The sequence below is a fragment of the Anastrepha obliqua genome, chromosome 2 (assembly GCF_027943255.1).
Source record: "Anastrepha obliqua isolate idAnaObli1 chromosome 2, idAnaObli1_1.0, whole genome shotgun sequence".
NCBI lineage: Eukaryota > Metazoa > Arthropoda > Insecta > Diptera > Tephritidae > Anastrepha > Anastrepha obliqua.
In genome coordinates, this window is record NC_072893.1 from 72,746,660 (window position 1) to 72,890,838 (window position 144,179).

Below are 144,179 nucleotides of genomic sequence, written 5' to 3' on the forward strand. Positions count from 1 at the left end.
CCATGACAATAAAGTATAACAAGTATGGAATCTTGAAAATTCGTGTTTTTCGCATAACTAGTTCTATGCTGTATGCTTTCGAGTTGGAATTCCAAAAAAATTATAAATTTTTCGTAAGACGATTCATACAGCTATTAAAATGTGTAGAATATCCCATGGCTTCTAGTACTCATAGAAATTACTGGAAACGAAATGGGAAATATTTAGTCAGAAAAGGGGCTCATTGAAAATGCGGCCTGCCCATTTATAGACCTAGAGCCATTTGGAGGCCTACTTCTTATTCGAAAAGTAGAGGAAAGGCGAAGAAGATCATACTGGGACAATCTACCGCTCTTATCGCAAATAAAATCATTGATAGGTAGCTTTAACCTAAACCTATTTAAAGATTGTATGGAATGAAATAAGAATGATTTGGAGTCATTACAGCAATTATAACAGGGTATTGTAGATTGAATTATCATTTAATTGACCCGGGAGTATACTCCAATTGAATTTCTGGGTTCTGGGGGGAGGAAGATGAAATCACTATATATTATGTGCTGGCGTCATGCCCAGTACTGATGTATAAACGGCACGGCACAAACACTTGAATAAACATATTTTTAAATAATAAAATAAAATTCAATAAAATAGGGAGACTACTAAAATTTATTGAGGAAGTTCGGCCCAAAAAAATACTCGGAATCCATTGAGTGAGCACAATATATCTTTTAAGTCACATTGTTAAATACTTTCCTAAATATAATATTAGGTATGGGAATAAGTTTCCGCCCTCGTAAAAGAGGTGCCGCTGCTGATACTATTTTTGTGTTCGCTCTATTAATATACTGGTGATTGGAAGGTGGATATATGAGGTCTCAATTGCAGTGGTTGACATTCGTTTGAAGTGTAAAGATCCGTTTTTATCTGATGTCAAAAATGTCTATGTTCGTCCCGAAAAAACAGCATTTGTGTGCAGTCATGCTTCATTATTACATTTTAAAGAAAAATGCAGCTGAAACGTATATTGATCAATATTTACGGTGATCACGTACCGTCAAATACAACTTGCAAAGAGTGGTTTACTCAACTAAAACAATTATTGGATGAACCCTTGATGATATGTCTAACGATTTGGATGTTGACAAATCAACCGGCGATAAATGTTTGCACGCGATGCGATTAATCCAGTAAGCAGGTGACTGGGTACCACATCAATTGAAGGAGGGGGATATCGAGAGACGTTTGGTGATGTGTGAGATGTTTCTTGAAGGGCAGAAAAGAAGGTTTTCTGCATTGCACCGCGGCGATGAAAAATGGATCTATTAAGATAACCGTAAGTGTCGAAAATGTTGGAGCTTGCCAGGTGAACCAGATACATCGACAGCGAAAAAATATGCATGTTTCAAAGGTGTTATGTTGTGCATATGGTGGGATCAGAATGGTGTCAGCTATTATGAAATCCTTAGATGATCTGAAGCCATCACTGGCGATTGTTCCCGACTGCGCTTAATGCTTTGCAATCAAGCTCTCAAAGAAAAGCGGCCAAAATGGGATGGTAGACATGGCAAACTGATTTTGCTGCATAACAACGCCGGGCCACACGTTGCTAAATGGGTCCGGAAATATTTAGGTGACTAAATTGAGAAATCTTGCCCCACACTCTGTTCCGATCAATGCAGTCAGCCCTTATTGGAGAGCTGTTCATTTCTTACGAGAGCATCGCAAACAGGCTCAATCAAATCCTCGAAGTTTTCATCAGAGGAATCCGTATGCTGCCTGAAAGATGGAGTAAAGTTAAAGCTTCCAATGGCACATACTTCACATAATATCGTGTTTTATTTAATTGTTTAAATACAATAATTCGAAGCTTTGGCTAAGAAAGGACGGAAACTTATTCCCATACCCAATAATAATAATATAAATGTGAATACTTTATTTCGCAGGAGGAACGCTCAACTTTTTTTTTCAAGAAGAACGAAGTTGAAAAGTGATCACAATGTTTTTATACGCTCCCTTTCGTTCAATACCAATTAAAAACACAGGATGGCAATAAGTACATAGTACTTAAAAAACTTAAATTGATGAAAAAATAGAAAACTGAGTATTACAGCACTACAGTTTCATGACATTTTCTTTTCTTGATAACTTTTGCTTTTGCACTGTGTAATCTATAAAATACAGGAAACAAAATATTTTGTTTTTTTTGTAACTTGCCATCACAACATGGAAACATTGAAATTTCTCAGTTCAATATCCTATGAAGCGATTAGTTGTTTTTAATAAATAAGAAGACATAACGTAATGCCAAGGAATCAGCGAAGCGTTGCCGCACTGGCGTACTCGTATTAATGCGGACAATGAAACACAATGAGCGCTACCAATTGGTGACTAAATTCATGTCATCAGTTTGGTAATATGTTTTGTGGCGCCTAAATTATAGCTTCCGCCTGTCTTTTACGTATACGAATGTACTTGTATAGTACATAAGACCATACCTATATAGTCGCACATGTTGCATGATTAAAGAAACGTCCAACTATTAGCCAAAATGATGCGCTTCATTGCACCGCACCCACTAAGCGTAGGAGATGCAGTGGTCATATAAATTGACTTGCTGAAAGCCGCACTAATTTAGTGCCGGTGCATTGAAGAATAGTCGTGGTCATTTCAAATATTTTATGGTAATATCAGAAGGGATAATTACGCCTCAGCTTAATCCTTCAGATTTCCTACGTGTATTCGAAAAAATTGCAAAAATCGCGCGTCCTACCGCCACGCAATCGCTAATAGGCGCACTATTGCGTTACTGGCGCAAAATGCGAAAACCCTTTCTTGTCGTAGTTGTAGTGCTACTGATAGTCCTGACGCAGGTTATCATTAGTGCGCCGGTTCGCAAGTCCATGCGCATCCAGCTGAATGCTGATTACTTACGCGCCATGGGTGCCTACAAGCGTCTCGAGTCACGGTTTCCTCGCGAAGAGCTACAAGTCATCACCACCATTGCAATTTTGAATGGAGCACAACACGCGGAACAGCAAATGGAACGTAATCTAGTAGCGATCGTTCGGGAACTCCTGTTTGGGGCTGCTGAGTTAAGTGATGATGAGCTCGTCGCTAAAGTTGAAAATATCGAAAAGCAATTGGTGCGCGATCATCGAGCGCTCCTGATACTTACAAGTGCAATGGATTTGGTGACGGGTGCAAAGGATGTGTACGATTTCAAGTCTGATATGCAGCAAACTCTACAACAAATACGTAGACACTCCGAGGGTGAAAAAGAGGAGAGCGATTCATCGCAGGCCACCGAAGTGCCTAACAAGATTAGTGAAGCAAGCACTGCGGCAGAGCGATTAGCGGCGTTGCGACGCCTAATAACGCAAAAAGTACGCGCAATGAAGACGTTAGTGGAAGAGAAGGTGACACACACACTGGACTACCTAATAGCAGAGGCAAATGAAGGTAGCCTCTTAGAGCAGGCCAGCAAGAAAGTGGTGCGGAAGCGAAATGTGGAAGAAGTACGCGAGGTGCCGGCTGAGGTGCGCATGATTAAGTCAATTTTGACGGAGGTGAATAATATACAATATGTGGTTCGGATTATTTAAAAAAAATATAATAAGAAACTAAATTAAGTGAAAAGAATAATAAGTAATAAAAAAAATGTTCTTTAAAATAAAAAAAATAAAAGGATATAAAGCAAAATAAAATTCAAAATAATAAAATGAGTAATAAATAAAATAAATAATAATAATAATAAACAAATAAAATAATGAATAAAAAAACTTGAGAAACCAAAATAATAAATTAAAATAAAGCAAAATTAATAGAGGTATAAAAAAATTTAACTACTCAAATCATTGTTGTCAAATCACGATACTCGCTAAAGCATAAATCTGACAAATACAAAAAAAACTTCATTGAGAGTTCAACCAGCGATAGGAAATGTACTCAAAGTCAGAACAGAAATAGAACTGCTAACAGAACAGAACAGAAATTTCAACCTGTAATTAGTAAACACTTCCTTGCTACCCTTGAAGAAAAACTCGCATCTACTAGCATTTTCGACGATATAATTGTCATTTATCCCCTTTATTAGGTGTTTGATCGATCTCTTCTTCTTTATATTTGTGATGTTATCTTGATATTTTTCCACAAATGTGACCTATAGGTTTAAGGTTTAAGCTCACTCCGAAGGGTAGATGGTCTTTTATGACAGATCTACTTGAAGCTCTCGACTTCATTACAAACCTGAGTAAAATGAATACAGCCAACATAAGAAACGACCCAATCAAAAAATCCCTCAAAATAATGTAAAAAATGAAAGCAATTGAACAGAATGATACCAAACTCACGACTGATACTTACAAATTAACCACACAAAAACACCGGCAAAATATTTCTTATTACTGAACAACAACTAAAACACCAGACTAGATGTCGTGAGAATTGAGCGACTCCAGCTAGCACAAAAAATTTGACCCATAAACCTCATATGACAAAATCGAACCCTATATCCTGCCAGTGCATCTCAAACACAAGTCCCTACATCCTCCAAACCTGTCCAAATTACTCCTTTCCTAAAAACAAAATCTTCGATAATTGAAATCCATAACTTTTTTTATCAAATTTCTCCGCAAATCTCATTTAGTAACCAAATTCCTAAAGTACACAGACTTATACCACCAGATATAGTCAAAACAATTGTATTTAAAAAGGTATTCCTTACTTAAAATTTATTTTTTCCTAATATCCAAATATTCTTTTTTCCAAATATGTACATAGCTTTAAGTTTCTCATAGTTACTTGAAAATTTTCATTTATAAGATAACCAATAAAAGTAAATCAAGTAAAAATAAAACAAATTAAATAATAAAATTTATTTAAATGAAATAAAATTCAAGTAAATAACGGAAAGTCAAAAAAGTGACTAAAACTAATATAAAATAAAAAGAAATACAGAAAATAAATAAACGAAATAAAATGAAACGCAATAAACTAAAATACAATAAAAAATAATATAATAATAAAGTAAAGTGAAATAAACTAAACTAAAAAAATAAAAAATTAAAATAAAAAATAAAAGTAATTAAAGTCAAATAAGGAAATAAAATCAACAACAACAAAAAAAAAGATCAAACTAACTAAAATAAGTCAAATGAAAATAAAATAAGTAACACAATATAGAATCAAAGTTAAACAAAAATGATAGTTATTAATTTAGACTAATTTAGGTTCAATTGAAATAAATAACAAAAATTGACAAAAAATTAAATAAAATAAAAAAATTAAAATGACCAAACAAAAAATCAAGTTTAAAAATTATAATAAACTAATGAAATAGAACGAGGAACCCATTCTTAGAGCAATCAAACGCAGAAAGTGGTGATTGATAGGTCACACACTGAGGAAACCACCAGATAGCATCACGAGGATGGCACTGGACTGTAACCCGCAAGGGAGCAGAGGTCGAGGTCGATCCAAAAACACTTGGAGAAGGCCGATGCTGCGCGAACTAGCAGATGTCGCCATCTCATGGGACAGTGCAAAAACAACAGCAGAGAATCATGTACGATGGAAGAGTCTTGTCGAGGCCCTATGCTCCCGAGAGGAGTGAACAAGGAGAAAAAAAAATATAGGTTGGCAAAAAAGTCTTGCGGTATTTTTATTGAATTTTCAATTGTTCATAAAATTGGTTATAATAATGCGATTTAAGTCAAATATGCGCCGTTTTGTTCGATGACGAGTTCCCAACGAGATGCCAACTTCATAATGCCCCTCTTATAGAAGCTCGCTTCTCTATTGTCAAAAAACTCGGAGAGCCAATTTTCACAGGACTCTCTTGTGGACAACTTCCGACTACCAAGCTCGTTCGCCATGGACAGAAATAGGTGGTAATCACTTGGTGCGAGATCCGGACTATACCGTGGATGCAAAAGAACCTCCCATCCGAGCTCCCGGAGCTTCTGGCGTGTCACCAAAGATGTGTGTGGCCTGGCGTTGTCCTGATGGAAGACAATTCGGCCTCTGTTGATCAAAGATGGCCTCTTCTGCATGAGTGCTTTCAAGCGGTCCAGTGTTGGCAGTACAGGTCCGAATTGAGCGTTTGGCCATAGGGGAGCAGCTCATAGTGGATGATTCCCTGCCAATCCCACCAAACACACAGAAGAACCTTCCTGGCCCTCAATCCAGGCTTGGCCACCGTCTGGGCAGCTTCACCGCTTTTCGACCACGACCGTTTGCGCTTCACGTTGTCGTAAGTGACCCACTTTTCATCGCCAATCACTATTCGCTTCAAAAACTGGTCGATTTTGTTGGAATTCAGAAGCGATTCGCATGCATCCATACGGGCAAAAATGTTTTTTTGCGTCAAGTCGTGTGGCACCCATACATCGAGCTTCGTTTTGAACCCAAGCTTCTTCAAAAGGTTTATAACGGCCCAGCTCTTGGCCGATGCTACGGCTGCTACTATGCCGGTCTCTTTCGATCAATTCAGCGATTTTATCGCAATTTTCGACGACAGTCCTTCCGGACCGTGGCGCATCTTCGATCACCTCTGCACCAGAATGAAAACGTTGAAACCATCGATGTGCGGTGGAAATGGAAACTGTATCGGGTCCATAAACTGCACAAATTTTATTGACAGCATGAGATGCATTTTTGCCTTTATCGTAGTAGTACTGTAAAATATGCAGTATTTTCTCTTTATTTTGCTCCATGTTTGCGACGCTATAACTCACGAACGACTAAAAGCAAATAACAATTAATCAAGCACGTGTTAGCACGTGAAAAGAGCTTTCCAAAAAGCTCTAGCGTGAACAGATGCGACGAATACAACTAGAACTACTCACTTGCAAAGACAAGCTTGCGGAAATACCGCAAGACTTTTTTCCCAACCTTTATTATAAACTAAAATAATATAGACAAAATAACACAATATAAAATAAAATAAATTAAAAAGAAATAAAACGAAAATAAAATAAAGAACATGAAATAAAACAAAAACAAATAAAATAAAATGAAATAAAATAAAATAAAATTGGTGGGAGAGGAATCATTAATATAGCGCGTCTACACTTCTCGCAAACTTTAAAGCTACGTACATATTTTCTAAGCAGCGAGTCCCATCTATTTAAAGCTATAGCTATGGCAGATAACGGCTTTACCCCGCTAAGTCTGATGGACCAGGATTTCCCAGTACCTGAGGGGGTTAAATCCCCAGCAGAAATGATCGCAGCATGGAAGGCAAAAACAATACACGGTGCCCATCCGCATGATCTCGAAATGGAATGGATAGACGCACAATCATCCAATTTATGGTTGAAAAAAGGAAAGCTATTTTCTGAAACAGAAGGTTTCGCAATCGCTATCCGAGACCGAGTTATTCCAACAAGGAATTTCCGAAGGTCGATACATGGCGAGGCAATAGAAGATAGATGCCGAAGGTGCGGCATTTACGGCGAAACAATCGACCATGTAATTGCTGGATGTAGTGTACTTGCCCCCCGTGAATATGTCATGAGACATAACAATATAGCAAAGATCCTCCACCAACAACTTGCGATAAAACACAGTCTCTTACAAGAAGAAGTCTTGTATTTTGAATATGAACCAAAGGCAATATTGGAAAATGCGAGTTTTAAACTGTACTGGGACAGATTTATATCCACAGATCAAACAGCAGCTGCCAACAAACCTGACATTATCTTGTTCGACAAGACAAATAAAACGATCGAAGTAATCGATATAGCGGTGCCCCTTAATCGCAACACACAAAGCACATACTCCACCAAAGTATCGAAGTATGCAGCTTTGGCCATAGAGCTTAAACGGATGTACAAAGCGAGGGAAGTGAATATAATACCAATAATTATATCTTCCACTGGATTAGTGCCTAAGCATTTAAAAAAAAACTTGAAGAAGTATGACTGCCAACACCTCTTAGAAGACATGCAGAAGTCGACCATACTGGACACATGTGCAATAGTTCGTAGGTTTTTAAATATTTAAGCAATAGCAATCGCATGGGCGTAGAACTTGGACTACGCTCCACCAGAGCACAATCCCTTGAAAATTTTATCCGGGATGTGTAATCTCCGGCAATAGCCGAGATGGATTAAGCTCAAATAAAAAAAAATAAAATAAAATAAAATAAAATAAAAAGAAATAAAGCGAAACAAAATAAATAAAAAAACGGACAAATAATAAAAAAATTTAAAATAAAAGTATGTGTTATTTATATGAAGCTAAATAAGATAAAAAAAGACATGTAATTAAATAAAATAAATCAAAATAAAATAAATAAAAAAAAACTAAATAAAATAAAATAAAAATAAAATAAAATAAAATAAAACAAGATAAATGTAAATATAAAAAAAATTAAAACCAAATGAATGAGACCAAATGCAATTAAATGTGAAAATAATTGAATTCGTTTAAAATAAATTCAGTTCAGGTAAATAACGTAAACTAAGGAAATGGACAAAAAGTAAAGAAAGTAAAACTAAAACATTAAAATAAAATAACATGAAATAAAGTAATATAAATAAAATAAAGGAAGGACAGTAATAAATATAAAATAAAAGAATAAAGTAAAATAGAATTGAACAAATTCAATTTAAATAAAATAAAATAATTCCGTTAAAATCAAATGACAAATTTAAATATTAGAATAATCTAATTAATTGTAATTAATTAACTTAAAATGGAAAAAATTATAAAACTAACAAATGAAGTAAAATAAAAGTTAATTAAAATAAAATTGTATCAAAAATAAAATAAAATAAGAAAAGTGAATTTGACTTAACTAAATAACATGAAGGAAAAAATTGGTCAGAAATTAAAAAAAATGATAAGAAATTAAATACAATTATATAAAATTAGAGAAAATGGAACGAAATAAATTAAAATAAAATGAGTCGAAATTAAATTAAATTAAATAATGTAAAGTAAAATATGGAGAAAAAATAATTAAAAATAAGAAAAAAATGTACTTATATAAAGTAAACCAAATAAATTAAATAAATAAATTAAATAAATAAATAAGATAAAATAAAAAATAATAAGAATTAAAAAAGGAATATTAAAAATAAAAATTAAATAAACTATAGTAAGACAAATAAAATACAATAAATGAACAATAATGAAGTAAAAGAAGAATATAAAATGCTATTTTGTAAAACAAAATTAAATAAAATATATAAAGAAATAAAATAAAATTAATTCGAAATAAATTACATAAAATAACGTGAAGTAAAAAATGTAAAATATGGTAAGAATTCAAAAATATTATATAAAATAAGATACAGCTTGATAAAACGAAAAAAATAAAATACGAATGAAAAAAATTTTAAATAAAGTAGAATAAGTAAAGCGGAATAAAAGAATACCATAAAAATATTAATAAAGTAATAATAAAATAAAATAGAATAAAACTTTTCAAAAATATTTGTGACTTTCAAAGGCTCGCCTTTTTCAATCCCAGGAGGACTTCCGTAACAATCTGGTAGACACACGACTTGAAATGAGAAATAATGAGCTCTTCGACGATTCGCTGGAAGATAATTTTGAAGCGCAATCGAAGGATAATAAAGTGAGTGCCGAAAAGGTCTATATACAAATACCTACATACATGTGAATGAACCGTCCAGCCCGTTATTGTTTGTTTAGTAGTTTTTGTGGCTTGTTTCGCTTATACTAACCAATTTCAAAGCATATGACTGCAAAAGAAAATACCATATATACACAACCACTAAAGATGCATATAAATCATACATACATAACCTTTTATGAAAACAACAAATTTAATCATTTAATTTTCAATTTCAATTCAACATTAAAGTCTAAGATTGTAATTGCAAATCGCAGCGATAGCAGTAGATCTCAAAAACAAAGCACTGATCCAACAGTAATAACAACAACTGCGACAACAACAACAACAACAACATTACGTGCGGCAAGAGCGACAAAAACGCTCAATACCCGAACAGCAGTCACCCAATCTACTCCAATTGTGAGCCCCAATACAACAACTATCTTCATTAATTCCACAATCGAGGTAGATGGACTGAAGTTGGATAAACAGCAGGAAAGCACCTCCTCACTTGCAGCTCTCGAAGAAGATGAAGATTTTCCAGATGCTCCACCACCACCAGATGGTGCTGGTGGTGGCGGTCTGGTGGGAATTATTAGCAGTTTGAGTGGAGTAAGTAAGCCAAGGTGGGAAATTTATACATTCCTTATATTAAAAAAAAAAAGAAAATGTGAGATGCAAAAATTCTACGTAACTGTATGTAACTGTTTATATGCTCCTTAACTTTGTAGGGCGAAGGTGGCTCGGATATTGGCGCTTTAATTGGAGCTTTAACTGGCGTCATTTCAACTTTGTTTGGGGTGAGTATATGGGATGAAAGCAAAGTAAAAAATGAGTACATGGAATTCTCTATTTATAAAGTGTGCGAAAAACGATTTGTCCAAAAATAATTTTTTTTAAAACTTAAACTAAAAATTAAAATAGAAATAAGTGGTTTAAAAAGACTTATCTTCAGGCTCGTAACTTCATATTTATTACCTACATTAACCGTAAGCCCATGAAAAATATTGAGGTCTTTCCCAAAATTTCTGTTCTCTTAAAAGAAATGACTTCCATTAATGAATGTGACATGTCACATGTTTTAGTGAAGTTGGACTAATAAATTCTATAGTTGTTAGTTTGCATAGATTGTTGACATCTTCATTACCAAATTGAATCTATAAGCTATTTTGATTATCACACACATTATATAACAATTGGTGCTTACAATGTTTATTTGATGCTTGACCGAGTTTTATGCTACCTACGAACGAGAGATTTTTTTTTTTTTATTTATGAGGAGCTTTTTGATGTCAGAAATACTCTCGGTTGTTTGTCATTTAGTATTTCGAGCCCAAGGTTTCGAAGCCGGGCAATGGTCACTTATTGTAGTATCCAACTAATCTAATTATTACGCAAGTTTTATTAGTAAGAGAAAGGAATCCCACATATCTTAAATTTATATTTCTTAATATATTTTATTTGTATAACCTTCGTTTAACATTTTCTTTTATTCCAGCCAGGCGGCTTAGATATCGAGTCCCTAATCAGCACAGCTACATCACTAATTTCCGGACTGTTAGCGGTAAGTAAAAATAGCTATCACGCATTGAAATTAAAAATAGTATATTTTTTATTTTTATTAATATAGTACAAATAAATGTGAGTATATATTGGGTTGGGGAAAAAGAAATGCCGTATTTGTGACCGAAATTTGACGCTTTATTTAACGTACTTAGAATTATCCGATTCAAGCCAAATATGCCCCGTTTTGTTCGCAACCTTGTTGCCATTTAGAAGGCAACTTCATTATCCTCCCTTTATAAACCCCCCTCCTTATTTGCAAAAAACTCTGACAACCAGTTTTCGCAAGCCTCTTTTGAGGCCAACTTGGTATCACCAAGGGCGTCTTGCATGGACCGGAAGAGATGATAGTCACTTGGTGCCAGGTCCGGACTAAATGGTGGGTGCGATAGGACATCCCATCCGAGCTGCCGTAGCTTCTGCTGGGTCATCAAAGATGTGTGAGGACGAGCGTTGTCCTGGTGGAACACAACACCATTCCCATTGACCAATTCTGGCCACTTCTGGTCAATCGCCTGCTTCAAGTTGCTCACAGTAGAGTACCGAATTAAGAGTCTGGCCATAGTTGAGCAGCTCATAGTGGATAATTCCCTTCCATTCCCACCAAACACACAGCAAAACCTTCCTGGCGGTCAATCTGGGCTTGGCGATGGTTTGGGCTGGGTTGCCGTTTCTCGACCACGGTATTTTTCGCTTGGCGTTGTCGTACGTGATCCACTTTTCATCGCAGTCACCATCCGCTTCAAAAATGGGTCAAGTTCGTTCCGTTTTAGCAAAGAATGGCAAGCGTTGATTCGGTCCAAGAGATTTTTTTGCGTCAACACGTGTGGCACCTAAACATCCAGCTTTTTAGGGAGTCCAATCTTCTGCAAATGGTTCCAAACGGTTTTGTGGTCTACACCTAGTTTCTGACTAATCGAGCGAATGCTCACATGCCGGTCTCTTTGGATAATTTCAACAATTTTATCAGTGTCTAAGACTATTGGCCTACCAGTACGGGGTGCATCTTCGACATCTACTACAGCAGAACGAAATCGATCGAACGACCGCTGTGCTGTGCGAATCGTTACAATATCAGGCCCATAAACTTCACAGATTTTTGCCGCCGCCTTCGTTGTATTTTTACCTCTACGGTAGTAAAAACGTAAAATATGACGAATTTCTTGCTGGTGACTCCATCTTTGACGCGCTATAACTTAAGACTGAAACGTACGACAAATCGCTGTTTAGTGTGACCCGATGCAATAAGTACAACGCAAGATATGTTTAAATGTCCCGCTCAATTGACAAAATACGACATTACTTTTTCCCCAACCCAATATATATGTAAATGTAAGTGAAAGACAGAAATACTCGACTATCCTTATAGAAAATTATATAAGTAGTAAATTATTTTATAAAACTGTAGAATTTTTTTTAATTAGACACAACAAAATTTTCTTGAAACTTATTTTTTATTCATTTATAATCTATAACATTTATGTTTCGAATCCAATATACATTAAATGTCCACTTCGACTCCTGTGGCAACGAAGGATGCGCACATGAAAATTTTTCTTGGTTTTTGGCATAATATGTCATACATAAAGCATATGATTTAGTAGCTCGACCAAACACCTAATCAAAGTGTACCCGCCAATTATTTATTTATTTTCTTTGTTCCATTAAGATTTACCTAAGCTGGACCGATTAATTATTTGCGCGGAAGTATTGTAATTTTCAGCACTGATAACTGCTGTTCTAATATTTGTTATACTTCGGTTTTTGTAATAATTTCACGTTCACCGATTAATAAGAATATAATTTCAGGTATTTTTCATTCAATGTTAATTACTCGCAACACTCGCTTCTAATGTTTCTTTGGCTTCTACACAGTTTTAACAGAAAATACCTCAAAAACTAGTGTTTTGTGTGAATAAAAAATAAATAGATTTTTTTTGAATATTCGCATAAAAAAATTGAAAAATTTTATTAACATAATAAAAATAATGTTACTTGCGAAAAAAATTTTTGAACGTAAATGAGTTAATTTTCCATGAAATGAAAAGGATGAACAAATATATTTGCATTGATGCCTTAAAAATCTAAATCGGTCGGAAAGCTTCATAAAAATCTAAGTCCGGCAAAAGTTGGCTGAGTTATTCCAGTTTATTATAAACCAATCTGCTCCGTCGCTCCTTAATCATCTCGCCTTTTTGGCAGAGGAAGAAGTCCAATAGTGTCAAATCGCAGGATCTCAGATGTCATTTGATTTTATTGTTTTGTGATCTAATGCATCCTGGGAACTTTGGTTACAATAAGGCCATTGCTTCATGTGCTGTGTGGCAAGTGACATCGTCCTATTGAAATTACACATTGGGCAAATGTATGTTATCCAATTTAGGCTATAAAAAGTTAGTTAGCGTGTCACGATGTTTGCCGTTCATTGTAACTGCACTTTTCGAAGAAGTATGGTCCGATGACTCCGCCGGCACAAAAGACGCCGAAAATATTGACTTATTGCGGGTGCACAGTTTTTTCTTGAATAATATGCCGATTTCGCAAACGTTGTTGCACTTCTTCCATAAGGACTATTTTCGTAAGTTGATTGGATCACTTTTACTCGTTGTTCAACTGAGTATCACTCCATGTCCAAACTTGCCAAAACCTGCAGTACCAGTTGTTTGAAAAAAAAAGTCAAATATCTGCATCAACTTTGAACTAACCTATATATCAAATGTGTGTAAACCACAGGATTGAAATAAATATATTATAAGGGCAGGCGAGTATTTCTGCCAATTACGAGTAAATGCTTATATTCACAGTGTTTGTGGCTTCGATAGCGTCACTGAGGTTTTTGACAAATACTTTCGTAGAATATTTCAGTCCTCAAATGTAATATGTAAAAGGTCTTATTGGAATTTTCTAAAAAAAGGGTCAATCGACACGTAAAACAAAACTAGCGGTTAACAAAGATCACTTTGAAATGCTATTATAAAATAATACAATACCAAAAATATTTCTGTCACAAATCGACTTAACACACTTTGTACAAGCAATGAAAAAATTTGTATGACTAAAATTCGCATTTCGCTACTGATTAACTTCTGAGTAATTTGAAAAAAAAAAAAAACTTTGTGAACGATAATAATCATTTTTATTTAAAATACTTATGTATACATTTGCCATGACGTGCATGCTCATTGCGGCTTCGCACGGTGACACTTACGTTAGGGGACTTAGTGTTAATGACTCTGATGCACAGATGCAATTGAATTTTAGGAATGGCCTGAGTTATATTAACCTTGAAGCTATCGGTCGATTGCAACTTATTAGCACAGATTTGTGGCTTTAGAAAACACGACATGAAGAAGTCTGAGGGGGTTAAATGGCACGATCTTGGTTACCATTTCAAATCACGAGAGATATATCACACGAGATATATTCATATTCTCAATTTATATTCATATTCTCAATCTATTGTGGCAACGCCATGTGCCGCATTACCGAAACCACATCTTTTTCTCATTCATGTCAGTCAATTTGGGGCAAACAAAATTAATTATCACCAATCTGTAGCGCACGCCAGTAACTGTGATGATCTCACCAAGGTTGTTCTTGTTAAATCTGCACCAAATAGAAACTTTTTTGTGGATGCTTAGCCACCTGGTTAACTTCGTGTGGACTTAAATCGTCGCATATATGGCAATCTTGCTAGCCATGCATCCAAGAATACGTTTTGTTTTGTTTGTGATGTTTTCAAGTGCGCAATATTTTCTCCAACGACCATACATTTTGATAATAAATTTCATCACTTACAATTACTGCTCAATTGTGGAACTTGCCCTGCTGGTCTGCTATTAGTGACTAAAAACCTGATTTGACAAGGGGTACCAAAAGAACCTGGCTGATACAGATAGTTAATATCGGCAAGTCCCTCTGTATGGTGTATGCATCGAAATTTCTTAGCTGAGCTCTCTTATTTATCGAGGGTGCAAGAAAGCAAACTATGTCGCTGCTTCTAAACTGCATTATATGTTCGTAAACATAAAAAAAATAAAGGTGCCTATGCCATATTTTCCCCCTTTTAATAGTAAACAAGCAAAAACTCGGCATATGCTGCTCTACCGTTAAATCAAACTTTTGTAATCCTTTACTGAATGTGGGCCCATATATGGTATTACAGTTTTCACTCAGTTTTATTTCCTAATTAACCGTTATAAAATAATTCAAACTCTTTTAATCCATTAAATATATATTTAGGGACAATAAAACGCAAAAAACGTGTCCATGATTTTATGACATTTCGATATCACCCGACTTTTGTGCGAGTGGAGCATAGTAGCCTGGCTGTTACGCATGTATCTTCATCTCTCCATGACCTATTGGTCTCTTGGGTAATGTTGTTTTTTATTATTATTTTACTCGTGGCCAAAGGTATTCCAATGGTACTTTTATCACGGAACAGTTGAAGAGCAGTACCTTTTCTGGCTAGCTCATCATAGATTTTTAGCCACTGCTTTTATGGCTAGAACCTCTGCCTGATAGACGCTGCAGTAGTCTGGTAGTCGAACGGATAGTTCTAGTCCTAATTCCTTCGAGAAAACTCCGTAGCCAACCTTATCGTCTAGCTTGGAACCATCTGTATAAAAATTTAATTAATGCGAGTAAATACTTTTAACAAAAAAAAAAAAACATTTTCATGGAGTGGATATACTCATCTGTCTCGATGGATAATAATTTTTTCACTTTTCAACTGTTTTCCATAATTAACAACTAGTTTTTATATATGGCTCCGTAAAAAAAATAAAACTTTTTCTTTTTTTTTTTTCATTAATTAAATGAAGCTTTTTCAATCGTAAAAATTTGTTTTTTTCAACACTTTATTGATTCATGTAGTAAAGGGTTAATCTAAAGCCACGTTCATGGCCGCAGAACTCTTGTCAGTAATTTTCTCACCCTGTCTCACTCAGATTTCTACAAAAGTGTGTAGAACACTTTTTGTTCGGATCAATTTGACTTTTGCTCTCTGTTCGAACCAAAAATAATAAATTACAAGATTGAGACATCGGATAGAGTGTGTCTGGCTGTGATAAAGCAGTATAATAAACAAGAAAGTGAATGTGACTGTAGGGGAAACTTGCTCGTGAATAATAATAGAATTCAATTATTATGTCAGCAAATCAACTGATTATGTCAAATTCACTAAAAGAGCAGAATATCAGTTCGCGGATGTTGCCACTTTCATTATTCTTTCCAGCAAGCGCACTAACGATTTGGCTATTAGGAATCGCCACTATTTCTTTTTTTATGTGTTTGGTAGCAATTTGATTGTATCAAAATCAAAATTTCGTATGCTGGTCACAGCCTGTTGATTTCAACAAGTGCGGAGAACCGCACTTCAGTATTCCCTCTGAAAAAAAAAACTGTATGAGAGTAATTAAAAAGCGGTCCATACACGAACAATGACCGAACTTTTCCCAGCAGATATAGAAACCAGAAAAATTTTGCATATTTACCTTTCTGGCTTATTCACGCTTACCCCGCTTAGTGGGTTTACATACAGAGAGCAATATTTTGGAAAAAGTGTTGTTTTTTATTTTTAAAGGATTTAATAGTAAAGGGAAATAATTTTTAAATATTATTAATGCAAAGTGGTAATAAACGTTTCAAAATTTCCTAGCAGAAAGGAACAGAACTCCAAGCGGTAGACTTAGTTTTGACTTGTTGGTGTTTACAAATTAATTTCATTTATTTTTAGTAAGAGATAAGCTTTATAATATAGGGGTTTTCAGTAAGAGCGCTTCAACTTTTGAACTTTTTTGAATAAAACACAAACGGTTTGACTTTTTTAACTAATTTTTTTTTTTACTATCGAGTTTGAACATATACATTTAAGTATGAAATTCGATTTCTTTCGCATGACCTCCGCGTGCACGTTTTACGAAGTCCAATCGTTGAACCCAATTTTCGACCACTCTTTTGCATAAATCGGCCGAAATTCCAGCAATTTCGCGTTCAATATTGGCTCTGAGCTCACAAACCGTCGCCGGCTTGTTACTGTAGACCAATGACTTCACATAACCCCAAAACGGGACGGCTTGTTAAATGGACCGTAAAATGGCCGTAATGCTCTTAAAGTAGCAGGAACAGAACGATTATTTTCATAAAAAATTTGCACGATTTGCAATCGTTGCTCAAGTGTGTAGCGTTCCATGATGAAATGTGTACTAATGAAGTTTACAAATGACAAGCGAAAAATAAAAAATATTGCGTCGTTCGCCCTCCCTATCGGAAAAAAGTTGAAGCGCACCTATTAAAAAACCCTATACAAAACTCTCAGTGCAAATCTGTGTGTAGTTATTTCCAAATAAATATATTCAGGATCTTTTTTTAATGAAAAGTTGGAGATATAATCAAAAAAAAAATTAAAAAAATATATATTTATGGTTCATTTTGATTCAAATTCAGAGCGTACGCGTAAATAGCAAATTTTTTTTAATCTTCCTATTCCTTTCAAAGTTTTAATAATTTAAGAAAATAATTTATAAATTTGATTATGGCAGAATGATAGTAAATACCCTATAGTTGTATAGCAAAACAACGGTGCCTCTATTCGTTCAGTCATTTGTTTTTTGTTGCAGTTTGAATATTAATTTTACGCTTTTTAACACATTTTGACTAACATACACGCCTTTGCTTGCAGTAAATTTATAGATCGAATGTTAGATAAAATGATAGAAAAGAAGCTTCCAAAAAGGATTATCTTTAAAATAAATAGAATCCCGTGCAAATCGGAGCGTCCTGTGAATAGATATTAGCGTACATACCTGTTTTAACACTTTATGTAATAAGATGTATGCTTTAGCAAAATCAGACAGTTATCTATAGTATTATTTTAAAACATGGCGATTATTCTGACTAAACTACAATATGTACAGATATGAAATATATGTATATCAAAAGAAAGGTTTTGATGAGCATATTTCCGGAAAATTATAAAAATTAAAATTGGTTAATTTGTTCATGAAATATTTGCGTGTAAAGTTATCAAGATTTTCATATTGATAATAGCGACGTCTATGCAAAGCGGGTTGACACACAAATATACGCATATATATGAGTACGTTTGCTTTGTTTAGCTCTCTTTCTAGTGAGCACAGCATTGTATGGGCAAAGAACTCTTTAATTGTTTTGTTTTGTCCTCTTTACTAATAAATATGTATTCATGAACATAGTCCCAAAGGGTGCTGCGAATTTTTTTTTTTAATTTTGTTGTGTTGGCAATAATTGGTATGAATTGACAATTGACTTGAAATTTGTCAATTCACTTAAAACAACGGTAACAGTGCAAATTAGAAAGAGTTTTGGACAGACGCAAAATATAATTTATTTTAAGAAAAAAGTACATCCATATTTAGTTTTAAAATATGCCTAGAGGACGACCAAGAAGAGTTCGTAGAAGAGTTCCTACTTTAAGTGGAGGAATAGAGCAGGTAAGTAAGTGATAAATGTTTGAAACATCACGTATTGGATATGATTGGTAGAAGCATCCACTTTTGTTTTCGTTCATATACTATATGGTACAATTGAACTACAATATATAAACGTATGTATGTATTTACAAATTTTGTGTGCGTTTGATCCTTTTTGCAAAACTCAAAATTTCAAATAGTTTTAAAAAATGAGAAGAGAGAGACAAAAAATGTTATATGCATAAGTTCTTGCATATTACATATGAATCAAAACATACACTTTTCTAATCATCATAACTTTTAATATATAAAAGTGTCACATATGCTGTTTACTTTCCGTGGGGAAAAAGCCCACCTGATTTTCGGGGGTTACATACTAGTGTTCTATATTTTAAAGCATAATTAAATGCAAATAAATTTGTATTTTTTTCTGTTACTTACTTACTTTTATTTTACATTTCGAACTACTGTTAGGGCAAGCGAATGCTACGACTGCTAATGCATTCGATGTAGCTCTTACCACAAGAGCAAGACTCATGACAAGAGTCGTTCGAACCACAAGACTTAATAATTTAATTAATTCCAAAAAAATGTAAACTAAGTTATGTTAACAAATATTTGATATCATTTTTTTCTGTAAAATAGTAAAAAACTAATTTTCTTTTAAAAAATTCCTACAGGGCAACAAAAACTTCGGCACAGTGCTCGGCATTTATATAGGCACTGCATTCGATGGTCTGTCTGGCGGTGGTGGTGCGGTACATATCAGAAATTTACTATCTCTAAATTATTTGAAAAATTTATAAAAACTATTAAAATTTTTTTAGGTGAACAATGGACAATTTCTCGGAAATCTGCTCGGCACAGTTTATGCCCAACTCAGCGCAGTACTTATTATTCAGTTTTTAAATTTATTCTCTAATAATTTATTTTGGTTGCATGCCATTCAAACTCTAGTGCTTGACACTAATCCATAATTGTAAATAATCGCACGTCCATATGAATAACACTTGCGCCTAATTCTATAGAAACCAGCTATTTTGAAAAAGTTTACACTTTCGCATTAAATATTTTTCAATCCTACACTTTCCTTCTTCACTAGGACCCCGAAGACGACGACTTGCGTCCCAACCCATTACTCTTTGCACGCAATCTCATTAGCAGCTTTATGGAAGCGAAAAACCGCAAGGAGTCCGACGAGGAGGGTGACGATGAGCGTCGCTCTGATTCACCACAAAAACATGGCGATAAACATAAGGGAGATGCGGGCGGTGGCTCTGATTCGGGTGGCTTCATCAAACACATAGCTTCGCATATAGTTGGCAGTCTTGTGAGTCTGCTGTTGAATGCTTCGTTGGGTGCTTCCGGAGGCGCATCACATGCCTCCGCTTCGTTGTTCGGCAGCTCGAGCCATAAAAGTGGTGGCGGCGGAGGAGGAGGTGGGGGCGGTGGACATAAGTATTAAGCGCTGTGCTGAGTGTGCTACTTTTTTAACTTTTTTTCAATGGGTGGGACTGCTGTAAAATTTGTTATTGTTGTTGTTGTTTTTGTTGTTGTGTGTGCAGCAACACGATTTGGCATTAGTGGGATTATGAAACGTAATTGTTAATTTAAGTTCCGTGTATATTTTATTATTTTTTGTGCGGTTCATTTACTACGCCTTTTTTGTATTTTCATACCTACTTATATACATAATTTTATCTGTTTTTTGTGCAATCATCTGTATGGATAACCGGCAAGTGCACTTGTATATGCCGAGAGTTGAAAGTAGTCATGTAACTTCTTTGACCTGTAAGGCGATTCAGCATTTTCTTAAAATTAATATTATCGCACTACCTACGAAAATGCATGCTTTTTGAAATTATTAATTTTGGCTATGTATTTTGGTTTGTAGATATATATTTAATTGACTTAGATTTTAAGTTTTTATACCATTTAGATGTAAGTATAAAAGTTTTATAAAATAAACAATTAAATACATTTTTTTTAAAACGTAAACTCTTTGAATTGCTTTTGAATATCACTGCTCAACCAAAGCGACAAAATATAATTCCACACTTCGGTGTTAAAACAAATTTCAAAAAATTTTCAGTGATCCGCTAGTATACCGAAAAATGTGCTTAAAATCAAGGAAAAGGGGAAACAAATTATTTATATAAAAACACGCAGTAATGTCCGAGATTTAAAAACAAAAAATAATTTTCAAATTTCACTTCCTAACTACCATACATTCGATGGAAGCATTGAATCGATGCCCTGTCAAGGGATCTAAGTATTAAATTTTTCGGGAAATTGCTTTATTTGTAGGCTCGAGTATATGAAGATGTAAACAGAAAATAGTTTGAAACCAATTTAATTTCGAAATTTTCTTAATGTGGATAATCTTGGGTTCTTTTTAATATTTCTTAGAATTAAAAAAAAAATTAAATTTTAAATTTTTTCATGTAAAATATTCCTTAAAAAAATTTGTTCTGGAAAAACTCTATGTTTTCATTAAAAAATTTTGGGAACAAATTTTGTTTTATCATTTTAGAAAAACAACCATCTCAGATTTTTTTTTTCTTAAATTGGAAAATATACCACCAATATAAATATATTGATCTACCACTATGAATTTTTATATCCGAAATAACACCTTGGTGAAAAAGTTCCCGGAACAACCGTCGGGTGACACTCTAAGTCAATTGATTTAAGTTCTGCTCTTGTATTTTTGTTAGGTTGCCATATCTGTGATTAACAGCCCTACCAAAATTTGATCGCCATTGTTTATCATTTTTAAAAGTTACGCCGCCTTGAGTAAATCTACCTGTTGTTTTACGATCTACATACGATTTTTTACAGTTCTAAAAATGTAATATTATTTGAATTTTCAACAACGGGGAAACTGTTTTGGTAATAATGGGTTAGGTTAGATTGTAGCGGTTGCCCTGTGGGACACACTCAGGCTCATAGCCCATTGTGATGCCGTATGGGGAGCTTCCCCAATCTCTCCTAAAACCAGTGTGCGGGTTTTAAAAATAATGATGTTCGAAAGAAAAAAGGCCGTTTATAACTGGCATGAATGCTTCAGAAAAGTTTGTGAGTTCATCAAAAATGATGATAGTAGTGATAGACGTCGACATAGAAATCTGATGAAAACATTAATAAAGTGAAATAAAAGTTGATAAATAACTACAAAGTAACTAACAGAGGACTTGAACATTGCTCATGGATCAGTTCAGGGCATTGCAGTTAGTTATTTTGGTTTGCGCCGTGCTGCTGCAAAGATGGTCCTAAAGCACCTGAATTTCATGCAAAAAAGAGACTGATCTTGTCACTGCTGGCACACTCACGTGTTTCGCCGCCCGAAAAGAAGTATTGGAAGCACTGCAAATAGAGTTTCAGAAGTGCTTCGAGAGCTGCATCAAACTCACAAGTGCATTGCAGTTGATGGGGAGTACGTTGAAGGCCATAATTCACTTTTGGGGAATAAACTTGTATATGGAATTTTCTGAATATATTCCGGAAACTTTTGTTCGAGGTGGTATTATAGACACATTTTAGTGTGTTTGAAGATGTTGATATTTTATATAGGGTTTTCCAGTAACAAGTGTTATAGGTGAATGGATTGCGCTATCGGGAGATGAATAACGATTTTTTATGGCCGCAATTGGATGGTATTGATCTGGATAACGTTTATTTTCAACAAGACGGCACTACGTGCCACGCAAGCAGCGAAACTATTGATCTTTTACGGAAAAAATTTCCGGACCGTGCTATGTCCCGTAGAGGTGTTCACAATTGGCCACCGTGTTTTCTTTGGGGCCACATGAAAGAAAAGGTCTACACCGGGGCGATTCCAGACCTCAAAGATGGCATGCGTGAGGCTATCGAGGACAAAGGGCAGCCACTTTGCAATTCGGTTATGGAAAATTTCATGAAAAGGATATTGCCCTGTAAGCGTGGTCGTGGTGGTCATTTGCTTGATGTTATTTGCCACTATTAACGGCATGCTTTCCTCTTTATAATGAAATAAATATCTGATCGTTTATATTAAAAAATGGTATTTTTCTTTGAATATCAAAACAACACCTCTGTTTGGAAAACCCTGTATTTTGACCAAAAACCATAAAATAATCATATCTTAGCCAGCATATGCAGCCGACTTGGCCTCTGAAACTATTTCCCGAAAAGACCTGCGGTAGAGTGTATACTTAACCCGACCTTCCACCATCAGAGTGGTTTTATTTGTATTTGTATACTTTTATAACATTCTTTCAGAGATCGAAAACGTGTTTAGTATGAGGTTTGTTGAAAAAACGGACTTAGTATACTTAATGAAATGAGCTGCTTTCTCATTTATAGGCTCGGAGTCATGTTATGGTATAGGAAAGGTAACTTCTTCCTATTATGCAGGAATCATCCTATAATGAATCCGAAGCGTTAGAAATAGGCAAAAGGGCGATCTTCTATGCTATTCTGCTATTCCAGAGGCAGGCCGCAGACATATGAACTAACACGGGTACATTTAAATCCTGAACTGACAAGTTGTTAAGAACGCCACGAGAAGAAATATGCAGAATAACGTCAACAATAATCGGCCACTTGCTTTTTGGAGACCATGCAAACAAAACGGGGTGGCGATACAACGATAGATGTAGAAGCTGCAATCAAGGAGAATCTACGGAAATAGTCTTTCACTTTGTGTGTGAGTGACCAAGTCTGGGTGCTGTACGTCGTAGAATGCTCGAGAAATTATTGATGACTACGGCAGCCACCGTAGCCGAATGGGTTGATGCGAGATTACCATTCGGAATTCACAAAGAAACGTAGGTTCGAATCTCGGTGAAACATCAAAATTAAGAAAAACATTTTTCTAATAGCGGTCGCCCCGCTTCCGAGTGTATTTCTGCCACAAAAAAGCTCCTCATAAAAATATCTGCCGTTCGGAGTCGGCTTGAAACTGTAGGTTCCTCCATTTGTGGAACAACATCCAGACGCACACCATAAATAGGAAGAGGAGCTCGGAGCTCAAATATGAACGAGAACAGACTCGAGCTTGCCTTGTTTACAGTAGCACAGAAAACAAACTATGTGACATATCACGCTGAAATTTGCCATGTAAGCTTATAACAGTCCTACTAAAAAACAAAAAATTTATTTTTGCCATATGTCATCCGCGGACCGTTTTATTGATACCGTCTCTTTCATATTTGAGCAGAAGTATACTTGAAAGGAATTGCAGAAAGGAGAATAGAAGATACAGGCACATTCATAGTCAAATCAATACAATTCGACTAATTAAAGGCTTTGGTTCTGGAAGTGGTGTATCAAAATAGTATCCGTTGTGCCAATTGATTCTCGGCCGTGCCATTCACATAACACCTCCACCACCACCTCTGTTATTCAGAAATTAGCAGAAATACAAAAAAATCATACCAGGATAATCTACCGGATTTATCGCAATCAAAATCAATGATAGGTAGCTTTAACATAAACCGACTTAAAGATTGTATGGAATTGAATAAGAATAATTTTAGAGTCATAACAAAAATTTGTTCAGTGCAGGTATCTGATAGGAAACTTAAGTTACTTTTTTAGTCCAAGTATGCATAAAGCATATATTTTTTTTTCATTTCCAAAATCCAATTCTTTATTCAATATTGACTTGTAACTGATTGAAATTAAAACGCAGAAGAAAATTCAATTGATTAAGTCCAATTAACGAGTGAATGACTGTTACGTGAGTGACACAAAACAATAAATTGAAGAAAGTATGAACTAAATGTGGCGATGAAAGAAACAAGCATGAAAAAGAGAAATAATAAAATAAAAACGAATCGGTGAGTACAACTTATACCACATCGGATGAAAGAAATCATTCAAATGCAACGATGAAAATAAAGCGAAAGTAATATTGTGAGTGAGCCAAAAACAGCAGTGTACAGATGAGAGACACAAATAATATTTTTTCTCTTTTATTTAATGCAAGAAAAAAATAGGAAATAAAAGAACCAAGTCCATTGAATGAAGTGTATGAAAATGCGAAATTAAAGATGATAATGGGGAAGCATAAGAGACAGAGAGGAAGCGATGAAGAGAGGGAGAGAAAGAGAGAGAAAGAGGCGTGAGCAAAAGAAAGCTAAGATCAAAATAAACAAACGTTAACGCCACATTAAATTATAGCTGGGACAATGAAAACAAAGCTTTGAGTTCAGAGCTCAATTTGCTGCATTCAAGCGTTCATACGCGGAAGTTGGTTTGGATGAATACGTGAATTGGTACGATATGGCTGAGCTTACAATCAATTGTTGTTAGAGATGAAAGGTTGCAAACCCATAAATAAAAGAGGCAAAGAAAATAGTTGAGACTTGTTGCTTAAATGAAGCGTGGATAATTAATGTTTTGGAAAATGAGGTGGTACACTAGGAAAATGTAGTAATCCGTTAACGCTGTACGAGTATATGGAGTACTTGTAAATTTTATAGCAATCACATTTTGTACAAATCGCGACAAAATGAAAGCACAGCAACGTTTTGACCAATTTTGAAAATTTTCCTTTTTTCTTTTTGAATTTACATTAGTTTTGTCTAAAAGTATAGCTCATTGTCTAAAAACCATGCAAATTCAATTTTTGATGGGTATGCATTTTCTTCATATAAAAAAAAAAATTTCGTGCAGTTGATATATGAAGAAAAATATTAGAAGCAAATTTAAAAAAATTAAACGAATTTTGTAGTAACTTCGAACTTATACTTTATTATACTAAAATCTAATAAGCTATAAAAGTGCATACCAAAAATTTTGCTAGAAGTTCTAATTAAAAGCCGTGGAATTGGAATCGATAATTTGTGAAGTTTTCCTAATTTTTACACACATTTTGAAAATTCGTTATATATGGATTTTGTTAGACATTGAGCTTTATTTTTATTCAAAATTATTTTTATACAAAAACGTGTATTTATAACTATTTTTATAAAGTCAAAACGTATTCTTATAAATTAGTGGCAATCATGAAATGCTGCTCATTTATAATTATTCATTTCCCTAATTGTTTCAGTATATTAAAATTTTAAAGAAAATTGTAAAAATATTACCATTCAACTATGCTATGAAAATGATTTCAATAGTTACGAAACAATTTATTTGAAAATAAGTTTTGTATAAGAAATGAACACTTTATTACAAAATATAAGTTTATGCGACAAATGAGAAGAGTGGCATTGTTACGCTTTTACCCAAATAAAATGCCTCACACTAACTCATTCGAGCTCGATCACTGGATTGTGAAATAAAAAGTCACAAACTAATGGCTACACAATTCGCTTTACTTACTCAATCACTTTGTCACTTTACTTCACGTTTGACTCCGACTGAATGCTCTTTAAGAGTACGCCTCAGTTTATATACCTATATGAGCTTAATAACTATCGTAATTTCCAGATTTGGCAACTCGTATGTTCTGGCGACTTTTGCCTCGATTTGCTCCAGGGAATTCCATACAAATTTAAATTTTTTTTTATTTTTATTGATTTTTTATTTAATTTTCTTTTATTTTTTAATTTCTGTTTTATTAAAATATAGTTTACACTACCACAAAAGCCATATAACTTAAAGTTCCAATATTTGTGCAAAAAAAATAAATTAATTAATTTAAAAAAATTCAAGCAATTTAAAATATGATAGCTCAGAGGTTAAGTTCATCGCATGGAATAGTTCATAGGCACCTGATTCAGTTGGGAAAGGTTTCAAAGCTGGGAAAATGGGTTCCGCATAAACGTTCCGTCGCCAACCGTCAGCAGAAAGTGAATGTGTGTTCTCAGCTGCTGCAACGACTTGAAAATTAAAGTCTTTTGAACCGTATCGTTACTATTGATGAAAAATGGGTCCTTTACAATAATCCTGTTCGCAAACGCCAATGGTTAGATAAAGATGAAATACCAGAACCGACCCCTAGAGATGGCCTTCACCCCAAGAAGATTCTCCTGTCTAGTTGGTGGGATATGGTCGGTTTTGTTTATTATGAACTTCTGGAACCAAACCAAATGATAAATGCTGATTATTATTCCCATCAGCTATCAAATCTGAATGAGGCACTTAAAAAATATAGACCGTCTTTAGTGAATAGATGCAAAGTTTTGTTTCACCACGACAACGGAAGACCTCATACCGCAAGGCAAGGATTAGGCAAGCTGGACGAGCTCAGATGGGAGCTAATGCCGCATCCACCATACTCTCCAGATATTGAACCTTGTTACTATCACCTTTTCCGTGGACTTCAATCCCATTTGAGTAACAAGAACTACTCCTCAAAACAAGCTATAAAAAGGGATATCGAAGCGTAGTTTGGCTCCAAAGACTAACAATTTTTTGAGCAGGGAATTAAAAATTTGCCTAAACGTTGGAAGACATTGTAAATAATAAGGGAAAATATATAATTGATTAATAATACTTTAACCATCTTTTTTATTAATTTTAAAACGACTTTTCAAAAACGCACGAACTTATGGACTTACCTGATAATTTTACACTATAATGGGTGAATGACAAAATATTAATTATTAATTTTAATACGTTTTTTCTTATTTTTTTCAAAGCAGAGGCTTCTCTACATGAATGCTCATAGAGAACTAAATTTACATTCTATAAAAAACTTATTTTTTTATTTTATTTTATGCACTCAGAAACAATATAAAGCAACATATTTTGATTATTTGAATATTTAAATCTTATTTTTGTTAGTCTTTAGTTCATCTATGTATAATCCGTTACAGAATTATAAGACCGAACGATTTCACAGATGTTATTTTTTATGCAACTTGAGTATTACGACTCTAGTAATGCTCAACAATTTTAATAACATAATGTGATAACTTTGAAAAGTGGAAGAGAAATAGTGACCAACTAAATAAAAAATATTTAATTTTGTTGTTTAAAAATTTTGAATCAATTGATATGGAATCACTCAGCTGTAATATCGCAAATATTTAAATTTTGAAAGAACCACCTGATTGGGTGATGTAAGCGGAGTCATGACAACGGTACGATAAAACTGAGATTGTGTTAGTGATATATGAAATAATAAACTTAACGAATGCTTATGTCACTTCCCTGCCGTCTGAAAAACGCACGGTGGAGAGAATAATGAGGTGGTGCCTATCGTGGTGCCGTTACTTTGCTCTCAGCGAATTTGACAATATCAGCTGATTTTCGTGGCTTCACTCTAGTTAGATTAGTGATCAGTGTGACCAGATTACTTTTTTCGTAATTTGATTTGGCATTTTTTGTTCTGTACTCTGAGGTTAGTTCTTTCTTCCTGAAAAGTTTCTAGCCCTTTTGAATTGAAATGTGATGCTTAAAATTATGTAAAATATAACTGTTTTTAAAAATTAGTTTAATAGTTCAATCAGTTCTATTTAGCTTTACTTTTTGGTTTGTCATCTTGTTACAAGGTTGTTCTTCTTCTTTTCCTTCGAGCAGTCAAATATTTCTCACTGTAACGTGGCATAGTTTTGAATATAAAAAAGTAACAAAATTCCCATTTAAAGAAAAACAAAAATATCAGTTTCTGTTTAAATTACTTAAAGAACTTTGTATGCGTGACAAATTGAATTTACTGTGTGGTTTTTTTTAATAAATGTTTTATGGTTATTTTCAATAGGCTTTATGAAAAAAACATTGCCTAAAAGATCCATCCTTGTGATTAGATCCTGTGTTAAGAGAGTTTCTTCAAAAAAAAGGGCATATAAAACCTTTTTCTATGTTTGAGGTCATGTAAGAAGATAAAGTACTCCTTTTTCAAAAAGGTCTTCATGGTTTCTGCAACATTATCTTGTATTTGTTTTTGTTTTTTTTTACAATTCTTGCACTAGCTGTATTTTGAAAGGCTTCACACTTAAATCCTTTCGCAAAATTTTCCACGTTGTTGAGTAACAGAGGCCCAATTGCTGCGAACAGCGACGAATCGATAATTGATGGTCACCATTAACACTGACCGATATAGCTGCGATATTTTCTTCAGTTCGCACTCTACGTAAGAGTGTTGGTGGTTTGATGTCCAGTAATGTAAATTTGGTTCTAAATTTAGTCACAATAGCTCGAATAGCCGCTTCAGTGGGTTGATTAAACTGACCATAAAATGGAAGAAGCGCGCGATAAACTTTCTTAACAGAACACACGACGATTCATGGTTAAATTATAGACCAAACGGAAGATGTTTGACATTGAAAGAAAACACGAAACGTGCGTCAGCTGTTTAAACCAACTGTTTAAAAAGATAATAGCTAAAAAATCACTCGTTATAAAGTAATTTTTGCTTTGCACATTTCTTATAATGAGTTAGCGTATAAAGTCCCGTATTGAACCCATATATGGCTCTAATTTTATTGCACTCACCTCTTTTTCAGTTATTAGTAACGTTAAAAATACAGCTATAAAAATTGCATGATATTCTATTCATTATTACGTGAGTTATTGCGATAAGAGTGGCGTTACTTTTGTTATTTAAAAAAAAATGGATGCAAAAGAATTTCGTGTTTTAATTTTACACTGCTTCTTGACGGGAAAAAATATCGGTCAAACGAAGAAATGGCTTGAAAAGTATTATGGGGACTCCGCTCCATTAGAAACAACAATAAAGCGATGGTTTGTTGACTTCAAATGTGGTCGTAGAGAAACCGATGATCCACAACGGAGTGGACCTCCAAATGAGGCGGAAACACCAGAAAACATCAAAAAAATATGCAAGGTCGTTTTGAATTACCGAAAAGTGAAGCTGCGTGAATTAGCTGATATTGTACAAATATCAGAAGAATGTTTTGGTTGTATATTGCATGACATTTGACTATGCTTATTCTCTAAAGCTCTTTTCAAAGTTCGTGCCGCGTTTGTTCACTGCACCGTGATTGCACCGCGTCATAAACCAACCAAAATAAAGATAAAATTATATGAAATGAACTTCGAATTGCTCCCACATCCACCGTACTCAAATCTAATGACTCCCAGCAACTACGAACTATTCGCTGGTAAAAAATTTCGCTCGAATGAAGAAGTTATCGCTGAAACTGAGGTCTATTTTAAGGCAAAAGGTAAATCGTTCTACTGAAGTGGTATTGAAATTTTAGAGCCCCGCTGTAATGATTGCGTTGAACGTGATGGAAATTACATTGATGAATAATGCTAATTTGGAATAAAAAACAACGTATTTTCTTTGTTAGGCTCGGGACTTTTTAGCCCACGTGTTACATAGCGTAGCCATGTAATAATCCGGTCGTAAGAGCAGACATTAAGAAATGCAGGTCTGTTAATCATAACTCAGTTACATGACAAACATCTTCGATGGCTAAAGAAAGCAGAAAAGCAAGTGAGACAACTATTCAATGTAAACCCTTAATCCGATATAAGTAGACTACGCATTCCGAGAAACATGGAACGATGAACTGCAAAAGGCAAAAGTTAAACAAAACAAAAGAATAACATACAAATTTGTGCCCATTCTACTTTTATCTTACTTTTAAGAAACTTCAAAAGTTCATATAATTTTACCGAAATCTGTGCCATTACAGAAAGCAATTGGCAATCGAATGTACATTCCAGTGGCATCAGCTATATCGAATTCCACCGCGCGTGTAAAACTCATTATCGCTCTCGCTCTTAAATATTTTGTTTTGATTTTTAAAATTATTCTGATTATATTTTCTACCTCATCATATCACGTCTTACTTTCTCTAGTTCGTTTTGATTTCACCATAAGCTTTTACACTTGGCTGAGTCTTTCTTTGGCATTATTTTCTTTATTTGTATTTCTCCGCTCCTCATACGTATTTATGTATGTATTTACACAAGTATGCATTGTTGTGAAGTAATTACCTACATTCACATATAACACGTTTGCCACTATACCAGCATATTAACTTTTCACCCAACAGTCCTCACTTTCATTGAATTGTCGCATGCGCATGCGCAATTTGTTGCGCGCTGAAGTGGCCTCAGTTATACGTCGGTCTTTCACAAGTGACTACGTCACCCTTCAAACATTGACACGCCGCCAGTAACTGCAATCGTTAATGAATTTGCCTTAAAATTATTTATTTATTTACATTTTTATAAATTCGTGCAACAAAGTGGCGAAAAACTAAACGCGCCCCGTTTTAGTTTGTTAGTTAATTTTGCAATGCGCTTGACGCTCTCATTTCATTGTCATTAATCCGTTTCCCAGGCGTTTGGACAAATTGACCAATAAACAGCATTCAGCAATACCGCCAAGATATCGGTCACATCTTCAGCGTCATGCAGTGTTACATATATTTGTACATACATACATATTTATATGAATATATGCTCTAATAGCTGTTAAAGTGTGTTCGGACTTGTTTTTTTGTTTTTTGTGCCCAATTTTTGCTTTGCCGTCAAAAATTGTTTTATTTTTATTTTTTTAAGATGCAGTTAGTTACGCGGATTTAGTGTAAAAAGTTGCGCCGATCACTCGATTCAGGTGCGGAAATTTTTGTGATTCACGCTTGCACAATTTCGTATACAGTCGCGCGTAAATTCGGTGTGTTTATGTGAAGCTCCTTTTTAGTGTTTATGTTTTGAAATGCAATAATACGCATCCATATTAGTGTTGTGCAAAATTTTTATAGTAATCTGAATATTTTGCGGTGATAGCAGAACTGCGTTAAAATACTACTGTGGTGAGTAAAGTCATATCGTATGGATATCAGTGTTTAGTTAATATACTCATAATATCTGTGTATGGCGGTTTTTATATATTTCTTATTCTTAAACTAAATACGGATACAAGCCCAATTCGATAATAATAAACAAAAAAATTGCAAATTCTTTAGGATGTTGTCATTTTTGTGTGGCAGTCACGCTTAATGATGGATATTCGAAAGACTTATGGAAAGAACTCGATTTAATTTTTCAGCTGATATTAGTTGCAAAGATACCAGTAATGGGCAAAATTTTATTTAGAAAACACTAAGGACTAAGCAAAAATAAAATTATTTAGTTATTTGATAAAGAATAAGGTAGCGAAATAATATATATCCCGCTAAATTATAGAACGAGTTTTTTCTTATTGTTATTATTATTCTTATTACACGGAGAAAATGCGCAACATTAAAAAAAATATCAAAAATCAACGCAAGCTTTGAGCCACTTCAAACCTTCACTTTATTGTACAAGAATTAAATAAGATGTAAAATTGCCTCAAACTTCGTTTTTCATTTTGCTGAAAATTTGTCGATTTTTTCTCATATACACATCCACTTTTAGTTTTTAAAGGGGTTAGGGTAGTCAGAGGCACGAAAAAATGATGATTTTCAATCATTTTTTGTTTTTCTAGTCAATTAATTGCATTATTTTCAAAAATAAAAACATATCATTAATGCATCTTGTTTCGCCTTGACTTTAGCAAAAGTTCTACAAAATAAAAAGGAGATTGTCTGCAAAGTCGGTTTACTGACGATAGTTTAACGTGACACCTTCATAAGAAAATGCTGATGGAACGGTTGCATTTTTCAAAAGAAAATTTTAATTTTATTTGTTTGATAGATATTTTGTATGGATATAGAGAAGGACGTAAATGGAATCGCAATGGAATTGATCAAGTTACATTTACAAAAACGTGAAAAATTACGAAACATTTAAATTCATGAAATATATGTTCAATTTCGATTGTGCATCAGACGTTAATAAGTCAACAACTCTAAGAGGCACCATCATCGATTTGACTTTTTCAAGACACTTTACACTCGAAACACTCCCTTTCATTTCCTGCTTTTCCTATCACCTTCCTATTCTCAACAGAGAAATGGTTCATTACCATGCACACAGGAAGAAGGCATATGCTCTCGCTTGCAGTTCAAACAAGGTAACGCCTCAGAGCAAGGTAACGCTGCATTTTTTCGTGCGTGCAGGCGGCTACATAGAATTATAAGACGTTATCATGTCAAAAAGATAGATTCTAAAAATTTCTAGTATTCAGAAGGAGAGATATACCAAATTAAGGCTAATGAAATTTGCTATCTTTCGTTCATGCTTACATTTTTCAGCAAAATTAGAATGTTTTCAAGATAGAAAGCAAACAAAATATTTTCTTCTTGTAGAAAGATATAAAAATTTTCGATTTATATTGTAAGAAATATATAAGAAACCGACTATATCTAGTTATTTTGAAGAAATCTGAAAATAAATGAATTTTGAAAGGCTATCAAAAAAAACAAAAAAAAAGTACTTTACGGTAATAGTACGTACATACTTATCTATATGATTAATTCAAAAAACCCAAAATCTAAAGCCGAAAAATTTGAATTTTTGTTAAGTTCTTTCAATGTATGATGTCATCATCCACTTGGCAGTACAGTCCTGGGTGAACCATTGCCTCCTCTGAGGCAATATTGTTGGATTCGTTGCAATATGATTTATGACTGATAAGGGATCGCCAGCCTCTAACCAGATTTTTCTCACCTCATTTCATTTGTTCCCTTCCTTTGCACTGAAGGTTCTCTCCACCACCGCGCGCAGCCTAAATGAGGAGATTGGAAGTGATTGGGGAGAGGAAATATGTCATAGGATCAGCCATTAAATTGCACATCCCTTCCCTTTTTCGTGTATAAGAGGCGTAATCATTTTAACACGCTTATCAAAAACATTAATTAATTACTCTGTAAATGTTTTTGTGGAATATCAAAATAAATGCTTTTTAAAATAAGATTATAGCCGATTAAAGTACTGATGAAGTAAAGGATAAAACAAAATGTTATAATACTCCTTCTGATTTGTAAAGGCTTCAAGGTTATTGAAGCACATCTTGCATCATATGAAGCAAAATTAAGCGATTTTAGGGCGAAGAAAGGCACATTCTTTTGAATTTGTTTAAGTCGATTGATGTATCAAGGGTGATGTGGCTTCCATATAAAGACAGAATCCTAAAAAAAAGTTGTGAGAGTAACATCGGGTGAAGAATTATACCCGCTCATTTCATAAATATTCTAACGCTCTTCCAATAAGTCGTTCTTCAGATGGCAACGCAGTAAAATGGGTATATCGTACAGGGTGGGTCAAATAATGTTAAACACAAATTACTTTTGCAATAATCATTTATTTTGGTTAATTGTTTTTATACATTGAATATGTTTTATGGAAATTATGTATGAAATATTACATCACACAAATGTCCAACATTTTTCCTCGATACAAATATTGGCTCTTTTGAACGCGTTTTCCATTACACCACATAATGTTTCTGGTTGAAGGCTCAGTATTGCGTCTCGAATATTTTGCTTCAGCTGTCTCTGGTTTATTGAGACACACTTTGTCTTTTAAATATCCCCATAAAAAGAAGTCGGGCGCAGTCAATCTGGCGAACGAGGTGGCCAAGGGAAATCTGAATTTTTGGAAATCAGACGTTCGCCAAAAATTTCATGCCGCAGGTACATAGTTTGCCTAGCAGTATGCGCAGTTGCTCCATCTTGTTGAAACCACAAATTAGGATACTGCTCCGCCATTAGCCGCAAAAAGTTTTCAATCAATTTTCTGTAAGAAGCTCCTGAAATCGGTTCCGGCGTTTCATCCTCATTTTCGAAGAAATATGGACCGCTAACTGTAGTGGCCATAACACCGCACCAAACAGTACATTTAGATGGGTGCGACTGATGTTGGTGTGCTGTCCTTGGATTTTCAGAGCCCCACAATCTACAGTTTTGTTTGTTGACATAACCATTTAAATAGAAATGCGCTGAATCGGACATAAAAATATTTTTTAAAAAATCAATTCGTGTGGCTAATTGTGTAAAACGAATAGCGTATTGGTGGTCTTGCGGTAGAGTTCCATAATAAATTTCCAACAATTCAATTATAACCTACAAAAAGAGGAAAATAAATATGTCAAAAAGTAAAAAAGTTATTTGAGCTTAACATTAGTAGGTCTTATTTGGCCCACCCTGTATATCACCAACACAATCTCAGTTTTGTAAACAAACCGCTGCCTAATCTCATGTTGAGTGAGGAAAACAGAGAAAAACAGTTGTTTCCTTCAAAATTGCTGAGAGTTGGTCATATTCTCTGAGTTCTCTATACTCTTATTCTCTATACTCTCTCTTCTCTATACTTATATTGTTTCCTTTTCTCGAAAAAAATTTCTTGTCATTGTGGACATTTCGAAAATATTACCAGACGTCTTTTGAAAATGTTGCGTTTTCATATGGCAATAAAATAAGACAAATGCAACACTTACATAAATTAATTATTTAATATAAGAGAATATACCTATAATAAATATAGTTATATCTAGCAAAATAGCAAAAGCATTGGCGACTGTGGTCTTCGGGTTTACATATGCTATCTCCCTATGTATTTGTATGGTATTGGTGGATGTGATGGCAAATATGTGCATATACATATATAGTAATTTTGAAGCGAATAAATGATGAAATGAAATAAGAAAATAAATAAAAAATACAGACATACGAGAGAAATATTTATTAACTTTCATCTGTATTGCAAAACACAGCCGACGCTTTGTGGTTCTGATTTGACTTAATCCAGGGCATGAATTTAAAAGACGTGAAGTTGTAAAGTCAGTTTATCTTGACCACTTAAGGGATCAGACTGGATAGTAACGTATGGTCAATTCTAAGGCAAACAAAAGTCTTAATTTTTTGTAGCCCGCTGAATGCGGCGAATATGACAGTTTGTAGGCCCAAAGGTTGTAAGTTCTTGTAATGAGGTTGATAATTTAACTAATTATTAAGGTAAGCTTCTATGCACAAAGATCGTTGATACCTTCTACTCAAATATGAACGAGACGGTATCAGTAAGACGGTCCGCGGATGACATATGGCAAAAATAATTTTTTTTTGGATGGTAGGACTGTTATAAGCTTACATGGCAAATTTCAGCGTGATATGTCACATACATAGTTTGTTTTCTGTGCTACTGTAAACAAGTCAAGCTCGAGTGTGTTCTTCGAATTTAACGATGGAAATTCAAGTTCAACAAAGAATATGTTTGAAATTTTGTCATTCCAACAAAATTTCGACTTCAGACGCCTTAAAAATGTTGCAGACAACTTATGGGGGCTCTGCTCTATCGCGTGAACGTGTTTTCCAGTGGTACAAATCGTTCAAAGAGGGCCGTACATCAACCCAGAAAACCACGATAAAGTCGCTCAAAAATTAAGGTTATGCTGACTGTTTTTTTTCGATTACGAAGGGGTGGTGCACTCGGAGTTCCTTCCGCAAGGCCGATCGGTTAACGCTGAATATTATTTAGACGTTTTAAAGCGTTTGCGCGAGAACATTCGTCTTGAAAGGAAGGAATTGTGGGACAACAAGTCATGGTTCTTGCATCACGATAATGCACCAGCTCACACATCACGTCTTGTTCGCGATTATTTGAACAAAAGTAATGTTAATATCGTTCCGCAAGCACCGTATTCGCCTGATATGGCTCCATGTGACTTTTTCCTGTTTCCCAAGCTCAAGTTGCCGCTCCGTGGAAAACATTTTGAGACAATTGAAGTCATAAAAGAGAATCCGAAGAACAAACTCGAGCTTGACTTGTTTACAGTAGCACAGAAAACAAACTATGTGACATATCACGCTGAAATTTGCCATGTAAGCTTATAACAGTCCTACCAAAAAATAAAAAATTTATTTTTGCCATATGTCATCCGCGAACCGTTTTATTGATACCGTCTCGTTCATATTTGAGTAGAAGGTATGACTACAAATATTTAATTATTGACTCTTTACCACCGGTTTTAGCTGCCGGATTTGCATACAGAATTTCTGTGATTCCAGAATATGTAGACATATTAAATGTGATGAAATAGAACGATTTACTTCAATTTTTTGTAACAACTAAAATTTTCGTACAACTATTTTGATGAACTTGTGTACACAGGTAAACAAATATCAGCGGAAGGGGGCAAGTGTTTTGCGTGTTCGGCGATTTTTGTGTAAGAAATCGAATTAAGTGCTTAAAAGCACTGTTGGCAGTAGGATACGGTGAGCGTGCCATGGGTCAAGAAAATGTTTACATGTAGTACAAGCTTTTCACAGAAGGTCGTGAAGATGTGAATGACGACGCTCGCGGTGGACGCTCCAGCATATCAACAAACGATGAAAATGTTGAGAAAGTGAAAAAAATTGTTATGGAGAATCGTCAAATCACAATTAGAGAAGTTTCTGAGGATGTCGACATATCGGTGGGCTCATGCCATGCAATCTTTTTGGAAATTTTGGGCCTGAAGCGTGTGGCAGTGGCTCAGAGATTGTTGAATGACGTCAACTATGATTCAGATTTGCTTGAAAGGGTTATAACTGGCGACAAGTAATGGGTATATGGTTATGACATCGAAACTAAAGCCCAATCGTCCAAATGAAAGAGTTCAGGAGAGCCAAGACAAAAAATAAGCATGCCAAGTGCGATCAAATGTCAAAATTTTGCTCACTGGTTTCTTCGATTACCATGGCGTAGAGCATTAGAAGTTCTTACCACAAGGTCTTAAAGTAAATAAGGAGTGCGTGAAGCAATACGAAAGCTACGCCGTGATAATGCACCTACTCACTCATCTTTGCTTGTGAGAGCTTATTTGGTCTACAACATTATAATGCCTCAGCTATTGTATTTACCAGATTTTCCTTTTCCCAATATTTAAGATACCCGTGAAGGGACGGCGTTTTGCGACGATTGAGGAGATAAAAACCGAATCGCTGAGAGACCTGATGGACATACCAAAAAGTGCATATCAGAACTGCCTCGAGGATTGGAAAAACGGGGAAAACTATTTTGTGGGAAATAGAATAGAAATTGATGAGTAAATAAATAATTTTTTAGAAAACTAAAAATTCGCCCTATTTTTTTAACACACCTCGTAGAACAATTTGAGAAAGAAAAATGATGCTTAATAAATGCGACACTATAGCTAGAGAAGAAAACATAATTACAGAGCTGTAAGTGAAAATCTTTTCTGAAATTTAGGAAAAGGTGACTTTTATTAGTGGAATTCGACTAGAGTTTACACAAATCGGATGGTTTCAAATTAATTAAAAATTTTCATAGGCACTGGAGGATCTGGCTCTTGGATAAAAAGTCAATAATTATTTTTAACCCTTGTTATTATTGATTCGACGCTATGAGAAATATAAATATCCTTCTTCGAGATCGTTTATGCATCACCTACGTCGAGACTTCGGAGTAAAATTTGCCGATTTCCGTGTATGTGCTTTTCTTGAATCCCTTAACAAAACCTTTGACAAAAAATAAAAAAATATAAAGAACAAAATTATAAAATAATAAATAAAATATTGAAAATTTATTGACCTAATTTATTTGGATTATATGAAGATTGCTGAAATTTATTTCTAACATTAAAACATGAAATTTTTGTAATTTTTCCACCTTAACCTCACATTAACCTCATACAGCCATGAATTTACCAATAAGTTAAAGTATTTTTTATATTCAGTTGGCTCTTCCGATTTTTAGCCAAAAGCCCAGATAGCTAACAGTTATATACTTATATACATTTATAAGCGTATGTATATATATTTCTTGAATCACTGGAGAGTGTGAAGGTTATATATAACTTGTTGGCGCGTATGCCTCTCCTCCTATTTGTGGAGTGCGTCTGAAAATTTTTCCCCAAATGGAGTTACCAACAGTTTAAGCCGACCCGACTCCGAATGGCAAATGATTTTTTATGAGGATTTTTTCGTACACCGGAAGGTTTGCCATTACCTATTGAGAAGCAACCGCTTTTAGAAAAAATACCTTTTCTATTACTTGGTGGACCAGGAGTTTCAACCTGCGCACTTCCGAATAGTACATACAATAGTCTGTAGTTACACACCAATCCATTGCACTACGGCGACGGTCAGATAGATACTTTATGAGGTTTGCACTTTGACCTCATTGTCTTTTGTGTCCACAGCGACCGCTAGGTACCGGCAAGTGGTAATGCAAGCTAGGTAATGCAAGTGTAATAACTACTAATTAATTGTTACTACATAAAATAAATAAAAATTAATAATATTTTGCTGAAGACAACAAATACCAAATTAACCTTTTAAATATTCAATAAATAATGCCATCAAACACTGTAACTGAATAAATAAAAATTCAATATAATTGCATTTGAAGAAGTAGATATTCATCAAAATATGCCATGGGTCTAAAATAAATACAAATAAAAAATCAAAAATTTATAGCCGCTCTTAAGTAAGTAAATGACATAACTAATTTTATTGCTGATATTTGCTAATAGATTTTGTGGACAAAGCGTCAGTTGCGAAATATGTAAAAAGAAGCAGCGAAATGTCGAAAAGAAGTCAATCATATGAAACATCAAAGCAACGATGTCGTATAGGTATATCTTTTTAATGAGAAACAAAGAAAAAAGTTGCATGAACCCCGCGTTATGACGCCCAAAATGCAATTTTGCAATGTTGCATATTTTTTGCAGAAGGTCAAAGTATGATAGTTTCTCACACATGTATCCATATACATTTATATATCCATAACATTCCATAGAGACCTTAATGTCAACGAATTTGGTGTTAAAAATAAAATGGAAATTTTTAATAAAAATATGCTTTATTCCGTTGACATTTCAAGAGCAGTGCATTTGCATACAAATTAAATAATAATAAATTAAATAAGATGCGGGGTATAACTAATCAAAAGATAGTTTTAATTAAAGATGATTGACCGAAGTGCTTAAAATAACTGATATGCCATTTAATTATTTTGAAAATGCTAATAAAAATGAAATGGAAGCAAGTGCAAATCTAGTTTCATGGAATCTGATAAGCATCCCAAGGCTATTTAATTTGTGCATCTGCACGTACGCAAACGTTGCATGAAGTCCCTTTCGTTTTTTTAATGCTGACGCTGCCATTTCAGGTAATCAAATGCGACATGAGCGAAAAAACAGGTTGCAGCTGTGAGGTCAGGAAGTTGACAATGAAATATTTACAGGCATGGAGGATGGATTTCAAGTGTAATACTTCATATCACTTTCAAAAAAAGAAATACATACATATATACATACACATTCATGTTCGTAAAATGGAAATCTGGAAGAAAAAGCATAAATAAATCATTAACATAGTGGTCCGATTAATTAATATTGTTACAAAATATTCTCAAAAAATTTACGTAGTACATTTTTCCATTTTTGAAAATCATAATTCATTACAGTTTCACAGAAACCCAACCGATTTGGTTAACTTTCATAACCTTCCGCTGCCCATAAACTATGAGAAATTCGCATAAAACTTCAGTACAAGTGAAGCTATGGATTGAAGTAGGGAAATATAAGACCCAACACAATTAATTAGAAGTAATTTTGAACTGAAGTATTAATGGCCATTCTGTGTTAAGTCACAGAATGACTTGTGGACAAGTTAGGACAACTTATTTGTTTCTTATTTTATTTTAATAATTTTTTTATGAAAAATACAGATTATTCTACTATAACAACTAAGTTCCAAACTTTTTGCAGATTATAAAAAGTCTACAAATTTCCATACATATTAAGGAGTAGTCAGAATTTTCAAAAAACTGTACTTTTTTTGCATTTTCTTTAAGTTTAGTACCTTAGATATATTGCGTGAAAATTTGAAGTGAATCCGACAAATAATTTTCAAGTTATTCAACAATTAACAAAGGGTACTCGAGCGCTCCGGAGCGTTCAAGGGCAAGTAGCAGCAGCAATCGACTTCTCGGATTTTATTGTTATGCACGCCCATTTTGATGTAGGCAACAGTAAATCAACATTTTGGAAGTTGCTATGACGACTGATGAACTATTATATGGCTCAGGAATAGATGACACAGTGTAAGTAATTAAATAATTCTTATAACTCTATATGAATCGATAGCAAAAGTTTAAATGCGTTTTTCTCAAAACTTGTTTTTTGAACTGGTGATCACTGTAACTTAAAAACCGCTTGGTAGATTTCAATAAAATTCATATTTTGAAGAACATAAAAAACTCATGCCTGATCGAAGGATTTTTTATTTTTCGAAAATTTCGATTTTTTTAACAATTAATTGTCGGTTTTTTTTCGAAAATCTGAAAAATATTTCCTGAGGCCACCGTATTGTTAATTTTGATAAAAAGCTTCGATCAAGCACAAGATTATATATTAATACAACTAATTTCTCTTGTCCGATTAATTTTAGATGAATTTCCAAGGACTTGTGATAATCACCGCAAGGGACTTCTGGAGAAACGGGCTCCACACAAAGAGCGATAACTTTTAGAATTATTAATTTTTTTTGTTTAAAATTTTACTAAAGTCAAGTCAAAATATGATGTATTAATGCTATGTTCTTATTTTTATAAAATAAAGCAACTGACTAGCAAGGAATAATGATTGAAAATCATTATTTTTCGGGCCTCTGATTACCCCTAACCTCTTAATCAGAATTTTTTGAAAATTACAGTACACTTAATTTTTATGCAAAAAAGTGTGAGTTGAAAATGGCATAAAAATCGTATTAATTTTTCACAATTCTTACACATCTTGTGCACTTCCTGCGAGTAATGAATACTCAAAATTGTTTATATGGAAGAAAACATCCAACACCATCAGTAAAAAAAATTTCAAAAAGCAATGCAATTTCTGAGCTACGTCAACGTGCAGTTTCTTATAAAAAAGTCAATGGGCTATAAAACTGCGTATACAAAACTTTTCTAAAAATTTTGATTGCGAAATTTAAATTTGTGATGAAAACTTATTGATTTTTTTTATATTTGAACAAAGTGTGATATTTGGATTTATATGATTTTTGTTGAAGAATGAACTATATGAATGTTTCGATGAAAAAATATTAATATTAATTAAGAAAATAAATAAATTATCAAAATTTGTCAGTAAGTCCCTTTACTGTAGCTATTTAACACAGTTTATGCTAATAATATGGAATTTCGCGAGACTAATTTGGGGTGATTAATTAATCATAAAAATACGTTTATGTTATATACGATAAATGTACACATATTTTCAAGAAATTTTCACAGCAAATACTCAAAATTTGTTCAGCTTATTTTTTGTTATACCCAATCTCATGATTCTATAGTAAAAGGTTGTGTAAAGTTTGACAGCTGATTTCGGATGTTACTCAATGCATTGATGCAGTTTGGAAGTAAGGGAAAAAGTGACATAAGCTTACCTGCCTTCTGAAAAGGTAGTAAAATACTGAAAAAAAGTTCGATGTAAGCCAGATACTAATTTTATGTTATTTTATGAAGGCTGCTAATTTGTGGATTTGTCCCTACTAAGTAATTGCGGATTTCACTCATAGATGGCTACAGTAGAATTTTTAGGTTTACGTACGTAGTACAAATGTAAAAACATTTTGTTATTTGATAGTAGACAATTCAGCTATCAATCAGTAAGAAAAATTTTTTCATCGGTTGCGTAGTTTTCGTTTGGCGTTCCTTGAAAAATGGTAAATCAAAAGGAACATTTTCGTCATATTTTGGTTTTTTATTTTCGCAAAGCGAAAACCGCATCGCAAGCTCATAAAAAGTTGCGTGCTGTTTATGGTGACGAAACCCTTAAAGAACGGCAGTGTCAAAATTGGTTTGCCAAATTTCGTTCTGGTGATTTTTCACTCAAAGATGAAAAGAACTTTGGTCGGCCAGCGGAAGTTGACGACGCTCTAATCAAAGCAATAATCGATTCGGATCGTCACAGTACAACACGTGAGATTGCAGAGAAGCTTCATGTATCACATACATGCAATGAAAATCACTTCAAATAACTTGGCTGTGTTCAAAAACATACATGGATTCCTCACGAACTGAAAGAAACACATTTAACGCAACGCTTTAACAGCTGAGATTTGCAAAAGAAACGTAATGGAAATAATCCACTTTTAAAACGACTGATAACTGGCGATGAAAAATGTGTTGTTTACAACAATATCAAGCGGAAAAGATCGTGGAGCAGGCCAGGTGAATCAACTCAAACAACATCAAAAGCTGATATTGATCAAGAGAAGGTTTTGTTATCAGTTTCATGTGATTACAATGGAATTGTCTACTGAGGTCTTACCACCCAAACGAACGATCAATTCGATTTCAACGAAATCAACGAAATTAAACAATGCAGGAAAAAGGTCATTGATCAAAATGTATTGCCCATTACAGAATAAAGTCATTTAGTTAAATGAAAAAATTGTCTTTGATTTGATTAGTTGTCAACCCAATATATTGACAGTGCATATGAATGACAACTATATGTGCTTAGTTACCGAATTCTTCATATATTGTATATCATTGTATTTTTATTTGTAAAGCTTTAATTTAGTAATGCTTCCGAAATTTGCTATTTTTTTCAGGTACTAGAAAGATGAATATCCTAATTCAAAAACTCGTAGCCATGCAGAAATAAAATATATTGTACCTTAACTTAGTATTTTCAACTAAATTATTGGAATTTAACAATTTCTGCAGCTTTCGATGCGTTTCACAAAAGATTTGAGAACACATATTTTAAAATTTAAACGTTTCCCACAAAAACATGCTATATTGTCTATGCATTTTGTCCCAAGCACAATACTTGTTTTGGTTGGCTCTTTCAAGTTGTTAAGCTAACAGAAAGTAACTGACTGACGTCATTCCTTAAGTGCCGGCTGATTTTACTCAATTTTTTAATTCTATATATTTTGTCTTTTGGGACATAGACAAATTTAACGCCCTCGTTTGCTCATGTTTTGTGGCGCAACTAAAACTGTATTGTCTGCTAGCTTTTGTAACAAAAGTTTTAATTTTTATGCGTTTGAGTATTTTTTCGATAGAATTTGTTCTGAAATAAAAAATATCTTTTCCAAGAGGACATCATGTGCTTATTAAAGAGCGCTAGATGGCTGACACGGGGTGAAAATTAGACCTCACCTTCAATTACTATCAAGCTTACAAAAATTGAATTTTTGGGAAAATTTACGATAACGTCCAATATGTAACATAAATAAGTATGTGCTTAAATTTATGCACATATGTAAATTCACGGTGGAAAACCAGAGATTCTGTAGTGCATTTTGATGCCCTTAGGTTTTCATGCGAAGCTTTTTCATGGCGATTTGGCAGTGCTTGCCAAAAACTTGGATTTGAATTTATATATCCACAAATGCCATCAAATCTGGATCTAATCGATTAGTATCGTATAAATTGTATAAATCTACTCAGTCCTGACAATGACTTCAATCAAAGTGTTATTAAAAAATTGTTCAGTCGGTGCGCCGAGTATCCTGGACAAACTGGAAGAAAAAAATATAAAGGTGTATTAAATATGCAGTTTTGCTTATTTACAAACGACCACATACGCGTAGGTTAGGTTAGGTAGAAGCGGTTGTGCTGTGGTACACACTCAGGCTCATTGCCCATTGTGATGCCGCGTAGGGAACTTGTCCCTATCTCTGCTAAAATCAGTGTGTGCCTTTCAGAAATTTTAGAATATTTCTGATTTCTGCAGAGTTGAGATCTTCCAAGTCATTAAAAAATTGTTTACCAAGAATAGTAAGCCTACATCTGGATAGAGCAGGACAGTGACACAGTAGGTGCGAGATTATGTCTTCCTCCTCCTCATGTAGACAACTTCTACAGAAGTCATGTGTTTGCACACCCATTTTTTGGGCGTGTTTACCTATTAGGCAGTGCCCCGCTATGACTGAAATCAGTGTGCTAAGACTATGATTACTTTGGCTTAGCAGAGCTTCTGTGCGTTTAGCATTGAGAGTTGACCACAGTTGTCGGCCGATTCTGCAGGTGGTTTCATTACTCAATTTTTTCAAAGATAGGTTAGGTAAGGTTAGCCTGATTGGCAATAAGCCACGCACAGACCTTTTGGTCCCTAGCGATACCAGATGGAGACCGACCTCTACGAATACCTAAAGTAGACATCATGTAGGATGCCAGTGCTTTTGGCGAATCTAAGTAGAGCTGGGAGCTCCGTTTTTGAGACGTCCTCCAGAACCTCAGACAGGAGGGCTCCGAGGCATCTTTTTCGCGTTTTTAATAATGCCGGACAAACGCACAGAAGGTGTTCTAAAGTTTTCTCAACATCCTCTCTGAATTTCCTGCATTCGTCCGTGTTAGCAGTCCCTATCTTGTACGCATGTGCAGCCAATAGATTATGACCTGTAAGCATACCTATGATAGTTCTGCAGTCCTTTCGCGAGAGCGTAAGTACGAATTGAGTCAGTTTTTTGTCGTTAGTTCTACACATGACTTTTGCTGTTTTGCATGTGGTCAGATTAGTCCACCTAGCTTCCACTTGCCTTTTCATGTGGTCGTCCATTTCGTTGTATATTGTGTTTAGCGGTCTTGGTATGTCGTTCTCTTGTTTAAAAGGTACTCTCACAGCACTTTTTGCTATCTCATCTACTATTTCATTTCCCATAATGCGTTTGTGACCAGGTACCCAGTAGATATGCAGCCCACTGTTTTCGGCTAGCCTTTCTATGGGCTCCCTGCGCCGTCGAACATTTTTGGACTTAATACAATATGAGCTTTTATTGCTGCTTGACTGTCTACGTATATATTAATTGTTCAGTTCTCTCTTGTTCTTGTGTAGGCTAGCTCTGCGGCTTTCCTCACAGTAAAAAATTCCGCTTGGAAAATACTACTGTGGTCTGGCAGCTTGATAGGCTGCCTTATCCCTAGCTTTGAGCAGTAAATACCCACTCCCACTCCATCTAAAGTTTTAGAGCCGTCTGTATAGATGTGAAAAGTTCTATGGCCAGGCTTCATGCCTTTGTGCCATCCCTCCTTTTCAATTGTAGTGCAAAACCTTCTCTCCCAATTAAAGTACGGAGTCATGTAGTCCGTGCAACCTGAGCTCCACTTTCTCATTAATCTGTGACCGAAGGTTCTGCAGGTGAATACTCCCGCAGCCACTAGCCTCCTCGCGGATTTCGCTGCCAGGTTTTCCGCCATAAGGTCAATAGGTGGCATGCTGAGTATCATTTCCGGCGCCACCGTTGGACTGGTTTTCATCGCTCCTGTTATGAACAGAGCAGCGAGTCGTTGAATGCTTTCCAGTGGCATTAAGTATGTCAGTTTTCTTGTCGCATTCCACCATACTAAGGCCCCATACAGCAGTATCGGTCTAACTACTGCCGTGTAGCACCAATGCATCAGAGAGGGTGATAGACCCCAAGTAACGCCCAGCATTATTTTATATGCGTACAACGCATTACTGGCCTTTTTCGCCCTCTCCTCAACATTGTGCTTCCACAGCAATTTGCTGCCCAGTATTACTCTGAGGTACTCCGCTTCTTCAAGGATAAGTACCTTGCATATTTTAAGGGGTATCCCTACCATCCATGTTACTTTTAGAGGAAATGACTCTGCAATCTCGTTAATAGATGTGCGTCATTCGATGGCTACTTTGGAGGTTGCCGACTGTTTTATGAGGGATTTTATCACCGCTTGGCTATCAGTTAAACTGTAGATATCATTTCCGGATATCGCATCACACTGTATCAATGTCGAGGCTTTCATTAATGCCGTCAGTTCAGCCTGAAATACGCTACAGAAGTCGGGGACCCGAAAACTAAAGGAGATCCCCAGATGTTCGGAGTATACACCTCTTTGATCCATCTGTGTATACATGGATGGACTCGCCCTGTCTAACGTCGTTCCATTGTCACTCTTCCCTGGACGGTAGGAGCGTTATAAACGCTATAATGGCCAGTGTAGGCGGGAGTGCATAGTCCACCAGTCCGGGAAGCCCCAAAGTGCCAGCCAGGATTTTACAGTGACCATAATACGTGTTTTATCACTTACTTAGAAGGTTTAGCCTGATTGTCGCACTGCGTGCGTTATATGTATATTGTCTGCTGATCTACCGAAAGGAAGCTTAATGTTGCATAAAGCTCCATTTCCTTTCAAATCACGCACTTACAATTCAATTTTATTTGCATACACTCGTATAGATGCAGTTGCAATAGTTTATATTATAAACTAATGGTGTTTTCAACTTTGCAGAAATGGAAAATAATTGGCCAGATCTAACAGCGATTACATAAAAGGAAAATGGTACTGTTAATGAAATAAAACTCCAGTAGACAGTTACAAAGCTGTTGACATACTTACGTGTACGTAGATGTGCATCTTTTCCAGTCAAAATAGCTGATGCTCCAGTTTAAAGTGGCACTCGAACTTTTTTTACTGACTGCCATACTTTCGTTTTACTGACATTGTGTGAAATGCGAAATACCAAAAAAGAAAAAAGAGAAAAAATACAAAATTTTACCTGCGTAACTATCGGTTTTACCGTCTGCAGCGTTTTACCATACACACTCATACGCACACACGCGCGCACGTCTTCGGTGCTTACGCGCATTCGCCGAATTAACTCATTTGCTCGACGACCTTGAGACCATTACCGTTGTTTTCGTTTTTTTTGTTTTTTGTTGGTATGTTGTTGCTTGTTGGTATAAAAATGTGGGTACCTATGCATTGGTAACTGTTGTTGTCAACACAAATATGAATTCGTGTTCAAATTGTTGTTATAATGATTTTTGATTTTGTGTGGTCCTAGGGTTAGTGTTGGCAGCAATTCGAATTTGTTTATATGCAGTTCATCTTTGAATCTACGGAACGTCTCGTCTATTGTTTGTTCACTAAGATTGGCATGTTAATCAATTTGTACGAATAACATAACCTATATTCACGAAAGTGATCTGAGCATGCATGCATACACCTACACTTCGCGACAAAACGATAACACATCAACATTTTCACTAGTTTTGACTATTTTTTGTTGTTCTCTTAATATTAATTATTTATTATTTATCAAACTACAGCTCATTGTCTAACAAACAGCGTATAAATTCAGTTGGAACATTCTATAAAAAAAGTGGAAAAAATCCCCAAACTTGCTATACCATTTTTCCGGTTTTTAATTATAATTTCTAGAAAGAGTTTTGGTACGCAGTTATATATATATATATATATATATTTATATAATTGGCGCGTACACCCTCTATGGGTGTTTCGCCGAGCTCCTCATCCTATTTGTGGTGCGCGTCTTGATGTTATTCCACAAATGGACGGACCTACAGTTTCAAGCCGACTCCGAACGGCAGATATTTTTTATGAGGAGCTTTTTCATGGCAGAAATACACTCGGAGGTTTGCCATTGCCTGCCGAGGGGCAACCGCTATTAGAAAAATATTTTTCTTAATTTTGATGTTTCACCGAGATTTGAACCGAACATTCTCTCTGTGAATTCCGAATGGTAGTCACGCACCAACCGATTCGACTACGCCGACCGCAGCTTTATACCTTATTAAATTTTAGTACAACAAAGTGCAAGTTTGAAGTTGTTAAAAAATCCCGTTAATTTTTTATAATTATTTTCTTTAACGATATTACGCATCTTATCCATGTTATAAATGCACGAAATTTTTTAATAAAATGAATACCCAAAGAGAAAAAGAAAATAGTCCAAGCCGGTAAAAGCTATTGTCTGTCGCAGGCTGTATATGGTTGTTGCTATGTGCTTATCTATGCCAAATTTTGATTTGCAGATTTGAAATGCAAGAAGCGGGTGATATTTTCTCTTTTCGCTTGGTTTTCGTCTGTGTTGTAAGCTTTAAGTTATGAATAAAATTTAATATTTCACCATTTCAGCGCTATTTTATAATACACATGCACAAATATGCACTTTGGTGATTTTCCAATGCGATTTCGACTTTTGCACTGCAACATTTTTTATTTGATTTAATGAAAATTATCTGCATATATCATATTGCGTTATGTGTTTTATGTGTTTCAACCTTTTTTTTTGCGTCTTTTTGCCCATCACTCACACGTAGCTGAGCGTTGTCTGTGCGTTACTTTTTTAATGTCGTTGCTGATCGCTGACGGCGATGAAGACATTATATTTGAGGTGAAGGTGGAATTGTTGATACCATCATCGGTTATTACGAAAATAATTAATTATCTGTTTAATTGCAAATGCTTGTCCCTCTTCTTGATTATGAAGTCAACGCCTAAAACAAACTGATGCTTTTTTTGTTAGATATTTTTTTTGTTTGAAATGCTCCGCTTATGAAAGCAGAGCTAATATGATTTAAAATCGTGTAAAGCACACCATAGCATAAATTAAAAATTGTAACGCTTGTTCAGGCCCTCGGGAGGACAGAACCGCCCCATAAGTGCATGCACCAAAATAGTATAGCGGAGTTGTTGCATGATCAGGGATATCATAATATTTTTGATACTAAATGATCGCCAATGTTTTTGCTAAATCTTGGGCAGCAATTAAGTATTTAAGTATTTACTGATAGAGGATAATATTTTAGTATTATAAACGTATGAGTCTCTTTTCATAATAAGATGAACTTCCACATTTCAGAGACGAATATCTTTAACAAACTCGACTACCACTAAAAGTGGCACTTACATATAAATCTATTATGCAACGTCTCCGAGTGTATTTCTGACTTGAAAAAGCTCCTCATTAAAAACTATTTGCCATTCGGAGGCGGTATAAAACTGTAGATACCGCCATTTTAAGGAAAAACATCAGAACGTAACAGGTGGCGCTAAAGTAATCCTCCTATCAGAAAATGCTATAAATTTTGCGATTGTCCCCTAATGTCAGTTCTGTTTTGACATTTGTGTAGTAAACACATGCGAAATACACGTTAATAAACAATGTTACGCTACACTGCTCCAGAACGCGGAATATTGCTGACTATTTATTTGACCAATAATCGGTCGGTGACTTTGGCACAACGTGAACTTCGTCGCAGATTTCCTCGCCGTCCAACGCCTACTGGTGAAACACTGCGACGTTTAGCTGCTCGCCTCGAAGAGACTGGCACAACACGAGATGCTGCCAGGCGTGGCAGATCCCGGAGTAGTCGTTCTGCAGAGAATATTGCTGCTGTAGCCGAGGATGTCATGGAAGCGCCGTCGACATCGACCAGACGACGTGCCACGCAAATAGGGATCAGTCTTTACAGCGAAGTTTGGTACATGATTTGAAGATGTTTCCGTACAAAGTCCAGACGGTGCATCATCTGTTAGCTGCTGACCGCCAATCGCGCTAAAAACATACGCTCAAGCCATCCTTAATCACCACCAAGAGGAAGATGATTTTTCATCGAAAATAATCATGAGTGATGAGGCCCATTTCCATCTTAGCGGGTACGTAAATAAGCAAAATTTACGCTTCTGGGGCACTGAAAATCTGCGTGTAACCCACGAAGAGCCATTACACCTGCTGTTTTCGCTGGAGGAGTCATCGCACCTTTTTTCTTCGAAGACGTCGCGGGCAAACGGTTACTGTGAATGGTGAGCGCTACAGAGCAATGATCAACGAGATCTTTTTGCCGCAACTTGATGAATTGTGATTGGAAAACATGTGGTTCCAACAGGACGGTACAACGGCACACACTGCACATGCCACAACCGATATGCTGAAGGATGCATTTCTCGAGCGCCTAATCTCCCGTTTTGGTGATTTGCACTGGCCAGCAAGATCGCCTGATTTGACCGCTCCAGACTTCTTTTTGTGGGGCTTTTTGAAGTCGCGGGCTTATGTCAACAAGCCTCAGACTCTTGCAGTTCTTAAAGACAATATCCGTCAAGAATGTGAGGACCTATCGCCGGAAGTTTTGGCCAAAGTGATGGAAAATGCCATAAAAAGGGCTCAAATGGCAATCAACTGTCACGGCGGCCATTTACATGACATCATATTCTCGACTTGATGTAAAAAAAACTAAAACACCAAATAAAAATAAGCCACAAGAATAATCAAAGTTTTTCATTTTTTTTTTTAAATTACAGCCAAAAAACATCGCAAGGTTACTTTTGCGCCACCTTGTACTTTGCAAATAGGAGGAGCTCGGTCAAACACCTAACAAAGGACGTAAGCTAAGACTAGGAAACTGTAAAGTTTGACCTTGAGCTTGGTGAACTATTATGGTAAATGCAGGAAGGAAACTTCTCTCATTTCTAGATTATTCGGGCTTTTTTAGGCATGTTTTGTTTGGTACCCACATTTGTACATGTATATATGTGTGTATGTCGAGTTATTTTATTTTTCCTCGCTACATAATTATTTAAAAATTATTAAAAATACACTTGTTTATTAAAATTAAGATAGCAACCCTATTCAAAAATATCTTAGTGTGTAAATCGTACCCTTTTCTGGGGTGTTATTTGGCTTAAAAAGTATTTAAATAACTTAAAATAAGAATGATATTGTGAATGGCGAAGCGAAGGATTCAGCACACGAACTTATTTTTTTGTATTATGAGCAGCGAAGCGAATATGCATTCGCCAAAATGTGATGAATGCACGGCGAAAATAAATTTTAGATTGCTTAATTGGATTAGATTTGTCGAGGGTTGGACAAGTTCAAGAACTCAGTTAAGAAGACCATTGTACTACACCCGCATAGATTGCAGTAGACAGAATAGGAAAGAGGGAATTTGACGGAAGACAATGGTTTGAGGCAGCTATGCCACAGACACTCTCAGGCCAGTACTCTCTGGTTCTTCCTACTAAGTTTTAGGAGACAAGCCACTAATTTCGTTTGGTTCTATCATAAATCACTTAGCTACTCTGCAGGATTCCAATTCAAACCAACGTCTTCTATAAGTAGACCTCATGCAGTCATCAATCCATAGCTGAATTGATGCAGAATTGACACCTAGAAATGGTTTAGCACTTAGTCGTATGCTTGCAGAGCCTTCATTAGCCAATTTGTCAGCCAACTACTTCCCTGTAATAACACAATGTCCAGTCACCAAATAAGACAAAATTTGTTACGTTTTGCAACACTGTTCAATTTTGTCATGCATCACCGACTAATTTCGAAAAGCAGCGTGGGTTAGCAAGGGCTTTCAGTGCAGCTTGACTATCACTACCAAGTCCAATACTACTACTCCGCCACTTTTTCTCAATTAGCCAGTATGCTACATTCAAGATTACATAGATTTCCATTAAGAATACTTTAGCCATCTGCTCCATGCCGTAACCGTACTTAGTGTCTTCATCGAAGCACCATTCAAATCCACTACCATCACTGATTTTGGATCCAATGGTGTAGAAGTCTGAAATCCCGTTAATTGGTTCTCTGGGCTTAACCATTGATATCTATCCGGAATCAAAATATAATACTTCCCACCAAAGCTAACATAAGGCACTCAATTCTCCGCTGGTATCGAGAATAGTATTTACCGCTCCGACAACTGGTGGTATATCTGACAATGGCCAGTGTTTTCTTCGTTTCTCCAGACTCCGTTTAACTTGAGTCTGTACGCCGCATTCTTCGCTGCTTCTAGAATTTGAAGATCAAGAGGTTGCAAGTTCAGGATGGCATTAAGGGTATCGTCAGATGTCGTGCTTATAGCACCTGTGATACCCAAGCACATACTTCTGTGCCGCCTGGTAAGGGATTTTACTCTGCACTTAACTATAATAGCCTTCCATCAGACAACAAAGGCGTATGTAATAATGGGTCTAATCAGGGTGATGTACAATCAGTGTACTATCACCGGTCTTCGACCCTACACCTTGCAACAGGTTCTCTTACACTGCCAGATGACTTTTAGTGCTCGAGAGACCTTCTGCTCGACGTGCGTCTTCCAGATCAGCTTATTTTCTAAATTGTTGAATACAGATATTTCTTTCTCGGAATAATTTGGCTTTGGTTTTGATATATATATATTACATACATATATGAAGTTTTTCCTATTCAAAACACCATAACTTTTTTGTGTGAAATTAGCTTTTATTGATAAATGTTTGCGTGTCCACGGCTCTAAGGCAGCTTCAAAATCATTTTCCCGATAATAAGTCGCATTCACTCTGACACCAGGCTCGATAAAAACGATTGGAGAGCGTCCATGAGCGGTCACTGCGGCCCAAACCATTACTTGCAATGGGAAATTGCTTCGAGTGGCCATACGTAGGCTCAAATTCTCGTATGAGTGTTCGGTCAAGTAAACACGATCGTTTTGAGTGTTGATAAACTACTCAATTGGGAATCAGAAAACACAATGTTAGGAAATTCGCCACGTTCCTATAAGCGCAAGAACTCCTTTGCTCTTTCGCACCGAACTTTTTTTTGCTGGGGTGAAAGATCGTGTGCTTTTTGGATCTTGTAAGCCTTGACCTTTAGCTCATTTTTCAATATACGTCGAATGCTGTCTTGCGATATTTTCAGTTCTTTGGCTATTTTTCTTCCACTTGGACGTGGATTTCGTTCGAGTCGAGCCTTCACTTTCCGAACCATTTCTGGCGTTGTTGCGGTTTTTTTGGTCCACCTCCATAGCGTTATGCAATGGTAGATTTTTACGAATATCCTAACGGATATCATCTAAATAGACTTGCTTTTTTTAATTTCTTTCATTTCAACGCAATTATCGTTACATTTTAATTTTTTTAAAAATTATTAAAGTAAATATGGTAAACTAAAAATGGGCTGGCAACCCTATATAAAATCTCGATTAAACCTATTGACTTAGGAAAGCTGGGAACATGAAAAGCTTGGAGACACTTATTTAGATACAACTTTTGCAACCACTTTATTTTGTTATCTAAACCCAATCACGTGTACTTCTATTTCACTGGTTACTTACACATACATTGCCATATTCCACTTAAACTTTTCAAATAACTAATATAACTGAATAATTGACAGAATTATACTGAAAATTAGGTGACAGTCCTATTTAATAATATCTGAATTAAAGCTGTCAGAAATAATTTTCACTTTATATCCTTTACTTTTAAATTGGGTAATTAAAAAAAGTAGGTGGAAATTGATTTTGATTTGATTGATTTGATTGATTTGAATAATCTCCAGTAACAACTTCTCTAACGCCTTTTCCTTCGTATTAACACATATCTCCTTTATTACACACTAACTCTCTAAATAATTAATATAGTAAAAATTGTGATTTGGAAATTAATTAGCCATGGAATTGGGGGAAAAAAATCATGGCTTTTGCATCATGATAATGCAACTGCTCACTCATCTTTGCTTGTGAGAGGTTATTTGGTCAAATCAAAACCGTTATCATGCCAGATTTGGAGATGATGCCAGAGATTCATGAAAAGACAGCGTTTTGCAACGATTCAACACATAAAAACAGAATTGCTGAGAGAGCTGAAGGACATACCAAAAAATGCATATCAGAACTGCTGGAAAAACGCTGGCACAAGTATATTCCATCTAAGGAGGACTACTTTGAAGGAGAGAAAATAGAAATTGATTACTAAATAAATACTTATGAAGAAAATTCGAGCTATTTTTTGAGCACAGTATAGTATAAACAATAGTGGGTTTATTAACTATAGCAAAGGACTTATTGACAAGTTTTGAAAATTTATTTTTAATAATCGTTTAATCAAATTATAGTTTTTTCTAACAAAAACCATGTAAAGTCGTCTGTCAAAGCTTATGCACATTTCAACAAATTTCAATTTAGTTTTGTAATATGAGGAAAATACATAAGACCACCAGGAGAAAAGAGGGCGCTAGATAAAATTTTCTGCTGGCAGTTTTGTGCATTGCCTGTGTATAACAGGTGCTAGGCATTTTTTATATGAAAGAAAGCATGCAATGACATCAGCAATATTTTGGTTTAATTATACAATAAAAAAAACCAAAAATAATCATGTTTGCCATTAAAACAATAATCGAATATAATCAAATAATTAAAAGCAATCAAGTAATAATTATTTTTTAATTCCTTATTATTTTATTATTTCTAATTAATTGACTTTGCTGGTTTTAGTTGGTGTCCCAAATAGATGAAGCTGCAGTTGGCATGCAAATTTGTATTATGTAATTAAAATTCACTCTAAGAGTAATTCTTTGCACTGTAATATAGAAGTATGAAATGAGTTTTTACAGACGTTACCTGTATTTACTATTAGTATACAATAATAACTAATTCTTCCATATAAAATTTTGTGAATTTTGTTTTACGAACTATTTAACACAACTGTAAGTAAACTTATGAGCATAAATAAAATAAAATAATAAATAATGTTTAACATCAAAATATTTTGCAGGAAATTTACAAAAGCTGGTTTAGTGAAAGAAAATCCCATCGGAATATTTTGGGATTTTATATCGAATTTCTGCATAGTTTTGGATGAGAAAATATTGATTACAAACTCGGTTTGAATATTGGCTCAATAGAAGGGCAAGAGGTTCGGAGACTGCGTTTCGGAATATAAATACTAATCCTTTATAAAGTATTAGGGCAGTTTAGTATTCTTTGAATAACATTATAACATTGACGCCCGCCGTAGCCGAATGGGTTGGTGCGTGATTACCATTCGGAATGCACAGAGAGGTCGCTGGTTCGAATCTCGGTGAAAGCAAAATTAATAAAAACATTTTTCTAATAGCGGTCACCACTCGGCAGGCAATGGCAAACCTCCGAGTGTATTTCTGCCATGAAAAAGCTCCTCATAAAAATATCTGCCGTTCGGAGTCGGCTTAAAACTGTAGGTCCCTCCATTTGTGAAACAACATCAAGACGCACATCACAAATAGGAGAAGGAGCTCGGCCAAACACCTAACAGAAGTGTACGCGCCAATTATTTATTTTTTTTATTTATTCATGATGATGTAGACCTATGGCTTTCGAGAGTTTTCCGGTGCTCCGTTTTGTCATGTATGATTGTCACGATTTTCACAATCTTCTCTTGATACCAATTTCCTATCACTCAGGAAGTTTTGCAATAAGAGAAAAAGGTGGTAGTCACTTGGTGACAGGTCCGGACTATATGGTGGATGTAGTAAAAATTCGCAATCAAGTGCCTGAAGTTGGTCCTTCTGTTGGTCCTTTCTGCCCGTTTCTGGTCAATCGCTTGCTTCGAACGGTCCAGTTGTTGATAGCAGAGATCTATTTGTTAACCGTTATTCCTTGTTTAGCCTCCGTTTGAGCAGCTCCATCACGTTTCGACTACGACCGTTTTCACACAATATTGTCGTGTGTGACTCATTCTCATCCCCAGTCACCATCCGCTTAGGAAATGGGTCGATATTATTTCGTTTGGTTAAAGCTTCGAAGAAGGAAGTCCGATGCATCATGTTTTTAGTGCTCATTGGTGTGGCGCCTTAACAACGAGCCTATTTTTGAATCCAACTTTGCGCAAATGCTTTAAAACAGTCTTATGGTCGATCTTTAGCTCCTGAGCGATGCTACGATTACGAAAATATCAGTCAACATCGTGATTTTGTCGACATTTTTGACGACGGGCCTGCCTGTGTGAGGTGCATCTTTAACACCACAATGCCTACATGAAATAGAAGAAACCTTGCACTTAATTTTCTGTTACAGTATGGGCACCATAAACATTATTCACAATTTCGGCGACCTGGTTTGCATTTTCGCCTTTGTCAAAGAAAAACTGAAAAATGTACCGAATTTTCTCTTTGTTGACTTCCGTTGTTAACACCTTGTAACTCACAACTGATTGAAACAAACAGCAAAACAATTTTTTTAGTGCGAAATACTACCAATACTTTACGAGATATCGATCACTGCAGCCATCTAGCGATGTTTATTTACAGTAAAATATTTTATTTGTATAAAAGAGTGGAATGAAATCAACAAATGAAAAAACCAAAACCAAGTCTGTTTTAAATAGATGCTTGTACAATTTTATGCTGCCTCTAATTTCTCTCTCCAAGGATTTCCTTTTTAATTCGATGCTTCCAATAGAAGTAGGGTTTCTGCCGTTGCAAAGGTACGAGGCAGTGCTCTGGTTACCTCAGTTAAAAAATTCTGAATCCGAAATACTTATTAAATCGATATACTTTACCATTAGCTAGTGAAACCTTAGCCAGCTGACTTTCAGCGAACTCTTAACTATAATTTTCTGTCATTGGCCGTCTGTTTCTGCCCGTTTTAATGTAGCGAGCCAAATCATGTCTTTCCCATGCCCTTAAATGAGTTTGATATGTGTCTGATGGGAACGCATATGTGAATATATTTTGTTCACATATCATGCATATGTCTTTTCTCATATAACTATTATGAATTGGTTATCATTAACATTTGCTCTTATAATAATATTTATGTTCCTCTAAGCTACGTTGCCTTGGAAAAGTAATAATAGATCAGAAATATTTTATACACTCATTACTAATATTTTATACAAACATTAAGGTGCCTCAAATACCTTACAATAAGCGAAATTGTTTTTCCAAGCCCATCATAAAATTTGGGAAATTCCATTGAAAATAAACTGTTTTATGAATAATTTTTTTGTCGCAATTTTTTTTTGTAGCAAATGGTCTCCGATAATAGAAAAATATATTCTTGAGAGTTTATATCAAAGTTTTAACCCTTAATTTGGGAAAGGGGTCTCACAGACTAACATAACTTGACGTCAAAGAAGACTAAAAATGCTATGGGTGTTAATTCTGATAATATTTTTTTGCTCCTTAAAACAAGAATAAACTATTTCAACATCACATATTTGGCTTTAGGTCCTATCTATCGCTCGCATAGTCGTTGTTTCTCCTTTTTTCCAGAAATTGTTGTCAGTGATGACTATGAGACTTCACGTTCTAGCAAGTGGTACGAAAAATGAATGCCCATATTTCAAGTTTAAAAAATCTACCGATTTATAATTAGTTGGATTTTTCAAAATATTTTTAACTTGGGACCAAATAATTTTGTCAAAGCCAAAAAATATCAAATTCAGCGAGCCACTTAGAAAAATAGTGCCAACTGTTTTTTTTGTGAGACACCTTAATGTACATACACACATACATACATATTTCTGTACCACAAACTTAGATGCATTCGTGTATATTCGTATATATTCAATTAAGCCATACAAAAATATGCGTGGAATCAAAGGTGAAGGTTCTGCGCGCATTGGTGTAAAGCATGTTGTTGTTGGGGTTACGCCTCAGTGCTGTTGCCTCACAAATCAATTAGCCTCAATGATTTAAGTAGCTGGCGTGGCAATTACTTTGGAATACTTTTCAATTGATCTTGTTAGGCCTTACAGGTTTTGCTAAACAAGATAAAATTAAAAAAAGAGACTGGAGTTATAATAAATTTATTATTAAATTCAATAAATGTATTTAGAAAATTAGTTCGATGTACGCATGTTTTTTTGTTTTTTTTTGGGGTAAAATGCTTTGTTGAAAGGTATAAGAATTGTTTCATTAGTTTTAATTATTGCTGTATAAAATGTAATAGTAGTGGAGTTTGGGGCTGTGCCAACAAAGGCTGGCTCAATAGGGATTTGAGATTTTCTTGTATGTGCGAGTATCAGTAATATAAGTACGACAAAGTACATATAATGTGCTTTTATGTATATTACATACCGATGACTGGGTAAAATATTATCGTATTCACTTTTCATTATTTGCTGGAAAATGGGATTGAAGTTACTACAATTTCCTTAAAATTACAGCGGATATTAATTATTTCATTAACAAATGATGTATAGTTTTGATATTTTAAATACGAATTTTCACTTAAAATATGTTATGTATTTCTCCTCGTAACATGGAGAAAAAGTTCATATCTAATTGGGTTAGTGTTGATAATTTAATTAGCAGCCAAGCGTTTTATCTCTCTCTTTTCATTTCTCCATATCCATTAGAACTTTCCAGAAGGTTTGGTTGGTATTTTCTTATCTGGATTGACTTTTAACATTATTTTGCATACTGGGATTCCCGATTCACTATAAGCTAGCATACTAGCTCGGTCCTCGGTAGATCGTTGCGTTTCTGTTGGCATAGTGTTTTGAAAAGTTATTTTGCTCACATGAAAATTATTTATTTGCTTATGGAAGCCACTCAACTTACCTTAACACGTTGAATGCCACCATACAACAAAAAAAAGGGGGTTCGTCCGGCCACGCTTTTTTTTACATAATACAATAGAATATTTGAATTTTTGAATAGGCCATATGATGCCACATTGGTCTCATACCCATAGGCCAAGCAGCATAAACAATGCAATGGCTTTAGTATGGCGTGAATACACTACTACTAATAGCCTCTATGAAGCAGCTGCATCAGCACAAACCGAAATCTCACACATTATACCGCGAGACCAAGTGTCACCACGAGGCCTGAAAGTCTCTTCGCACTATGAGACCAGCCTGGACTCACATGGCACTCAACGTGTTAAGGAATCTTTTAAACTGTGAAATTTGTACAAAAATATTACGCAATTGGCACAGCAAGAAATAAAATCTTGGCAAAAGCACTTGTCCCTTATAACTATTTTCTTTAAGAAACTGAAATTTCAAAGAATGTTCAAATTTTAAGGTTTAGGGTTAGTCAGAATTTTCAAAACAACGGAGTTTTTTTGTATTTTCTTAGAAATATTGTGTGAAAATTTTAAGTTAAACCGACAAATACTTTTTGAGTTATTCAACAATTAACAAAAGGAGCTCGGGTGCTCTGGAGCTCGATAGCAAAACTTTAAATGCGTTTTTCTCAAAACTATGTTTTTGAACTGGTGAGCACTGTAACTTAAAAACCTCTTGTTAGATTTCAATAAAATGTTTCTTCTTTCGAAAACCATATAAAACTTGTACCCGATCGAAGGTTTTTTTTTTTCAAAAAGTTTTATTATCTTAAACAATTAATTTTCTGTTTTTTTCTCGAAAATCTGAAAAATATTTCCTGAGGCCGCTATATTGTTAATTTTGAAAACAAAAGCTTCGATCAGGCACAATATTATCTATTAATAAAACTAATTTCTTTTGTCCGATTGATTTTAGTCGAATTTACAAGGACTTGTGATGATCACCGCAAGGGACTTCTGGAGAAACGGGCTCCACACAAACAGCTATAACTTTTCGAAATATTATTTTTTTTGTTTAAAGTTTTGCGAAAGTCAAGTCAAAATATGATGTATTATTGCTATGTTTTGCTTTGTAAAATAAAAGAATTGACTAGCAAAAAAAAGTTATTGAAAATCATAATTTTTTCGGGCCTCTGCCTACCCCTGACTCCGTAATGGGGCTTGAGTCGAAAGATTAAATAATTTAAAACTACCGCTAGTTCGTGCACACATTTAAATACATTGCAAGCTAGCTCAAGAAAATATTATGTTGCTATTTTAGAAGAAAAATTACGGGGTTGGTTAGTCCCATAGAGCTTTTTTGCTTAGTGTATATTCAAAAGCATAAGAAAGGTTGCATGGCGAATGCTTTTGTGTGCGTTTATTGTTAAGATTTAATAGAAGTATTAATATCGCTTTTTACAAATTGGCTTGAATATATATTTTGAATACACATTGGACTGTATTTAACTTTAAATAGTGTACAACCTTTGCTTTTTGACACATATCGTTAACTTTTAAAAATTACGGCTTAGCGTCACGGCGTATGAGTAATAAAATATGTTTTTTTTTTAAATAATTGCAACATATATTAAATGCAACGCAAATTTAGTTTTTGCTAAAGTTTACATGCAATTCCTTTTAGAAATATTAAAAAAAAGAAGAATTCTGCAATATAGCTTTGCTGATCTTTTGAGCAATGTCAGCTCAAAACTTTTTTATCATATTATTTGGTTTTAATAAGTGACAAGTTATCATGTCGCCAGTCCGGTTTTCTTTAACATACACACACATTCTATTCAAATGCGACTAGTTAGATACGGTAGCCGGCCAACTTGTAATCAGTGTCAGTTGAAAAGTAGACAGTGATTGCTGCAATCACACAGCAACACTCATTTTAGGTTCTTCTTGGAAAAATTATGAAATGTGTAAAATGTATATGCATATAAAAACGAGTCATTTAGTAAATATACCTACATACACCCGTAATTGTTATGTGCATATACATACACATACACGTATAAAAAACCTGCGTTTGAACTTTGCCTTTGTCGATTGCTTAATTGTAGCCGCTATATTCGTGTCAGGGATCTTATGTGTGTTAAAAATTTGCATGAAATGGCAAAGAGTTTAATCCAGCGATAGTATGCAGAAATATGTTTTGTTTTTGTCTGCGGATAATTATGAAATTAGCCTAGGTTATTTATCATTGATTGGCGGCGGCGAGGCGGTGTTTTTTTTCTCTTTTCTCACTGAGTCGTTTTGTTTTGACAATTAGTCGGTTCAAGTTTATATTTGTACAAGCAATAAAATGAGTGTTTAAATAGAGTGCCAAGACTATAACTATTCAAATATTAGACGGAATTTCTTATGAATAATAGTTTTGGCACTACTTCTAAAGACAGATTAAGGTTTTTGTATGCAAATACTGAGGCGTACACTAAAATAATTTTTATTATTAAGTACAAAGTTGACACAACATAAATGCATAAATTTAATCAAGATAATTTATTTTCTTAGTGAAAAAATTTCGTTGTTGGAAGGTTATTCAACTCTAAATTCAGAACATAATTTTTATTGCATTTTTATATGTATGTTTATGTACATGTGTGCATATGTACATATGTATGGGTGCAAAATGATGTAACAAGTAAAAAGTGTAAAAAACTAATATTTCCGCTTGCCATATGACCGAACTATAAATTGTTTTTACGAGCACAGATCAAAAAAATTAGTGAGCCTTGAGTTGTTTATTACGATGCTGAATTAACACAAAGTAGAATAAAGTGCATAGGAAATAGAGCTTTGCCCGGCATTTACTGCTTGAGTTAGTTAAAAATTTAATAGTGTACGGCAAATGAGCATCAAATGCGAATGGTATTGTATACAACTCTAATCCAGAAATATTCTGAAAAAAGGTTAGCAATTATTTTAAAATAATAAGTCGAGAATGGACTACAGATGGTTAAAATTATTTTGTTATATCCTTCCAAGTCACTGTCTTATTTGGTATTCGATGTTCCATAAATGCTTTTCCAAGCTCTACTACAAAATCTATTCTTGCGGAGAGTGGTTTATTCGTAGAGCAGTTTATTATTATATTATAAAAGAAAGGTTGTTTGAGTTGACCATGCAGCTTGTCCCAAAACTATTTAACTCGCTTAATGGAAATAAAAAAAATTACAAAAAAATAAAGAAAACAACATATCAGCTCTCTATTTCTAGGTAGGTGGGTCCCTCTATTTGTGGAGCAATATCAAGACACATACCACAAATAGGAGGAGGAGCTCGGAAAACACACAAAAAGAGTGTAAGCGCCAATTATAAATATATAATGGAAATATTCATTTCTTCTCATCACCAACTTTGTGATGCTACGTTGGATTGTTTACGCAAAATATCTTTGTACTCATCTACCTAAAAAGTATCCAAAAGTAAGCGACCAACCGATATGGTTTTCAACAATTTATAACCAGTAAACAATCACCCTGCAAATGGTTTTGGAAATAATAATTAAATATAAACCTCTAAACTTGTTTTTTCCTCTTTCACTAAGTAGTGGGAATACCCACCTGTCGTTGTTTAGGAACAACGCCTTCTTTCTGCTTGAGGCGCCATCTATGTCTCACATTTTTCTGGCAGAAGGATCATACAAATGGTTGAGGACTTTGCTAAATTTCCTGTGTCTGCGCTATTACCGCGATTGCCCGCTTAATCTTGCTGGCGTCACTGTTGCAATGTGTAACTGTGTCTTTTTTTCTTTTGGTGTTTTTTGTTTTTGCTTGTTTTAGCAGCCACAATGCAAGTAATGCGCTGACTTTTTGTGGGGGAGTAAGGATTGGAAGGATAAGGTTGTTGGGGTTGAGGAATGAAATTATTATTATTATAATTTTTTTCTTTCTGAGAAATTAGGAAAGTAGGTCAGTTTGAAAAAGTGCGAGGACTATGCTTCACGTGGGACTTGAACCCAAAACCTCAGGGATGGCAGGCTAGTGCACTTATGCTAGACTACCGAGAGCGCCTAACTAAATGGTTTTAAACGTAGTTGCCACACACGATGGAGATCCTATTGCTGGAGAGATTCTTTTATCATATTCTCCGTGTTCATTGTTTCGTTCATCGAGTTGACATTTCTGTATGAATTTGGGACTTTCATATCCATTGTGCTAGCTGAATTTAAAGTAGTTAAATTACGGTAATCAACCAATTACCCCGTGGAGACATATTTCCATTAGGATTTAGATCCATGCCTAAACATCAGTATTCGGTAAACACTCAATATTTGCTTTATATAGCGAGCGACTTGACTCAAGGCCGACATCCGCTCCAGCCGCACCTAAGATAATGAACAGAAGTTGAGCTTTCGAATGCAAATTCTAATTTTTGGTGTCAGTTGCAAGATAACTTGAAAAAGGCGGCCACATTTTTCGACCTTTTTTTTGTTTTTGTTCCTGATTTAGATATTAAAACATATCGTTTCACGTACATCTGAGTATTCATGTTTATACTGAATTCATTTTTAAGCAGTGAGTGGTATAACTCACGACACTTTACTCTAGAAAAAAGTCTTATGAGCGGATTCGGTGTTTTTCTAAATATCAACTAACTAACTTTTGTTGATGTCGAAAATTAAAAAGGTTTTACTTAATTTAAATTAAATTTAAAAAGAAGCAACTGCTCAAAGTTAAGGAAACTTAATGGTCAAACTTAATAAGTATTCTTCCTCTTAATTGGCGCGATAACCGCTTACGCGATTTTGGCCGAGATTAACAAAGCGCGCCAGTCGTTTCTTTCTCGTACTAACCGGCGCCAATTGGACACACCAAGTGAAGCCAAGTCCTTCTCCACCTGATCTTTCCAACGCAGAGGAGGCCGCCCTCTTCCTCTGCTACCACCAGCTGGTACCGCATCGAATACTTTCAAAGCCGGAGCGTTTGTATCCATTCGGACGACATGACCCAGCCAACGAAGCCGCTGGATCTTTATTCGCTGCGCTATGTCTATGTTGTCGTAAAGCTCATACAGCTCATCGTTCCATCGTCTACGATATTCGCCGTTGCCAACGTGCAAAGGTCCAAAAATCTTACGCAGAATCTTTCTCTCGAACACTCCAAGCGTCGCTTCATCGGATGTTGTCATCGTCCAAGCTTCTGCGCCATACGTTAGGACGGGCATGATGAGAGTCTTGTAGAGTGTTAGTTTTGTTCGTCGAGAGAGGACTTTACTGCTCAATTGCCTACTTAGTCCAAAGTAGCACTTGTTGGCAAGAGAGATTCTACGTTGGATTTCAAGGCTGACATTGTTATCGGTGGTAATGCTGGTTCCTAAATAAACGAAGTTTTTTACAACCTCGAAATCATAACTGTTAACAGTGACGTGGGTGCCAATACGCGAGTGCGCCGACTGTTTGTTTGATGACAGGAGGTACTTCGTTTTGTCCTCGTTCACCACCAAACCCATTCGATTTGCCTCTTTATCCAGTTTAGAGAACGCAAAACTAACGCGCGATTGTTAGGGCCGATGATGCATGCACTCTTATAGAAAACAGTGACAGAGCGATTAATTTCTGCAGCCCGTACGATCCTCTGCAACATCAGGTTAAAGAAGTCACACGACAGCGAGTCACCCTGTCTGAAACCTTGTTTGGTATCAAACGGCTCGGAGAGGTCCTTCCCAATTCTGACGGCGCTGCTCGTATTGAACAACGTCATCTTGCATAGCCGTATTAGTTTTGCGGGGATACGAAATTCAGTCATCGCGGCATACAAGTAGCTCCTATCCGTACTGTCGAATGCAGCTCAGTCAGCAGTCCGTCGGCGCTCGTGGCTTTGTTGTTCTTTAGCCGCGTTATCGCTATTCTCACCTCGTCATGGCGCGGAAAGACAATTCCGTCATCAGCAATTGGGGTATCGGGATCTTCACATTCTCTGTGACACGCGCAACTGTCACTATTTAATAGGTTCGGGAAGTGTTCCCTCCTTAATTTAAGTATGCTCTGGATGTCAGTCACCAGATCGCCGTCATTGTTCTTACAGGAAAACGCCCCGGTCTTAAAACCTTCTGGTAGAATTTTATTGGCCAGCATCTCAAGCTCTTTGCAGTCACGTATTTCGGTCTCTCGTTTCTTCTTTCGAATAATACGTCTCTCTTCTTTTTGAAGCTCCTGATAGCGATCCCACACGGTTCGCGTTGTGCCCGATCGCAGCGTGACTCTATAGGCAGAATCTTTTCTTTCGTCGGCAGCATGACATTCCTCGTCGTACCAACCCTTTTTCGGGCTCACCGGAATCCAATTTCTTCTTCGGCGACGGTACGCAGGGAACGAGAAATGTTGCTCCATTGCTCGTGCATGCTGGTTTGTTGGGGAGTACTCTTTGAAGGCAGAAGTGAGAGCCGAATGGCCAAACTCCTGGCAGTCTGTTGTGATTGTAGCTTTTTGATGTCGAACATTCTTTGCGTAGGTATGTGCACGCTTTTTGCTGCACAGAGGCGTATGCGCAGTTTGGCTGCAAAGAGATAACGACCCGAGTCGATGTTGGGTCTTCGGATCGTATGTACATCTAATACACTAGAAGCGTGTCTTCCATCTATCACAACATAATCGATTTAGTTTCGCGTTATTCGATCAGGAGAGAGCCAGTTAGGTTGGTGTATCTTCTTATGCTGGAGTCTGGTACTGCAAACTACCGTGTTTCGGGCCCCGGCGAAGTCGCTCAGCCTCTGTTCGTTACCGGACGTTTCGCTGAATTTTCCAACTGTGGGACATAAAATCCCTTTCAGTTATTGGCCATAATAAAAAACAAGCACAGTTGAACTCTAAACTCTTTAATTCGTTAACAAAGTACTATACATGAACATACAATCACTGGGATCTAGCATTCCCGTACATTAACCCTTAGTTTCAAAAGATGTTTGTTAAGGCAAAAACATTTTAATAGCAAGTTGATGGCATCACTACAAATATACACGTGTACCTATACATTCTTACATACATATGTTGTAATGTGTACAACAACCTCTATAAATTGCTAAATATCAGCCTACTGGCTCATTAAAAGGAGCTTTGCGGCTTAATGGTCGGAGAGTAATGAAAAATGAAGTATATTCGGAAGCAAAAACATTTGAAATTTTATACATTGTCATAGCAACTTTTTTTACTAATACAACATTCTCTATAACTAGCTACTGTTTTTTGTTTGACTGCCTTCTAATTCGAAAAAGACTACTCCATGCTTTAGTACTTAGTAAAGCTTTTATAGGTTTGCAATAGCTAAAGTTATTGAAAGTGTATGTAACTTTATGAAATGCAAATTGAGGGCTTTTGTTCTGAGGCGGATATCTTTAATGTCTTGCATTGTTAAAGATTTTGTTTATTATTTTTGAATAAGCATTTATGCATGGCCTCCAGTAAAAACAGCAATATTGCTCATGTGGTCCTGAAAGGTACGACAGTAGATTATTTTCTAAGCACCCATCATCGTTAACCCTCTACCGTTATATGCGGCCAAATATGGTTTTTACCTTTGATTGTGTTGTATTTTTGTAAAGACTTAATCAAAAGAGAATAATAATTATCACATTCTATGCTTTGCTTTCCTCTCATACGCAAAACTAAATATTGTCAACAAGTGTTTTAGCTACCTTTTCCGTTATCTTTTTTAGGGTGCTTCAAGTGTGAGAACAAAAGCAAATTTTGAAGTGATTTATTTGCACTATTGCATAGAAAATAAAAGCAAGACTACAACAAAAAATATATATTTGTATAGAAAGTGAAGTTATTTTTTGAATAAAAATATAATTTATATGAATGTTTGATTTTTTGTAAAAACTGACGAAGCCATATATGGCGTTTCATGCACTAATAGTAGGTAAATAACTCTAAACTAACATATGTGTATACATATTTCTGTTTTGTTTTTTGATAAATCGCAATGGAATTTCCTAGAAATGAATGTACGATCATTTTATGGTAACTTAAAGTATGTTTATGAAGTTAATAGAGGTGATCAAAGTGATGAAGACTACATATCTGATACCGACGAAGAAGACTTTATAAGTAAACCGCCAGAACAGGAGCATATTTATGTACCAGAGACTGATGATACCGATGACTCAGATGACTACAATAAGCCTTCTACATCAAATGCAAAATCTGCTAAAAAGCCTAGACCTCCAATTTGGAAAGAAATTTGTTTGCCTCCTTATTCCAGTGAAATTTTCCATTTTAAGGAGATTCAAACCTTCCTGACTTTATTGAGGAACTGGAGACACCAGCGATTTGATGAACTTTATTGTAGAACAATCGAATTTAATTGCATTAAAATAATATAAATAAACCTGCCAATATTACTCGGAACGAGATTGATCAGTTTATAGGTGAGTTCAAGTAAAAAAGTTAAAAAAATTACTTTTAAAAATTATTTCAGGCATAACAATATACATGTCTTTGATAAAACTACCATCATCCAGACATTATTGGAACACATTCATTGGCCAAGAATTTGTACGTAACGCAATGACATACCTATAACAGATGGGAAAACATCAAACATCGATTTTTACACTTCAATAATAATGAAAATAAAAGATCACCAGGTGAACTCGGGTTTGATAAGCTCTTTAAGACTCGACCATTGTTAGACAAAATTCGTGCTCGATTGTTGCTTGTACCCAAAGAAGAACATTTAGTGGTTGATGAACAAATAATTCCCACAAAGTGCCGCCATCACCTAAAACAGTACAATCCAGCTAAACCCCCCAAATGGGGATTCAAAAATTTTGTCTTGAGCGGAGTTTCAGGTTTCAGCTACGATTTTGATATATTTGCCGGAGCTCAAAGTGATACGTTCCCGGAAGGAGCACCAAATATAGGAGTAAGTGGAAATGTTGTAACGAGACTAGCAGCTACAATATCAAAAGGAAAAAACTATCAATTATTTTTTGATAATTGGTTTAACAGTCCGAAGCTTCAGGTGTATCTAATGAAAACTGGTATATTAAATACCTTTAGGCACAGTAAGGTTAAATCGTGTAACAAATGATAAGATGCCAACCGAAAAAGAAATGAGACAGTTAGGCCGTGGAAGTATGGTTGAAAAAGTAGCAGTTATTGATGGAGTTGAACTTGGTCTCGTCACTTGGTTTGACAACAAAGTGGTAAATATTCTTTCAACCTACGTCGGATGTCACCCTATGCCAACGAAAAAACGGTACTGTAAAAGAGAGAAGAAGTATATTGAAATCAATTCTCCTAAGGCAGTTGATTTATATAATTATTATATGGGTGGCGTTGATTTACTGGATTCTTTACTAGGCCTTTATAGAATACAACTGAGGACAAAAAAGTGGTATAAAATGATTTTTTTCATATGATTGATATGTGCGTTGTCAATGCTTGGATTTTGTGGCGTCGAAAGTCGAAAGAATATATGCCATTGTTTGACTTCAAGCTTGCAATAGCTGAACATCTTTGCAAAGTTGGTAAATTGAAAAAACGAGGACGACCTATATCCACACCCTCAAACTCTCCATCAGCAAGTAGAAAAATATACCTGCCAGCAGTAAAAGAAGAAAGCGACAGGATTTCCCCTTGAGTTCTATGCGGACGGACGGAATAGGCCATTTCCCGAAATGGATGAAAAACCGACAACTTTGTCAAAATGATTGCTCTTTTCACTCATACACCTTTTGCGAAAAGTGCAACATGTTCTTGTGCTACAACGATAAAAGGAACTGTTTTACAAGTTTCCACACCCAATAAATTGTTTTCCCAAAAATAACCCTAAACGCATATAGGGCCATATATGGCTTGATTTTTTTTCTTCCAAACCGCCAAGTGAATTTTTTAATTCTTGTTAAATAAGCAATAAATTACCCTCAATCAACATAAATTTACGGTGTTTTATTTATTTTCATTATTTTAAACATTTCCATGCAGTAGAGGGTTAAAAAGACGTAACGAGTACGTGCCTCCAGTACTACCTGGAGGAGTTCACGCTGACTCAGTTTGGCTGTGGTTGAAGATAATACCGTCGTTGAGTTCAGCTGTTTGGCCGATTGACCATTTCAGATGCCAGCCATTTTTGTCCGAAGAAACAAGAAGTAGATGAGCAAAGCGCAAAAATTAAAAAAAAAGGTTACATAAAAATATGCGATTTCGATAGCGCCATTCTCAATGTATCAGGAACGAAATTTGAAAGTTTTGGCGAATTTAATTTTCAGTCAGGAGTATAGCTTTTTGAAGCAGTCGTATTTGAATCAATCATTATTAAATCGCTATTCGAATACTTTACGATTATTAAAGGTACATATGTGTATGTATAAGTACATACATTAGGATAGTTACATTTTTTTTGGCATCGAACGGCATCTACAATTTAAAAAAAAAAACTGTCTTTAATTAATACCAAGTAAAAAGAAGGTTAATAGTGCGCAAAGTATTATGAATGCTATTTTTTTAATACAAACTTGCTCTTGGAGATTTTTGACACAAATAATTTATTTTTAGCATCTAAATTCTATTTAAAGAACGCGATGATGGCGCTACAAAGTAAATTATATGTCTTTTTTAATATTGCAGTATGTCTGTATTGAAAAAGCTTCTCTTAACAACTATTTACCGTTTGGAGGTGGCGTAAACTGTAGGCTCCTCCTTCGTCAAGACGAACACCACAAATTGGATCAGGAGTTCAACCGAACACCTAAGAGAGGTGCGCAAAAAGAAAAGTGATTGTATGAAAAATTTTTATATGTAAATCAAACTATAACTTGAAAAAAAAGTGCAAAAATAATTGAATTGTCCAATATTTCAAAATTTATTTTATAAATTTTTTCGTTTTAATAACATGTATATTTTTTAACGTTGTTAGTGCTGCCTTTTGCAAACTGGATAAAGAAGCAAAGCGAATGGCTTTGGTGCTGGACGAGGACAAAACGTGATACCTGCTGTCATCAAACAAACAGTCAGAAAGATTTTGTAGCAAACAATTAAAAAAATAGTATTTTGTTATGTGACTAAAGAAGTTAAAAAAAAAATTATTGCTTGCAAATACTAGGACTTATGTTGAAGGCCTCGAAAGAGTGGTATACAAATCTTATTTGCATATGATATATTTGTAATGAACAAAAAAATGGCGTGAATTGTGAACACCTTGCTACAATTTGGCAACAGTCGCTGCGGCAAATAATAATCAAAAAAGACAAAAAAAAAAAGCAATAGCTTATCTCTCCTGCAGGCAGCGGCAATGAGTGCATTTATTAAAAAGTATGCGCTCATGAGTCGAATAGCTTGTTACATTCTCGCACTCCGCCTTCATTAGCGACTCGGCTCAATTGTGAGAGCTTCACTCATGTGCGCTCCGCTTATCATGGTTTGTCGCTGCGCATGCGCTTGCGCTACACAACCACTAACAAATGCAATACCAACACTTTGACGCGGTCAACCATCAACGCGCTTACCTAGTGAAGAGCGCTTTTAAATATTTTAACGCCTGCGTATGTAGTTATACAGAGCATTTAATACCATTTGATTACTGTGATAATTTGTTGTTGCTGCTTTGCTCACTGTCAACCGTAAACTCTTTTATATTGCGCTGGGCAGCTCTTTAACTGTTTGCCATGGTGTTGGTTGTAATCAGCTTGCAAATCGTCATGCAATTTGCGCTGCCACATACAATACACACACACATACTACCTCAGTGCAGTCATGCCAAGTATTACTACTTGTAAGTGCGGTTTGCTTGTCCACCCATGGTAAGCTTGGCTAACTTAGCATTGCTCTTTTGCACATTTGTTCCTCTTGAACACCATGCGGGCATAAAGTGGTACAATAACAAAAATAAAAAATAAAAAATGCGCTGCGCCAGCTACTGCCAGCCACCAATAAGCAAAAAACTGGCTGCCAATTGCTAACCAACACCAAGTGCCAATGTAAACCACCATCAAAATACACACACACACACATGCACTCAAATATTTGTAAGTACAAACAACACAGCGTAGTAGTAGTAAATATTATCAAGTTGTATTGCACCGCTTCGGCTCTTGATCGACTAACTTACCTTCATAGTATATGCCGTTGTTGTTGTTGCCTGTATTTGGGGGCTGTTGTAAACGATTTTTGGCCACTGCTAAATCACCGAAGTTGCTTTCGTCTGCAGTCATTTGCTTAAAGTTAGTGAACGCGCTAATATCGTGTGCGTCCTGTTATATCGCTGCTGTTGCCGTTTCGCCGACGAGTTGAGTGCGCTTTGATTTTGTGGTACGAGTTTTGCTCATATAAAAATATTATTATTGGTTTCGGTTTCATCTTTTGTTTGTAGTTTGCTATGAATTTCATGGCAGGCTTTGGCCAGAAAAATTATTATATTATTTGCGTCTAGTAGGCGTTAAAGTTTTAAGGAGGATTACGGAGAGCGAACAAGAAAAATTGTGTGTATGTGTATATGTAATTTTAGGCTTGACTTTCTACTAAAGTGAGTTAGTATCACTTGGTTTATTTGTTTAAATTTGTGTAATAAATGCATTTTTCTTTGCAAAGTGTTGCGGTTTGGGCGTACGTAGTGAGTGGGGCAACATTTAAAATTGTTTCTTTAAAGTATTACACTCCAGAAGCTTAGAAGTAGTTATGTTACTTACCCTAACCACCATTAACTCATGCCGCTTACTGCTGCATCCAGTTGCAAAATTGTAAACATACGATTATTTTTTTATGAAAATATATTTTATGCTACAACCAAAACCATATCACGCAAGTTTCAAACTTTGGACAAAATATTAAAATTGTTTTTCTAAATAATATCAAATTCTTAACTTTATAGGTAGAATTTTTCTTAGCATCCAGTTCCATAGCCCATGGAATTTCAGTATAAAAAATTGCAAGTTTCAAGTGAATACAAAATACCGTTGATTTTTGGCATTTTCTTTTGTTGAGTACGCATTTTCTTCGATGTAAAACAATTTTGCGTGTAGTTTATATGGCAGAAATGGCGTGATTTTGGTTTTTGTTATAATATGAACTATATTTAGGTTGGGTCAAATATACAAATAAGTGTACTTTTATTAAAATATTTAAATAACTAATTTCAAATTATTTAAACTTTTTTCATTCTTTCACTCATATCCGCTTCATTTTCTCGAATAGATATGTATGTACATATATAGTATGTACTTATATATGGGCAATAAAAAAATGCTTTTTCTGAAAATTTAAATTTGAAAGTGTTGAGAAGTTTAATCAAAAACTTAGCAAATACCTGATGCACCAATGAGGAAAAAAATGAACTGTCGACAGAGTTGAACAGAGATGTAAGAATTTAATTATTTTTATTGTGATTGAAATGCTTAGCTCAGGTTTCAGAAAAATATTTAATACTTCAATTTAAAGTATCAACTGTCATCAATTCATTGGATGAGAACATGAAAGAAGGTTTCTAATGATAATCCTGCTAAAAGACAATAAATTTTTGCAAGAGTTGTTGCAGCATAGCGAAGATATTACAATACTTGAAAGGCTTTGTACGTGACCACCATTCGTTAAGGCCCAGTAGAAAGAAATAAGACTCCTAAACAAACAAAACAAAAATGTATCTGCCTTTCGTAGGCGGCATAAAATAGTAAACAATTATCCAATTTTGTTTTTGAATAACTTTTGCACTAATGATGATGGGGATGGACATCTTTCTTTTGAACTTTACGCGTTCTATTACTTATTCGTTTGTATGCTGCAGCTGTCTAGTTAGCAAGTGTCAAATGACTACAATCCGACACCATTTGAGAAAACAACAAATATTTCGATAGGGTGATTAATATTGCGCCACCTTGGAGAACGTTTTTTGTGTAAGAATTTAGTTAAATTTATTTATTTATAAAATTTTTAATTCTTTATTTAATTTGCATTTTATATTAAATTAAAATTTTAATTTATTTTTATTATAAATAGATTTAACTAAATACAGTTATTTAAAATTAATTAATAAATAATATTTATTTAATTGCTTAAATTTTTAATAATTTTTTTAACAAACCACGCAAAATTTAGAAAAATTGAATACATTTTTATTCAACATTTTTTAAATTTTTATCCAAAATTTTTAAATTTTAATAATTTTTTTCATAAATTTTTATCCAAAATTTTTAAATTTTTAGTATGCATTTTTTTAATTTATACTCATGGTTCATAGAATTCTAATAAGCAAGTGCTAGTTTTAAGCGGCTAAAAATTTGCTTTGATTTTTATTAAGTTTTTCTTTTCTGACGGTCCGTTGAACTTTATTCTATACATATAAGTGAATTTCTTACAACACCAATTTTTATAAATTGCTTTTATTAATGAAAACGCCACTAGAACTGTCACCAAAAAAAGCTTCTTTAAACATCAACGCGATTATTTAGCCGCTTCAAACTTGAAAGTTATTATACCAAAATTCGATGAACTCTAAAACTGCATACTTGAACTTTTTCTTAAAATTTAGTTTAAAGAATTGAAAATTTTAAATATTTGTAGATCTTGTATTAAGTATATTTTATTTATATAATATCAAAAAAAAGGAAAAGTAACAAAAATTTTAAACGAAAAAATTGTAAACATTAAAAAAATCATCATACACTCAGTTATGCTCTCTATATATGTATGTGCTATTTATATATTTTACATCTACTTTTTACATCTTCCTGGAAGGCCAGATTAGCACAAATATAATACACCTAAATCACAGAAGAGATCCCAAAATATCCCAAAAACTGTGAATGAGTATTTAATATTCTTTAAAAAATTGCACTACATTTGAGGTGCCCTTATTCGACAAAGAAAAAATATTAATTTAACAGTCAAAAACGATATTACGACATTATATTAAGTTCAGCGAAAACCGAACCGCTTAAGACTATAAAACTAACAAAGAAATCTTTGTTTTCCAATTGCTGTTATTTCGCCAACCATTGGTTGACCTAATTTTTTGTCAGTAATGCATTAAGTGTCTAGAGCGGCCAGAGGTGGGCTTACAAACTAAGTTTAAGATAAAAGTAACTGACTCCTTTGTATTATGCTATTTGTGAATATATGTATAAGTACTTGTGTGCACAAAAATAGCAGCGCGATATGTTGCAAAGTTTTGATTTCGGATTTAACTTTGACTTAGCCTTCTTTTATTTCAAATATAGTTTACACTACAAAATTAAAAAAAAAAATAAAATTTTAGCTTTCCTCAAAACTTCAAACTTCTTATTACAAATTTTTTATTAGCTGTACACAGTTTTATATCCCATTGAATTTTGGTATGATAAAGTGGCTATTTGAGGTGGTTCAAAAATCGCGTGGAGTTTACTGGCGAACGAGTGCTCGACATTTTTTACACAAACAAAAGGAACAACCGCCAGCAAAAAAATTAAAAAAAAAACTTCGAAAATCAACGCAATTTTTAAATCACTTCAAACTTGCACTCGATTACTCCATATTTAAATGGGTTGCAAAACTGGATATACAAAATTTTTCAAAATATTCTGTCTAAAAATTGAAATATTGCTGAATATGTGTTTAAAATATAATTTTTTTTATTCAAAGTTTGAAAATTTGAGTTACATACATCGTTTTTAGTGTACTAAAGACCTAAATTTTAATTTAATTTGAAATAAAAAAAATTGTCAAAACTTGGCAATATGTCGCGCTGCTATTATTATGAGCACAGGTGTATGTAGTTGTGTACGTTTGTATATGTTTGAAATTTGGCTACTACTAGTAACTAATAGCTTATAAAATATCATAATTAACAGATTTTAGTTGTATGTATATATACATACGTACATATGCACATATGCACATGTAAAAGGTGAGCGTTGCCATGAACTGGTTGTTACACCTTTTACAACATTAATTTTTTAGAGCGAACTGAGAATGCATGCACAAGGTCAATTTGCAATCGAAGTAGAACTTTCCAAGAGATTGGCATTTATGTATGTATGTTTTAAATATTTCATAATCTGTATAGGACAATTTTTACAATTATGTATATATATGAGGTCGTTATCAACAAAAATTTTTTTGGGAGGAGTAGGAAAGTGTGCGGGGCGGAATCAAACTTCATATTCCCCGGCTCAAGTTTCGTAAATTTGTGATGAATCGCATAAATTTATATCTCAAAGCAATTTAAAGCGAACTAGTTTTGTAGGTTACTTAGATGGAGGCTAAGCCCATAAATACTTCGCAAAATTTTTGCTTCATTAGATTATAAAATTATTATTGGTTGTGAAATAAAACTTCATCCAAATGACGACAATGGTTGGCCCCACCGCAGCCTATTCTTTCAACTAAACTTTCCCATATCAGTTGCCAGTTTTGGTGCTACCTCAAAAATGATTCTACAAGACTCTGGATCGATTCTGAGTTATGCGCATAAAGTTCTAGCAAAGTCTAGCTATAGTTGAAAAAATCCCAGCTGGCTCAATGACATTGCCAAGGCAATTAATAACAAGATTATACCATCTGCCATTCGGAGGTTTTTATATCGATATGGCGTTACCAGCAGCATTTACGAGAAAGAGCCAATGGTGACTTCATTTCCTCACAGAGCTCATTGACTTCTATACAAACACTTAAAGTTTTTAAAATTTTTAAACGCTAGATGCTGCTATGCTTCGACATGGAGCTGAGCTACCCTCACTTTTTCGAGTTGGAATGAGCTATCAAAGCCTTAGGAGCTTTTATTATGGTTAAGAAGCATATGCCATTTCCACAGAACTATTTTTCGAAGAATTTTCTACTCACCGAAGCTGTGCACCATACAAACTAATGTGGCTATAATGAGGAACTTATAATATATGGGTTTTGTTCTAAGACAGAACTTTACTTCTCAATTTCTGACTTTTTCTATTGTAGCTTGTGCTGATTTCTCCCCTTTATAGGTTTTATTAGTTCTTTTAATTATTATTGAGTAATCTATTTCCCCTCCCAAATTATGGAGAGAAGATAATTTGTTTTTGAAATACTATAGCCGCGAGTTTAGGACAATGTTTTACAGACCACTCTATGATTAGAACCACTTTGGCAACATTATCGTGTTCTGTACGGAGAGTATGACAAACCCAATTTCATTTTCTTTCTTTTTTGCGGAATTAATTGGGCAGCTTTTAGTAATCAGAAGAATTTTTGTATTGGAGATTGTTCTCGGCTAAAATATACGTTCTGTAGGTATAGCTTCTGCTCAAATATGAACGAGACTGATTTAATAAAACACAAGCGGTTAATTATTGTTCAATTTTTAATTTATCTCCTTCAAAGTAATCACCATTGCAGGCGATACACATATGCCAACGTTTTTTCCAATCATCATAGCATTTCTGGAAGGCCGATTTCAGTATGGATTTCAGTTCCTTCTTCGAATTCTCTTTTATGACTTCAATTGTCTCAAAATGTTTTCCACGGAGCGGCAACTTGAGCCTGGGAAACAGGAAAATATCACATGGAGCCATATCAGGCGAATCCGGTGCTTGCGGAACGATATTAACATTATTTTTGTTCAAATAATCGCGAACAAGACGTGATGTATGAGCTGGTGCATTATCGTGATGCAAGAACCATGACTTGTTGTCCCACAATTCCTTCGTTTTAAGACGAATGTTCTCGCGCAAACGCTTTAAAACGTCTAAATAATATTCAGCGTTAACCGATTTTGCGATTTGTGCGATTTTCAAGCACAATTTCCTTTACTTTTCCGATGTTTTCGTCGTTTACTGATGTTGGAATAACAAAATTTCAAACAAATTCTTTGAATTTCCATCGTTAAATTCGAAAAACACACTCGAGCTTGACTTGTTTACAGTAGCACCGAAAACAAACTATGTGACATATCACGCTGAAATTTGCCATGTAAGCTTATAACAGTCCTACCAAAAAACAAAAAATTTATTTTTGCCATATGTCATCCGCGGACCGTTTTATTGATGAAGTCTCGTTCATATTTGAGCAGAAGGTATAAGTAATGCTGAAGCACTTTTTGACACGGTCGTCGAGTATGTGGACAGACACAAGTCAGTTCGCAGAACCATATAGGAGGCCTGCTAAGCTTATGAAATGCAGTACGTACGTTACAAATACGAGCTGCCACATCTGCACAACTCATTTTTTGTGATTTGTCTACCGAGGTAGCACAACTCATCCATGTCTTTGATAATGAGGCGTTTTCGTTGGTAGTAAGTTCATGAGGAGATGTGTTTGTTGTTTATATTCTCGTAAGCTTAGTTTTTGTGAAGTTTTTTTAGACCGACTGCGCATGCATTCATTGGTATTCGGCGAAGTTTTGAAGTGGCGTTAGCTAATGTGTGAGTCATAAAGTAGATGTCGTCAGCGTAATTTCGGTCACTCACTTTTTGGTTTAGCCTCCATTGCAGTCCTTCTGGAACTTCTGCATTTGTGAGTTTTAAGACCCCATTGAGAACCAAAGCAGCGATAAGAGGCAGCCCTGTCAAACGCCTTTGCTTAGGGCAAATTTACCGCTGATTCGGCCGCCGTAGCCGAATGGGTTGGTGCGTGACTACCATTCGGAATTCAGAGAGAGAACAAAGAACGTCGGTTCGAATCTCCGTGAAACACCAAAATTAAGAAAAAAGTTCTTTCTAATAGCGGTCGCCCCTCGACAGGCAATGGCAAACCTCCGAGTGTATTTCTGCCATGAAAAAGATCCTCATAAAAAATATTTGCCGTTCGGAGTCGGCTTGAAACTGTAGGTCCCTCCATTTGTGGAACAACATTAACACGCACACCACAAATAGGAGGAGGAGCTCAACCAAACACCCAAAAAGGGTGTACGCGCTAATTATATATATATTTCCTTTAAAGCGTACACTTCTAATGCGTTACTATACAAGGCTTCCAGAATGTCGATGATTATCAAGGAACGAGCTCCATATAGTCAGTCAGGAGAATGGCTTTCAAATATCTTTCTATTTCTCCATCTTTACCAATAGACGGTACTTGTACCTTTTCCTCTTTTTCTTCTTTTTATTAATAAAAATACCGTATTATAAAGTTAATGGTTGTTTATTACTTGAACCTTTGGAAATGTACGGTTCAGTTTTGGCTCTGTTCGGCTTTAAAAATCGATTTTCGGCTGCTCACTAATAATAGGTGGTGCAAAATTAATGATCCAATTTTGTTTTTCAATAACTATTTTACTAAATAAAAAAATAATTTGGAATAATGGAAATCTTTATTTTGAACTTTTTCACTTATTGTTGCTATTGTGGCACTAACGCAAGCCGTGTCAGTATAGTGTATATATCACCAGTCGTCTTCGTCTAGCTCATCTAAAAGTAGGCCTAGGAAATATGCTATTTCGACAGGTTGAGGCCAAAGAGAGAGCGGTGTTGGATGAGTGGGCTTTAAGGGGCATGTGGAAGGGTGGCTAGTGTCGTGCGGGGTGCCTTCGCATGTCGGACATATGATTGGTATGTCGGGGTCAATTCTGGATAAGTAGGAGTTTAACTTGCTACAATATCCAGAACGTAATTGTGGCCTCCCGTTTCTACCTATCTGTTTGTGTACTGTAGCAGCTTAGTTCACAAGTGCGAAATATGTTTGATGTACAAAAAATGTAAAACTTTCTAAACTAGGGTAACTCATTTTGCGCCACCTTCATATTTTTATTTAATTCTTAGCGTTAAATCAATATCATTTGTTATTGAGATATGTGTTGTTAGCCCTATGCCACTAATAAAAAATGCTATATACTTTCATTTTATGAACATGCAAGCCTAAGCCATATGCACTTAACGCAAGCTTGAATTTGGTGTTAATATGTATGCATTAAGAAAATGATAAGTAAGTAAAAAAAAGTATAGTTTACATTTCTTCACGACCGATATTCTCGATCGCTAGTAACTTCCCTATTCTATTCAAAATTATTTATAATTATATTGTACTTTATTTGTAAAAAATATACACAATAAAATGAATAAAATTACTTTACTCAAATTTCAACACTTTCATCTCTTTCTCTTTCAGATTTTCCCCTCATCTCCATCTATTTGTGAATTCCGAAGGCAAATTAAAAAAAATAAATCCGCAATAACCCAGAAACAAAAACAAAAAAAAAGAAGCTTTAAAAATGCAGTTACTGCGATGCAGTTTGAGTATTCTCCTTGCGCTTGGCATTTGTCACTTGTGTCTGACGTTGCCTGCCGTACGTGTCAAACGTCAACCCGATGACCTGCTCTCACTCGAGGCGGAGAGTGCGGATGCATTCAACAGTGACTTGAATCCCATCAATGCAGAGGTAATATACAATACAACAATACGAATAAGCAAAAAGTCCAATAAGAAGCAGAGAAATGCTCTTAAATAATTCGTTATGCATCGTCATCATGCAATAAATTTACCTCGTGGCAAAAGCATGTTGATGCTGCATGCAACAAAAGGCACATTATGCGATAGTTTGTGTGCCAGTCGAAACTAGTTTTCACGCTCCTTTGCTTTTTGGTGATTTTTACGTATACAAAAGCGTTCATACTAACATAATTTGGCTGTATGTACAAACGTACACTTATGCACGTCGTTCAACAGATTGCTTGGTTGGGGGTTATTTCGGCAAATGCGTTTACTTTTTTTTGGTATTTGGCGCTTGCGATTGTTAAAGAAGGAAATGTTGAGTTTATTATTGAACGTTTACATACAGGCACTTACATATAAACATAAGTATACAGCTACATGCACACCTATATTTACTGATCGGTATTTATTTGCACTGCAGGAAGCAAAAATCTTTAATTCGCATTGTTATACCGCTTGGCGCGCCGTTATTCGTTTTGTTTTTCTTGCTTTCAAGATTTTGTGTAAATCACAAGTCGGCTATTATTTTACTTTCTTTCAATTTTGTGCTCAATTTGAATCTACTGTTTGATGGAAAAGGTGATTGCTGGATTTTTTTCAATCTCAATTGTGGCATATTGAAAACTTGGCTTAGTTGGAATCGTAGTGAGCTCGTGCACGAAAGTAGGAAGTTGCGGTTGAAAAGGGGATACGTTTTCAGAAAGTAAAAAAAAATATATTTTGCTCTCTTTTGATGTTGAAACTTGGGTATGTATTCTTTCTCCGTGGAATATATATATATATATAATTGGCGCGGACACTTCTGTTAGGTGTTTGGCCGAGCTCCTAATCCTATTTGTGGTGTGCGTCTTGATGTTGTTCCACAAATGGATGGAGGGGCTTACAGTTTCAAGCCGACTCCGAACGGCAGATATTTTTATGAGGAGCTTTTTCATGGCAGAAATACACTCGGAGGTTTACCATTGCCTGCCGAGGGGCGACCGCTATTAGAAAAATGTTTTTTTTTTTATTAAATTTGCTTTCACCGAGATTCGAACCAACGACCTCTCAGTGAATTCCGAATGGTGATCACACACCAACCCATTCGGCTACGGCGGCCGTGGAATAGTCGTTGCAAATAATATTCAGATAATGAACGAAGTGCCTTCAAAAGTTAGCTGAAAGAGGGAATTAACAAAAACAAAAAAAAACAATATTTCCTGCTTTCATAACAAAAGCAATAAGTTAAGCCTTTCTTTCTTTGTAGTTAATATCGAGCGCTTGATAAAGCATATAAAATGCCCCGCTTTTCCAGGACATTTAATAAATTTAAGAGACTAAAAGGTTCATTCAGCGTAACCTGAAATGAGCTGGCTTTCGCTCCATCTACTTTTCTGTGTCTCACAGGTTTTCGGTTAATGGCTCTTCCTCTATTATTGCCTTGCAGTACTGTCATCTGCTTTACGGGTTTCCTTATCCCCTCTACTTTCATTTTTTCTTATCATTGGTTTACAACGCCAACTTCCGTTCGAGTTAGACTAATAGATAGTACATCAAGTTTTGCTTACACATAGTTGTGAGATGTGCAGGTTCTTTCTTTATCACACATATCAACTACTCTGCATTAAAAAAACGATAACACGCGGATTTTTTGACCAATTTTGACAATTTATTGCCTTTCTTTTAATTTTTAATATTTTTTTAAAGCATTATCCCACAAAAATCATATAAATCCTGGTTTCAAGCTTTGTGAAAACTAAAAAAAATTACACAAATTCTCACAAATATCTCACACGTTTTAATCGAAATTTTTAGAAAATATTTCAGCATGCAGTTTTACAGACCATTGAATTTTGTGTTAGTAAGGTGTAAGTTTCATGAGGCTCGAAAAAGGTGTTGATTTTTGACATTTTTTTTTGCTGGCGGGGTTTTCTGCCATATGGAAAAAAACGAGCATTCATTACATGGGGAAAATGCAGAAACAATTTTTCAGAAATCAACAAGATTTTTGAGCCAATTCAAATTTGCACTTTATTATACGAAAATTCAATTGGCACAATCCAGCGTACTCAAAATTTTCAAAAGATTCAGAATAAAATATATTGTAAATTTTTACGGCTGGACATTATTCTTTACAAATTTAATATAATCTCATTTAAAAAAAATATTTAAGATGTTCTCTTAAAACTCTCTCCATTATGGTCTGCATAAGTTAGGCACCTCTCCTATTTGCAGCGACACTCAGAAAATTGTTAAAATTTACTAACAAATTGATCAGACGACAGGTTGTTAATTATAATTTTGTTCACAGTGATCTGCAGTTTTCGAAAGTAGAAATTGGGCAAAAAAAAAGTAAATATAAAAAACATAAATAACTAAAAATTTTTTAATAATATTATAAGGAAATAAATTTGGTCAAGTCAAATAAAGGTTTTTATGACATCTGTACATAGAAATATTTTTGAGTCATATTTATTTCATAATCAGTGAAATATTCCCCGGTACATGTATTAATTTATGATAGTTTCATAAATGAAATAGTTAGTTAACTAAGTGCAGATATGAAAGTCACGTTCATGTATGCCTATACCTTAAAATAATACAAATCACTGAATCATAGACGAACATCAATCACAAAAGTCATTAACACTTGTTGGACAAAAATGCAATATACAACAACAACAACGAAAATAAATATGGACTATTCAAAAATATATGACAAACTGAAAAGAGCGAAAAATTGTATAAATAATATGTAAAACAACAAAAAACGAAATGGGCACGCACGACCTTGACGGTCGCCTAATATTGAAGTTAAAAAAATATTGGAAAAAGACATACCTAAAAACAAGAAAAAAAGCTACTGACTTGAATGTCTTTGAATTTAAATTTTTAATTTAACATTGAAAAACTAACACATTTCTCACACTAACTAATGAAGTGGTAGAGATAAAGCGCTATAAAAATATAAATAAAAAACCCACACACATAATGAAGTGAAGGCATGCACGTATATATATATGTATGCGCGCACAGAAGTGACCAATGCTGTAATCGCCTTCAAAAACGACCTATGCCAACAAACAGAGAAACGAAAGCGAAAAAGTAAAAAGCCACAAAGTAAAATGGAAAGTAAAACAAAGAAAAGTATACGTACGCCTTTGTAGACTTTGCAGAAAGGGGCAAACGAGAAGGGGTTGTAGTGATAAATGGCGAGTGGTGAGTGGCGAGTGAATGTTGTGCTGTGAGAGAGAGCGCTGCGAGTAGATGATTTACAAGTATACTCACAACAACTGCATTGGCACAACAACATTTGGTCATAACATACGATTCGAATACACGCATACATACACCCATAAGCATGTGTGATCTCACAGACGTTATAAAATATACTATACGAGTATTATGCAATATTTTATGATGCGATGCCGGGCTACCGCTAAACTCCTACACACAAGTGGACAGTCTACGAAACAGTTACTGTTGATTTAAACGAAGCATGGTTTGCCGAAAAAGAATGAGTTGCAAATTACGCTGACATAAATGCAAGAAACGAGTAAACAAAGAAAAAACCAAAATAATCATAAAAAAAGCCGCTTAAAACCAGTCTTTGACTTTTCGTTACTCATTTTATAGCATTTGCAAGTTATATTTTGCATAAACTTTAATAAAAAATTTTTATTATTTCTTTATTATGAAATGCACACAAAAATAAACTCACAATGCATAACAGAAAGTATGTCGAATCCATTCAAATTGCAGTTGCGTATACGCTATGACCTACCCTTCATTTACGTTCTGTCCTTAGCAGTGCATTCACACTAGACATTTTTAAGTATGTAGGCAATAAAAGAATAGCTATAAACATTCTACAATATTAAAATATTTAAGCCAACATAAGGCAACATTTACCATCACCAAAAGCAGATATGCTCAGCGTTAAACAAAGTGCCGAAAACAAAGCCTAAGTAGTAAATTAAAAATCACTCTTCAACCGAGCTGAGTACACATAACAGTGGTTAGATATAGTCTGCTTGTTAACGGTCGAAAATACTTTATACTCAACATTTTTTAAATTCCAGCTGTGACTGGCAGGTAACGAACAAAATAAAAACTTAAGCATCTACTAAGCAACTTGCTTAATGAGTAGTTTGTATTGCAGACACATTCAGGTGCCATTAAACGCTTAGCACATAATAGTGTTATTATTAAAATTTTGTATGCATTTACATTCACTAACAGTTACACTCATAACTCATTTTAAATGTGTAGCATTTTTGCTTGCTTCCTTTCGTTATGTGTTTGGCTGCATATGCACCTCGTTTTTTAGGCTGCCTGATTTTAATTTTTAAGGTCACCTATCAGTTAATCCACTTGTCGAATATTAAAAAATGCAGAAGATGTTTAGGTTTGCGTGTATGTTTAATTTTTACTTGTACTAATATTTTAAAACAAAAAAATTTGATTTTCTGTTCAAATGTTAAATAATTTGGTTAATGGTAAACGGGAAACATTATTTCGAGCGTTCTATGCAATTAAAGCTTTATTGCTTACACATATTTTTACATTTATTTGGCTTCTCAATATACTTATCACTTTCTGCAATTATTTTCCTTCTTATCTACCTGTTGGTTCTTCTTTTTCTACATTACTCTCTCTTGAGTCGAAAACTAATTAGCTTTACTTCGCTTTTACTCCCATAATGCAATAACATAATTTTTTACTAGAATTTTCCATTAGTCTTTACAATTTAAATAGAAATAGTTTTAGAAATATTTTTTTACTGACTGAAATCTTTAGAAGGTTACCAGGAAATCGCCGCAAGTATTTATGTATATTATTATTAGTAATTTCTGATTAATTTGGTTATTTTACATAATATCTTAAACATAACCTTTTTCGGCATAGAAGATTTCTATTTTAAATAAACAAAATGTTTTTAATATTTTGAAACAAAATTTTTTTAATTTTATCTTATTTTTAGTTAAAATGCCAATTAATAAAAATCATCCATAAAATTTGAACCAAAAAGAATGTCTGCTTGGTGAAGTTTTGAATTTACAATTTTTCACCAAATGTTTCCTCCTTCACATCACAAATTTTCTTTTTGTATTGGAACTCTCTCGAATTTTTTTTAAACTCTACAAACTATAATAAACTCTGCAACTAATAATAACGTAAGTTGATAGACTCAGCAGGTAGTCCAAAATAACGAACCATCGATTCATCGATCGATCAACATTACCTGTTTATATGCATTTGTATATAATTGGCGCGTACACCCTTTGTGAGTGTTGGGTCTGGAGGTTGTTTCACAAACGGAGGAATCTACAGTTTCAAGCCAACTTCCAACGGCAAATATTCTTAATGAGGAGCTTTTTCATGGCAGAAATAGTTACACACGGAGGTTTGCCAATACCTGCCGAGGGGCGACCGCTACTACGAAACAATTTTTCTTAATTTTGGTCTTTCACCGAGATTCGAACCTACGTGCTCTCAGAATTCCTAATGGAACCCATTCAGCCACGGCGGCCACTAGTTGTTTAGTGTCGGGTATTTTTCAAGAGCTTATATATTTCTTTATCATAACCTTGTAGATATGATAATTCCGTGGCACTTATTTTTTTTGAATATGATGCCGAAACCTTATGTTCAAGGCAGCTACGAGTTACATGTTCCATTCGATTAGTCCAATTGTGAAATACTCTTTTCAAAGAATCTGGCTATGGCTTGGATATTGCAATAAATCGATAGTTAAGCCCACAAGCAGCTTGCGCCGAAAAAAAAATGAAAAAAGAGTATTTGTACCAAGAACAAAGGCTGAATAAAAAAGTTAAATTTGCCAAATTTTTTGTTTACTTACTTATTTTTACAATTTTTTGCTTCTTATGAAATTTTATCCGCTACTACTCCCTTAATTTTCGTAGTGTACCTTTCTGGTTAGTTTAAAAGACATACTAGGTTTTAAAATAATGTGATCAATAGAGTTAAATTCCACGAATACTGCTTCATTCGAAATGCTTGCGCCAAATTGCTAAAGAATTGTCCATTGCAAAAAAAAATTCCTTTTTTATTCCTTTGTTTGGTTAATATTTTGGAGGGGCTTAAATTTGTTACTATTGATGATTAATTCACGTCACTGAAGTGCGAAATTATGCGTCCGTCACACTTTTTGCCGTCGTATTTGTCCTTATTCCATTCATGTGACTGCTGATACTATTTATATTCCAGGTGAATAATTTCTATTTCGAGCTAAACAGCTTCGATCACCATTGAAAGCACCAGAATTTCAATCATTTGTTCAATGACATATGGGTTTATGATACCACTAGGCCATGTTGAGCACCATAAAATGACTTTGGGCAGATGGAATAGCTTCGCAGCAATCATATGTATATGAGTATAAGTGAAAATAGAGATAAACCATACCACCAATTCAAATTCTGTATACGCAGTGCATCTGCCAAATTATTAATTTTATCTCCATATTCTCATTTACAGCAGCAATTCTTTCAGTGTACATTACGATGCACTCTTCTTCAGGCTAATTGGCGCAAATTAGAGGGAATGAAGTCAAGTCCTTCTCCATTTAAAGCAGGCCTTTCGCTGCCTCTCCTACCTCCTGTAGGTAAAACATCGAATACTTTTAGGGCTGGGGTATTTGCATCCATTTGCACGACATGATTTTACCTGTTCAGCGGAACAGCTTCATTTCTATTCATCGCAATATGTAAAGGTCGTTTTAAGGCCCTTAAAATTCGTTGCTTCATCTACTGCGATATCTTCCGTCACCAAAAACCCAGAGTTTACAAATTTTGCGCAGAATTTTTGTTACAAATACTACAACTACCTTATTGGGTGTTGAGATGGCTCGAGTTGACGCTCCATATGATATGCCAGCCATTACAAGGGATTTATAAAGTGTGGTTTTTGCTTGCCGATAGATGATTTCTCTGCTTATTTGTGTTCTTATGCAGTGGGTTGCAGCTCTTATTGATTTATGGCAAATTAATTGATTGATAGTTTCGCGGTGCCAAAAATCACAGCTTTGTTTAAATATCAAAAAATGCTATAATGCCACTCTTTTCAAAATCCGTATTGCTTTTCATACTTATTATAGCATATCTAGTACTGTACTTCAATCTGTTGAATAATCTACAAATTTAGGTGTTATTTTATTTTATCAAAATCATATTCTTTCTTAGCTTTGTACGACGGAATAACGCAACTTTTACGAACTCTTATACTATGAAAATGTTCCTTAATGTATTCGGCACATGCCGAATTTATTTGGGGACTATACCAAAAATTTTATAGTCGACAGGATCAAACGTGTGCAAAGGGTGTTTATGAAAGATATGCTAAGATTAGTAAAGTTTTCTGACTCCGTTTGCTATTAATTAACTTGAAATCTTTAGAAGGGAGAGTTTTGATAATTGATTGATTGCCCATTTCTGCTTCAAATGATTAATTTTCTAAGTCCTCCAATAAAGCTTCGTAACGCTTTACGTTTCAATTTAAATATTATTATAATTATTATTAGGTTACTGCGCCCTGTGACCAAAAGAAATCTATTATGCAAAGCCAATTTAGAGATGTTAAAGATTTTAAAAATTTTAGCACTTTCGGTTTATTGTTCTATAATTTATATAAATGCACATGAATACTACCAAGGTGGTGTAGCCATTTTCTGCCTGCAAGACATTCACTGAGAATGTGTTCTGAATTCTCAGTGTCCATTTCAGTGTCCACGAATCGACCAATTTTCTTTAAGTCATGTTTCAGATCACAGTCGCCTATAAAGTAACCAACTAAAAGGCTTAAGCCTACTCTGCTGAGCGAAAGTAGCTTATCAGAAACTCTTCTATCCAAAGTTAATAATTGTTTCGCTTGTGGAATTTCACCAGTGTCCAACGAATTTTTTTTCTCCCACTTTCTGAGAAATTAGTTAGTGTGAAACTTTTGAAGTCCGCAGAAAGCCTCAGTACCAATTAGAAGCATGCTTGGTACTTTTTTTATATAAATCTAGGTAAATTGAATACAAATTATGCTCGGAATACCACTTGGACTATGTGATTTTAATGAGATCTCCAATTCTAACTCTCTAGATTTCTCAGTTTCAAAGATAGAATTTTCTGTGGTATTGAGCTCTATCTTTTAGCTTAGTTAGACGTGGATTTGTAATTAAATATTTTCAATATATTTTGGTTTTAGTAGCAGTTTAAAATCATGTTTTCCTGACCTCTTGAAATAAAATAAATAAAAAATAAATAAAACTAAGTTGTGTTGCAAAAATGTATATAGTTATTATAACTAATAAAAATATTTTGATTATTGATGACTGAACCAGATTTGTAGTAGGATCGAGTATTTAGAATATAATATATTGTGTGCCGCAGAAACTCACGAAGAAAATATGTAGAAGTTGTGCGGAGTGCTGTACTTATTTAGACATTTTGGCATGAGCCGATGCATTATCTTATCGGATAACTCACAATGTGTCTTTCCACAATTCAATTCGGGTTTTCCCTTATATTGCACGAGGTTTAGCTACAGTGTGAGGGCAGTAATGCTGGTTTAAATTAATAATTATTAGTCAATTGACCTTCACGCTCTCCTGCAGTAAGTTTTTTTATTTTAACGGCATGTAAAATTCCCCAATAAGTTGTTGTTCCATTACCCCTGACATTTCTCCGCCGGCAAAAAAAAACTCGAACGCGAATGAGCGCTGCGGCTATACTGTCACCGCACAATGGGCCAGAAGCTCGAAATTTCGGCCAAAAATGCTATTTTTTTTTTTAATTTTTGGTTTTAATGAAGTTCATATTAAATGATTCTATGCACTTTTGTACACAAATTACTGAAATAGGTTTGAATAATATTCATTGAGAACAATTCTGCGACTTTTTGAATATTATAATATAAATAATTTCGAATTTTTTAGCATTTCGCGTGTTTTTTTAATGGTAACATAATGAGTGATAGTTTTTTCTTTTACATGTAAGAAAAAAATATTTTAAATACTGTTTATGTTAATAACTAAATTACTCCTAATAAACAGAGTAGGTATGTCTAGATAAATGGAAAATCGAAGATGACTACGTTCAATCAATTAGACTTATACGTATAAATAATATCCACATGCACCGTGGTGAAACTCAGATATATATTAAGTTGAACAACAAGATCGTACGGTCACAGCAAGATCCTCCTACAGCGATTCTCATGATTATTTTTGATGAAAAATCATCTTCCTCTTGGTGGTGATTAAGGATGGCTTGAGCGTATGTTAGACGCGATTGGCGGTCAGCAGCTAACAGCTGATGCACCGCCTGGACTTTGTACGGAAACATCTTCAAATCTTGTACCAAAATTCGCTGTAAAGACCGTCGACTGATACCCATTTGCGTGGCACGTCGTCTGGTCGATGTCGACGGCACTTCCATGACATCCTCGGCTACAGCAGCAATATTCTCTGCAAAACGGCTACTCCGGGGTCTGCCACGCCTGGCAGCATCTCGTGTTGTGCCAGTCTCTTCGAAGCGAGCGGCTAAACGTCGCAGTGTTTCACCAGTAGGCGTTGGACGGCGAGGAAATCTGCGACGAAATTCACGTTGTGCCAAAGACACCGACCGATTATTGGTCAAATAAATAGTCAGCAATATTCCGCGTTCTGGAGCAGTGTAGCGTAACATTGTTTATTAACGTGTATTTCGCATGTGTTTACTACACAAATGTCAAAACAGAACTGACATTAGGGGCTAATCGCAAAATTTATAGCATTTACTTTAGCGCCACCTGTTATAACTGCTTGGTAATTGGCTTTAAATTACTCTGATATGATATATAGGGTAATTAGAAAGCAGACGATCTAGAAAGAAAAGGCTCGATACTAGACATAGCAGAGGTGGAGGCAGCTGCTAACCCATTCAATACAATAAAAACATGGATTGCGCCACAGTACTATGTTTACGTCGAAATAAGATGGAAGAAATTAACTACATGTAATACAATAAGAAAAATATGGTCGTTGTAAGGCATCCGGGTGATAAATTACCTGTTAGGATGCTCTCGCTCAAACATTTCACTTATTACTGTAACTCTTACAGGTCACTAGAACATAGGGATCATGCAGCCAGACTCAACCTTCTGCAGAGGCTGTCAGGCGGAGGGGGTGAATTATGCGAATGTCTATGTAGGTTTAGCCAGCACAAGACTTCGTTCTTTCGTTAAACCTTTCCTACCGCAAATTAATGAAATCGCAGACATAGAGATAAAAACTTTGCTGTTATATTTGGATCTCACAAAATGAGTCTGACTCAAAAACAAAATAAATAAAACAAAATACAACATACAGGAACAGTGGTAATAAAACGGCGCTAGTCGCTAATTAAGATTATTTTGGTAAAAAATCAACCACATCAACAACAACAACAAAATGTTCAAATGAAACCTTTTGCTACATTCCTCTAACAAATTGAAAAATGATATACCAAACAGCTCCTCAAAGTGTGTACTTTAACTACGCTTGCTTGCGTACTTTAATTTTATTACAAATTATAAATGATTTCTTCTGATGAATGAACTTCTACTATTGTACCATAGAGGCTATTACCTCGAAATGGGAGATGAAAGCTAAAATTTTGCACATACTTTTAATGTGGTGTTATAAAAGTTATCAAAGAAGTTTCAGAAGATCCCGTACCCAAGTCGTAAAATATTAAAAGTGAAGACCAGTTTTTTGCAAATATCTTGCTTCCTGTGGTTTTTTTTTTTTATTTTAAAACAAATTAAAAATGTAGAGGATCAAATTCTCTACTAATTGCGTATTAAAAAATGTTTGATACGATCAATTGTTACAGAAACAGATAGTTTTAGCCGCGTTCCCCAATACAAAGTCAACCGTTGTTTTACGAAATTCAGTAATTTCCGTTGCTATGTGAGACCTATTCTTTGCAACTTTTTCTTAAAAACGCTTAGCTGCAACACATCATATGTGGAAAGCTTACATTTTATCAAAAAGTACCGGGAATTGTTCAATAAAACGCAAAATAATTGTTTAATCATCAAAATTTATTTTGTCGCCTTCAAAATAGGCTCCATTCGAAGCAATACACATATGCCAACCATTAGTTCAGTCATCAAAGCACCTTTTAAACGCGTTTGAAGGAATCTTCTTCAGCTCCTTCAGCGAATTTTCCTTAATGGCCTCTATTGACTCAAAGGGACAACCGCGGAGTGGCAATTTAAGTTTTCGGAAAAGGAAAAAGTCAAAGGGGGCTAAATCCGGTTGAATAAGATGGTTGTTTAATGAGATTTGTCGAGTTCACAAAGTGTTCACAATGTAAGCCTTGTGAGACGGTGCGCTATCATGGTGCAAGATCCATCAATTTTCTTTCCACAAATTCGTCCGTTTCCTACGCATATGCTCTCTCTCAAACGTCGCATAACTTCCAAATAATTTTCTTTATTTACTGTAGAACCATTTAGAATGAATTCCGAGTGCACAACACCATGATAATCAAAGAAAACGAGTAGCATGACTTTCACTTTTTGACCGACTTTGACGTGGTTTTTTGCGTTTCGGCTCATGTGGACTGGTTTGCATGTCAAACTCATATACCCACATCTCACCATCTCTTATGATGCGCTGGCTAAACTTTGGGTTCGAATTCACTTGCTCAAGCATGTCTTCAGCCACCTTCTTCCGATGATTTTTTTGAAAGAAATTCAACTCTCTTGGAACGAGTCGAGCAGCCACGCGTCTCATGCCCAATTGATGATGTGAAATATTGCAAATTGATTCGTGAGACACGCCAAGGTTGCGAGCTACCACCCTCAAACTTAAATGATGGTTTACCATTTACCAGCACTATTTTCTTGATTTTGTCGACGTTTTCATCCATTGGGGTATTCTTCCACGACTTCTCAGCTCTCTGCAAAAGCCTTATACCGCTCGTAAACCTGTGATCTGTGTTTTAAATAAAGCACACTCGCCATAGGCTTTCTGCAACATTTTCAACGATTGATTCGGCACTCGAAATCCCGTTCAAAACATAAAATTTAAGACAAATTCTTTGTTCGATATTTTTATCTATAGTGAAAATCGCAGAGCAAACCTGCGGTTGACTGATGTAATTAAATGCCAAAACCAAGCTATTTCACAGTTTAAAACTTTCAAACTCTGCAACACTATAGAGGACAGTTGCACCAACATTCCACAAAAAAAATTTAGCCATATTTGTAACGCGCGCTTTTTCCCGATATTTTTTTACAGAATGTATTTATAGCGTTTTGAAAATAATTAGAAAGATACGAGTATGAGAAAACTTAATTTAATATTTAATTTTTCCATTGTGTTTCAAAATGAAATTAAACGAAAACGAAATATTTTCGACTTACGATTGAAGCCGGCCGATAAAGATTTTGCTCTTAAATATTCATATATTACAAATGCTACATAAAAGCATAAAGGAAATTGATACAGAGACGCTAAACGGCCTCAATCTTTCGCTATCTACACTCAAAGCAAAGCGAGTGACTTCAGATTCGTAATTAGAGACCCCGAAAATCCCCCAAATACCAAGTTTCAAGTCGATCCGTTACGATTTCGAGTTTTGGCCACTTTTGAAGTTCGTTGGCCCATAGTGCAGCGTAGGGAGCGTTAATGCATTCGAAAAAAGCACAACTACAGCAGCCTTGTTATTTAACCGCCACACCTCAAATTTCAGTGTCAAGTTCAGTTATTTTAATAAGTCTTTAGAGTAATTCAGAATATTTACATTACAACAATTTAGTGCTGCTAATAGCCATTCATTGCGAATGTTAACACGACTAGAAAATCAGTTTAAAGCATATAATTAGTTTGCTTATTATTACAAAGAAAAAAAACACAAGAGTTTAATAATTGTTCTAATTAAATTGTAAAAATAAAGAAATGCTACGCTTACATTCGCAGATTATTCTCTAAGTAATTATTGTACTTACAAACCCAACTGTGACACTTTGAAATTTTCACTTAGCGCGTCTTTGTGGCACAGTGGGCTTGCCTTTGCTAAAACCACACAACAATGTTAGGTTTTTCAGCGGTATGGAAACTGTTTAGGATCGATAAATAAAGCCTTTCTGTTAACAATTTTTTTAATTGTAGTGTTTTTTTTTATTGTTTACTTTTTATTGGCTTTATATTTATTTGTACTTTAACTGGGTCAAGTCGAACGCGAGTGGCGCATATTATGACACGAATCGGATCAAAAGACAATATCTTAACTTAAATAAATAAAAAAAAATCTAATGAAACATACATAAATGACACATGCGCATACACACTCACACACACGCACATGTATGAACGATCATGATAATTTGTTCAAATGAATGCGAACTTGAAACCGGATTTTTTTCTATTGCTGCTGAAGGTAAAGTTAGTGTGACACAGTCCAACAATAAATCGGTCAACTAGACATTCATTAAGGCGGTTGGTCAGTAAGTGACCACTTCTTATCTGTCATAGATTACGAGCCATTGGAGCCAAGTAATTCGCTTCAGACGAACTTTGAACTGAACGCGGGCTTAGAATTAAGAATTGAATTAAGAATAAAAATAAAAAAGGCAGTTTTGTGTGATTACTTGCATCGCTTAGCGAAATATTTCTAAACAGATCTTGCATTGATTAATATTGGACAATAATTGCAAAATTGCGCCACGACGACCTTAATCGCTTAAAATCTGGCTAATCAAAATGCATTTATGTACTACATACAGACATACATACATACATACAGACATACAGACATATATACATACATTTAAAAAAATCCATGTTTGTATGCATGTATGCAGACATGTGCACATTAAGTTACGAATACACTCTTTGGTACTTGCGCTTGTGTTGAATTCTATTGTATGCACTTACGATTTTTTCTTCTTTAAAAGCTTTTCGCATTTTAAGCAGATAATAAAAGTATAAATATTCCATACACAATAACATGCATGTGAGTTGGATGCAACGCGGCTTAATTTTTTTCTATTCTCTTCTCCATTGTCCAACATGACTTAGCTAATAATGTTATTACCAATTTGCAGGCAGTTTCAGGTGATGAGCTCGAGCGCAACAAAAGAAAATTACCCGATGCGACATTCGAGGCGAAAAATGCAGTGCTTGGATTTGTTTTTGGTGTGAGTAGTGCCACTCAAGACTTTTCTTAAAAATACTTTTATTTTTTCTCCTATTTAAAATCCCCTTTCTTTTGTATAGAAAATCGACAACTTCCTCGACACGAAAACGCGCGTAATTGAGCAATTGGATCGCGCCAATATCGAGAAGAACAGGCAATGGGACATTAGGCCACCAGTACCGATTAGGGATTTCCAAACTCTTGTCACTGCTGTTGTGTCGCCTAAGATACGTAGTCTGGGCAATATTGCCAACGATCTGACCACTGGCGTATTGACCACCATTACCGCTTTCAGCGGCTCTTCAGCTGGCAATGGTAGCGCGAATCCAAATGCTGGTTTGGGTAATATTGTTTCAAAGTTCCTGGGCTTCTCTGGACCTATTCTGCAAGGCTCCGCCGCTGGTCCTGCTGGTGGTGGCACGACGCCAGCGCCAGATTCCGATGAAGCTGGCTATTAAGGAAGAGCAAGGCTGCTAGAGGCTGCTGTGATGCTAATTACATACACACATACATATAAACAGTTTCGTGCATGCATATGTAAATAGGTATGTAGCGCATACATACATCCGTATGTACGTATGTAGCTGTGCACAAAATTAATACTAAATACGCGCTACAACTAAACTAACACACCCATCCACACACCCATTTGAGAATGCACTTTCATCGAAGAACACACATCTACACAGACACATGTGTAAAGACATGGCGCGCGCTCACGTACTACTAAATCGAAGAGATTTTTTACTTTTTCCGCACAAAATTGTGCATTGAATTTAGAAGCAATGAACTTCGTTAGCGGATATTTTCCTGAAAATAATGTATCTATAAAATTATCTTAAAAATACTGTTTGTTAAAAACTTTTCAATATTTTACGATTTTCGTCATTTAAAATCTACTTCTTTATTTTCTTGATTTTGCAAACCCAACTTTCTTTTACATCAGTTAAACTCCTTTACGACTAACTATAAGCTTGCAAAAAATACATAAAAACTATATTTCTTGATGTAGGCGAAAATTTGTCGATTTTTGTAACATTTGTTTTAACGAAATTGAAAAATATGTTTGCTGGAAAAATGTACTATTTTTTTGCTTTTTGTTTTATGTTTATTTTTTACTTAAGTTTAAGTATTTTTTATGTAGCCCATTGCACTCGATTGTAAACCCATATCATAAATATGTGTAAATAATTGTACAGGATTGAATAAATCATTCGATATACATTTTGGTTTTCAGAAGAAAGTGTTTTTTTTTTAATTTTAATAAAAGGTGACGCAAAATTAATCATCCTATTGGGTTTGATTGCATAATAGAAATCTTCATTTGGCTTGTTTAAGTACACTGCGGCAGTCTAGATCCCAAGTGCCAAATATGATTAATGTACGACACTTTTTGCAAAAACTAAAAATTCTCCGATAGGCTGATTAATTTTGCGCCACCTCTTAGTTTTCATAATGACGGGTGTTTAGAGCGCTGGGATGGCCTTTCCAATTATTAGTTTCTTTCGATAACAAAATTCGGCATCGCCAGCCATAAATCCCAATTAAGAGCCTAAACGAAAATTCTCTCCCAAAGAGAAGAAAAAGCAAAAAAAATTACATGCGGAAAATTTGCCACACTTGAGTAAGAATTCATCTCAGCTGAATTTATTTACAAATTGTTTTTGCTGTAAAAAAGGTTACCATGAATTTATTCATCTGCTTATACCTATATACTAACTTTTTTTGTTGTTAAGTTTTCCATTTTATGGATTTTGAAATAAAACAGAAAATTTCAAACCTGCCCTAGGGCAAAAGTGCTTGGAAAGACGGGTGTCGCGCCAACTCGGCGAGCCCTGGACTAGTGCGCAAATATATGTAGAAAGTCCCGAGATCCTTCTGGCCACAGGTAGATCGGGGACACTCGGGGAAATTTCTAAGGCTAACAAAGCCACAGCTCACGAATTTGGTGTGTATCCTTACCGGATATTGTTCGCTAGGCGTCCGTGTGTTAAAACTTGGAATTCCAGAAGCTTTGCCGAAGCTTTCTGGAGGATGAGGTGGAACCATCTCAGCACCGTCTTCTCAGCTGCTCTGCTTTCGTCGCGCAAAAATTTAGACATCTGGGCTTTCAGTTTTTCGCTACCCCTGCGGATATTGCGGGTTTAAATATCACTCATCTGGTGAAATTCATTAATAGCTTGAACCGGTTAATACGAACGTAAATCGTCACCGTTGGTCGTCGTCCTCTAATCCAAGCCCCTTCTGCCTGTTTGGTTCCTTCCTTTCTCCTTTTCCCTCCACTCCCCCTGTATGGTACAAATTTTGAATATTTGCTTAAGTGGGCCCCTCGCAAGGGCAGCCATATATCCGAACCTAATCTAAGCGGCCAAATTCCGACAAAAAAAAAACAACAAAATTAATTCATTTGTTTTCAGTTCAACTATACATATGTTTTCGTAATGTATAATTTTTGCTGCCTAAACTTTTACCAGCACAAAATGAATGTCTCCCTTGTGTCATTCTGTCACTGCACTCTTCAGTTCTGGATAAGTTTTTGGCGTTAAGAAAAAACTTACTTGAAAAAATTAGAAATAATCGTTTTTTTATTCTCTGACACAATTAAGTCCATTGTACTGTTCTCAAGTTTCCTTTTTAATCGTTGCTAGTAGCTTCTGTGCTATCGAACACAGATATTATGCGTCAGCAGCTGTCAAAGTTACCAGTAGCATTCAGGTGTTAAAATATTATATTTAGTAGGGTTTGTCGTTTCATCAATGTCTGGAAATTATTAAAAAAATATCGAGATTCCGGCTCAGTCAAATTTTTGGCTCATCGACTATTTAAACAAGCGAACCTAATGCCAAAATATTTCACCAAGCATCAATGCATCCACAAAACTTAACTGTCTGGTGCGGTTTATTTCTTCCGAAATGAGTACGGAAACCTCATTACCATTATCCAATTACTATTATGAATCACCAAATTACCAATGGTTCTCAATATACAGACCGATGCTTACCAGAACTCCCCAAAATGAAAATATCCGAGTTGCGATTCCAAAAAGATGGCACTACAAGCGCCGCAACGCTCGAAGTTCTCAGAGAAAATTTATCAACTGAGTCATCTCATAGCGAGTGTTCAAAAATTGATACAACTTGATAATCTTCAACAATTTCCTCTAAAGTTACGTCAAGTTCACTTTGCAATAATACAGCCATTTTACACTTTTGCAAAATTGTTGGTCGTTTTAGTGAGTAAAAATCGAAAAAATTCGTTAAATGCAATGCCAACGTTTTTGGTATTTTTATAAAGGTAATTTATCAGCAAAGAAGAATTAACCCGAAGTTTCTTTATAAAGTAATTACCACTACTAGCTTTTTATCAGAGCATAGCTCTTTAGTGAAAAAGTATCAAAAATACATATTTAAAATAAAATAATGGCTTGACATTTTTTCTTTTCATATGTACATTAGGGTGGTTTGTAAAAAATAAAATGAACGATTTTTTTCAGTCTCACTCCCTCAATCGGTAATACCACGATCATGAATTTCTCATACACATTCTGATTCTGATTAGAGACGGTGAAGGCGTGTCGCGCAGAGAACTCTATGAAGACTCAAAAAATTAATATTAATGGTTTATATGCAGTTAGAAAAATTTTCCAGCATTTTGCTGAGAAAACTCTTAATTTATTGATCTATAAATTTCTACACATCTTCCTTCATCTTTTAACTGTATTTTAAGACTTACTATCAGTACAAATACTTACTTGGAAAGGAGCTACAGCTGATCTCCGGGAGCTCCTCTCAAAAAAGATGTTTTGCGGTGACCACTATATCTCTGAACTGGATCCTCTGAAATTAAAAAACCAAACAGATTTCGTTAAAGTAATGCCAAATCTATTAATTACTAAAAAATATATTTAAAAGCTCATGTTAAAATTTGAGACTAATCGGTTTACCCGTTTTTGAGTAATGTTGGTCAGCGACTTTGAAAACACCATTTTGAGAAAAACGCGTTTAAGTTTGAAAAACACTTAACATAGGATACAAATTCTCTGAAATGTTTTTTTCCAAATTTGCTTATAACTTTGAAAATATTCACCGGAACGATATCACATTTTCTGTGTGTATTCTTAAATATACATTAAAAAAATAAAATAAAAATAAAAATTTTTTTTGTTCAAATTCTAACTGTCTAGGTACAACCCCTTAATTAATTTAGTGTAAGAGATGTCACATAAAATTTAGTACCGATCTGTTTAACATATTCTTTTAAATTCAATTTTTTCAATATTTTCGTTTAGCTTTAATTTTATGAGTATCCATAGGGGAATCAGAGATTTGCTCGCTGCGCACTGGGCCCTAATCGTCGGCAATCGTATTTATGCTTCTCACAAATAAACTAAATATATCTTCAAGACGAGTGTACCAACATAAAAAAAAATAGTAATCAAAAGTCGAATGTACGTAGCCCACGTAGCCTTATTTTTTGAACACCCTCGTATGTGATAGCTTTCACTAGAGTAGTGCAGAGATGGGGATGAGGTTTAGGAAATCCGATGTAAAAATTTGGTTTCTACATTTACGGACAACCCTTATGTAATGGTCTATGAATAAGTTCGTGCGGTTTTTTTTCGAAAATTGAATTTCGGATCATTCCCATGGCTTTTAAACGTTTGGAAATGGTTGATTGATCAACTCCCAAAGTTTTTGCAACCTCTTCTTGCGTTTGAGCCGGATCTTGATCGAGCAATTCCTCCAATTCGGTATCCATGAACTTTGGCGGCGCGGCCAAAATCACCACTTTTAAAGCGTGCAAACCACTTCTGGCACGTTCGCTCAGCTAGAGCATGCTCACCATAAACTTCCACCAAGATACGATGACTTTCGGCTGCTTTTTTCTTCATATTAAAATAATGAAGAAGAATTCCCCGCAAAAACACATTATTTGGCACGAAATTCGACATTTTCAAGTGTGGTAAAAACATTGTTGTTTACGCTTCAAATAAAAAACTTATACTGACGTTTGTGCCTTACGACAGTAGCTCTCCAATGAATGTTTGGAAATGTGGATCGATGGAATAATAATCAAGTTACGCCATCTGTTGTAAAACCGCACGAACTTATCCATAGACCTATTATATAGTAGAAAACTATAAGAATATAAACTCTGGAATACTCGTAGAATAAAAAAATCGAGTTTCTACAATATTCCAAAATAAATCCAAAAATTTTAGTGGAAGTGGCGGCCGCCGTAGCCGAATGGGTTGGTGCGTGACTACCATTCGAAAATCAGGGTGAAGCACCAAAATTAAGAAAAAGTTTTTTCTAATAGCGGTCGCCCCTCGGCAGGCAATGGCAAACCTCCGATTGTATTTCTGCCATGAAAAAGCTCCTCATAAAGATATCTGCCGTTCGGAGTCGGCTTAAAACTGTAGGTCCCTCCATTTGTGGAACAACATCAAGACGCACACCGCAAATAGGAGGAGGAGCTCGGCCAAACACCCAGAAAGGATGTACGCGCCAATTATGTATGTATGTATGTAAGAATTTGCGTGCAATTTCTAAAATAGGTATAATCTTTTTTTATTAAAAAGTATTATTATTATATTGGAAAATTTATTTATGTGTTCTTTTATGTCTTCTACCAATGGGGAAATGGTTCCCTTTAAGCAGTAGCTTGAGTTTCAGAAAGTGCAGATAGATAGCAATTTCAAGTGAAAATGATGATATTTGTTGAGATTTTGGCCCGAGATTCGTTTACGGTAACAAATTTGTGAGATGATGTGTTATTGTGTTGTATGATCAGTGAGGTTCTAATTAAAAAATTTGGTCTTTTTCAACGACTTGGCTCGAAGTTCACATGGCGTTCGAGTAATATGTTTAATTTACCTTCTGACAATTTTTTTAATTTTCAGAATTCCTGGAAATAAACTTTTCAAATTATAAATTTCACTTCTGCATTATCAGTAAGTTTTTCTGTTTCAAGTTACAGGGTTTGTCAGTTTGCCAATAAAAATCAGCAATAAAATTTCAACCAAGCCCTGAAATTTAAAAATGGCTGCTTGATAAGGTTTTGAGTTTAAGCTTTCTCTAATTCACATTATTAAGAAAACATTTTTTTTGCGTGGAAACTATTAGCTAACAAATCGGTAAAACAAATATTAAAGCTAAAGAAGTAAGCTGTGGGATAGCTGTGGAGGGTAAAGTTTCATAAGAAGAAAAAAAATTTAAAAAATATTTAGTCATGTATTTTAAAACTTAGCAATATACATAATATAATAATGTCTTTAAGTATCTAGGACAACTTTCTTGGACACTTTGTATGCTTAAGGTAATGAGTGCAAACCTGCCAGAGAACATAGACAATTTTCGTGGAATAAAAAACAGCTTAAGCAAAATGCTCATAGCGCGTGTTCGAAGGCTAAGGCCTTGGCTGGGCTATAGTTCAGAAAGAGGAGGTCAGGCGGGTGGACGTTGTATCATATTTCCTATTATTATGGTACTTGTTCGATGCGCACTTCGACAGCTGTCAAAAAAGGGTATAAATGTGCCATAATGTTGAAATTTGGTCAAATGATAGCTTAGTTTCGAGTGCCTGAGGCGCTTTAAAGAGAAATGCTCCATTTGATGGCACTTTGTCTGCCCTTGAAATATGAAATTCACGCTTCGCTTCGTTCTTTTCCTTTGTAATTCTGGCATCGTTCAAAGCTACCAGTTCGGCATTAGCAGCTTTCGATGTTAAGCGAAGCAAGCCTACATTAAGTCAGCAGATGAACAGACTTGCTAGTTTGAGATATTTTAACAAAAAGGCCAAAGGCCTCGGTAGTGAGTGCTCATTCTAAATTTAGGGGAATAAATATTTCTTAGGTCGGTAGTCCCTGTCGATAATTGTGTAAAATAATCTTTTGCAATTTTATTTCATGCAAATAAATAAATAAATGAGCAAAAATAGTTAGGAATATGTATATACATATGTCACATTCGTATATTTTATATAGAATTTTATTTATTTATTTATTTTTTTGTTACTTGCAGCGCCGTGAATTTTCGCATCTGCCCAATAGTCGTCTCATACGCCCGGCACGTGCCACTGATAACTCCAATAGCAAATATGACGATGTACCGGAGTTCGATAGGAAGCAAGTGTCTTTGGATTTTCCTGATGAGCTTTTTAACAAATCATTTGCAACTTTAACGAATATCTCCAAATCTTTCTCACGACTGATTATGGTAAGTTTAGTGCAGAAAAGTTTGTTTGGTTGCTAACCAGAGTGCGCGCTCTAATCCAAAGCACAGTTTGAAACTTTTTTCTTAACTGTAATTGAAAGCATAGACTGAAGCTTTTTTTGAGTTCTCGTTATAACCGAAAGCTTGCGCCGGAGCTGGCTTGCATTGTGGCATACTGATTTCCGCATTAAATTTTTAAAAGCTTTTGCTCTATGCTTAGTTAGTTTGAGAAAAGCTTTAAAAAGCACAAATTGCTTTCATAAACTGTTATGTTTGAATTTCTTTTAATAATTTGATTAATATTATTATGACATTTTTTATTATTTCTTCTTCTCATATCTTTTATTTTAGAACTCTGCACGTCGTTACTCTCGTTTCGTTTTATTCTTCAAACCTGTATTTGGAGATGCTCTGGTCGTCAAAGGTTGGGAAGATCCAACGACGACAACAACTACACCGAAAACAACTACCACTAGAACTACTTCAAATCCGCTCGATACGTTAAATGAAGTTTAATTCTAATTTTTATTTTTTTAGATTTCAACTCTAATTTATATTTAGCACCAGGAATTTAATTTTATGTTACTTAATGTCAATGTTTTTTCTATGCACTCAAACTATTAGCAGGGTAAAATAAAAAGTAAGCATGGCAAATGGGTATATGAATGCAGTTCTTTTTTAATCTATAACAAATACCACTTAAACCCAAGTTCCAAACTTTTTACAAGATATATAAAAATTTAAAAATATCCTTAAACATTTCCAAAAAAAATTATCAGTGATCAACGGGCAGTTTAAGCCACTTCAAACTTGCACATATTTAAATGGGATATAACCCTGCATCCTCAAATTTGTTTTGAAATTTCTAATTAACAGGTCCCCTGTCCCCATATGATAATGTCTAAGCTCAATTGTTTTCAATATTCTCAGTCTTGTTGGAACTAATAATACAGATGCAAACTTTTAGATAATACAATGAATATAAAAACAACAATAAAATTTGTAAATTTGTTCACTCGGGCAATTTTCACGCTAAATCAAAAGTTTTATAATAATGAAAATATCCCCAATATCGGCCTAAATATATCAAACCAATTAAAATCAAGGCAGAGGCAGCTGTATTTTTGTGGGGTACATTTCCTCGATTGAGTTATCTTAGAGAAATTAAGCAGGATTGCATTTTTTCTATTAATTACTAAGAATTATCCGTCTGACAGCATAGGAAAACAAAGTTCAGCGAAGTTGTCAATTTACTAGCATTTTATTTCAGTTTTGTTTTTAACTAAATGCAGTAGAAATAGGAAAGAAATTCGAGGGTTTCTAGAAGATCACTATCTATAGATAGTGACACCGAAAACACTAAAAATTCAGGAATAATTATTCGGTCAGGGCTGGGCGAATTAGCCAACAAAGAACATTACCTTAGACCTCAAGGTTATTTTTCCGTCTATAGAAGAGTGGAAAACTAGCCCAACATGGCTACATGATGACTCTTAAAAATGGTATACAGATAAATCCAAAACGTTTCAGGGGATAGGAGCAGAAATAATGGGGCCTAGAGTACATAAATATTTAACAATGAGTACATATACTAAAACTTTCCATGCATAGCCTTACACCATTAAAGAAACAGTGGAAATCGTATCCAAAAGAGGGTTCGAAAAAGTTAAAATTAAAATACTTTTTGACAGTTAATCAGTCCTCAAAGTCTTAGATAGCTTTAAGTTTCATGCAAATGACCACATAACCAATCTAAAACAGGAAACCAAAAAATTTATCCAAATAAATACTAATTAATACTGGAACGGCACAAAATGCCTGAATTACGCTAAAAAGCTCCTGAACTTTAATACCAACAGACCAAAATCTACTCTAATCTTAGACAAAAAGGACGTCAGATCAGTTAATGCACTTACAAGTCACTTTGCTTGCACTAAATATCTCAATACAATAGGACTTGATAACCAATTGTAAAGCATTAGGTAACAGGGGATGCAGAATTTTCAGCTAGTGCCTACTAGAGGACTTTCAAATGCTCCCTCCTGAGGATCTGGTTCGATTCCTCGCCATACTAAATAACTAAAATTAAGCACTTTGAGGTGCACAATAGGTCAAACTGGTTGTAATGCAAAAAGGCCTTAGCCTAACTCGTACAACTACTTGTATTACCATTATCATTACCAACACCTCCAATGGAAAGAAATTCTTCGACTAGCACGAGGATTGATGGAAAACTTCTTCGGAAACAGTTGAGACAATTCTCTTAGAGCCGAACAGGTAAAAATGGAATGCAAAATATGCAGCAAAGCCTTTTGTCTAACCTGTTTCAATGAACATCATTAACAAATTCTCTTATATAGTATTTATTAATCAATAATATATTTTCCTTCATTATTTACAATGTCTTCCCAAAGTTTAGGCACATTTTTTATTCCCTGCTCAAAAAGTTGTTTGTCCTTCGAGCCAAAATACGCTTCGATATCCCTTTTTATAGCTTCTTTTGAGGAGTAGTTCTTGTTACTCATATAGGATTGAAGTCCACGGAAAGGGTGATAATCACAAGGTGCAATAGCCGGAGAGTATAGTGGATGCGGCATTAGCTCCCATCCGAGTTCGTTCAGCTTGCCTAATGTTTGCCTTGCGGTTTCAGGTTTGATAGCTGATGGGAATAATAATCAGCAGTTATCATCTGGTTTGGTTCCAGAAGTTCATAATAAACAATACCGGTCATATCCCAACAAATAGACAGGAGAATCTTCTTGGGGTGAAGGCCATCCCTAGGGGTCGGTTCTGGTGTTTCATCTTTATCTAACCATTGGCGTTTTCGAACAAGATTATTGTAAAGTACCAATTTTTCATCACCAGTCACGATATGCTTCAAAAAATTTCATTTTCATTTGAAACCTTTCCTAACTAAACCAGGTGCCTGTGAACTGTTCCATGCAATGAATTTTACCTCTGAGCTTTCATATCGACTGTCAAATTTGGCTCAGCTTCCACGAGTTCGAGCAAGGCGTCGGAGTTAAAGACTTCAGGACGACCAGCGCGCGGGGCATCCTCCACGTCGCAGTTACCACTTCGGAATTTTCAAAACCTCTTTTGAGCAGTCCTTACACTCACGGTGTGTTCTCCGTAAAGAGTGTTTATTTCTGCAGCAGCAGTTGTTGCATTTTTACAACTTTTATAAAACAAAAATACAAAATATGCCTCTTATACGCGTTCGAAGATTCCATTTCATTTTTTAACAACACGTGCTTCTATCCGCGATTAAAATCACTTGTTGAATGCACAATATATCAAAGAAAATGTAAATAGTTCCGTTATATTCCGCGAATAATTTTTTGTATACAAAAATCTTACAAAAGTGAAATTATGGGTAAAATACGCACGAACTTATGGACTGACCTGATAATTTCATTTAATTGCTAAGACGTAAATAAAGAGCTTTGACTTTTATCTTTTACTGCTACGGTTTATTGGTTTTTTGACGTTTATAATTTATATAGTTTATGACGCCACGTCTCATACCAGAAATAGCTCACGACATTCAACAAATTTTCATTAGATAAAATATTCTCATATATGATACATGAGCGTATCAGACACGGCGACTAATTGGCGATATGAACGCATGTATATAATATAATTATATTTATATAACATATATAATTTGCGTTTACATCCTTTTCGGATATTTTGCCGAGCTTCTCTTCCTATTTGTGGCATGTGTCTCGATGTTGTTCCACAAATGGAAGGATCTAAAGTTTTAGGCCGACCCCGAATGGCAGATGGGTTTTCGTGGCATAAATATGATTCTATTAGAAGACACTTTTTGTCTCGTTTGACGTTTCATGCACGAAGAAGCTTTGCACTTCTGAATAGTAGTCATGCACCACCCCATATAGCTATCGTGGCCGCTGTATGAGTCTTATACCATATGATTTATCGGGCAGGTAACCTGTTGAAAAGTATGCAATTTTTACGAAAATTTGATGGATTTTTATAAATCTTTGTATGGGTTTTCTTATATAGTGATTTATATTTTTATGAAAAATATTTGAAAACATAAAATAAAATAAATAAGTAAGTAGCCAAAACTTGCTGGAGCGTATACCTTTGTCAGATGTTTGGCCGATCTCCACCTCCAATTTGTGATGCGCACCTTGATGTTATTTAAAGGATACTTACGTCACAAGTCCTTAATAGTGCATAATTGGGTGTCAGATTTGTCAAATTTGCCATTTTAGAGAAATTACCTGGAAGTAATGCCCATCTGTAATATTTAATCCTATCTAATAACCCCAAAAAATGAAAAATAAAAAAATTGCAAAGAAAGAAAAATGCAATCTATGTCTAATAGAAGTACGAAGTACATACTTAGAGTTTCACTATGAAAACAATTTTAATGCGACTCAATAGGCGCATCCTTTACGTAATGCACGTTGTACAATTAGTTAGTTTTGTGAGAAATGTAGAAAGCCTATGTTATTTTCACAAAATGTGTTCCATGTATAAAAAACAATTCAAAACAGTCTTCCTAAAGGTCCAAAAATATCACGTGCATCTACAGCAAAGCATTTGAAGAAGTCGAAGGCGTTCATAAATAAATGGGTGCAATTGTATACCGAATTGAAAAATGTTGACCACTTCCCCAGACGAGGCAAACACAAAAAAAAAATACCTCTTCAAAGCAAAATCATTGATATTTTTGCGACAAAGTCAAACTTATCGTCGCGTGAAATTGAAGCAGTTTTAAGAAAAAGTAGTACTAATTTATCCAAATACACAATTCGAGGACGTTTACGTGCAGAAGACGTCAAAGTCCAGAGCACATTGAAAAAACCGCTGCTCTCATTATTACACGTTGAAAAAATACATGCCTGAGCTAAAGCAAATTCAGACCGGAATGGAGCAAACCTAATATTCACAGATGCAATTTACTTTTGGGCGAATAGTAAATAGCATACGTCGTCGGTGCTGGTGTCCTGTTGATGATAGACAACTTCAACTTCAACAACTTTGGCCATTTATATGTCTTTATTACCAATGAATGCAGCTTTGATGAATAAAATTTGCCAAAAAGTTGTACAACCGTCAAACCAAAGATGTTTGGAAGAACTAGTCAACGAGACAAGGCAACAACATTAAGACAACGATTCCAAGCATTTAAGCCAAAGGTGTGTAGAGTATAAACAGCAATATGGGATTGAAATGTTGGATTGATTTCACAGTCGCTTCATGCAAGCTCTATTGTAAATGTTTTGGCCAATCTATACTAATATTATAAAGAGGAAAACTTTGTTTGTTTGTTTGTTTGTAACGAATAGGCTCAAAAACTACTGGACCGATTTTGAAAATTCTTTCACCATTCGAAAACTGCATTATCCAAGAGTAACATGGATTACATTTTATTTTGGAAAAAAATAGGGTTCCGTAAGATATTTGGATTTTTCGGACACAAACTGAAAAAAATCTTATATATAAAATAAAGTCAACTTTTTGTGTGTATTCGCTAACCGGCCGTGTCTGCACCGAATTAAACCAAACTTACACTCAATGTTAAGAAGGTATTGAAGATGGTTTTCGTATAGTTTGGATAGCTATTGGTGGATAGGGCTCGAGATATAGGTCAAAACGTGGACCCGGGTAACCTTCGGATGTGTATGTACAATATGGATATCAAATGGAAGCTGTTGGTGAATGCCTTAGTATAGAGTATTTTTCATGCCGCTACGTGACTGGGGTCTCGAGATATAGGTCAAAACGTGGACCCGGGTAACCTTTGGTTGTGTATGTACAATATGGATATCAAATGAAAGCTGTTGATAAGTGCTTTAATACGGGGTAATTTTCATACCTATTGATGACTAGGGTCTCGAAATATATGCCAAAACGTGGACCCGCCGTGTCTTTGCACCGAATTAAACCAAACTTATGCACATTGTTAAGTAAGTATTGAAAATGGGTTTCGTAAAGTTTGGTTGTAATTCGGAGCAGTGGCAACGGGTACAGCGTTCTTTTGAGCCAGCCATAATGTCGCTTACTTTTTTAGCGCTTGAGGCGGAACTGAACTGTCAAATTGACAGTGTGAGTTACAATGTGTCAATGTTTCTTTCTGATTTGGATGCCATAAGGAGAAGACGTAAGTGCAACATGTAAAAATTGTTTGTGAATTTTTTTGGAGTGGATTTTGGAACAGTGAATCATTTCTTACGAAATTTGAGAATTTAATGTGAAATCCGAATGAAATTATGTGTTCGTGGAAAAAACAATTTTTTTCGTTTTTTTTTTTTTTTTTTGAAAAATATAAATGGATAATGGTTGAAAAAGCTCCAATGCTTAATAAAACATATAAATTGAAACGAAAAATTCATGGATGATCAGGAAAAAAGACGATTGTTTATTCATATGCGTTGATTTGAAATTTAAAAACAATCTTCTTTTTTCCTGATTTTCAATTTATATTTTATATTACTCAAAAACAAATAGAAAAACCAAAAATATTGTTTATGCCAAAGCGCTTGAATAAAGAATAAAAAAATAAATAATATGAAAACCATATATTTTCTGTTCTAAACCATATCTATTCTATTTTAGTGTGCCCAGCGAAGGGGGCCGGGTTTGCTAATATATATATATATTAGGAGCGAATATATTTATTAGGCCGGGTCGATTTGTGGGGAGGCAAAAAAAATCGCCCATTGCTCTGTGAAAATCATATTCTAGGGATCAAATAAGAAACTTTGCCGAAGGAACCATACCTCTAAAACGAATCCTGATGTCTTCCAATTTGGGTCGAACTTTTTAGTTTCTTTTCTCATGTAAAGGCCAAAAATGGTGATATTTTGAAATGATTGCATGGGGAACCCCCCAGGGGAGTTCCAGGGGGTGTGCCACTGGCATGGGTGGATCGGCCGTCCAAAGTTAGTGGGGGTCGGTCATACATTTGGACCCGATTGGAGCACTCTAAATGGGTCAAAGTGGGATTTTTCGTTCGACCCAAATTGGGGGACATTAGAATTTGTTTTAGAGGTCTGGTTCCTTCGGCAAAGTTTCTTATTTTGATCCCTAGAATACGATTTTCACAGAGCAATGAGCGATTTTTAAATCTACCCGCCCTAATATATATGTATATATTATTGGCGCTGACACTCTCTTTGGGTGTTTGGCTGATCTATTCTTCCAATTTGTGGCGTGCGTCTCTTGAGGTTGTCCCACAAATGAAGGGATCTACAGTTTTAAGTCGACTCCCAGCGGCAAATATTTTTTATGAGGAGCTTTTTCATGGCAGAAACACACTCGGAGTTTTGCTAGTGCCTACCGAGGGGCGACCGCTATTTCTTTCTTCATTTTGGTGTTGCACGAAGATTCGAACGTACGTCTGCCGAATGATAGTCATGCACTCAAAGGAACACAGATATGAATGGTCAAGTATTACGAACGCAAGTTCTGCTGATTTGGAGTCGATTACCTGCACTACTTGTCCAGAAATTAGCACAAAGTAGGAGTTGCAGATTTGAAGCGATTATAATAAAGCAAATGATAGTGACTATAGATTTTATTGAATATATTGCGTATAATACATATTATAAGACCATGCAATGTAGTTTGTTAGTTTCTAAATTATGGCGATTCGCTTCTAGTGGACAGACTGTAAGTAACTGACGAGAAAGAATGTAGCGATAATGATTTTTAGAATACACCGAAAATTTAAAAATGATTAAAAATAACGCACAATAAGTTGACCAATCAAGATAAGTGCTGGCCACCTTTGGCTCAAATAGATTGTAAAAAAATGATTAATTATTTATCATCTCTGGGTTACGAAACTTAATTGAATTTGCTTTTGTTTATACACAAATTAAAAAAAGAACTAAAAACGTCTCACAGCGAATACCAACTTCGAAGAATGCATTAGAGATTTGGAGTCGGCATCTAAATTTGATTAGGCTAAACATCGGATATATGTGCAAGGCTATTTTATGTGATTATATTTCATTTTGCATTCTGGCATATCAAACGGTTTGTGTAAATACTTTGCTCTTATGTCATACTTCGTAGTTTTGATGACTTCATTTTTTAAGGTACCTATTTCTCAACTCCTCCTTCTTATGTTCCTTACACTTGCTACATTTCCTTACAACGATCCAGTAAAAATAAACTTAGTTACATATTTATGTTTATTTGCTTACTCCTCCATTACATTTACCAACTACACTTTCCCTCAAAGCCGCGGCCACTCGAAACATAAAGCAAATAGTGGCGCAAGAATAAGTTTAAGAGAAATAATATCAACATTTGTAAATGTAAAAAAAAAAATGCAAAAACGGAAGAAAAAGCAAACAACTAAAAATAAAATAATATGCAAAGCAACACAAATTGTTATAAGAAAATTGCAAGTGGCCATAAACTTGCTGTGAAAGCGGAAATGGAAGTGGAAGCTGGACGTGAGGCAGTCGGGTAGTCAGGCATCCAGGAAGCAAGAAAGCCAAAAGCAACAGCGGCGACAGATACCAGCAGCTGGTAGTAGCGATAGCCAGTGGCAGACAACACGGTGAATGATGGTATAAAAATAGTTGTAGAGAATAGTAAGAAAGTATAAAGAAGAAGAAAAAAAAATTAACAACATCAAATTTAACTTCAAATTAAACATTGAAACTAGTAGACAACAAAGTCAGCTAACCTAGGAAGGCGCAACGACAAGCTAAGAACTATGCTGCTGGTCTTCTCGATATAAAGTTTATGTACGTACTGCATACATATATTTATGCCGTACATAAATATGTATGCATGTTTGTAGGTGCAATTGTAGGTGGAGGTGTAAATATACTTACCCTGCAGGGAAAAATCGCAGCACTGAAACAAATAACTGGTTCGATTTCTCCAATTGCCAACCACTTTGCTATTCACATTGCCAGTAGCGACGTTTACCTGCAGAGTATGATAGGGATAAAGCAGAAAGGAAAAGATCATACTAAAGTCTAGATGTTGCCTTAAAATAAAATATGTAATACAAAATACATAGTTTAAAAAAACTAAAAAACACGCTTTTATTGCTAATCGAACTAAAAAGTAGAAAATAAATTTTAATGACAAAGAGACCTATAATGAAGTAATAGCAAATCGAACGATCAGTCATAGTCAACTACCTCAGAACAGAATTATAACAAAAATTAAGATACAAATAGAGTAATTCAAATTAGAGCTAAAAGCGTGGGATGCATTTTGCTTCACTTTCATAACCTTCTGTACATAGGTAGTTGCCAATAGAATGATTGTAATATTTACTATATCAAGACCACTCCGGGGAAGGCGTTTCGAGTCGATTGAGGAGATAAAAGCTGAATCGAAGAAGGTGCTGATGGCTATACCGGAAATGGACTATTTGGCATGTTTCGGGGATTGGAAAAATCGTTGGCATAAGTGTATTTCATCGAGAGGGGATTATTTTGAAGGGGATGAAATTTATTTACAAGAATAAATAAAGATTTTTCATTTTACAACCAAATTCACCTTACTTTTTGCCCACAGTAAAAAAAAGAAAATATTAATCCTGGCAATCCTAATAAGGATAATGGAAAACTTTTATCAAATTATTGCATTGTCATCGGTCCTTGATAGGTGTGCCAAATTCCAAGTCGATCAGATTTTTAGAAGCCAGTGAGAATTAAGCTCAAAGATTCCGTTACATACATACATACATACATACATACAACCCGAGCTAATAAAAGTGTGTTAAAAATTTAGATTATTTCAGGTTTCAATATTTTTATGCAAAACACGGTTTTTACGGTTTTTAACAATTATATGTGAAAAATGATATCATTAAAATGTTCGCCATGAGCCCATTTGCAGATCAAGTCCGCCAAAAACTCGATTCATGAATATTAAAGCGTTATTTTATCGTGTATCTTTGTCTACTTGACAAATATCAAAGATGCCATAAAACGAAGTTACGGTCTAGGAATTATTCAATACCGACATCTAGGCGTCACTTTTGAGAGACCCTTAGTGATTGCTAAATTGTGAAAACTGCGACTCATGTCGAGGTAAGTGTTGGTTCGAGGCGAACTGCAAGATTATGTTTTATTTTAAGTGCATGGAAAAGAATAAAATGTATAAATTATAAATTACACTGGATCACAAATTTCAACTTTTTTTCTGCACCAGAGACGCCGTTATGAAATTCCTATGTAAAATCACCGTTTGATTCCGAAAATCAAGGTTATTTTTTATTCTATGGTAACGTTTTTGAGATATTTACGAATTACCGTTATTTCAAAAAAACAAAAAATTCGGCCCACTTAATCATATATATCTCGAAAACGAATTAAGCGATTCCAAAACCGTTTAAAGCTTTTAAAAGGTAATAAAATTTCCTATAAACTGTGTGTAAAACACTTTTTGCTAGGCCCTGCAGATTCAAAGATAACGAACTATCATAACGGATTTTTTAAATTTTTTTAGTAAAAATATAAAAAAATTTGTACTTTGAGAGAAAGGATCTCGAAAACTTTTTACTTTTTCGTGTATTTTTTGTTTTCATTCTAAGCTCTGTTTTAGTACAAACAAAATAAACTTTGATTAAACAAATTCGATGAACTAATACAAAAGTTACAAGCATTCAAGTAAATATATCCATATAGTAAAACTTAAGTACCCTACAAATAGTAGCATATGTACATATGATTCTGTCATATGTACATATGATTCTTAAACTATCTATTTAGGCGACATATGAAATTTATTACACCAATGAAGAGGAGGGAACCAACTTGCCATTCAACGGACTGCTATATTTGTACTACAAAAGTATTTGGGGTTGGGAAGTCAAAAAAAGTAACCTATGCGAGCGTATCTACAGTGTCATTACCAGAACTAAATTCAACGGAAGCTACATTGCCAGAATCAAATTTAACTTTAGTTTCGGCTCCAGTTTCATTGTCAACAGCACTATCTGATTACGCGGCATCATGTTGTACTGAATTGCAAACGGAAAACGAAAGAAACCCTTTGTCACAAGCACAACTCAATGATTGGATAAGGGATTTGGAATTGTCAAAAGAAAAGGCCAAACTACACGCCTCTCGTATGCAACAATTTAAATTTGTTTCATCCGGTGTTAAGGTAACATATTATATGACTCGTCACGAACAATTCTCCCAGTACTATACGAAGAAGGACAGTGTTTGTTATTGCAAAAACATTGCTGGTCTATTTAAACAGTTTGGTGAACCATATGATTCAAAAGAGTGGCGATTGTTCATAGACGGCAATTAATTAAGTTTAAAGGCCGTATTATTGCATATTGGCAACCAAAAGCCATCTATCCCGATCGCGCATGCAGTAAATGCGAAGGAAACATATGAGACAATGCAAAAATTGCTTGAATTAATTAAATACGAAGAACATGATTGAAAAATATGTACCGATCTAAAAGTCGTTGGAAAGCTATGTGGTCTACAACCTGGATACACAAAATACTGTTGCTTTCTATGCAAATGAGATAGCCGAGCACGTCAAGACCACTACATCATAAAGGATTGGCCAGAACGAATCGCGTTTCAAGTTGGGGTGGATAACATAAAATACTCATACTCCGCTCCACATCAAGATCGGCCTTATCAAAAACTTTGTCAAGGCTTTGGACAAAGAAGGCGAAGCTTTTCATTATTTGAAAACAATCTTTCCACAGATTTCAGAAGCAAAAATAAAGGAAGGGATTTTTGTGGGGCCGCAAATAAGGAAAATAATGGTCAATACCCATTTCAAAGAACTATTGTCACCAGTGGAGGCAGCGGCGTGGGACTCTTTTGAAAAGGTCGTTACTTCTTTTTTAGGCAAACACAAAAGTCCTTCGAGCTGATAGAGAACGATTTAATCAAAAACAATGCGGAAATGGGTAAATAAAAAACACATATAAGACCGTTATATATACAATATATATATATATGTATATAAGACCGTTTTCTCAGTTAACTTTAAAACTAAACAAAAAATTTTAAAGCAAATTTTTAAATTTACATGAGAATATATAGCTCTTAATCTAAATTTATTGCCCTGCTCCGAACAAACAAGAACGACCAAAATTTGTTCTGAATTGGAAGATTAACCCAGCCTAAGAAAATTATATGCTAATGTGTCACTTACGTATTTATCTAATTCCTTTTTTAATTTTCTTTCAGGAGTAAATATGTCTTTAAAAATTCATTTTATGCACTCCCATTTAAATTTTTTCCCGCAAAATCTTGGCGACGAAAGTGACGAGCATGGCGAAAGGTTTCACCAGCAAATGAAAATGATTGAAAGTCGGTATCAAGGATTCTGGGATGTCGCTATGATGGGTGACTACTGTTGGTTTCTCATAAGAGAAACCGATCCTTATATAAATAAGCGTCAAAACAAGACACATAACTTTTTCAATTATAAAATAAGATCATAGAGTTAAGACAGAATACATACAGTACATATGCTATTATTTGTAGGATACTTAAGTTTTACTATATGGATATATTTACTTGAATGCTTGTAACTTTTGTATTAGTTCATCGATTTTGTTTAATCAAAGTTTATTTTTTTTGTAATAAAACAGAGCTTAGAGTGAAAACAAAAAATACACGAAAAAGTAAAAAGTTTTCGAGATCCTTTCTCTCAAAGTACAATTTTTTTTATATTTTTACTAAAAAAATTTAAAAAATCCGTTATGATAGTTCGTTATCTTTGAATCTGCAGGGCCTAGCAAAAAGTGTTTTACACACAGTTTATAGGAAATTTTATTACCTTTTAAAAGCTTTAAACGGTTTTGGAATCGCTCAATTCGTTTTCGAGATATATATGATTAAGTGGGCCCAATTTTTTGTTTTTTTGAAATAACGGTAATTCGTAAATATCTCAAAAACGTTACCATAGAATAAAAAATAACCTTGATTTTCGGAATCAGACGGTGATTTTACATAGGAATTTCATAACGGCGTCTCTGGTGCATTTTGGCTGTAAACCAGTGTTATTGAACTAATTTTCTTCTTCTTCATGGGCACAGTAATCCTTTAGCAGAAATTTTGGCCGAGTTCAGTAAAATGCGACAGTCGTGTCTTTCATGTATTAAAGGCAGACTATTGAAAACACGAAGTGAAGGCAAATCCTCTTCAATATAAAATTTTGAACGCGGAAAAGGCTTTCCCCTACCATGACTAGCAGCAGTCATCATTCATCGAGTAGCGCATCGAATACTTTCAGTTCATGAGCATTTACATTCATTCATACGTTAGCACCTCGTCAAATGATTTGGCCACTGTTCACTGCACAAGTTCCATGCCACTGAAAAGTCGCCTTATATATTTGTCATACATTTTAAAAAGGTGAAAGTTAAAAATTGTTGTTAAAGAGGTGAAAGTTTTGATGAAAGTTTGAAACATTTTGCGCATCGTTAATAGGAATATGTATAATTAACGAATAAATCCTTTGCTGGGTATTTGGTCGAGCTGCTTTTTCAATTTGTGGCGCGCGTCTTGGTGTTGTTTTAGAAATGGAGATTTCCAAAGTTTTCTGCCGCTTCCTAATGACAGATGATTTTTATGAGAAGATTTTTCGGAGCAAAAACATACTCGGAAATTTGTGATTATCTGGCAATGGGCGATTGATAATGTAATAGGTCTATCGATAAGTTCGTGCGGTTTTACAACAGATGGCGTAACTTGATTATTATTCCATCGATCCACATTTCCAAACATTCATTGGAGAGCTAATGTCGTAAGGCACAAACGTCAGTATAAGTTTTTTATTTGAAGCGTAAACAACAATATTTTTACCACACTTGAAAATGTCGAATTTCGTGCCAAATAATGTGTTTTTGCGGGGAATTCTTCTTCATTATTTTAATATGAAGAAAAAAGCAGCCGAAAGTCATCGTATCTTGGTGGAAGTTTATGGTGAGCATGCTCTAGCTGAGCGAACGTGCCAGAAGTGGTTTGCACGCTTTAAAAGTGGTGATTTTGGCTTGGAAGACGAAGAACGCGAGGGTGCGCCGCCAAAGTTCATGGATACCGAATTGGAGGAATTGCTCGATCAAGATCCGGCTCAAACGCAAGAAGAGGTTGCAAAAACTTTGGGAGTTGATCAATCAACCATTTCCAAACGTTTAAAAGCCATGGGAATGATCCGAAAGGTAGGCCATTGGGTGCCGTATGAATTGAAGCCAAGAGACGTTGAACGCCGTTTTATGGCATGCGAACAACTGCTTCAACGGCACAAAAGAAAGGGTTTTTTGCATCGAATTGTGACTGGCGATGAAAAGTGGGTCCATTACGACAATCCAAAACGTCGGACAACGTATGGATACCCTGGCCATGCTTCAACATCGACGTCGGCGCAGAATATTCATGGCCTGAAGGTTATGCTGTGTATCTGGTGGGACCAGCTGGGTGTTGTGTATTATGAGCTACTGAAACCGAATGAAACGATTACGGGGGATGTCTACCGACGACAATTGATGCGTTTGAGCCGAGCACTGCGAGAAAAACGGCCGCAATACGCCGATAGACACGACAAAGTTATTTTGCAACATGACAATGCTCGGCCACATGTTGCACAAGTGGTCAAAACATACTTAGAAACGCTCAAATGGGATGTCCTACCCCACCCGCCGTATAGTCCAGACCTTGCGCCATCCGATTACTATCTCTTCCGATCGATGCAACATGGCCTGGCTGACCAGCACTTCCGTAATTACGATGAAGTCAAAAAATGGATCGATTCGTGGATTGCGGCAAAACCGACCGAATTTTTCACAAAGGGAATCCGTGAATTGCCAGAAAGATGGGAAAAAGTAGTAGTAAGCGATGGACAATACTTTGAATATTAAATTTGTAACCATTTTACGTCAATAAAGTTTCAAATTTTGAAAAAAAACCGCACGAACTTAAACATAGTCCATAAATTTTTCCATCATGTGGTGTCTCATGCCCAAAGTAGTGCCCTACACAATGGTAGTCAAACACAAACTCATTCAGCCACTGCGACTAAACAAACCAGTAACGCATTAAGGTTCGCAAATCTTTCTCTCGAACACTTCAATATCCCCTCATCGAATATTGTCAACATCTAAGCTTCGACATTACCCATTGGGATAGATAAGAAAGTGGACTCATAAAATGTGAGTTATGTTCACCGAGAAGAACATTTTTTACTCAATTACCAACTTAGTCAAAATTATCTCTTGTTTGGAAAAAGAATCATCCGGGAGATTTCATAGTTGAGTTTATTAACGGTGGTACTACTGGTTCGTAAGTAAATTAAGCACACTACTACTCGTATCTCAAAGGTACGAGTATAATTATCAGCAGTGATTTGGATGCCAAGGTGCCGACTGTTTGTGTGATGACGGGAGATACTTTGCTTCTGTTTACCTCCAGTTTCATTCCCTATATTCAGTTTACAACATTCAAAAAGTAACAGCACAGTTGCTGAGACCCAAGGTATCAGTAATGCCGGCATGTATGAGCATTTTTACGGTGAGGGACTTCTGCAGTTCAAACAATCATATGATGAATATCAGGTTATAAATATTAAATAATGATAAGGAAACACCCTATCTGACACCTTGTTCGGTATCACAAGCTCCCTCCCAATTTAAGCAAATCAGTGGACTTTGTGACTATTTCACTCAGTCTAAATAAATAACAACATGAAAAAACTGCTCTTCGTTCTATCGAAGGAGGCCTTAAAATCGGTAAAATTTTGTGTGCTGGAAATATCAGGCCGATGGTACATCCAGTAGACCTTCAGTTTCTGATAAGTAGAGATCGGATTCTTATGCAAGCGCATATTTTGTTTAACATCACATGAAGTTCGCACCTAGCTAGAAACTCATCATAATAAAATATTCAATTTGCATAAAAATCCGATCTCTACTGATAAGATTCAATAAATTTATATATGGATGACTTTAGTCTCGTAACTTGTTTGCTGTGTAGAACTTTATATATTTACAAGAGAGGCTGATCTGGTTTAATTAGCTCAGATTACAGCATGTCCATCATCATTCTTTATGTGAATTCGGCAGAGCAATCATAAATTTCAATCTACAGCATAATAAATTCCTTTCACATAATTTCATATTTCACAAAGCAGCTGATGCTTGCATCTTAATAAAGGGTGACCAAAAACTCCAAATTGATTGGGCAATCTTTAATATTTTTGTGTAGAACCATTCATGATATTTATTCTTTAAAGATAATCCCTTTCAAATGTTGGCCGCAACAGCGCCGTAATTTGCCCATCCGTAAACTCCAATCGTGAATAACTTTAGTAATGTTGGCTTCCAATGCCTCAATCGAAGCTGGTGTATCCATAAAGCCTTTTGAGAGTATATAAACCCCTCAAATAAAAGTCCAAAGGTGTAATATCACACGATCTTGCTGGTTAATCTACTGGTCCGAGACGGGAGATAAATTGTTCAACGAAAGGACGACGCAGTAAATCCATTGTTGGAATCAAATATTGCGAAAATCGCGGGCTTCAATTTTAGGCATGAAAATGTCGTTTATCATGGCGCGGTAACGTTCACTATTCCCTGTTACATTGGAGCTAGCCTCGTTTTTGAAGAAATGTGGGCCGATGATTCCTCCAGCTCATAGGCCGTATTAAACGGTTGTAATGGCTGTTCTTGAATGGCTTCGGGTTGCCATCAGCCAAAAAATGGCAATTTCGGTTACTGACGTACCCATTAAGCCAGAAATGGGCCTTGCTGCTGTATACTTATGGAGTCCCGGTGGTCTTTTATTTTCAGGAATTTTTTTTTTTACAATAAAAAAATCAAGAACGATATTTAAATTTTTTAGGTATTTTTATTTAACTTCTTTTACATACAAAAATAATTTTTTTTTTCTGAATTATAATAATTTCAAAAGTGGCGCTGAAGTTGACCCTCCCGAAACCTGGACCGAAGATCTTGGACGCTGTTTTCCATTTTGGCTCTTCTATCTATCTGAAACACAAAACCCAAACAAATTATTAATCAGAACGAGTGTAGCTATATCCCGTACTAGAATAAAAAAAGAAGAAATTTGACAAAATGGCGCGGTTTGAGTTTGATACTCTAAAAATTAGTTATTTTTTCAGTTTTTTTATTAAAAAAATACGAAATAATTGAAATAACAAAATGATTCTAGTACGGGCAATAGCCATTGATGTTTTTAATAACATATTATTTCAGACCATTCGGTTAAATATCCTTTCAAAAATTCGACAGTATGTTCTATACTTTCGAAATATCGAAAAAACAAAAAATCGATTTTTTGAAACATCTCCCCCCCGGGTCCCCTTAAGTTGGTCTGAGCGCGTTTCACAGAGTGTCGATTTTCGTAATACGTACGATTGTATGATGTGTAAGCGTTGTGGAGGCGTAAGTCTTTCCATGATGAAACGTCAATGAATACTAAAAAAAATATGTATGTAGTTTGACAGTAGTCACGAATGATCTGACAGAAAAACCCTTTTTGGAAAAAGTACTTGCAATCTGATCACCCTTCAGTATTTTAGTAGTTCGGTCGGTAGTCCATCGGTTTCCACAGCTTAATTGCATGTTTGGTTACATAGTAGGACTTCAATTATATGACTAGCGATGTTTTTTACAGGGATTTTCAATTCTTCTGTCGGCCCATAAACTTTATCGAAGCAACAAATATACCTTCTACTCACATGGAGCCATATCAGGTAAATACGGTGCTTGCGGAACGATATTAACATTATTTTTGTTCAAATAATCGCGAACAAGACGTGATGTGTGAGCTGGTGCATTATCGTGATGCAAGAACCATGACTTGTTGTCCCACGATTCCTTCCTTTTAAGACGAATGTTCTCGCGCAAACGCTTTAAAACGTTTAAATAATATTCAGCGTTAACCGATCGGCCTTGCGGAAGGAACTTCGAGTGCACCACACCTTCGTAATCGAAAAAAACAGTCAGCATAACCTTAATTTTTGAGCGACTTTGGCGTGGTTTTTCGGGTTGATGTACGGCCCTCTTTGAACGATTTGTACTACTGGAAAACACGTGCACGCGATAGAGCAGGGTCCCCATAGGTTGTCTGCAACATTTTTAAGGCGTCTGAAGCCGAAATTTTGTTGGGATAACAAAATTTCAAACCAATTCTTTGTTCAACTTGAATTTCCATCGTTAAATTCGAAGAACACACCCGAGCTTGACTTGTTTACAGTAGCACAGAAAACAAACTATGTGATATATCACGCTGTTAATTTGCCATGTAAGCTTACAACAGTCCTACCAAAAAAGGAAAAAAATTATTTTTGCCATATGTCATCCGCGGACCGTTTTATTGATGAAGTCTCGTTCATATTTGAGCAGAAGGTATTTATTCCTTCACTTGAAATATAATTATAAATAATCTTATTACAAAATCGAGGCAACTAAAGGGTGGTTAAGTTTTAAAGGCCGATGTTGATTTTGAATAAAATACAAGTTTTTTACGAAATTATTATCATTTCTCTTGATTATGATAATATTGGTATGGCTCAATTACGTATGGAACAAAATATCGGTAAAATTACACCTCTATGCGATGGTCCAAACTTTCTATGACGCTGAGGCATAATTGAGGTTCTATGCCGTTAATGTGCCGAATTATCTCATCCTTAGCTCTTGAATTGTTTGCTGGCTTATCAACATACACCTTTTCTTTCAAATAACTTCAAAAAAAGAAGTCCAACGGTGTCAAATCACATGATCTTGGCGGCCAATTGACATCGCCGCGACGTGAGACTATTCGGTCATCAAATTTTTCGCGCAAAAGAGCCATTATTTCGCTAGCGGTGTGACAAGTGGCACCGTCCTGTTGAAAACACATATCGTCCCACATCCATATCTTCCAAGTTGGGCCATAAAAAGTTCGTTATCATCTCACGATAGCGAACACTTTTCACAGTAACTGCCTGACCGGCCTCATTTTGGTAAAAATACGGCCCAATGATGCCGCCGGCCCATAAACCGCACCAAACTGTCACTTTTTGGGGGTGCATTGGTTTTTCGACAATCACTCTTGGATTATCATTCGCCCAAATGCAGCAATTCTGCTTATTGACGAATCTACTGAGGTGAAAATGTTCCTCATCACTGAAGATGATTTTCTTCACGAAGTGCACGATATGCATTTTGATTTTAACGCCCGTTGTCATAATAAGTCTGAATAACTTTAACGCGTTGCTCGATTATGTGTCTTTCCATGGTTCTAATTGAGTTAGTCTGAAATTAAAAAATGTCAAATGAAATGCAGAAAGAACTTGACGTTTAGGTGTGGTTCACATTCAACATCGGCCCTTGAAATTTAGCTACCCCTTAGCTGCAGAGATTATCAAATTTATAAATTGATAAACTGAATTACAATACTATACAAATGCTGCGGATCAAAACTGACATCAGTACATCAACATGTAGAATTCACAAATTGTTTAAATGAAAAAGTGAGGAAATAAGGAAATAATAACTAGGAATGGACTTAAATTCAATAGAAGTGCAAAAATTCCATCCTACTACATTTTCATGCCGGGTATTTCCACGCTATTTCGTTCACAAGGATGTTTAACAATAAATGAGTCAAAAAATAACATCAACGAAATGAATAATATGCGAGCGTGTGGCTTCTAGAAGTGGCATAATGCGGACGTAGCTGGCGGAGGTGTTAATATTTTATTAAAATTCTGAGAAGAAGAAGAAGAAAAATAAGACATAACGTTGTTATACCAAGTGGATTTCATTGTACAGTGCAATTACTTACTGTTGCAAGTAAAAGTTTTATGAATAGTGAAAATGTAAAATAACGTAGATTGAGAAAAAAAAGCAACACCAATGTAACTCAAACCTCGTAAGTATGTATGTGGTAATTACGCGTACTTATCTACCGGGATAACTTTGACAACCACTTAACTTTAGAGCGATTCCATGTCAAGTGATCCAAGTATTAGGATTTTGATGTCAATTTTTCTAAAATTTGGTTTATTTGTAAGCTTGCGTATATAAGAAGTAAACTGAAAAGAGTTAAAGCAAAATTTTATAATTTTGAAATTTATTTAGTGCTGAGAATTTTGGTATTGCATTTTCAAAAGTGATATATTTTCATGTTTAAAAATTTTAGAACAGTTAAAAAATGTAACTTAATTTTTTGAAATTTGGGAAATTTTGGTTTTATCATCTCTCCCTTTCTGATTTTTTTTTAAATTATTTTCCCTTCATTAATAGCTTAGACTCTGCTATGTAGTCCCATTACGGTAACCCATAACTTTTTAAATTATACTCAAATACGTAAAGTGGATCAGGCAAAATACGTGATGACACTTTGACCGATTTACAAACGGATGTAATTCACGAATGCATTCGCTAGAGCTTTGATTTTTTTTCGCTAGCTAACAGTAAGCTTACGAATTTCCGTGTAGAGTTGACTGTCTCCCATCTGTTGTCCAGACGCCAGATCGGATAAGGATCAGCATCTTGCAGGGTAAGTAGGAAATAAAGTACCACTCGCGGACCAAAACAGATACACACCTGCTTGGAGGTGTGGATAGTTCAAATATCACCAAGTTAGCGTAGGAAGACAAGCAACTTACTTACCTAAAACACAATATGCTAACGAATCGACAAACAATTAGCACCGGATAACACAACCAATTCAATCATCGACGATATTTGGCTACCGTACAAGGACTAAGATCGGACTATGCACGTTAGGACACTAAGAGATAACAATAATATCGCAAACAATATGAGCGCAAGATTTGAGCAAATAATTTTTTAAAGATAATCCCTTTTAAATGTTGGCCACAACTTCAAGTTTAAAGTGCTTCAACTGACTGGGGAAAAAAGATTGTTATAGCCACCTGAACGCGGTGTATGACTCATCTTATATGTTGCAGGTGACATGAATGCGAAAGTTGGTAGTCATAACGGACAACTCGAGCATGTTATGGGTAGACCTGGGCTCTCGAAATGACAACGGCCGGTTTCTGTAACTCAAAAAGATTGATTATAGAAGACACCCTTTTTGAGCACAAAGCAACCTGGGTGTTTACGGACCAGCACTACACACCAAATCAAATTGCCTACATCGTTTTGAGTAGCCGTTTTAAAAAATTCTTACTTGATGAGCGAAACAGAAGAGGCGCAGATATAGGCCTTGCGCGCGATCACCATCTTGTCATAGCACCAATACGCTTATGCAGCGTAAGCATCGAAAAAGTAAGATTACGCTCCCGGCCTTTGAAATAAAATTGTGGAATTAAATTCTGGGGCTCGCACGATCTTTTCTAGCATAGCGTTAAAGAAGTTACCGAAGTTACAGCGAGTCATCCTGTCTAAAACTTCGTTGTTGTTGGTGGGCTTCAGCTACCCTCGCTAAAACCTTATAGGCGATGTTTAGAAGACTGATTCCGCGGTAATTGGCACAGATTGCAGCATCAATCTTCTTGTGAATTGGGCACAGCACACTTAAATTCGAATTGCTATACGCACACTCTGAAAAAAATAATCCCAACTTTGCAATTAATGTTGAGAAGATGAGAGTTTTCATCGCGTTTTTGTGTTTTTTATTGGTTACCATAAGTTACCAACTGAACGTTCACACTGGTCCCTCGGCGAAGACCTCGCAGGACTTTTTGTTTTAGAAGCCATGGCAAGGGACCGTTTACTGAAATTTGAAAATACCTTTACCTTGCACACAACACTGAAATAAATACTTCGACGCATAAAATGTGAAAAACGAGACCACTTACGACTATGTTGATTGGGCGTTTGCAATAATTTTGCTACGTTCATTCCAATTTTTTTGACGACGAATGAATGATCAAATATTGCCTGCGTGACCCTGTGAGCTTATATAAATTTCAATAAAAATAAAACCATTTGATTTATGTAAACGAATATAATATTAGTTATTGTATAAATAAGTTTTTTTAACTTAGAATTAGAAGGTACCCATAACATGATAGTTGGTCTACGTACTTAGCTTGCTAAGCTTCTTAACACTAGAGTACTGTTGGTAGCCGCCTCAGGTAACATATCAGGTCAGTCCATAAGTTCATGGGTATTTTACCCAAAATTTCACTTTTGTACGATTTTTGCATACAAAAAATTATTGGCGGAATATAACGAACGTGCTGGTCGTCCTGAAGTCTTTAACTCCGACGCCTTGCTCGAACCCGTGGAAGCTGACCCAAATTTGACAGTCGATACGATAGCTCAGAGGTTAAATTTTTCGCATGGAACAGTTCACAGGCACCTGGTTCAGTTGAGAAAAGTTTCAAAGCTGGGAAAATGGGTTCCGCATAGTCTTTCCGTCGCCAACCTTCAGCAGAGAGTGAATGTGTGTTCTCAGCTGCTGCAACGGCTTGAAAATGAAAGTTTTTTGAACCGTCCCCTAGAGATGGCCTTCACCCCAAGAAGATTCTCCTGTCTAGTTGGTGGGATATGGTCGGTTTTGTTTATTATGAACTTCTGGAACCAAACCAGACGATATTATTCTCATCAGCTATCAAAACTGAATGAGGCACTTAACAAAAATCGACCGTCTTTAGTGAATAGACGCAAAGTTTTGTTTCACCACGACAACGCAAGACCTCATACCGCAAGGCAAACATTAAGCATGCTGAGCAAGCTCGGATGGGAGCTAAAAACGCACGAACTTATGGACTGACCTGATAATTTATATTTCGTGCACAGTTTTTTCTCACTTTGCTGCTCGCTTTCAAACACTCGCATTGGGTAATCTTAGTTGCCATTGGTATCTTGCTGTATTCAGCAGTATCATTGCGGAAAGTGTTTTTGTTTTGTAGTTATGAAGCTCCTGTTAGTCGATTCGTTAATAATTAACACTTACGTAACTTTGACGTAATAACGTCTTATAATTCGATGTAGCCAGCTGCACGCACCAAAAAATGCGGCGTTACCTTACGCATGCGGCGTTATCTTTCTTGAACTTCAAGCGAGAGCGCGGAACGAACGACAAAGAGGCACAATCGGCCCCCGCTTTCGGCAACGTTCGACATCTGGGTCTCTCCTACTTGATTGAGCATACATGTATATGTATGTATGTATATGCGCATGTGTATGTAAATTAACATATTTGTGTTTGCCAACCATGAACCATTTGTGTCTTGAAAAAATCAAATCGATGATGAGTCGAAACGCCTACCCTTCAGCTTTCTTTTCAGGCGAGGGAATAAGAAGAAGTTCGGAGGGGACAGGTCTGGGCTGTAGGGAGGAGCACTTCTTTGTAAAATGCCGGGTTACAGTGCTTCCTGGAGGTACAAACTCCTTGTGCGCAAAATTTGATCGACTAACGTTGCTCCAACGATCGCTGCATTTTCGCCACTGCAAAATCCTAACAGACTTTTAAAACAGCTTTCACGCGCGGAGCGATGCTGACTGCACCGCTGTTGCCATTGAACTGGGACCAGTTTCTAGTGGAAGGGGAAGGTCCAACGATCATTTTCCCCCACCAGCCGATTCGGTTGATCACTTGGCAGACGCTCCGCGCGGTAAGGCTCATTACTTTTCAATCAAACCCTATATATCCATACAAAATATCTATCAAACAAATAAATAAAAATTTTCTTTTGAAAATTGCAACCATTCCATCAGTATTTTCTTATGACGTTGTCACGTTAAACTATCGTCAGTAATCCGACTTTACAGACAACCTCTTTTTTTGTTTTTTTTTTTTGTAACTCTTTATTGTTGTTTTTATTTCAACTTAAAATATTTACAATTTTTCTTTATTTTTGGGTTTCAATAATATTAAGAAGACAATACATATATATTGATTAAAAAAATTAATTCGTTATTTAATTATACCTATATCTCTCCATCCTCTTTTAATGCAAGTTGCCGAATTTTCCTGTTAGAATGTTCTAACTAGTAGTCGATTTGTGTGTCTTAAGCTATTGTTACGTATTTCTTCATGGACAGTTTTTATTTTAAGGTCTCGATGGATATTATCATTTAGTATACATACTACATGTACATGTACCATTCTGCTTTTGATGTTATATTTACAAAGTATCTTATTTTGCGTTTGTTGAATACTTTTTATATTTAATTTATACGTAACATTCAGCCTTCTTTTTAAAAACATTTTATTCGCGCGAGTTAAAGAGCACATGTGTTTTGTGCTTTTGCTCTTTTAGGATGGAAAAATGAGTGGAACGGTTTTTTAAAAACAAAACGAAAAAAATAAAATCATGCTTTTAGAGCACAAAATTGAAGTCTGCAATAATTCCTTTTGAAATGTATTCTTGAAATGTGTTTTGTTTTAGTTTTTAATTAATTGTGTGTTTTTATTTATGCATTCATTTATTTTTTACGCTTGACCCCAAAACAGTTTCCTTTCTAAAGTATTTTCAAAATTTAATTTTTAGAATTTAATTATTAAAAAAATGCAAAACTTGTGTTAAATTATACTTAGATTAAATAAATATAAAAATATATTAAAACATTGTTGATGATTTATGCCTTAGTCGAATCGATTAAAAATTAATATTTTCGCCTAAAAAATAGCATAGTTCTCTAAGGTTGATAGATAATTGTACGTAGAAAGGGCTTAGCGGCCATCAGAAGGCTTGCAGATGCAGTTTGGAGTGTGATGCTCTGATAGGTCTGTAGCTTCGGCAGATGAAAGAGAAGGAGTGCTGAGCTTGTAGGCTAAAGAAGGTACCATTCATTCATTTTTTGAGAAAAAGTTTTCCACCATAACTTTTTACTTCCACACAATTCAGTAATTCTTTTTAAATCTAATCAATTATACCGCTGAATAAATTAAGCACGTCAAAGGAAAGATAACATAATGAAATAAATCTAATCACGCACAACAAAAAATGAACGAAATTTATTTTGTAAACAAGTCTGCCAGCAAATAAAGCGAACCGTAAAAAAGTAAATACTGAACACCAAATCAATAAGCCAAATGAAATTAGCAATGGGATTTGAAGTTGGAGGATGAAGAAATCAGGTGCGTTCAGTAAAGAAAAAAAAAGAATCAGCGAATTTTAAAAAATTTTTGCATTTCCAAATATTCTCACATAGATAAAAAATTTTCATGCAAATAAAAAAAAAAACAATATAAAAGCGTCTGAAATGTTCACACTCATATACACATACATTTATATGTGAGCACAGACATGAGTACAAAATTCAAAGAAAAAACAACGAAGTAATTGAGCGTGTGACAAAATTATGTGCATTTATGCCAGAAGTGTGCGTGTCAATTCGTATACGTGTTTGCTCACTTGTTTATGTGTGTGCTCAAATAAGCATGAGTGAATTGCCTTTCATGCTTAATCATGCGAAAACCGTGAGATTTGACACAAAATTAACGCACACTGGCAAAAAATTCAAATGGTGTAACAATTCGATGCAAAAGGAATTCTAAAAACTTGGTTCGCACAACGGATTTCAACACAAAAGTAAAGTAAAAAATAATTGATTGATATTTTATAATTTTTTATAGAAATGCTCCACAACTATATCACCAATTTACTAACTAGAACTGAATATGATGAGCACATACATTTTGTCAAAAAATATCGGAGATTTTTCATTTAAAAAGGCACATAGGTCTAAAGTTTTTTTGCTGGTTGTTGGTACAACTGTCCAATAGAGTTTGAGCGTAATCTGACAATTAGCTTCTTTTTGGCATTTAATTATATCGGTCAACCGCAGAGAGATGTTTTATGTTTTATATACTAATTTTTGTAATTTAAGTGCTGATAAAGAATGTGTAATTTTTTTTTATATTTATTTCTATTGATATCCCTTCTAAAAACAGTTTTTCTTTTAATGCATTTTTGGCGCGGCTGGACGTATGTAACCATTTAATGACCATTGTTTTTCTATATACAAGTATAGCTCATTGCTTAATAAAAAACATATAAATCCAATTTTCAAAGTTTATACAAAATTTCACAAATTTTTCATTGGAATTTCACGGTTTTTAATTAGAATCTCAAGAGAAATTTTTTTGTATGTAGTTTTACAGTTCATTAAATTTAATCAATTTTGAGAATTTTACAATATTCCGTTTATCTTAAATATTATGTCCCAAATTCACTCAAATCGAGAAGAACTGACGGAGATATAGAATTTTAACCGATGAATTTAGGAAGCATAGGAAACATAGGAATTTAGGATTCTAAGAATTAAGGAAATTTTAAGCTAGTGGAACTTTAAACACATGTAACTGATTTATTTTCTAAAAATCGAGTTTTTGGATTTAACATTTTCATAAATAGAATTCTTCTTAAATATTGCGTCAAAATTTCAAGCAAGAGAAAATCTGACGGACATATAGAACTTCAACTTCAAAAAAATCGATTTTGAGCCGAAAAACAAAATTGCCGATAACTTTTGAAAAAGATTTTTTTCGGGCGAACAAAAAAACACGTGTCTCATTATTTTGACCAGAGAGCAACATATTTCAGTTACATCGAAATCGAAGAACATGTCCCGAATAGCCCGGTTGAATTGAAATGGAAAGCATCAGATAGTGCTTAAATGTTCTCATTGTAGACCTCTTCTAGCTAAATTTTTACATCTTCGAAAAATGTGAAAAATAAAAAAATTGGGTTTTAGAAAGCAAGTCAGTCGGGATATTAATACATGTGATTGATTTATTTTCTAAAAACCAATTTCTCGTTTTTTTATATTTTTATAAAAAAATGGGGTGATTTGGTTTTTAAAGTTTGAGAGTTTTAAATGATAATACTAAACAGAAATATTGGCGGGATGAATTTTTTAATATTATAATCTGGCAGATAATTTCATGGAATTTATTTTTTACGATATCTGGCATACATAGTTATATGTTCCATTCGATTAGTCCAATGTTTGACTATTTTTTCCAATAAATCTTACAGTATGGTGGTTTGAATATTGGCTGGCAATGCTTCAATGATTGCTGGTTAAGCCACTGACATAGCCCCATAAATAGTAGTCCCGAGCTGCTAAACCACAATCTAAAAAGAAAGTTGTCACCAAATTGGCAATAAATCGATTGTGAAGCGCACGCTTGTTAAGTTCGCCAACAGATTTATTTGAAAATTTTCAGAGTAAATTTGAAAGCGTTGTCCTGGCGTTTATTAATTTATGATGACTTGCCAAACCTTACTTAACAGAAATCTCAACACTGTTTGCCATTCTCAGCATATTTATCGATATCAGAAGTTCCCATGCAACTGAAAAACACCCTATAAATTATTGGTGAGCCTCCTATTGTATTTCTCTTTCGAAAAAGCTCCTCGTAGGATTGTCTGCCGTTCGAAGACGGTTAGAAGCTGTAGGTTTCTCACCTAAGATGCATACCACAAACAGCAGGAAGAGTTTGGTCAAATAACCAGCATAGGATGTAAGAGCTAATTATATGCATGTATACCTATATATATATATATATATATTGTATATCGTATATCCTAAATAGTGTACTTGCAAGCAAAAAAAGTATTTGTTTAAATAATCTTTGAAACCAAATATCACAAAACCTGTTAAATTTGGACATCAAGTAATGCAACTAAATAAAACATCAATGCTCTAAGTAATAATATCCTCATCGTCCCAGATGTAAAAGTATTTCTGTATGTATGTACTATTTCTGTCTCATACTTGCCTCTGCACTTATGTACGGTGTTCTATTATTTGCCTCAAGTATTTATTCTACTTACTTACCGTTTGATGGGCCGTAGTTAAGTACCTTCCACACTAACACCTACATCGGCTTTTACTTCCTCCCTCTTTGCTGATTTATGCTATTACAATTTATACGTGACTAATGCTGATGGCTTTAAAATGTTTAAGTAGGTGTCATTGTTATTTTTCTGGCAGACACATTTGTGTTTATTTTCCTCTATTTACATATGTATGTACGAAGATGTTCCAGCGAGCATTTTAGGTTTATTTTTATTTTATTGTCCTTTGCACTCTGGCGCCTTAGCTGTTATTTAAATTTAAAAGCTTTTATATTCGTTTTGCCGTGTCTTATTACCCTGTCTTTTAATGTTTAATTTTTCAAAAAATATTCATTTGTATGTTTTGAATTAAAGACTCTCACACATACATATACATATATATATGCTCGCCAATATATTGAAATCTTCATATAACTTAAGGGCTCATTAGCTTTTATTGTTGGATATTTTTGTGTAATTTCCTAGGTACTTACGGGTATTAGAACTAAGGCTGCGTGTGAATTTGAACACATTTCTCGAAAACACAATGGGAGTTATTAAAATAATAACATTAATTTCTGTTGACTACTCATGCTGGGCGGAAAATAAGCTCTTGCAAGAAATATTTACAGAATGGACCAAATATTAATTACTAATTTTATTGCAAAAATTTTATTTTGAATCATATATGGTCTTACCACCAACAGCTTTTTCTAGTGGAGGAAAATTAATCACTTTATGGCTGAGTAGCATAAAGAAATATGTCATTTGTGTGTGCCAAATAGAGGGCTGACTTAATAGTGGTGTTTGATGAAATGAGGCACCTATCTCGACTTCCGTACGCAAGCTTGTGAAGGTGAGGATAGTCTAATTCTTATGCAGAGTTCACTCGATGATCAGAAAAGCCCATTTGGATGCGTAGAAAAAGATTTTCTCCACATGTTTTTAAATAATCCTGTTTTTTAAGAATCTAATCCAATCAGCCTTATGTTTTACCAAGGAACCACGGGAAAATATATGTATTATATATAATCTAATCAGCACGTTGAAGGATCTATATTTAAACTCCCAAATGCTCTGAAGGATTAGAGTCTAGAAATCGCACTTCTGTAGAGTCTGGAGTACTATATCTTTCTATCATCACTATCGTTTTTCCAAAAATCCTCAGAATTATAAGTCGAAACTTCGAATAGTTGGGCAACTCGTAAGCACAGCACAAAAGCGTGAAGATTATCGTGATAAAGTATCAAGAATAAATTAAAGTAAATTAATAGCTATCTACTAACAAACTTTTAAAATTTGTATGATCGCTAACATTCTGTAAATGGAATAGGCAAATAAAGAAGACGAGTAAGTTAAAGGATCAATAGTCCGGTGAATTATTAGTATTATTGTTAGAACCTTTATGTTTAGTTCAATACAGAAATTCTCAGTTAGTCTCAGTCTTCTTCGTTCATTGAGTGTTTGCCTTTGTGAACGCGATTTTCTGAAGTTTTTCAGATTAGGTCATCCCTTGTTATTTAGTTTGTTAGCCAGTTAGTTATTCAGTTAGGAAAGTAGGAGTTTTATAGAAGTTCATAGGATTGCGCTCGGTTCCACAAGTTCTGTTTCAGACCTTCTCTCGCGCACTTACCTACTTCTACATTCCTCTCTGAACCCTGTAAAGATTGAAGAATTTAGGGAAGTTCGTCCAAAATAAGTTGTTGCGATAGCAAATGCCGCCGCTTTACGCGAAATGATTGAATAAGATCGTCAAGTGACTTAAAGTGAGATTGGGGTATCTTTCGGCATTAGCACGGGGAGTAACAAAGGTGGGCTAGCGTTGGATCCCACAAGTGGCTCAATCAAATGTAAAATTGTATTGATCATGAAAAACAAAATTTAGGAAAACAATAAAACCGTTTTTAATCACCTATGTTCACATCTCCATTGTTAGGCCTAAACTTTAAACAACAATCCCCATGTATGTAAATACAGCTAACTTTTCAAATTAATAAAAACTATAAATTTTTACGATTTACGAATTAAAAGCCATAGATGTGGTTAGCTTTATAAAATATTTTGCAAAATTGCAATGTCAGGGTTTAAAGAAGAAATTAAACAAAAATAAAAAAGAAATAAATTACGTTCAATTAGGTTTGAAAAAAAAACTATCTTTACTTTAGATCGGCGAAAAATAGTTGATATTTTTCCTAACATTTTCTCCCTTTCACATTTTCATCTCAAGAGCGACGTTAACAAGAAAAATTTCCATATTTTCATACTCATAGTGACGCCAGTGCATCCAAAGCAAGACCATGTGATACGATTTTGAGAAGGACTTACCTCACAGAAAGAAGTACAAGGTGGTGCAAAAGTAACTTTGCGATGTTTTTTGGCTGTAATTTAAAAAAAAAATGAAAAACTTTGATTCTTCTTGTGGACTATTTTTATTTGGTCTTTTAATTTTTTTTACATCAAGTCGAGAATATGATGTCATGTAAATGGCCGCCGCCACAGTTGATTGCCATTTGAGCCCTTTTTATGGCATTTTCCATCACTTTGGCCAAAACTTCCGGCGATAGGTCCTCACATTCTTGACGGATATTGTCTTTAAGAGCTGCAAGAGTCTGAGGCTTGTTGACATAAACTCGCGACTTCAAAAAGCCTCACAAAAAGAAGTCTGGAGCGGTCAAATCAGGCACGTGCAGTGTGTGCCGTTGCATCGTCCTGTTGAAACCATATGTTTTCCAATCCCAATTCATCAAGTTGCGGCAAAAAGATCTCGTTGATCATTGCTCTGTAGCGCTCACCATTCACAGTAACCGTTTGCCCGCGACGTCTTCGAAGAAAAAAGGTCCGATGACTCCTCCAGCGAAAACAGCAGGTGTAATGGCTCTTCGTGGGCTACACGCAGATTTTCAGTGCCCCAGAAGCGTAAATTTTGCTTATTTACGTACCCGCTAAAATGGAAATGGGCCTCACCACTCATGATTATTTTTGATGAAAAATCATCTTCCTCTTGGTGGTGATTAAGGATGGTTTGAGCGTATGTTTTTAGCGCGATTGGCGGTCAGCAGCTAACAGCTGATGCACCGTCTGGACTTTGTACGGAAACATCTTCAAATCATGTACCAAACTTCGCTGTAAAGACTGATACCCATTTGCGTGGCACGTCGTCTGGTCGATGTCGACGGCGCTTCCATGACATCCTCGGCTACAGCAGCAATATTCTCTGCAGAACGGCTACTCCGGGATCTGCCACGCCTGGCAGCATCTCGTGTTGTGCCAGTCTCTTCGAGGCGAGCGGCTAAACGTCGCAGTGTTTCACCAGTAGGCGTTGGACGGCGAGGAATTCTGCGACGAAATTCACGTTGTGCCAAAGTCACCGACCGATTATTGGTCAAATAAATAGTCAGCAATATTCCGCGTTCTGGAGCAGTGTAGCGTAACATTGTTTATTAACGTGTATTTTGCATGTGTTTACTACACAAATGTCAAAACAGAACTGACATTAGGGGCCAATCGCAAAATTTATAGCATTTTCTGATAGGAGGATTACTTTAGCGCCACCTGTTATATGTGCAAGGGTATTTTCATATGGAAAACTATAAAGAAGCAGGAGAAAGGTTCAACCAATAGTTTTAATATATATTTTGAAAAAATAGTGGCATAGAGAGATATGAAGAGCAGATGAGAGGGAGTTAACGAAAACATCAGTGAGTCGAGTTGAACTATCGAAGCGTGCAGTATAACATAAAAAATGCAATCACTGAATTAAATATATATTGACCTGTAATTTTATGTGAACATTTATCTGATTAATATTAATTAAAACTTTAAATATAATTCTTAACTGTTTCGATTGACAATCCAAGGCATCTCACTCGGTAAGTTCCTGACAAAAGGAACAAAAAATTATACAACAAAAATTCAACATGACTGAACTTATTAAATTAAAAAAGAAACTAAAATAACTTCACACGAAATTAGTATATGTGCATGGGCCTTTCTTTATACTTTTTCCCAACGTTTCTATAACTTTCGATTCTCTAATAATTAATAATTTTTCCATTTTGAGAAAGGACATCATTTATACGTTTAGGCATAGAGTCTGTCAAGTTTTGAAGAGTGAAATCACCTATCTTATCCCACTCTTCCACTAAAGCACCTTTCAGGTGCTTTGATTGTCTCAAACTGCCGACCATTTTTATAAATGCGAGTCGATATATTCCCCAGAGGTCCTCAATTGGATTTAAATCGGGACTTAGGGCTGGCCAATCCAGAACTGAAATTTTTCTTGACGATAGGAAGGCCCTAGTTAAACGAGCCGTATGGATTGAGGCATTGTCTGGCTGGAAAACCCTGTCGTCTCGGTATATGTTTCCCACAAACTCAATGAAAACATCCTCTAATATTTCAACATAGAATTCTGAGTTGGGTCTTGTCGGAATAAAACAAATTGGAGACTTTCCACCATGTCCGAAAGCGGCCCAAATCATCAAAGACCCGCCACAGTAGTTCCTTTTAGAAAAAAAAAATTAAAATCCATTTTTTGAAAATTCTAATTGTATATAACCCCTTAAATACAGTAATATTTTCACTATTGCTTACAAAGTGGCCAAAAACATTGCAAATGTCCTGAAAAATGAGTTGACCGGACGAGCTACGGCAGAAAGATTCCATATCTTGTGATCCAAGTACATATTTTGGACATTGTGCTAAATTTTTATGAAAATTGGTTTAGCTCTAGTCTTTAGTATATAAATAATACTCTATGGAGTAAACTGAACAAATTTTGAGAAAAAATTTATAATTATGTGATTTACTGAATATTGAACATTTTGGTGTAGATTTTTTAGAGTGAAATTTTTTTGTTGCAAAGCAAAATACTGCTCTGGCGAAGTCTTTTTCAAATCCATCGATACATCGCTGCATATATTAGTAAGCAAATACACGGAATTTTTCATTGGTTCACTGAACGTATTTTAATATAACTCGAAGTGTAAAGAGAATACCAGAAGTTTACTGAGTATAGTTTCAGCTTTTATTCGAAAAACAAAGAAAAAAATCTGAGGTTTCCATTTGTCCATCTTCCAAAATGGTACCAAAAACTTTTTCCAAAAATTTTGAAATAAACAAATTACATTTTCATTCCAAAATAATGATATATTTTTTTAAGTGGGGAGCCTGGTTTATGAGGTCTAAAAATTGCATCTCTTTGCGATTTTTTTTTTTCAAGCAAAAAATTAATTTAGCACTGCAAAGTTTTTTCTATCTTTTAATGAACATTTAAAAAGTATAAACAATTTTTGTACTGGTTAAAATAAGTTGAAAAAAATGTTTAACATAGAAATTAGTAGAGCGCTGCAACGCTGGAGTTTCCAACTGGCGTACAAGATACAGCTCGTAATTATTATCTAAAGCAAAAAATTCAAATGGATTTCTAATTATCATGATTTTTTATTCTAGATGAACTAAGAAAAATGAGAGAAATTCCAAAATTTCAACTTTTTGGAGGTTTTAAAGAAAAAAATGCCTTTCTTTAACCGTTTGAGTGCTAAGCGATTTTCTTTAATACATACGAAAATTGCGCAGCAAAATTTGGTCTAAGAAAACTGAAATATGATGGCTTTACAAATATAAGCAAAGAGAACACAAAAAATTACATATTTCAATAATTTTATTTTTATTTTGTAGACTAAACTATTAGTTATGATTATAAGAAAAACTTATTTACATTTTTTTAATATCATCTTTTTTTTTTTTTTACAACAAGTTCCGGCATTATTATTCAAATTTTGGCACATTTGTGGTTCCCCACACATGTACCATGCACACCTTTTTTGCAAATGTTGCATATTAGCCGGGAACGCTTTGGATTTTTAGATCCTTTTACACTACATACTACACATTTGCGCAATTTATTTTCAAAATATCGATATTGAACGAAAAATAAAAATTGTTTTTAACGGTCTCAACTAATTTATACTTTTATATGACATAAATTTTTGATAAATATCGCAAAATAATATTCAACACGTTCCTAGCCGAACGCCAAATGCACAGTGATGCAATCGTCGCTATAGCGACGCGCCGCAAATTTGGAGTAATTAGTTATCGTCGCTATATCGACGAATCGCACTCAAACGGTTAAAAAAAAATTAATTTCAACTTGGTATAAAAATCTTGAAAACTTTTTTTATCTATTTTGTTAGTTCAAATAGAAGAGGATTTAATACTGAAGGGAACAGGCTATGATTCATTTCAAAAGGTTCATTAGTTTTTTTTCATTCATGTACGCCAATTCAAAGAAATCATAAAAATGAAAAGTCGAGAAAAGAAGATAAAGTTTGTACTATAGGTAGCTGTCCGGTCACAGCGTAACTACCTAACGTCCGCCTACCTTTGGCTTTGTATCTACGGAAATATTGAGAATTAGGCTCTGTAACTTTGTGTGAATATTCTGAAATATATTAGGAATCGCTTAAAACGAAAAAAAATGATTTTTTTGACCTAAATTTGTCAAAAATAACCGAAAATAAGCTCTATACCAAAATTTCCAAAAAATTAACAAATATTAGATTATTTTACTTTACTTTATAATTATTAAACGTGCACTTACAAGTTAACAATATTTCAGAAAAACTGACGACAGTGGCCAAATTACTTGAACCACTGAATCTGGAATCACTCAGCATTGCCAACCGTAGTAGCCACTTGAAGGAATTTAGGATTCATAATTAATCGAAGGAAAGTGTTTGAAAGGTGTTGAGAAGTTTCTTATAATAATTAAAAAAACCACCAATTCCTAGTACTCATTTTATCATAAAGTCTACAAAATGCTAGTCACTACACTATGGTTAAACAAGTGGGTAACGAGGATGTGGCAACAAAATGGTGTGGAAGCGCTAGTTCGATTCTGGACAAAGCACCACTCAAACCAACTAACCAGCCAACCAACACTACGGTATAACACCCACAGTGCGTTAAATAACTAGGGATTTATTGGCCAAGTTTTGACAATTAAAAAAAAAGAAATTTAATTTCAATAATTTATTTTTAAGAAGTAGCTCACTCTCTGACAAAACCCATATGAATCCATGTTTCAAACTTTGTGCAAATTAGTTTGTTGATTTTTGGCATTTTTTTGCTAGCGGCCTTGTATATTTTCTCCACATAACGAATGTTAGACATTTTATGAAACAAATAATCCGTTAAAACTTGCTAAGAAGTCCCTATGCTGTAGTTATTTAACGCACTGCGTTGTGCTAGTCAAACGAAACTTATACATCTAATTACTCATTTCTAGCTGCAGTTTTCACATTTAAATATTTTATTGTTAAAATTTGTATAAACACATATCCACATAAAAGTAACTCAGCATTAGTGAAACGGTTGAGTGAAAGTAAATTAAATTGTTCAACCTGACCGCCTGTTGACCTCAATTACTAGCAGCAACAATTCACAATCAAGAGGTATGACATACTCTTACTTATACTTGCATACACAAAGTTGTAATTAAATTATTGCTAAAAGATCTGCTGTTCAAACTGTGGTAAAAGATATAGAGATATATGTGGAGATAAGGACTTAATTTGTAATATCACAGCGCCTTAGCTCGGCTCGTTGGGGATTTGCTTATTTGGCGTTTAGCGTGCAAATTAGGGAGGGGTTTCTAATAGGCAATGGAAAATTAGTTTTGCTTTTATATTGACATTTAGATATATGCAGGGATGTATGTTTAAATGCTTAGCACAACAAGATATGAAGTACTTTTATTGCACTTATTTGACAAATAGTTTGACAAAAATATTTTATTTATAGGGGAGCACTTTTCAAGAAAGGATCTATTTCATTGAGTACAATCGCAAGTTCTGTGCCCTCAATCCATTTTAGCAATATTAGGTAAAGCAAAACGTATTTTTGTATACTTTAGATGATTTCCATGATTTTAGGAACTAATCAATAGAACCAATACTTTGGTTTCGCATTCCGCACCGTATTGGGAGACGTGAAGTGTTGCTCATAATTGTACGCTCTTATAAAAAATTGTGCCTGAGCGATTGAGTTCTGCAGCTTTATTATGGTATTCGGTAGGATGTTGTTGAACGCGCCCTCGATATCAAGGAAGGCTCCCAGTGTGTATTCCTTATTACAAATTGTGTTCGGAGCAGCAGCTAATCCCGTACCACAATCTACAAATTAGTATTGTTAATTATAGACAACATTTATAATTTCTTCGAAAAGCTGGTCACTTAAAAATGTTATGTTATGTTATATGTTATTATCACACATTCCTTATTATATTTTCTTTTGTTTAATGACATACAAACATACAAAGCATATGCAGGCATTTGCTTAGCATAACATATGTACACATAACATTGCTTCTCTTGTAGTCTAATGCAGTTACCTAAGCACATATATGTATATATAGGTACATATATTCGCGAATAGACATAAGCAGGTCAACTTTTTGTAAGCACTGCCACGCATTCGAAAATAAAGTAAATTGAAAAATATTAAGTTAGAAAAACCTAGTTTTTCTTACTATTGCGGAACATATGAGGTGTGTTCAAAACGTATCGCGAATTTTAAATTCTCGCAGGTTAAGTATATTCGAATTTCGATTTTTTTGTTGCGATATATTGGTACTCATGGCTCTAACTCATGCCGACGAGTTCGGCCGTTTTGAATATTCAATTAATTGTTGACAGCTGCTTTGCTTGCACATGTTTCGGCTCGTCTTCGATTTTGACCTATTCAAAACGATGGATCAAAGAACCTGTATCCAATTTTGTATGGGAAATGAAATTAAGTACGCGGTTGCATTCCGAATGTTTACTATGTCATACGGAGAAGCTACTTTCGATCAAAGCAACATTTATCGGTAGTACAAAATGCCGAGAAGATGTGAACGACGAAAAGCGTACTGGACGACAACACAGACGAAAAAATTGATGAAGTGAAGAAAATGGTATTGGCCAATCGTCGAATCACCGTTATATAAGGTGCTGATGACCTAGACATATCGATTGGTTCATACCATTCGATTTTTTGTTAATGATTTGGGCATGAGACGTGTCACCGCAAGATTCGTACCAAAACTGCTCAATTTCGACCAAAAGAGCAGCATCGCATGAACATTGCTAATGAGATTTTGGATTCTGTCCGCGACGACCTAAATTTGCTCCAGAGGATCATAACTGGTGACGAATCGTGGGTTTATGGTTATGACGTGGAAACCAAAGCTCAATCATCTCAGCGGAAGCTGCCGCACGAACCAAGACCGAAAAAAGCGCACCAAGTTCGGTCGAATGTAAAAGTTTTGCTTACCGTTTTCTTCGTTTGCAGGGGCGTTGCGCATCATGAGTTCTTGCCATAGAGTAAAACGGTCAATAAGGAATATTACCTGCAAGTTATGCGCAATTTTCGCGAAGCAATCCGCCAGAAACGCCCGGATTTGCGGAATAACAAAAATTGGCTCTGGCATCACGATAACGCCCCTGCTCACAGATCGTTGCTTGTGAGCCACTTTTTGGCCAAAACCAACACACTAATTATGCCACAGTCACCGTATTACCCAGATCTGTCCCTCTGTGACTGTTTCTTGTACCCCGAAATGACGAAGCCCATGAAAGGACGACGCTACGCTACGATTGACGAGATAAAGACGGCATCGAACGAGCAGCTGAACAAGATAAAAAAAAAATGATTTTTTGAAGTGCTTCGAAGATTGGAAAAAACGTTGGCACAAGTGCATAATATCTCATGGTGATTACTTTGAAGGGGACAAAATAGATATTAATGAATAAATAATTAATTTTTGAAAAAACACAAAATTCGCGACATTTTTTGAACACACCTCGTATACCGAACACACCAATACCAGGGTCCGGCACTGGAGATGTAACCAATTAAAAAGGCCATACATTTAGATTGCTAAATTACTTTTATTCAATTCAAAGTAAAAAACGTGTTAAAATAATACAAAATTAAGAATGAATTTACTTTTGCTCGATATGACTATGTATGGCCTTTAGACGGCCCAGAAATGAATCTCAAGCCGCCCGAATGAGACTTGCAGGTATTTTGGTCCACTCGCGGACAATGACATTTTTCAGCGCCTCGAGACTGCTGAATCTTTTAGCTCGGACCTTGCTCTCCAAAATGGTTCAAAGAGACTAATCAACGGATTCGCGTCTGGTGATCTTGAGAACCATTAAGTGAACGTTATGAAGTTCGGGACATTGTTTTTTAGCCATTCTTGGTTCACATGAGCTTTGTGAGGCGTTGCCGAGTCCTGTTAAAACGTCCTGGGTCTGCCGCTGGAACTTTTGTCTGCCCATGGTTTGAAATTAACCTCCAGAATACTTTCCAGATAATATTTCGCATTTACCTTGACACCAGGCTTGATGAAAACGATTGAAGATCGCCTATCTGCGGTTACAGTGGCTCAAATCTGTAACCGCAGATAGGCGGTACTGTATCCTGGTGGCCAACCGATGACTCAAGTTCCCGTATGAACGGTCAGTCAAATAAACCCTATTTTTGGGAGTTTAAGACTAGCTCAATTTTAAAAATGTTCTCGTCAGAAAACACAATATTCGGAAATTGACTGCTATCGGCTTCGGTCAAGCGAAGCAACTCCTTCGCTCTCTCAAGTGTCAGTTGTTGCTGATTTGGTGTGAGACCATGCGCCTTTTGGATCTTTTAAGGCTTGTCTTTGAGATCATTTTTCAGTTGTAGTTCTTTCGCTATTTGATTGGCACTTCGTCGCGGATTTCGCTCAAGTCGCTTCTTCTCTTTTTGAACCAGGTGGTCGTTGCAGTCTTTTGATGACCACCTCCATGACGTTTCGCGATGCTACTAGTATCATTGTAACGAGTAATGATGCGATAAACAAAGAACAAATTTACTTTAAAGTGCGCGAGCGCACGAACAATCACTGATTGTGATTTTCCAGTCAAATATAATGCAATCACACTTTTGCGTTTGAAATCCATTACTGATTTTCTTTTTTGGCGTTTATTCTCGGCAAAATGTTTCCACGCGCTTGTAAACAATACTCTGGACTGTCATAAATCCAAATAAGAGACAGCTGATACTACGCTTTCTTTTTTATAAAATACAATTAACCAAGTATCACCCAATTTCAAGTTATCAATTTTCCTTATAAATATATGGAAATGCGAGTAATGTCACATGTTAGAATTCAAATTCATTATACAAATGTCACGCGTAGATCACAATTCAAACACTACTGAATGAAGATTCGTGATGTAATATTTACTTTCATCTTGGCTGTAAAATGTGGCATACTTATGTAACATATACTACATTCATTCATACATTTCACATCTAAGACAAACCATTAGCTAGCTCGAATAAATACGCACAACAACATCACTGGAATTTGCATTTTGTATTTGCTTTTGTGGATTTTATCACTTGTTGACAGTTGTATTCTGAATATGTCTTCACACTTACCTCTTAACGATTGTCTCAGTAATTAGTATAACTGCTGGGGGTCTATATTATTTGAACATTTCCATTTCACTATCATAAAAGAGAATTAATTATTGGTTCTTGACAAATTCTTGTTAAGAGGGAGCTAAAACCGCAAATAACTAATTAAATTCATGCAAAACCAAGCGTGAACGCAGGCGATATCTACATTTCTACACACATTCGTCTAACTTGGAAATTAACCAGTATTAGTATTATATTTAAGTGCACATCTACTACTATTTAAATATAATATATATATGTATATATGTTTGTATGTGTGCTTGTAAATATAACAATTAAATAATATTGGTAAATATATAAGTAGACATGTTACGTCTTTACAGAATTATTTGCCGAAACAATCCACTTGTAGCATCACAGGTGACCAGGTGACCAGGTGCTAAATTCATCTGCCGCAAGTCAACTGCCCAAAATGTACTTACATTACTCATACATATCGTACATATATATTTACGCATGTTTATGTGACTTGGAAAAATTTCAAATATCTTTTAGAATTTGATTTTACAAGCAATTACAGTGTAAATTTGCAAATGCAATTAAGTGACATTTGGGTAATTGCGTCATTTCGATCGAAAGTTATTATTCACACTAAATGAAATACTTACGCATTTGTATGCACAAAGAAATTTTACATTGTTTTACATTATTTATTTATTTAAAAAATTATATTCTGATATTTTAGAAAATTATTTATGGATTCGAGGCTGGTTGCTCTCAAACAAAACCTGTTCAGAAGTTTTAATTGAAGGAAGTGTGCTCAAAGAATTAAACTAAAGGGTGATTTTTTAGCTATTCTCTTTTTAAACAGTTGGTTTAAACAGCTGACGCACGTTTTGTGTTTTGTTTCACTGTCAAACATTTTCAGTTTGGTCTATAATTTGACCATGAATCATCTTACAAACGAACAACGCTTGCAAATCATTGAATTTTATTATAAAAATGCGTGTTCTGTTAAGAAAGTTTATCGCGCGCTTTTTCCATTTTATGGTCAGTTTAATCGACCCACTGAAGCGGCTATTCGAGCTATTCTGACTAAAGTTAGAACCAAATTTACATTACTAGTCATCAAACCACCAACACGCTTACGTAGAGTGCGAACTGAAGAAAATATCGCAGGTGTATCGGTCAGTGTTAATGATGCCCACCAATTATCGATTCGTCGCTGTTCGTAGAATTGTCGATTTTGCAGTGAAGATCAGCCAGACGAATTGCAAGAGCTACCAATGTATCCAGAAAAGGTCACAGTTTGGTGCGGTTTATGGGCTGGAGGTATCATTGGACCGTACATCTTCAAAGATGCTGCGAATCGTAACGTAACTGTGAATGGTGAGCGCTACCGTGAAATGATATCCAACTTTTTTTTGCCCAAAATGCAAGAGCTTAACTTGCGTGACATCTGGTTTCAGCAAGACGGTGCCACATGCCACACAGCACGCGTAACAATGGACTTGTTGAGAGGCGAGTTCGGTGAATATTTGTGCAACATGGGTCCTGCCGTTTTCGTGAAGAAATATAATTTGACTATGGTATGGTTGATTAGGTATTTTCAGTCGAGAATCCTGATTCATGCGGTGGAGCATGTAGCTGTGCATTGTGGAACTCCGTGTTGACCGTGGCGTTCTTTTCGAGCATTTCCCAGTGCACCATCTCTTCCTAATCCCACCAAGCACATATCATAATCTTCTTTGGATGAAGATTCGGCTTGACTCCCGGCTTTGGCATATCTCCTGGAACCATCCATTCTATCCTTTGTTTCAAATTGATGTATGGGGACCAATCCTCATCTCCTGTGACAATTCAATACAAAAAGCGCTATTTATGACCGCGTGTTGCTCGATGGCGGGCGAGATGCTGAGAAGAAATTTGAAGGTGACTTTCTTTGCTTTTTTCGTTGAGCTCGTGGGACAACCACCCTCCCAATTTATCGGCAAATCCCATTGAATTAAGATGGCTTAGAATCATTTTATTGTCGCCTTCCGCTTTCATCGACGTCAATTTCGCAATTTTTGAACTTTGCAAACCATTTTCATGAAGACTCGCCTATGACACCTTTTCCATACACGTCGCAAATGTCCCGGGCTGCTTCGGCAGCTTTTTGGCCTCGATGAAAAGCAAAGAAAAGCAGGTGTGGAAAATGTTGTTTTGCCTTCTGGGCATTCCGTTTATAAGCCTTAGAACTAATAAAAATTAAAATACTCAAAAATACACTTAACATAGTCTTGTAGAGCAGAAAGAGGTCTACCGAATAAGTACTTACCCTTTGCCAAACAGCAAACCAATCTTTGTAAAATAAAAGAAAGTATAAGAACGTTATGAACTTGTTCCGAACCCAATATTTTAATTTACCTAAAATATTTTATATTTTCTGGGCTGAACTCGTGTGCTTATGGTTTGAAATATTTTATTTATAAATGAATGTTTCCTTCCGCCGGAACTAACTAAAATGTTCATTACATTCTAAAAAACATGAACTCAACTCTTGGTCTACTGTGGACTGGGTAAATATGTACACTAGGGTGGCAGTTATTTTGCAAGATTATTTTTTTATTGGTGCTACCCCCCAGATTGGTTCCTTTATATATAAAAATGGTGGAACAAAAGTTTGAAGTAAATCTGGTAAGTGGAAAGTGTGCCCCCGGGCCTTCAAAGTTTCAAAAAACCCGAAAATTCGTAGTATAAGTAGTAGTAGTAAGTAAAGTAGCCGAGCATTTAGTTTATCACATTCCAATGATAATTCAAATTATTACGCTTAAAAAAAATATATTCAATGCAGAATCTACCAAGTCGTTCGACCCTTGCTTTTTGACAACGCTGTCAAAAATTTTCCATTTTTCTTCAATTTCTGAATTACAAAAACAAAACGGAAGTTAAAATATGTGAGATAACTTATCAACTGATCACATTTTGAAATTCGAAATGAAAATAGATTTCCGCGCATAAAAAATTGGGTTCGACCAACGTACACATCGTGTCTTGGATAATATCAATATCAAAAACTAGTACAAGTATCAAATAAAGTAGGCGAGCATTTCGTTTCTGAAATAACAACGGTAATTCAAATTTTTATGGCTAAAAAAGTTTTGTATCAAAGTTTTTTAAAAAAAAATCATTAGTTGCGTACAACATTTGAAGTGAAGACATTCGGTAGTACAATGTCGCGACCTCTATTACGAGAAAAAGTTTATCTGCTCGGGTATTACTCAAATGAAATTTTTGGAAACAAACTTCCATCTGTAAAACAAACGTTACAAGCTTTTTTTTCAATTTACGGGTGTGCTTCACTAGCTGTGCGGGAAGTGATGATATATTGGGAGAAAGCCCGAATTCCGACGAAAGAACTAAAGAACTGTATACCAAAGTTAGGTGGTCTCTGTCAGCAGTGGCGGCAACTTCAAAAGCATGCTGCAAGAACGTCGATGGATCATAAGAAAAGAGAAAAAGATTTCTTTGAAAAACTCTTCATCTTCTACCTATTTAACATGAATATTTATGTATATCGAACTAAATCGTACTTATATTGTTAATACTATTTCTAGCTCAGAGAAGATTTGGAAGCGCGTGCTTCAGAGGAAATTCCGCAATGCTCAAAACATTTGTCTGTACCAGCAAAACAAAAAAGAGGACGACAAATAATAATAACTCCTAAGCTTGCTGCTGCTTTGGATAAGTGCAAGATCAGTGACAGGAATACAGTTCATATTCTTATAGCTACACTTGAAGCCCTTGGTCAAGACGTGGAGAGTTTTGCGATCAACAGGTGGTCTATTAATAATTCTCGTAAGAAACTCCGCAAAAAGAAAGCTACCGAAATCAAAAATATCTTTAAGGATAAGGAATTGCCTGCCGCTACGATACATTGGGATAGTAAAGAAGATGGGTAAAACTACCGGCCCTACCGTACCAATCTTAAAAAAGTTCCAAACTGCTTGGCCTAAAATAAATGTAAATAATTTTAAAACCGGAATCGTGAATAAGAAGATCAGAAAACATTTGGATCCGGTCGATGTTTCCCGAGTTCTTGATTTTATACGAAGCACATTGCAAGAACAACAACCGAGAGAGGATTACACAGGTCTGCAACGTTTTGTCCTAGGAAAATGTAGGGTCATTTTCGAAGTAATTTTTTGCGTAGAATCCGAATCCGGGGTTTAAATTGCTCTATCACGTCAGGATTTTGAGATATACTAACCTAAAAGTGCAAAAAACGCTGTTTTTATCCATTTTTGAGGTTATGTAGCTATGCAGATTTAGATCTTCATAAAAAAGTAAATATAGAATTTTAAAGTATAATTCTTCTTCTTTTAAATACCGTTGAGTTTGCTCAAATATCTTAATTTTTCACTGAGATATCGCATTTTGAAGTTTCCATGTTTGTGAATTTTTCGATATTCGAAAATCCATTGAGATAACATGAGACGTGATACGGTCGATTACATAGTCGCACAAAAAAGTGGAAGACTTATAATTTAAAATACGATGTCTACTTTTTTATGAAGAGCAAAATCTGCGGAGCTACATAACCTCAAAAATGGGCAAAAACAACGTTTTTTGCACTTTTAGGTTAGTATATTTCAAAATCCTGACGTGATGGAGCAATTTAAACCCCGGATTCGGATTCTACGCAAAAAATTACTTCGAAAATGACCCTACACTTTCCTAGGATATTCCGAACCCATTTTTTTGCAGACCTGTGTTATCGACAATTTTTGCAATTGGCTGCTATTTTTCTTGGCGAAATACCATCTCGTGGAGTATCCTTCCGTGCTCCAGGAGCTATCCATCGTGCATGTGGATGCAAAATGCAATTTGTGATATTTGCATTTTCCTTATCAGTATATTGTATATATCGAAGCGTGGTTTTGTG

General features: G+C 35.2%; 2 protein-coding genes across 2 annotated transcripts; both read left to right on the forward strand.

The window, feature by feature from the left end:
* Positions 1-2,660: 2,660 nt before the first annotated feature.
* On the forward strand, positions 2,661-20,050 carry LOC129238202 (uncharacterized). The gene is made up of 8 exons (XM_054873244.1): positions 2,661-3,548; positions 9,461-9,568; positions 9,818-10,180; positions 10,300-10,368; positions 11,067-11,132; positions 19,266-19,343; positions 19,413-19,472; positions 19,688-20,050. The coding sequence occupies exons 1-8, from the start codon at positions 2,661-2,663 to the stop codon at positions 20,048-20,050; spliced, it is 1,995 nt and encodes a 664-aa protein (XP_054729219.1).
* A 10,971-nt stretch (positions 20,051-31,021) lies between these two features.
* Positions 31,022-100,692, forward strand: LOC129238203 (uncharacterized). Its single transcript, XM_054873245.1, has 6 exons — positions 31,022-31,256; positions 78,388-78,658; positions 92,776-92,868; positions 92,948-93,322; positions 99,890-100,084; positions 100,433-100,692. Exons 2-6 carry the CDS (start codon positions 78,491-78,493, stop codon positions 100,595-100,597), a joined length of 996 nt encoding a protein of 331 aa, XP_054729220.1. The 5' UTR covers positions 31,022-31,256; positions 78,388-78,490; the 3' UTR covers positions 100,598-100,692.
* The last annotated feature ends 43,487 nt before the right edge of the window (positions 100,693-144,179 follow it).

Excerpts from the sequence above, each read along its gene's own strand:
- LOC129238203 (XM_054873245.1), top strand. The coding sequence starts at position 78,491 with ATGCAGTTACTGCGATGCAGTTTGAGTATTCTCCTTGCGCTTGGCATT. Across the intron at positions 92,869-92,947 it reads TGCTTGGATTTGTTTTTGGT|AAAATCGACAACTTCCTCGA; the intron begins GTGAGTAGTGCC and ends TCTTTTGTATAG. Across the intron at positions 93,323-99,889 it reads ATTCCGATGAAGCTGGCTAT|CGCCGTGAATTTTCGCATCT; the intron begins TAAGGAAGAGCA and ends TGTTACTTGCAG.
- LOC129238202 (XM_054873244.1), top strand. The coding sequence starts at position 2,661 with ATGGTAATATCAGAAGGGATAATTACGCCTCAGCTTAATCCTTCAGAT. Across the intron at positions 10,369-11,066 it reads TCATTTCAACTTTGTTTGGG|CCAGGCGGCTTAGATATCGA; the intron begins GTGAGTATATGG and ends CTTTTATTCCAG. Across the intron at positions 19,473-19,687 it reads TTTATGCCCAACTCAGCGCA|GACCCCGAAGACGACGACTT; the intron begins GTACTTATTATT and ends CTTCTTCACTAG.